Source organism: Rhinoderma darwinii, chromosome 2, assembly GCF_050947455.1.
Source record: "Rhinoderma darwinii isolate aRhiDar2 chromosome 2, aRhiDar2.hap1, whole genome shotgun sequence".
NCBI classification, from domain to species: Eukaryota; Metazoa; Chordata; class Amphibia; order Anura; family Rhinodermatidae; genus Rhinoderma; species Rhinoderma darwinii.
Genome location: NC_134688.1, coordinates 402,041,349 through 402,185,527, shown reverse-complemented (window position 1 = coordinate 402,185,527; position 144,179 = coordinate 402,041,349). Strand labels below are relative to the sequence as shown.

General features: G+C 42.8%; 2 protein-coding genes across 6 annotated transcripts; one reads left to right on the top strand and one right to left on the bottom strand.

Annotated features, from left to right (window-relative positions):
- Positions 1 to 53,299: 53,299 nt before the first annotated feature.
- Positions 53,300 to 113,155, bottom strand: APOO (apolipoprotein O). Of its 3 annotated transcripts, XM_075854061.1 has the most exons (10): positions 112,959 to 113,153; positions 112,729 to 112,874; positions 89,658 to 89,765; positions 88,212 to 88,331; positions 85,182 to 85,236; positions 81,565 to 81,660; positions 78,782 to 78,873; positions 67,921 to 68,025; positions 64,371 to 64,435; positions 53,300 to 53,493 (listed from the first exon to the last, which is right to left on the bottom strand). In XM_075854061.1, the coding sequence occupies exons 2-9, from the start codon at positions 112,735 to 112,737 to the stop codon at positions 64,373 to 64,375; spliced, it is 648 nt and encodes a 215-aa protein (XP_075710176.1). In that variant the 5' UTR covers positions 112,738 to 112,874; positions 112,959 to 113,153; the 3' UTR covers positions 53,300 to 53,493; positions 64,371 to 64,372. The 3 variants fall into 3 exon arrangements, with proteins under 3 accessions (XP_075710176.1, XP_075710175.1, XP_075710177.1); XM_075854060.1 differs by having other exon boundaries at positions 112,729 to 113,153; XM_075854062.1 differs by lacking the exon at positions 53,300 to 53,493 and adding an exon at positions 64,192 to 64,286 and having other exon boundaries at positions 112,729 to 113,155.
- C2HXorf58 (chromosome 2 CXorf58 homolog) lies at positions 112,440 to 137,376 on the top strand. Of its 3 annotated transcripts, none has more exons than XM_075854057.1 (9): positions 112,440 to 112,669; positions 113,260 to 113,385; positions 122,962 to 123,061; positions 123,441 to 123,535; positions 126,025 to 126,136; positions 127,185 to 127,316; positions 129,013 to 129,242; positions 133,769 to 133,919; positions 135,334 to 137,376. In XM_075854057.1, the coding sequence occupies exons 1-9, from the start codon at positions 112,455 to 112,457 to the stop codon at positions 135,502 to 135,504; spliced, it is 1,332 nt and encodes a 443-aa protein (XP_075710172.1). In that variant the 5' UTR covers positions 112,440 to 112,454; the 3' UTR covers positions 135,505 to 137,376. The 3 variants fall into 3 exon arrangements, with proteins under 3 accessions (XP_075710172.1, XP_075710171.1, XP_075710174.1); XM_075854056.1 differs by having other exon boundaries at positions 135,328 to 137,376; XM_075854059.1 differs by lacking the exon at positions 112,440 to 112,669 and adding an exon at positions 112,793 to 113,134 and having other exon boundaries at positions 135,328 to 137,376.
- The last annotated feature ends 6,803 nt before the right edge of the window (positions 137,377 to 144,179 follow it).

The window sequence follows — 144,179 nt, the reverse complement described above, 5'->3', positions numbered from 1 at the left end:
TTGACGCGGCGTTCAAGCGCCTGCACATGCCGGTACGGCTGAAATTACGGGGATGTTTTCAGGCTGAAACATCCCCGTAATTTCAGCCGTTACGGACCCCCGCCGTGTGAACATACCCTTACAGAGACAAAAAATGCAGTTGACCGCATGCGGTTTTCAAACGCAACAAAACCGCGTCAACGACGCACCATGTGGCTTTACCCTAAATGTGATTGGCTAATTCTGAACACAACCACATCCCCAATTATAAGAGGGTGTTCACACATATGCAACCACATTATTATTATTATTTTTTTTCCCTATAATTTATTTCAGTTTGTTTTTCAATGGAATTGTACAGATTATGGGTCACATTAAAGGTGGAAAAAGTTCTAAAAATGATTCATCTTGTACTGATTTTGTAACGTGACAAAAACTGGCATTTTAACAGGAGTGTGTATATTTTTTATATCCACTGTATGAAAAAACAAAAAAGAACAAGATATCTAGGACATATCCAGCACTCATCAGAGTAACGAAAAATATTTATATTTATTAATTTAACTATATAAAATAAGGTGAAAAACCATTCCCCAGCATATTGCCTCACAAATGGGTACAAAAAGTTAAAATACCAGCTGGCCAGCAGTACCTATAAGGTGCCAAAAACCAAACAATGCAAAAAGCAAGGTCCATAAAGGAATGGTTGAGTGTGTTTGGTGTGAAAGAACTTGACTTGCCCGCACAGAGACCTGACTTCAACCCTATCAAATACATTTGGGATGAACTAGAACGGCGATTGCGAGCCAGACCCTCTGACGTCACAAATGCTCTTCTGGATGAATGGGCAAAAACTCCCACAGACACATTCCAAAATTTTGTAGAAAACCTTCCCAGAAGAGTGGAAACAGTTTTAGAAGCAAAGGGAGGACCCACTCCATACTAATGCCTATGAATTTAGAATGGGATGTCCTAAAGGCTTGAGTAGGTGTCCCAATACTTTTGCCCATATCAGAGGCGTAGCTAGAGAGGGGGCAGGGGGGGCGGTGGCCCCAGGCCCACTGAGATGGTGAGAGGGATCTCCTCCACTTGTCATATGATTGGATTTAGGCGAGTATTATTTTATTATTTTTATTAGGTACTGTCGAGGCATTATACTGTCTGTGGGGGCATTATACTGTGTGGTGCAGCCATGAGGGCATTATACAGTGTGGGGCCAACTATGGGGACATTATACTATGTGGGGGCAGCTATAGGGGCATTATATTGTGTGGGGGACTATGGGGGCATTATAAAGTGGGGGGCACTATGGGGTCATTATACTGTGTGGGGGCAGCTATAGGAGCATTATACTGTGTGTGGCAGCTATGGGGCATTATACTGTCTGGAGGGCACTATAGGGGCATTATACTGTGTGTGGAGAGGCACTATAGGGGCATTAAACTGTGTGTTGGGCAGCCATAGGGGCATTATACTGTGTGGAGGCACTATAGGGGCATTATACTGTGTGAGGGGCACTATAGGGGCATTATACTGTGTGTGGGGAGGCACTATAGGGGCATTATACTGTGTGTGTGGGGAGGTACTATAGGGGCATTGTACTTACATAAGAAGCATAGAAGTTACGGAAACAGCATAGTTCGCTAAGCTACGCTGTTTCAGTAACACCCATTCAAGTCTATGTAAGTTTACAGAAATAGAGTAGCACAAAAAACGACGCTGTTTACGTAAGCCTGACCTTGCCGCATGCACCTCTGCAGTTGTAAACATGCGTTGGGGGCCCACTGGGCTCAGATTTGTTCCCCCCCACCCCCATGTGGTAAACCCCTAGCTGCACCTCTGGCCCATATAGTATATATGTCTCAGTTGGTAAAAGGAGCCAGCTGTACTTCACATTTCCTATTCACTTGAGTTAATTGGTCATGTGATTTATTGCACAATAACGTTCTTTTTCTGCTTTAAGGAGACTGAATATCAACGTGTCTGTGGCTCGGAGGTGACCTCACTGAGAGGAAGCATCAGTCGTGTGATTCTGGCTTGTTTGAACTTGCTTCCAGTTGGCCAGGGAATCTTCCTCTGTGAGCGACACAAATAGAATGTGTACATACAACGTCTAGTGTTAGGTGAAGGCAGGAAGGGGTTGTTTCTTCAATAGCTCCAGTCGACAACTACCTTCTACAACCTCGAAAGCAAACAAATGTTTGTTATATATAAAAAGGTTACAAGATAAATTGCCATAATATTCAATAAAAGTATTCAGTTGTGCTAGTCCAAATGGGACATTGCTGCTATTTGTAATGACATAGAAGATTTGCATTTGGCCTGGGGAAGATTTCACTAACAGGATCAATATGTGGAACATGTTTCCCATTGAGACAGTGAAAGAAATCTCAATTACACAGAGTAAAAAAAACCAAAAACATTTGCTTGTACTTGTCCAATAAATTTTAACTCCTTACAAACATGGAAACATTAGGTCACCTTGGGCGTCTTGGTGTTGATTTCCTGTGGAGGCATTATATAGCAAATTCGCATTCACAAATTGAATTACTGACCTCTGAGGGTTTAGACCATGTCCTAGGTGTGGCATTTCTGTGGCATTTTCTACTCTATTGACTTCAATGGGTAAAACCTCAACTACATGCTTTTTTTACACAAGGTACTGCACATATTTTAGGATTTTTTTTTAGGACAAATAGTTTTTTCAGTGTTATGCGATAAAGTTTTTTTTCTGTGTGATTAACATCTTAGGGTGTGTTCACATCAGCGTTCGTGTCCGCTGAGGAGTTCTGTCGGATGTTTCCGTCGGGTTTACCCCTCAGCGGAAAGGCAAACTGAAACCTCAGCTTCCGTTTCCCTCACCATTTAACTCAATGGTGACAGAAAGCTAGCTAATGGTGTTCGTCTGTCACTGTTGTGACAGGGTTCCGTCGTTTTGACCGAATCAATATTTTTTTGCAACTTGTAGACCAAATAAATCTACTTTTTCATGACTATTTAAAATTGTAAGGGCTCAAGCACATGGCAGTGCCATGTGTACAGACCCTGTCCAGTATTACTTCCAACCCCTGCAGGAAAGGATTACAGACATGCATGCAAGAGGCCCGTATTTTTTCCCCTATACTGCTAGGAGTCATTACCTCCATAATACAGCTCTCTCCTCCTGTTACCTGGTTTCAACTGTGTTTTTATTGAAAATTTTTCAAAAATATACATATAACTTAGAGCAGCATGAAGGGCCATGCAATTCACATAGTAAGACAGTAACTTTCAATAGACAGACAAAACATCTGGGAAAAAACACAGGGGTTTAAGGGGGTGAGGGGGGGGGGATAGTCGGAGCTCCACCTACCACCTAATCTTGAGTTCCCTGTATCCAATACTTGTCCCACGGGTCCCACACCACTTTGAACCTGTCCAGTTCATTGTCAATAGAGGCCGTCATATGCTCCATTGTACGTATTTCCCTAATTCTAGTTACTAAGTCGATGTGGGAGGGAGGGGTTGTCTGTCTCCATTTCCACGCTATCAACGTCTTAGCGGCTGTGAGAAAGTGTCGAAAGAGTCGAGCTGGTGATTTCCCCAAAGACCTAGGGGGAACATTTAGGAGGTAATGAAGAGGATCTAAGGGAATATCCTGCTGCAACACCGCCAATGCCAAGTTCTTAACTTCCAACCAATACTGTTGTACCAGTGAACAGCTCCAGAAAATATGGAACAGATCACCTCTCTGACCTCTACAACGCCAGCATTCCGACGGAATACCCGGATTGAAGCTATGCAGAAAGGCAGGGGTGTGGTACCAAAACATAAGGATTTTATATTGGTTTTCCTTATATGCAGTGCAGATGGAGGTTTTAGCTGCTTGCGACCAAATAATCTGCCACAATGAGAGCGGGATGGATTTATTCAGTAAGGCCTCCCACTTCAACATGTATCTATGCCCAGGCGGAGGGGAACCCTCCGGGGATAGCAATAATGCATAAATGGCTGAGATAAGCCCCCTAGTGGTGGTAGCATACCGACATAACCTTTCGAAGCTTGTAGGTGCAGTAACCCGCGTGGATCTAAAAGTTTGCTGCATGTAATGCCTAACCTGAAGATAGTGAAAGAACGCAGCGGAGGGAATATTATGATGTTTTTGAAAGTATGAAAACGGGTGAAGCTCTTGCGTGTGGGGATCAACCATATCAGCCAGGTGAAATACCTCAATTCCCGTCCACAATCGGACTATTCGGGAGGTAGTGCCCCCCGGAATAGTGGGAGTGTAGAGTACCGAAGTCAAGGGCGGGCAACCCGATGCCAAATGGAAGCGGTTTTTACAGGTTTCCCACACCTCCCTTTGAAATCTCATGGGACCCAATAAAGATGCAGTCGGCATTACCAGTGGGTCACCCCATAACAGGGAGTTTGGGTGGACCGGGGCCATCCATAGCTTCTCTATTTCGGTCCATTTATTGTATGCCCTTAAAGACACCCAGCTGGGTATGCGACGGAGGTGTGCCGCCCAGTAGTACTTCACCACATCAGGGACCGATAGCCCACCCGCAGATCGACCCGATAATAAAACTGATTTCGGAATTCGATGTCTGCCGGAATGCCATATGAACCTGAGGATAGAAGACTGCATGGCCCGCAATTCCTTCATAGGTACTGCTACCGGCAAAGTCTCAAAGTAGTACAGTAATTTAGGGAGCAAGGTCATTTTGACCGCTGCTATGCGCCCAAAAAATGACATGGGAAGAGGATCCCACCTGGCCATTAGCTGACGTAGCTCTACAAACAGAGAGGGGAAATTAGCCTTGTAAACCGACGTATAGGAGGGAGTGAGTTGAACTCCTAAGTAAGTCAGGGAGGTTTCCTTCCAGTTGTAGGTGTAGTTGTGTTTGAGTAGCTGGAGCTCCTGGTGTGGGACATTAAGAGGGAGCGCTTCCGTTTTAGATGTATTAGTTTTATATCCTGACAGCCTCCCATACCTACGGAGAACTGTAGTAAGGTTAGGGAGGGAGGTATGAGGTTTAGTGATAGTCAAGAGGACGTCATCTGCAAACAGGGAAACCTTAAACTCTTTATCTTGTATCTGGACCCCCGCTATATCCCTGGATTTCCGTATTTGAGCTGCTAAAGGTTCTATGCATAGAACAAATAAAAGTGGGGATAGGGGACACCCCTGACGTGTACAATTCCAGATTTGAAACGGAGGGGAGGTGGAGTGTGGGAGTTTAATTGCCGCTGTCGGTTTGGAGTATAGACCACGCAGTGCTGTCAAATAAGGGCCCGAAATCCCAAATGAATTTAGAGTTTCGAACATAAATGGCCATCCCAAGCGGTCAAACGCCTTCTCTGCATCTAGACTAAGAAGGATCGCCGATTCCTTTTGCTTTTGGAGGGCATCAATGAGGTCAAGGGCCCTTCGTGTGTTGTCTCCTCCTTGCCTAAGAGGCACAAAGCCCACTTGGTCTTTGTGAATCAAAGAAGGGAGCCAAACATTGAGTCTATTAACTAGAAGACGGGTGAAAATTTTTAGATCCGAATTCAGAAGGGCTATGGGTCTGTAATTGGAGCACTCTGCGTGGTCTTTACCCGGTTTAGGGATCAGCGTGATATGAGAATGCAGGAATGTTTGAGGGATGGGAGAACCCTGTAGGAATTCATTAAATAAGGAAGCCATCCGTGGAACCAAGATCTCTGCAAAGGTCTTATAATACCCATATGTAAAGCCATCTGGTCCAGGGGCCTTACCACTAGGGAGATCCTTCAATATATCAAACAATTCCTCCGCAAAGATCGGGGCATTCAGGGATGAAAGATCCTCATCTTTCAGTTTAGGGAGAGCACAGGAAGAGAGATATGCTTGCAGCGTTTCCCTCCGACGAGCCGGATCAGGTGGTAAGGTATTTGGCAGGTGGTATAAGGATTTATAATAGTCATGAAAAAGTGTGGCTATCGTGTCTGGGTGATGCTGGAGTATGCCCGCCTTATCCCGAACCGCCTGTGGAGTACGAACAGTCGCCTGATCCCGCAATAGTCTGGCCAGAAGCGAGTGCGCCTTATTACCTTTGTCGTAATATTTCCTTTTTGTGTATAGTAATGACTTTTCTACCCCCTTCATAGCTAAGTCCTTGAGTTGTGCTCTAGCCTCTATCAATTTCCGTAGTGTCGGGACCGCCGGTTTAATCCCCATTTCTCTCTCCAACTTAGTAATTGTCCGATGGAGAGCCACCCGCTTGGCCCGAGAGTCTCTTTTCAATCTAGATCCCATTACTATGCATTGCCCTCTCATCACCGCCTTATGCGCCTCCCAAAGAGTGGATACTGAAGGAACCGATCCCTCATTAAGTGCATAAAATTCCCGCATATGTCCGGCCAGGCTGTCCCTAAGAGCAGGGGACTTAATCAAAGTTTCGTTTAAGCGCCAATGACATACTCTCGTATTTGGTTTCCCTATCTGCAGGGACACAGAAACTGGTGCGTGATCTGACCAAGAGATGGGGTCTATATTCGTCCCCTGGAGCGCACGGAGGGCAGGGACATTACCAAAAAAGTAATCTAAGCGTGTATGAGTGCTGTGCGTATGGGAGAAGAAGGTATAGGACCTATCACCTGGGTGATCCACTCGCCACAAATCATAGAGCTGGTGCTCTCTAATTAGTTGCCTAAAACGTGTAGAAAGTCCTGTAAGGGTGGGCGTCGGAGTAGCGTGTGTAAGAGAGACCCTATCCATGGACGTGGAGAACGGGACATTAAAATCTCCTCCCACCAGCCATGCCCCCCTAGGAAGCTTCTGGAGTTTAGAAAGGAGTCTACGTAGGAATGGAATCTGTGCGGTATTAGGAGAGTAAACGTTACATAAAACAATGGGCTGTCCAAACAAAGTCCCCTCTATTATAACATATCTGCCTTTCGGATCTAGATGTGAGGTGTGAACTTGTATGGGGCAGGAAGCTGCTATCAAAATGGCCACCCCCTCCCTTTTGCGACCTGACGAGGCAGAGTACACAGCAGGATACGTCCCTCGGGCAAATTGGAAAGTTCCGGATGAATCTAAGTGTGTTTCCTGCAGAAAAGCAACTTCCGCTCCAAGCGATTTCAACTCCCTGAGAAGCAAGCGTCTCTTCACATTGGAGTTGAGACCCTTGACATTAAGTGTGACAAATTTAACCATGGTCAAAGATGTATGAAAGAGTAAAGAAGGATGTGGAAAGTGCGGATGTATACAGCTCACAGTTATGTCGGGGCCAGTCCCATGTCGGTTTCAAAGCAAGCAGTGTTCTACGGCGTCCTTCTACCTTGGAGGTTCTTGGAGGATTCACTGTCGTCTCAGGTGTTATTTCGGATGAAAGTAGGAGGGGAGGGCAAGACACTGGGGTAAAGACGTACCAGGGAGACAATACACATATCTGCAGTGAGAACAAAGCGAAATGCATGAGATCAATGAATTACAAACACACTCAGAAAATACTACCAGGGAGAATACTATACCCTGGGGCGGGTGATATTAAAGCAAAAGAAAACTGGTAATACAATATTACCCTTTGCAACTCTCTCTAAAAACAGAGGGAGAACTGCAAAACAAATTACCCCTATCAAAAAAGGAGGTCGGGTCTCAACAGTCGAGGAACCTAGTACAAAAGTACGTATAAATACGTACAGGCTGAGAAAAAACAAAAACAAAAAGGGGGTGAAAGAGCCAAGTGTATCCCGGGCAATCGCGCCCTGCCACAATTTACGTTAACGAATTAAAGAGAAGCAACATAAAATCAGAAATATAATCCTAAATGCATTTTTAGCCTAGGATAGTGCAACTGGCGAAGGGAGCAGCTGGTATGGGTGACCAGGCTCCTTCACATATATTACGGAGGTGCCGTGTATCTGCGCAGCGTCCATCAATTCAAATCAGGTCTTGGTGAACTTCGGTTAGACTGTCGTCTTGGAGAGGTCCTCCGCTTATTTCGGACCGACTGCCAGACTGGAGGTGGAGACGAAGGCGGCAAAGGAGTCTCCCAATTCTGCATCTTGGGCGTTGGTATACCAAGGGAGTCACAGAAATGAGGCAAATCCCCTGGGTACCTCAGGGTTGCAGAAACACCATCTCTTCGGGCTGTAAGGGAGAACGGAAACCCCCATCGATAAATAATATTGTGGTCCCGTAGGGCTGCGAGAAGCGGACGAAGCAGACGTCTTTTCTGTAACGTAATCCAGGAGAGATCCGGGAATAACTGAATCGGCACACCGGCATACTCCAGGTCTTTACGCTGACGGGCTTTAAGCATAATGTCCTCCTTAGTGCGGAAATCCTGGACACAGCAGATGATATCTCTGGGCTGAGATGTAATGGATTTTGGTTTCAGTGCTCTATGCGCTCTGTCAAGCGGTATCCGATTAGACGGGGGTGCACCCAAAAGGTCGTTAAAGATAGTCTCTAACACGATGGGAAGATCTTCAGACCCCGAGGGCTCCGGTATGCCCCTTATCCTTATATTATGACGGCGACCTCTGTTATCCAAATCCTCTAGATGCAGTTGCATATCTCTAATGGACGCCAGCTGGGAGGACACTGAAGACTGTATCACAGAGACATGGCGCCTAGTGGCATCGTGGTCATCTTCTAGAGCCTCCACCCTCGTAGCAATCTGCTGTATATGCTGCGACACCCCCGCCAATTCTGAACGAAAAGCTGCCTTCACTTCTTGTATCATACTCTTAAAGTCCTCTTTAGTGGGCAATTGTGAGAAACATTCTCTCCACATAGGGGGCACATCTGAAGGAAGTGAGGCTGAATCCTCCAGGTCAGAATCTGAGGCATATACAGGGGCCTGGGCATAGGGGGTCAAAGATGGTGTATCCCCCAGATCGTCTCTCCTCCCCGGCTGCTGGATCGTGGGCCGTTGAGGTTTAGGTGCAGGCCAAATATGTAGGGCCATTTGTGCTGAGGGCTGTGACATTGGTGGTTCAAGCAGGTGTACTGGGGCCTCTGACTGAGCTGATGCTCCTCGTGGCCTGGCCTCCATTGCTCCTGGGATAGGGGACCCCCTTCCCTGCTGTACACAGGACGAGGTGGAGGACAGCTTAGGGGAGCTGGGAGGGTGAACTTTAGCAATCCGGCTATTCAGCTTACCCTGTACGTGGGGCACTGTCTCCTCTCCCTGCTCGGACATCTCCCCTTCCTTCTGACACGAGGCTGTCCAAGATGGCTGCGGCTGAGGGAGCGGCGTGGCTTGCCGCCGAAGAAAGTAGCTGTCGATCGTTGGTGGAGCGGCGGCGACCTGGTGCTGTGCTGCAGGGGTGAGTCTAGACCCTTGGGGTCTTTTTTTCCCCATATGAGGCACCTTTCCCCGCTGTAGGCTGCTGGATCTGCGTGGCAGGGCGCGGAGCTCTCAGCTTATGCGACCGGCGCCATCGACTGCTGGCCACGCCCCCTCCTCCTGTTACCTGTAGGGTGCGCGCACGCTCGTCCCAGGTCTTAAAAGGCCAGTGAACGCACCAGGAAATTCACCCCAAGCAAATCCCAACATACCCGGGACTTTAAAAGGAACCCTGCCCACTTCCGCTTTGCCTGAGCAATGTTGTGTTTTCCCGGTCTTTGTCATGCAAATGGTTCCTTAGATACAGGATATGGGGTACAGGATACAGCTGAGTCCATTTATCTGAGACGACTTCTGTGTTCAAGTCCATTTATCTGAGACGACTTCTGTGTTCAAGTCCATTTGTCCAAGACAACTTCTGTGTTCAAGTCCATTGCCCGAGACGACTTCTATGTTCAAGTCGAGTATCTGAGACAAGTCCGGCACCAGCCTGCTTCTGATTATCCGGCACACGCCAGGAACCCAGGCCAGGTACTTTCTCCCTAGTGACTGTGATTGACATTTTGTTTGATCAGCTGCTACTCCACTACGACGGAGCTCACCAGTGGGTCCACATACCCCATAGCCGTGACAGTTTGCTGAAGCCATGGACCCTGCTGATCAATCAAAGATGCCGGTCCAAGCATGGAAAGCAAATAAGCAAAATCTCCGAGCACGCCAGGATCAGCTTCTGCTACCGTTCAATGCTATTGCCACATGCTTGGATCTGGCTTCTTTTGATGCCCCACCTACTCGACTACCAGCCAGCACTCCACTCAGTTCTGGACACGGAATTTCGTTGCCACTTCCACCTCGTTACAATGGTGATGCAACAAACTGTAGGGGCTTTCTCAACCAGTGCACGATCCATTTCCAGTTACAGGCACATCTCTTCCCCTCTGATCTTACTAAGGTTGCCTTTATTTTCTCCCTCCTCTCTGGCAAAACTATGGCATGGGCGAACCCTATCTGGGAAAGTGAGGGTCCGGAATCTTCCAATCTACAGCTATTCCTGGAAAATTTTCCCACTTTGTTTGAAAAACCGGGCCGAACGTCTTCTGCAGCTGCTTCACTTATAACTCTCTGCCAAGTGGAGTCAACGGTAGGAGAGTACGCTATCCAGTTCCGTACTTTGGCAGCAGAGCTTGACTGGAATAATGAGGCGTTGGTGGCAATCTTCTGGCAAGTATTAGCTCCTCAAATCAAAGATGAGCTGGCGGCCCCAGATTCTTCCATCTTCCTTGGATGCTCTAATTCTTCTGGCTACACGGATCAACATGAGGTTCCAAGAAAGCACCATGGAAGTTCGTAGGGAAAATAGATCCTACAGACTGTCGCCTAGGTTCCAAAGACCTCTGCTACATCCTACGGTTGAAGAGATGAGGAACGGCAGCACAGACGTTCAGCAGGATTATGTCTGTACTGTGGCCATAAGTGTCATTTTGTGCGTCAATACCCCAAAAGCCGGGAGCACCTAGGGTTGGTAGGAGAGACTACCCTAGGTGGATCGACAACAACTGCAAAATTTTCTCCCATGCTATCAATTCCTATGACAATCTCCACTCGTGAAGAATCGCACTCTATTCCTGCTTATCTGTATTCTGCGGTAGCTGCGAATTTCATCCAACAGGCCTTAGCAGACTGTCTCCACTTGCCCACAATTCCTCTGGAGAAACATCTGGCGGTCGCTTTTGTGAATGGTCAACCTCTGCCTGATCCAATTCTTTCCGTCACCAAACCTCTGAAGTTGCAAGTGGGAGTTCTACACTCGGAACAAATAGCTTTTTATGTCCTGCCAAAAGCTATTAACCCTATCCTGCTGGGACTGTCATGGCTTCGCCAACACGCTCCTGACTTCGACGGGAATTCCGGAGAGATTCTCCATTGGGGATCCCGATGTCTTCACCGCTGACTGCCTCAGGTTCGTCCTGTCCTGTCCCCGATGTCACTATCTGCCTCCACAGTCTGCCTGTTTTGCGGATGTCTTCTGCAAGAAGGAGGCTGAGGTCCTTCCTTCCCATCATCCCTACGATTGTCAAATTTAATTGCTCCATGAAGCTACACCTTCTCGTGGATGGGTTTATCATCTATCCTTGCCTGAAACCCAGGCCATGTCGGCATATGTCAAGGAGAACACCTGAGAAGGGATTTATCAGGAAGTCTACTTCTCAAGCCGGAGCCGGATTATTCTACGTAGAAAAGAATGATGGATTTCTCCGACCATGTATAGACTACCGTGGTTTAAACCAAATCACTTGCCGCTAATCTCTAGGCTCTTCAACAGAATTCGTGGGGCCAGGATTTTCAGAAAGCTGGATCTACGCTGGGCTTATAACTTGATCTGTATCCGCACGGGTGACGAATGAAAACCGCATTCAACACCGAGACGGTCACTACGAATATCTTGTGATGCCCCTTGGACTGTGTAATGCTCCAGCTGTGTTCCAGGAATTCGTAAATTACATCTTCCAAGATCTACTGTATGTCTGTGTGGTGGTATATCTGGACGACATATTGATCTACTCACCCCATCTGACAATGCATCGTTAGCATGTCCGCCATGTTCACGGGTAAGGGGGAATATCCTCTAGGCGAAACTCTAAAAGTGAGTATTCGAAAAGAAATACTTGCCCTTTCTGGGCTATATAATCTCAGATCATGGACTGCAGATGGATCTGGAGAAAGTGAAGTCCATCTTAGAGTGGCCACGTCCTCAAGGTCTCCTTGCCATACAGAGATTTCTTGGGTTCACAAATTTCTATAGTCAATTCATCCCAAACTTCTCGTCTCGTACTGCTCCAATCTCAGCTCTCACCAAGAAGGGAGTGAACGCTAAGGTCTGGACCCCTGAGGCAGAGTCGGCATTCACCATCCTCAAGAGAGAATTCACTTCAGCATCCTTTCATCACCATCCGTTCTTCACCATCCTGATGTGTCTCGGCAGTTTTCGTTGGAGGTTGACGCTTCTTTCATGCGTGCTGGAGCATTTCTCTTTCAAAGAAACTCCAAGGGTAAGGCAGAAACCTGTGAGTTCTTCTCTAAACTCTTTTCTCCTGCAGAACGCAACTACTCTATTGGGGACCCTGAGTTACTGGCCGTCAAATTAGCCTTAGAAGTGTGGAGGTACCTGCTAGAGGGGGCTTCTCATCCTATTATCATCTACACCGATCACAAGAATCTCATTTATTTACAGTCTGCATAACGACTGAACCCTCGTTAAGCCAGATGGTCACTGTTCTTTGCCAGATTCCAGTTCCTACTTCACTTCCGTCCTGCTTATAACAATATAAAGGCCGATGCCCTGTCTTGGTTGATTGAAACAGATGACTCAGAGGAGGACCCTCAACATATCATTGATCCATCTAGGATTATTTTCTGTTAACCCTCTGCAGATTAGAGATATTCCTCTCTGGAAAAATTTTTGTTCGTCCTGCTGACAGAAAAAATATCCTCATCTGGGGTCATAATTCCAAGTTGGCTGGGGACTCTGGTGTTTGTAAGAGTCAAGACTTTGTTTCTCATCGCTACTGGTGGCCTCTTGTTGTACCAACTGTGCCCAAAACAAGGCTACCCAATCCAGGCCTGCTGGTCTGCTCCAACCTTTGCCTGTTCCTGATGGTTCCTGGAAACATATTGCCATGGATTTTATTACCGACCTGCCTCCTTCTGCTGGATGTACCACTGTCTGGGTTGTGGTAGATCGTTTTTCAAGAGGGCACATTTCGTCCCTCTGTCTGGCCTCCCCTGAGCTCCTCGTTTGGCAAATTTATTTGTTTAATATATCTTTCGTCTGCACAGACTATCCCTCTATATCCTGTCTAATCAGGGTGTAAACTTTTGGATGTGAAATTGGACTTTTCTTCTGCTTATCACCCACAATCTAATGGCCAAGTTGAAAGGACTAATCAAGTACTGGAAAATTCTCTCCATCATTTTATATCTGTTCAACATGACAATTGGGTGTATCTTCTTTCATGGGCCGAATTGTCTTAAAATAATCACACGAGTGTGTCTACTGCTTCTTCTCCATTCTTTGTTTACAGCTAACATCCCTCCACATGTTCCTCTGCCTGTACTGGCTACATCTCAAGTGCCTGCAGCCAATTCTTCTTTTGGAAGCTTTCTGCACATCTGGCAGCAAACCAAGTCCGCGATCATGAGGGCAGTGGATCGCATGAAGAAATTTGCCGATACGAAGAGAAGAATTCCTCCACAGTTTCTTCCCAGAGTCAAAGTCTGGTTGTCTTCAAAAAATATTAGTCTGAAAATCCCCTCCTACAAATTCGCTCCAAGATTTCTCGGTCCCTTTATGATTCTACAACAAATCAACATGGTATCTTATAAGCTACGGCTTCCCCCTACTGTCAAGGTTCCCAACTTATTTCATGTGTCCCTCCTGAAGCTTGTGGTCCTGAAATGATACAGTAAATCTCCTGGCTCTGCAATTTCTCCCAGTGGTGCTTCCAAAGTATTCGAGGTAAATGAGATCCTGGACTACAAGAAGGTAGGACCCTCTACCTGGTAGAGTGGAAGGGATTTGGTCCTGAGGAGAGGTCTTGGGAGCCTGAAGATAATGTGGATGCCCCAGCTCTCATCAAAAAATTCTTCCTGCACTCTGGACTTTAGATACGAGGGGGCGTAAGGGGGGTACTGTTATGCCCGCAGTCGCTTACCGGCGGCATATCCCACCTAACGGCAGCCGCAACCGCAGGCCTCTAGATCCTGGCTGGCGTCTCTTCCCACAGAGATGCTGGCACACACTGCTCTCTCCTCCTGCTGTTGCCTGTAGGGTCTTAAGGGGCCAGCACGCACACCAGGAAATTCCCCCATGCCAATCCCAGCATAACCGGGACTTTAAAAGGAACCCTGCCCACTTCTACTTTGCCTAAGCAATGTTGTGTCTTCTCAGTGTTTGTCATGCAAATTGTTCCTTAGCTGTATCCTGTATCCCGTATCTGATTCTATTGTCCGAGACGACTTCTGTGTTCAAGTCCATTTGTCCGAGACGACTTCTTTGTTCAACTCCATTTGTCCAAGATGACTTCTGTGTTCAAGTCCATTGTCCAAGACGACTTCTGTTTCCAAGTCAAGTGTCCGAGACTACTTCACCATCTGTCTCTGGTGTCCTTGCAAGTCCATTGTCCAAGACGACTTCTGTGTTCAAGCCCATTGTCCGAGACGACTTCTGTGTTCAAGTCCATTTTCCGAGACGATTTCTGTGTTCAAGTCAAGTATCCGAGATCATTTCCGATAGTCCGAAACAAGCCAGGTTCTGATAGTCCAGCACCAGCCTGCTTCTGATTATCCGGCACAAGCCAGCAACCTAGGTACTTTCTCCTTAGTGACTTAAAGGGGCTTTACTCCGATGCGTATGCCTTTTCATGGCACACCTGAATAAGTCTGGTATGGGTGTCCCGTGCTGGAAGGAGCAGGTGCTCAGCTGTCTAATGACAGCCGGGCACCTGCTCTAACAGTTGTGATCGCAGTTTACTCCAATCGCAGATGTTTAACCCGTTCGATGGCATGGTCAATAGCGACTGCGGCACCTAAGTGGTTAACAGAGGGAGGGGGCACGCGAAAGCGGTCGCATGCCACTGATGAGTTCTCTTGGCAGCCGGAGGTCTGGTAAAGGCCCTCAGATCTAGTATGGCTATATGCATATTAGGTTGTACCAGAAGCATGGCTTTATAGATTGTGTGTCAGTTTTACACTGAAAGACAATAATGTTTGATATACAAAGTTTACCAAAGCATTTTATAGGCGATTAAAAGATCGCATTGTGAAGTCTCCTAGTGGAACTGAAAAAATAATTAATGTGAAATAAAATTTTATAAAAAACAGTGCACAGTAAAAAAATAATAAAATATTTTTCTTAAGTAGTTTTATTTTGTCAAAGTGTAAAACATAAATAAAAATTACACATATATTGTATCCACGCAATCGTAACGACCCAAACAATAAAGTTAACACATTATTTAAACCGCAAGGTGAATGGCATAAAGTAAAACCAAGTATGGAATTGGGTTTTTTCGATGTATCTTCCCTAAAAAATTTAATTAAAGTTAACTAAAAAAAATCCCATGTACCCAAAAATGGTACCACTTGAAAGCTACATCTCTTTTTTTAAGTGAATTTATTTGGTATTGCCGTGATCATATCAACCTATAGAATAAATCTAACATGTTATTTAAGCCGCACGGTGAACGGCGTAAATTTATAACAAAAAGATAATGGTTTTTTTTTACCCCCCCCCCCCCAAAAAAAAGTTAAAAGCAGTTCATCAATAAGCGACATATACCCCAAGATGGTGCTATTGAAAAATACAACTCATCTTGCAAAAAACAAGCCCTCATACAACAATGTTGATGGAAAAATAAAAAAAAGTTATGGTTCTTTGAATCAGACAATGAAAAAAATTGCTTGGTCATAAAGGGCCAGAATAGGCCGGTCATTAAAAGGTTAAAAGAGCAGTGTAGCACTGCTCAGAAAACTTTAAAGAAAGTTGTTACATATTGAAAACTCTACTGTACGTGATTACATCCTTATTTGCAGGGGAGGTGCTCGGTGTAAGGCCCCTGCTTTCGACATAAAAAGGCAGAGGGTAAACATTATATAAAATACTTTTTACTGCATCCCTGTCAAAAGGATTGTCTTAGCAGCCTCATGCTAAATAAACTCACATCAGATACCGCAGTCATTTTGTAAAGCCTGGAAGATATGCGTTTTTTTAGTAGCAGTAAAATGGCTGTTCTGTTATTTAAATATTTATTGCAATACGTATATATGGATGAAAAACGGAACAATCTATATAATACATTATCTTTTTAATGAAAAACGCTGCAAAAGTTACTTAGGCCTTATTCAGATGGCCGTGTTCGGGCCTTGATACACGTACTGTGTGTCGGCCGTATTTCCCGGACAGACCACAGTTCAGGGAGCCGGGCTCCTAGAATTATAGTTATCTATGATGCTAAGAGTCCTTGCCTCTCCGCGGGAATACTGTCCTGTTCATGTTTTTCATGAAATCATGTTTTTAGTATGGGACATCATCTCTGCTCAAAAGCTAAAAAATAAAAAGGCGGCCTTCCCCCTCTTTCTAAAGGATTAGATGCCACAGTCACAGTTTTAGAAATACAGTAGATGGTAAGATCTACACCATCAGACCTTTTCTAAATTGCCAAAGTTTTGGAGTTGTCTTTGAGGCTATTTGCCCATGCCCAAAAATGTATGTAGGGAAAACTATTTAGCAATTAAGGAGACGGATTTCGAAAACACATCAGCGCAATTAATACTCGAGCTGTTACACCTCTATCTCAAGATGTCAGGTTTGCACACAATTGCGACCCCAAAGTCTTGAAATTTTGGGGGATATGTCAGAATGTAGGCCCCAGACAGGGAAATCTCGCCACAAAATTAAAAATTATTGCCGGAAGAGGCCCGCTTGACTTAAGGCATTACATTTTCTGCCTTCATCTGAAATCATCAATAATTTTTAAAAATTACCTAAATATATAACATATGCTACATGCACATTACTTGTATGTTGTAAATGCATTTTTTGTATAAGTTAATTATCCAGTGATAATCAAAAAGCAATTTTTTGAATTTTTTTTATCTTACGGTAATCTCGATCTCTACAATCGACTCACCGTCATATGTAAACATTTGTATGTTTTAATGAATACATCATACCAGAAACCAGAGGTCACATTAAGAATGACATCTGTGTCTATGTAAATGGCCCATTATTCGGGAGACAACAGAATCATTACCATAAAACAATGTTTAAGGGACAAAAGAGCCATAAATCTTAGTAATAATACAAAATATTGGGACCTCCAGGGTTTGTTGTATAGACGAATGTCATTACTTTGTTTTGATTTCTGAAGCTCATGTTGGTTCAGCATTTGAGTGTAATTGTTAACAGTTAGTGATAACAACAAAGAAAATATGACCCTTATGTTATTCTAACCTAATAGTAATTATTTTTACCCTGCACACTGGGCATAGAAGAATAGAAGAAAGCTTCAGGATAAGGACAGGAGACAGGAAATTTCTTAGAGGATAACTCCACTTTTCAAAAATATTTTTGCAACATTTAGCTTGCTTCAATGGGTGAATACAATGACTCACAAAGTCACTATATGGAAGCACGCGGAGTGCCTACAGCTTCATAATACAGACTTGTATTACAGAGCTACACTGAATAGCCTCAGAGAAAACCATCCAGTAGCTTGTTGGACCTCCTTTGGCCTTCAGATCCGCAGCAAATTGTCGTGGCATAGATTCCACTAGGCGTTAAGATAGTTCTGCAGGAATATTGGCCTATGCGGACCGAATAGCTTCTCACATTTGCCGCTAAAGTGTCGTTCTGCCATAGGGTAAACAGCTGCCATGAAGGGATAAACTTGGTCGGCCACAATGCTTACTTAAGCCCTACTGTGCAAATGTGAGTCTTGCCTTTTTTCCCCCTTAAACAGCAATGGCACTTGAACTGGTCGTTTGCTGGTATAGCTCATTCTTGGAAAGGAACGGCGAGTTGCGTGTTCGGATACGTTAGTTGGAGCACCAACGTTGTATACGGCTACATTTTGATTGACCGTCTGTTTGTCAGAACGAGTGTTGACATCCTCCTCTGACCCCTTTAGTCGACGAGTTGTTAACGTCCACAGGATCCCATTTCGCTGGATGTTTTTCCTCGATTACACCATTCTCGGTATACACAAGAAAGCCCCACAAGGTTGGCATTTTTTGAAATACTGGCCCCGGCTAGTCTAGCAGCGATGACCACACCTCATTCGAAGTCGCTCAGATCACTCGATTTTCCTATTCTATTAAGGATTTACACTGAAACTAATCCACGGAAAATTTGCTCATTTGATTTTATGCTGCACTCCGGGGTCACATGTCTAATTTCCATACAGGGAGGCTCCAATCGTGAAAGGGCAGGTTTCTCTAATAAAGTAGCAATTCAGTGTATGCGCCTATGTACGGGGTCTATGCATGTTGGTTTCTGTGTACGTGATCTTTAAGGTCGAAAAATAACATAAGTCCACACAGTACAAACTATTATTATGCAGTATAGATCCACAGGAAGGCAAACATTTTCCTCATCGTATGGTAAAAAAAAATTCCTTTTCGACAGGCTCAAATGGCGCCCTCTTTTATGCTGATGGTTATGCTTTTCTGGCACATAATAGTAATTTACATAAAATCACCCCCTTCACAAGTGGGACCTACACGGAGCTAGTACTGGGAATTCAAATTTACAACCATTCCCCCTCAAATTGTCCAAATGCAGGCTGTCTAATACAACAACTTTTATCTGACTTGCTGGAATCTGCGGAAGTTGAGATCCCCAACTGCGGTTGCAACCACATGGAAATTGATACCTGAGATATAATTTTAATAAATCTGTTGAAACTACAACATTGTGTGATTATTAAAGAACTAACCGTTACTCAGACGTGTGATGTTTTTGAGTCTTCAATCTGAAATTCCTGCATTGATTCAGCTTGTTACTAGAGCATGCCAACAGTTAAAACAATTAATATTAGAAATATTATATAAGGGAATAGACAATTATACAATATCATTACACCAATGGTCTTTGAACCTTTGCTACATTTTGGTGACACTTATCCTCAGTGTAATTCATATAATGACATCACATTCTTATAGTATCCCGTCCTGGAAACTTAGCGTAAGGTAAATGTAATTGTCTCAGCTCAGACATTTGAAACCTATTTCCGTAATAAACCACGGCCCATCCTGAGAGGTTGCACAAGGGGATAACCTCAGAGTGTTTACTAGAATAACATGGCACTTATGCTTGTCAAGACAGGACATGAACACCCGGTTTACACCAGAAGATACCGGTGAGGGCTCTTGTCATGAGTCAACATTTGACGCGTTTGAGTCTGATTACAGTGTTTTCATAGTGTCCCCTAGCAATGTAGCCAATGTTCCCAAATTACCAAATCCTTGGGAGGGTAATTTCTTAGCAGATTTTGTGATAGAATTATGGATTATGTGATATAAAGGACATAATGTGAATATATTAAATACAATGTGAATATATAAAAATACAATAGAACTGCCTTATGTAACCTCTACAGTATATTATTCGTGCATTAAAGTGCCATTCATTGTTCACAGTAGAGTATGCACTATCCGTTGAGGGGGTTCCATCGGAGGCTTCCGTCAGGTTAACCCAACAGAAAGGCAAACGGAAACGTAACCTTCCGTTTGCTTCACCATTGATATAAATAGTGACGGAAACGTTGCTAAAGGTTTCTGTTTTTTCACCATTGTGACATGGTTCCGTTGTTTTGACAGAATTAATAGCTCAGTCGAATGGCGAGTGGATTTATCATCATCTTATTTTATAGCGGAACTTGAATTATGGGCGTATAATGATTAAAATATTAATGTTCTGTAAATATACTATAGCCATAAACTTTGTTTATGGTTTCCCTTGGATATAGGATTCCTTTGATTGGATCAATTTTCCCAGGTGGGCTCTTATGCCTTTGGAATTGATGTGATATTCTGGTACAATATATATACAAAAAACTGCTACCAGCAGGCAAAATCCCTATGTCCCAACTGTCAAACTATTAAACTAGCTTTATTACGCTTAAAGAGGCTCTGTCACCAGATTTTGCAACCCCTATCTGCTATTGCAGCAGATAGGCGCTGCAATGTAGATTACAGTAACGTTTTTATTTTTAAAAAACGAGCATTTTTGGCCAAGTTATGACCATTTTTGTATTTATGCAAATGAGGCTTGCAAAAGTCCAAGTGGGCGTGTTTAAAGTAAAAGTCCAACTGGGCGTGTATTATGTGCGTACATCGGGGCGTTTTTACTACTTTTACTAGCTGGGCGTTGTGTATAGAAGTATCATCCACTTCTCTTCAGAACGCCCAGCTTCTGGCAGTGCAGACACACAGCGTGTTCTCGAGAGATCACGCTGTGACGTCACTCACAGGTCCTGCATCGTGTCGGACGAGCGAGGACACATCGGCACCAGAGGCTACAGTTGATTCTGCAGCAGCATCAGTGTTTGCAGGTAAGTCGATGTAGCTACTTACCTGCAAACGCTGATGCTGCTGCAGAATCAACTGTAGCCTCTGGTGCCGATGTGGCCGACACGATGCAGGACCTGGGGCAGGAAGTGAGTGACGTCACAGATCTGCACTGCCAGAAGCTGGGCGTTCTGAAGAGAAGTGGATGATACTTCTCGTCAGAACACCCAGCTAGTAAAAGTAGTAAAAACGCCCCGATGTACGCACATAATACACGCCCAGTTGTACTTTTACTTTAAACACACCCACTTGGACTTTTGCAAGCCTCATTTGCATAAATACAAAAATGGTCATAACTTGGCCAAAAATGCTCGTTTTTTAAAAATAAAAACGTTACTCTTATCTACATTGCAGCGCCTATCTGCTGCAATAGCAGATAGGGGTTGCAAAATCTGGTGACAGAGCCTCTTTAAGAATGTTTTCAGGGCACAGACATTTTTTATTTTTTTTTCATCTCCGGACTTTTTAAGAGGCCTTAACTTTTTGATTTTAATGTCAACGTAGCTGTAAGAGAGCTTGTTTTTCCAGGACGAGTTATATTTTACAGTGGTACCATTTTTGGGTACCTATAACTCATTGATTAATTGATTAAAAAAAACAGCAATTCCACCATTGTTTTTTTTTGCTTTATTTTTAAGGCGTTCATTATAATTTATAAATTACAGTGTAACTTTTTTCCATGGTTGCTCTGGTTTCTGATAAAAAAAAGAACCTTTTGTGGATTATAAGTGATTACTGATCAATTGATATATATATATTGGTATTTTCTTTTGAATACAAATTTTATTTTATGGGTCGCTATGTTTATGACAATTCCACATATGCATAATCTTTCTCTATATAGTACTACCTTTGCAAAATAATAATTTAATGTCGTTCACCGTGCGGCATACATTACATTTTAACTTTATTATATGTGTCGTTACAAATGTCAATAATAAATATGTAGACACTTTTAATGTAGCTATTTTTGCACCATTGATTTATTGTTTTTTTTTACTTCAAACCTTTTTTAATTATTTTTAATAATCTTTGATTTTTCTGGTTTTGTCCCACTATAGGACTTGATTGATCGCTTCAATAATACACTTCAATGCTCCTGTATTGCAGTGTATTATTGTCTATCTGGCCCTGACTTACGAATGGCATATTAGGCAAATACACATGGCAGATATTGAGGCCTTTGCTAGATCCCCATCTTGCATGACAACCCATCGGCACCCCGTGATTGCATGTTAAAAGCAGCCTGACTGCAGCATCTGAGGATGTAAACGGCTGGGATCGGAGCTATCTCCGATCCTGGACATTGCAGCAGGATCTTGAATCTTAGTTACAGGGGCAATCGCTGGGATGGTGTAGGCACAGCTCGTGTGCCCACTACATCCCCATGATGTAATATTACATCAGTGAGCATTAAAAGCTTGCTGCCCATGATGTAATAGTACGTCATGCGTCGGGAAACGTTTAAAGGGATTCTAGATTTTTTAGCAAATAAGATTAAACTGTATATTTCTAGTGCTCTAAATAGTGCCCAAATATTACTGTTATACAGAGCTTAAAGAGGCTCTGTCACCAGATTTTGAAACCCCTATCTGCTATTGCAGCAGATAGGCGCTGCAATGTAGATTACAGTAACGTTTTTATTTTTAAAAAATGAGCATTTTTGGCCAAGTTATGACCATTTTTGTATTTATGCAAATGAGGCTTGCAAAAGTCCAAGTGGGCGTGTTTAAAGTAAAAGTCCAACTGGGCGTGTATTATGTGCGTACATCGGGGTGTTTTTACTACTTTTACTAGCTGGGCGTTCTGACGAGAAGTATCATCCACTTCTCTTCAGAACGCCCAGCTTCTGGCAGTGCAGACACACAGCGTGTTCTTGAGAGATCACGCTGTGACGTCACTCACTTCCTGCCCCAGGTCCTGCATCGTGTCGGCCACATCGGCACCAGAGGCTACAGTTGATTCTGCAGCAGCATCAGCGTTTGCAGGTAAGTAGCTACATCGACTTACCTGCAAACGCTGATGCTGCTGCAGAATCAACTGTAGCCTCTGGTGCCGATGTGTCCTCGCTCGTCCGACACGATGCAGGACCTGTGAGTGACGTCTCAGCGTGATCTCTCGAGAACACGCTGTGTCTGCACTGCCAGAAGCTGGGCGTTCTGAAGAGAAGTGGATGATACTTCTCGTCAGAACGCCCAGCGAGTAAAAGTAGTAAAAACGCCCCGATGTACGCACATAATACATGCCCAGTTGGACTTTTACTTTAAACACGCCCACTTGGACTTTTGCAAGCCTCATTTGCATAAATACAAAAATGGTCATAACTTGGCCAAAAATGCTTGTTTTTTAAAAATAAAAACGTTACTGTAATCTACATTGCAGCGCCTATCTGCTGCAATAGCAGATAGGGGTTGCAAAATCTGGTGACAGAGCCTCTTTAAATAAAAAAGCTATACAGTATCCATATGATATTTGCATATAGTGCAGAAATAACACAACCATTAGCTCTTCAGTGTACAATTAATCGTCCAATGTAGTGTCCATTTAATAGTCTTTTACGGAGTGCAAATAATACTGCCATCCAATATGTAGTTTATGCAGCCATATAGTGTAGAAATAACGTCACTGTACAGTCTCCAAATAACAGTGTCATACAATCATTATATAATACTGTCATAGAATGAACCATATACAGCAATCAAGGTGTACAATCATAATAATATCAATAGAATAGTAGATGTTGCAGTATAAGAGCCTATACTGTAGAACACATCACCACCCCCACACTGCCCTCCTTCTCCACTTAAGGAAGTCACAGCAAGCAGCCATATGTGATGTCTTCTTCTTGTGCCACTTTCGGTCTTTAGGCTGCTTTCACATGGCAGTAGCTTGATCAGTATTTAGAAATACATTTTATTAAAAATTCTTTTTACTTTTTGAGATTCAGCTGCTTTGTATTCTGTATTTGTCATCCTCCAACTCCCGATTCCTCGTATTTAAAAGGCGCCTGCTCCTTTCTATGGCATTAACATCCCTCGCGTCATGCCACACCAACCGGGGAACAATCTCAGACCAAACGAGCACTAACCGGGGGAAAAAGGAAGCAAACCTCTCTAAATCTGAATGAATAAGCGAAATTAACTCCCCCAACCGGCCGAACATAAATCATTACCACCCAAATGCAAGACTGAAACAGTTGGCACAAGCCGATGCCGACTGATGTCAACCACTTCGGGCAGAGCTTGCAATCAGAGCAAGCCCTGGAGGACTCTCCAGTAGACTTCGGCATTTCAAAAGCCAAATGACCATCCTCCAGGTCGGATGGCAGCCCGGCGCTCCGCCCAGAACACAAATTAGTGCCCGAGAATCCACACAAAGGGTCTGGAACCTAAAACAAAAATTGAATTAATGGAACATAAGATCAGGACGAACATAACCAGCAAAACAATCCGATCGCCACCGACCAATGCGTCTCACTTCCGCATCAGATAATCTCAGCTCACTAGCCATCATAGCCACCCTGATTCTGAAAGAATGAGTCCTATACTCACCCGGGGGTTTACCAACATGCACTTGTGCCCTCCAAAAAATAGATGAAAATTGAAACCGTGTAAGGGCCTACCATCTAAATGCGATAAAACAGAACCCCTAGTCGTCGCAAACCCAGGAAAGCCGACACCGCAGCAACCGGACAGGCCCGGAACCAACCAAAGAGAAACCAAACAACCCCGCCCAAAGACATCAGTTTTAGAGCGACGTATCCGTTAATGAACCCCCACAGAGGAAACCACTACATGCTCAAACAGGAGGCCCCGGGGCGAGTCGTACCCATGGGAACCAGCTCAGAAATTCGCAGGGCGTCGAAAAAACGAAAAAGCCACGGAAAATAAAACTGTTTCATAAGGGGAAGAACGACCCGATGGTAGAGCCACAATCAGCTGTTTTAATCTGTTTTAATAAAGAAAAGAACATCGGCCTATGCGACTCCCTCCTTGAAGCCAATTTTTTTCAATCCTTTAACGCTTGTAAAATAAAAAAGGACTTAGTAACAGCCGACCAACCCCGCAATTTGGAAAAGAAGACGACACCGGCAAGACGCCTTAGAGTTTATCCCCGGCAGCGCTCAACCATTCCTTCCACGCATTACCGTAAGTTGCCCAGGTAGAGGGTGCAAGGGACGACCTCATCAACGGAACTAGCTGCGATTCAGCAGCCTCTACAAGAAGTCCGGGCATTTGGTCCCTTCCAGATCCGCCTGCGGGTAAAGAAAACGAAAAACCCACCAATTAAAACGAGATAAAGAATCAGCAACAAGATTATGTACACATGGAATGTGGCGAGCCCGAAATTGAATGTTACATTGTAAACAACGCAACACAAGGTGGCGTAGCAAAGGCAGAACCGGACCTGAGGAAGAAGAAAGTCGATTAACTGCAAAAACAACACTCATATTATTGGACTAAAACTGTAAAGGATCTGCCAGGCACAGCTTCGGGGTTAACTCCCATAATTAATCAGTCAGCACCTGAATCTACATCCCTGAGACTGACTCCAGCTTCCACCACTCAGGCTGGCAGGCTTAGGAGTGGGAGAGCCTATCGCAACCTGGCCAGACTCAGCTAGCTCCCGCCCTCGGTCTATTTAAGCCTGCCCTTCCTGTCCCTCGGTGCTTGTGATTCTTTTCGTGTGGTTTCCTGGCCCAGCTACAGCTCCTTCTATTTTGATCCTGCTCCATACAGACCCTGGCTTACTGACTACTCTTCTGCTCTTCGTTTGGTACCTCGCACACTCCTGGCTTGACTCGGCTCGTTCACCACTCTGGTTGCTCACGGTGTTGCCGTGGGCAACTGCCCCTTTCCCTTGCTTGTATTCCCTTGTATGTTTGTCGTGTTTGTCGTGCACTTACTGAGCGCAGGGACCATCGTCCAGTTGTACCCCGTCGCCTAGGGCGGGTCGTTGCAAGTAGGCAGGGACAGAGTGGCGGGTAGACTAGGGCTCACTTGTCCGTTTCCCTACCCCCCGTCATTACATAATCACAAGCCCATACCTAGTCTACCCTGGTCCCTGACACCACTATGGACCCCCGTGAGACCCTGGCTCAGCAAATGCAGGGTCTCTCCCTACAGGTCCAGGCCCTGGCTCAGAGGGTCAACCAGCCTGATGCTACCTTGGTAGTTCCCCTCACCTCACCTCTTGAACCCCACCTCAAGTTGCCCGACCGGTTCTCAGGGGACCGGAGGGCTTTTCTCTCCTTTCGGGAGAGTTGTAGGCTTTACTTTCGTTTAAAGCCTCATTCCTCAGGTTCTGAGAGCCAGCGGGTGGGTATAATTATGTCCCGGCTCCAGGAAGGGCCCCAAGAGTGGGCCTTCTCCTTGGCTCCTGACACCCCTGAACTTTCCTCCGTTGATTGTTTCTTTTCTGCTCTCGGACTTATTTATGACGAGACTGACAGGACTGCCTTTGCCGAGAGTCAGCTGGTGACCTTACGCCAGGGTAAGAGACCTGTTGAGGAGTATTGTTCTGACTTTAGGAACTGGTGCGTAGCTTCTCGGTGGAATGACCCTGCCTTAAGGTGCCAGTTTAGGTTGGGTCTGTCGAATGCCCTGAAAGACCTGCTAGTTAGCTATCCCTCTTCTGACTCCCTAGACCAGGTTATGGCTTTAGCGGTACAACTTGACCGACGTCTCAGGGAACGACAACGTGAACGTTTATGTGTTTTCTCCTCCGACTCCCTCATGATGCCTCCCGAAGTTCCGTTGCTCCGTTCCTCCCCAAAAGACTCAGAGATACCTATGCAACTCGGGGCCTCCGTGTCCCCCCAACAACGTAGAGAATTCCGCGGGAAGAATGGTCTCTGCTTCTACTGTGGGGATGACAAGCATCAAGTGAACAACTGTCCTAAGTGTAAGAATGCAGCCAGAGAACTTCCGCGCCTAAGTGATCATCGGGGAGGTCACTTGGGCGCACAGGTATTTCCCGTAAATAGGAAACGTACTAAGATCTTGCTTCCCTTTCAGGTCTCTTTTGGTGGTAGGTCTGCTACCGGCAGTGCCTTCGTGGATTCAGGGTCCTCTACTAATATCATGTCTGTGGAATTTGCTATGTCTCTTGCTATGCCTCTGATTGATTTGCCTAAACCTGTCCCGGTAGTGGGTATCGACTCCACTCCTCTTGCTAATGGTTATTTTACACAGCATACCCCTGTTTTTGAACTCCTTGTTGGCTCCATGCATTTGGAGCAGGGCTCTGTACTGTTGATGCAGGGATTATTGTACGATTTGGTTCTAGGCCTTCCCTGGTTGCAGTTGCACAATCCCACGTTTGACTGGAATACTGGGGAGCTTACCAAATGGGGTAATGAATGTTTTACGTCATGTTTTTCTGTTAATTCTATTTCTCCCCCTGAGGAGGCGAACACGCTACCCGAGTTTGTTCAGGACTTCGCTGATGTTTTCTCTAAGGAGGCCTCCGAAGTGTTACCTCCTCATAGAGAATACGATTGCGCTATCGAATTGGTACCAGGAGCAAAGCTTCCTAAGGGTAGGATATTTAATCTTTCTTGTCCCGAACGTGAAGCCATGAGAGAGTATATCCAGGAATGCCTGGCCAAGGGTTACATTCGTCCCTCTACTTCTCCGGTAGGTGCTGGCTTCTTCTTCGTAGGGAAGAAGGATGGTGGTCTTAGGCCATGCATTGACTACCGTAGCCTGAATAAGGTCACGGTAAGGAACCAGTATCCCCTTCCTTTGATTCCTGATCTCTTCAATCAGGTTCAGGGGGCCCAATGGTTCTCTAAGTTGGATCTACGGGGGGCGTATAACCTTATCCGCATCAAAGAGGGGGATGAGTGGAAGACTGCGTTTAACACGCCCGAAGGCCATTTCGAATACCTCGTCATGCCCTTTGGGTTGTGTAATGCCCCTGCGGTCTTCCAGAATTTCATAAATGAGATTTTGAGAAATTACCTGGGGATATTTCTTGTAGTGTACCTTGATGACATACTGGTGTTTTCCAAGGACTGGTCCTCCCACATTGAGCATGTTAGGAAGGTGCTCCAGGTCCTTCGGGAAAACAAACTGTTTGCCAAAACCGAAAAATGTGTGTTTGGGGTACAGGAAATACCATTTTTGGGTCAAATCCTCACTCCTCATGAATTCCGCATGGGCCCGCCAAGGTTCAGGCTGTGGCGGAATGGGTCCAACCTGCCTCCCTGAAGGCGTTACAGTGTTTTTTGGGGTTCGCTAATTATTACAGGAGATTTATTGCTAACTTCTCAGTCATCGCTAAGCCTCTTACGGATCTCACTCGCAAAGGAGCTGATCTCCTCCACTGGCCTCCTGAGGCTGTCCAGGCTTTTGAGGTCCTTAAGAAGTGCTTTATCTCGGCCCCGGTGCTGGTTCAGCCCAACCAAATGGAGCCATTTATCGTGGAAGTTGACGCATCTGAGGTGGGAGTGGGGGCTGTCTTGTCCCAGGGTACCAGGTCCCTCACCCATCTCCGCCCCTGTGCCTACTTCTCCAGGAAGTTTTCGCCAACTGAGAGTAACTATGATATTGGCAACCGCGAACTCTTAGCCATTAAATGGGCATTTGAAGAGTGGCGCCAATTCCTGGAGGGGGCTAGGCACCAGGTAACGGTCCTTACCGACCACAAGAATCTGGTTTTCCTAGAATCTGCCCGGAGGCTAAACCCGAGACAAGCTCGATGGGCGTTATTTTTTACCAGATTCAATTTTTTGGTTACCTATAGGGCTGGGTCTAAAAATATTAAGGCTGATGCACTGTCGCGTAGCTTCATGGCCAGCCCTCCTTCGGAGGAAGATCCTGCTTGTATTTTGCCTCCAGGTATAATCATTTCCTCGATCGATTCTGATTTAGTCTCTGAAATTGCTGCTGATCAAGGTTCAGCTCCCGGGAACCTTCCTGAGAACAAGCTGTTTGTTCCCCTGCAATTCCGGCTAAGGGTACTTAGGGAAAATCATGACTCCGCACTATCTGGTCATCCAGGCATCCTGGGTACCAAACACCTCATTACTAGAAACTATTGGTGGCCTGGGTTGCCTAAAGACGTTAAGGCCTACGTCGCCGCTTGTGAGGTTTGTGCTAGGTCCAAGACTCCCAGGTCCCGACCAGCGGGCTTACTGCGTTCGTTGCCCATTCCCCAGAGACCTTGGACACATATCTCCATGGATTTTATCACCGATTTGCCTCCATCCCAAGGCAAGTCGGTGGTGTGGGTGGTAGTAGACCGCTTCAGTAAGATGTGCCACTTTGTGCCCCTCAAGAAAATACCCAACGCCAAGACGTTGGCTACCTTGTTTGTCAAACACATCCTGCGTCTCCATGGGGTCCCTGTCAATATTGTTTCGGACAGAGGGGTACAATTTGTTTCATTGTTTTGGAGAGCCTTCTGTATGAAGTTGGAGATTGATCTGTCCTTCTCCTCTGCCTTCCATCCTGAAACCAATGGCCAAACTGAGAGGACTAATCAATCTCTAGAACAATATTTAAGGTGTTTTGTCTCTGACTGTCAATATGATTGGGTCTCCTTCATTCCCCTCGCCGAATTTTCCCTTAATAACCGGGTCAGTAACTCGTCAGGGGTCTCCCCCTTTTTCTGTAATTTTGGGTTTAATCCACGGTTCTCCTCCGTTTCACCTGATAGTTCCAACAATTCCGAGGTAGAGGTCGTTCATCGGGAACTGTGCACAGTCTGGGCCCAGGTTCAGAAGAACCTAGAGGCGTCCCAGAGCGTACAAAAAACTCAGGCTGATAGAAAAAGTTCTGCTAACCCCCTGTTTATGGTCGGGGATCTGGTGTGGTTGTCGTCTAGGAACTTGCGTCTCAAGGTTCCGTCCAAGAAGTTTGCTCCCCGGTTTATTGGGCCGTATAAGGTCATTGAGGTCCTCAATCCTGTCTCCTTCCGGCTGGGGTTACCCCCGTCTTTTCGTATACACGACGTGTTTCATGCCTCCCTCCTTAAACGCTGCTCCCCGTCCTTGGCTCCCTCGAGGAGACCTCCTGTTCCCGTCCTCACCCCTGAGGGGGTGGAATTCGAGGTGGCCAAGATTGTGGACAGCAAGATGGTCCAAGGCTCCCTCCAGTACCTGGTCCATTGGAGAGGATACGGGCCCGATGAGAGGACTTGGGTACCCGCCCGGGATGTTCACGCTGGGGTATTGGTCAGGAGGTTCCACCTGCGTTTCCCCAGTAAGCCAGGTCCACTTAGAAAGGGTCCGGTGGCCCCTCATAAAAGGGGGGGTACTGTAAAGGATCTGCCAGGCACAGCTTCGGGGTTAACTCCCATAATTAATCAGTCAGCACCTGAATCTACATCCCTGAGACTGACTCCAGCTTCCACCACTCAGGCTGGCAGGCTTAGGAGTGGGAGAGCCTGGCCAGACTCAGCTAGCTCCCGCCCTCGGTGCTTGTGATTCTTTTCGTGTGGTTTCCTGGCCCAGCTACAGCTCCTTCTATTTTGATCCTGCTCCATACAGACCCTGGCTTACTGACTACTCTTCTGCTCTTCGTTTGGTACCTCGCACACTCCTGGCTTAACTCGGCTCGTTCACCACTCTGGTTGCTCACGGTGTTGCCGTGGGCAACTGCCCCTTTCCCTTGCTTGTATTCCCTTGTATGTTTGTCGTGTTTGTCGTGCACTTACTGAGCGCAGGGACCGTCGCCCAGTTGTACCCCGTCGCCTAGGGCGGGTCGTTGCAAGTAGGCAGGGACAGAGTGGCGGGTAGACTAGGGCTCACTTGTCCGTTTCCCTACCCCCCGTCATTACAAAAACACCATAGAACAATTGGAAAGCACCTCCCCCACAAGTCAACAGCGATGACTATAGGGAAAAGCTCCAACAACCTCAAGTTCGCACACCATCCCCTGGACTGCCACAAATCAGGCCAGGTATCAGCACACCATGCCGAATCAAGTACTATGCCAAAACCCACTGCCCCAGGTTGCATCAGTAAACACTTCCAGGTCAGCACTGGAGATAGGAGGCGCCCTCCAACACAATCCTTTAGGAAGGTACGCCAGACGCGTAAGTCAGCCTTAATGGAACTAGAAATCCGCACATGATGAGATGGCACTGAAACCCCGGCCGTAGCTATTGACAGCCGCCTGGAAAAAGCTGACCCATAGGCAAAGTCCTACACGCAAAAACCAACAAACTTAATAATGATTGGATCTGACGCAATTCCAACTTACAGGAAGAGAAGGCCCAGTCTAACGTCGAACGCAACTTCACAACCTTCTCCACCCTAAGGCGAAAAACCATGTGACAGGAATTGATTTAGATACCCAAGAAACACAACACCGCCACGGGGGTCCTCCGTCTTTTCTTTAGAGAGAGGGACCCCGAAACGCTGAGAAATTAATTGAAGGGACCTCAACAAAAACGGACACTGCTCAGAAGAAGAGGGGTCGACGAAAAAAAAATCATCTAAGTAATGGGTAACTGACCAACAACCCGTAACGTCCTGCACCATCCATTCTAAAAAAAGAGCTAAACTAATAAATAATAATAATCAAAATAATAACAAGAAATCGAGCAGCCCATGGGCAAACATGTCATAATAAAAAAAAAAACTCTAAAGGACAGCCCAACAAATGAAAACAATCCGCGTGAACAGGCAACAAACGAAAAGCGGACGCAATATCGGACTTAGCCATAAGGGCACCCACCCCTGACCGACACACCAACACGACAGCTCGATCAAAAGAAACATACGACACCATTGCAAGCATCGATGAATGAGGCGAAACTTACCGGGTTTCTTCTTAGGAACCACACCTAGCGGGGACACACTAAGGTTAGAAAAAGGCAAATCAGAAAACGGGCCGGCCATCTGGCCAAGCTCAACTTCTTTCGTCACCTTATCCCTAATTGCGTCAGGAAACTCCAAAGCCGATTTCAAATTCCGAGACAAAACCCGGGTAGGCCTGCGCCGTAAAAGGATTGAAGAAACCATAGCAAAAACCAACCCTAAGCAGGGCGGCTTCCATCTTCTTGGGGTACCGGTCTAACCATGGGAACATCATGGACACGCGCACCGGCGTCCTCGCTCCTACTAACACCCACAAGGCGGGCGACTGCCGCAACCCGACGGGAGCATCTAACAGCGGAATGGGTTCCACCACAGTTCGAGCACTTATGCTTGAACTTACAGGAGGCGTAAAACCTGTGCCCTTCATTAAAGAGCCAACAGGCACACGATCCACGTACTCACCTGATCCCGACGCCTGCCCCCGAACTGGCAGAAGGTGAAAAGGCGGAGGCGGCTGGCTGAAAGGGCCGTTGCGACATCAAACGCAACCAAACGTCAGTGGCTTTGGTATCCCAACCAACCTCTGGCCTCTGAGCAAGCCTCCTCCGGAACTCCTCATCGTACCGCCACCAAGCAGTACCAACAAGCGATTTATACGCAATAAAAATAGTATCAAGATAAACAAACAATTGACCAGCACAATCGGGCCGCCGCTGACTAAACACACCCCCTAAAATAGCAAAGACCTGCAGCCAATTATTCAACGACTTCACAACTTTGGGCTTACTCAGAACGCCCCACTAAAAACGGTGCTCCTTATGAACCGTCGACGAATCGACCGACAAAAGGGACCAAATGTAAATGTAGTCATTCTTACTTATTTTATCACGAACCTCTTCAGACACACGAGCTCCCAGGGGGGAGACACTACAGAAATAGGTATCTCTGAAAGCAAGTACCGAAGGCATCAACATGGAGGCTGAAGCCTCAACCATGGACTTCGCAACCACGAATTGTGCAGACGGTACAATGGGGAAAGGAACGGTACCTGCTAACAGAGATCGCACAGCAGACAGTAAATTAGCATCAGACATAGACATGTTACCAGTATTCCAAGCCCGAAGGCAGTCATACTCACCCTGTCCAGGTGTAGGCGCAGCAGCCGATGCAGACGGAGCCATCACAGCAAGCGATGCCACTGGAACCGCAGGGGGCATGGCCGGCGCAGGTGACAATATCCTCCAAGCTACCTCAGAAAAACGACGACTACGATCATCATGGTTGGACCAATCACGAAGGCTCCTGCGACTGCCACCATCAACACGCAAACTCCCACGGGAGACATCCAAGGAGTAGGAGTCAGTGGGAGACCGCCTATACCTCCGAGTGTGACGCCTGCTGGAACGCCGGGACCGAATACGATGTGAGCCCCGTCGATGACGGGACCTGGACTTTCTACCGCCACTGCTACTGTACGAACCCCTAGACCGTAAGGAGCCATCCTGCAATGAAGAGCGCAGGCCCACAGATGGAAGCACAGGCAAGGGGGACACCACCTCTGCGGGAGGGGCCACCGCTCGACAGACCGGTGACCTATAGGGGCCGCCCGGTAAAAAAAGACCTCAGACCCATCCTGCGACCCCTCATCTTCGGGCAGTGAAAGATCCAACCACGCCCCACTATGATGCTCAGAACCCCTCTCCCCAAAACTATGGGCGCCAGCCCCACAATTCCCCCCATCCTCTGAGGCTAACAATAGGGGCACACTACCTGAAGGAGATGCAGCAGTAGCTGCAGAAATAGAGGCCGAGGCTACGGCCTGCAGAACAGAGCCCTGTCCTGCCAGTGGGCGGGGGGGCCTAATCCTCCCCAACACGGAGGAAACTCGGGCACCTGGTGGGGGAGGTATAATGTCCCCCACTACGAGCCCTGGCGCCGCCGAGGGCTGAGGCACCAGTGCCGAGGAGGAAGCACAAACAGCGTGGGATGGGCGGAAATAACCTTGGCACCGGAGGTCATTGCCTGAGGCCGCACAGTACCTGCATCAGATGGTGACAGACTGGCGGGTGGATGGGGAAATTTGCGTAGTCTTCCTGAAGAAGAATGGTGAGCTGGTACAGAAGATTCCCGGGAGGAGCGACTGCAGCCAGTCACTCCCCTCCGCTGAAAGGGTGCTACGGATCGCCCGAACAAGCTCCTGCCGATACATGTCAAAAAAGTTCGGCCAAAAGAGGATGATGAGGGAGGGGAACTATATACTACTCTCCATTACCATAAACCATCCCCCTTGCACTACCCATATGCCCTCCCCCTCCTAGAATAGCAGACTGTAGAAAAGGTGGGAGGAAATACCCCTCCTACACTACCTCAACCATAATGAACCCCTTAGCCAGCAACAGGCCCAGGCTCAGCGGCTATAAGCCAGTGAGCCTACAAGAAAACCTCTTGACGACTAATGATGACTATGATGGTCATTAAAGACCTCTGATCTTCACTGTTTAACCACTTGCATGCCATGATTAATGCTGATCATGGCATACAAAGGCTGAGACTGAGGGTGTGACCCCCTTTTCATTGCATCAAAAAGAATTTCTGTGAAGCAATTAGAGACAATACAATAGGCAGAAGGGTTGAAGGACCCTTAGGAGTCCTCCCTATGCATCAGCATGCAGAACATGGCCTGTGTGCGGATTTACAGCTTGGGAATGCGAGTGCAGGGAGATAAAAGTTACAGACTTGGAATCAGAATCCACTAAATACTATCCCCACATTTTCTAATTAGGAGTCAAGAACCACGCCTCATTCCGGACTCCTTAGAAATAAGGCTTTGTTTCTTGGGAGTCACCACTGCAGGGAAGGTTTGACCCTTCTCAGACTTAGGGCGGATTTACACGAGCGTGTGCGTTTTGCGCGCGAATAAAACGCGGTGTTTTGCGCACGCAAAAGGCACTTAACAGCTCCGTGTGTCATCACCATATGATGCGCGGCTGCGTGATTTTCGCGCTGGCCGCCATCATTATGACACTCTGTTTGTATGTTTGTAAACAGAAAAGCACGTGGTGCTTTTCTTTTTTCAATCATACTTTTTACTGCTGTTGCGCGAATCCGTGTCGTGCGCGTGATTTTCACGCACCCATTGACTTCAATGGTTGCTTGATGTGCGAGAAACGCAGAAATATAGGACATGTCGTGAGTTTTACGCAGCGGACACCCGCCGCGTAAAAATCACGGACTATCTGCACGGCCCCATAGACTAACATAGGTCCGTGTGAGGCGCGTGAAAACCACGTGCGTTGCACGGACGTATATCACGTTCGTGTAAATCCGCCCTAAGGGCATACTGCTTTTGGTGTCAACGTGGGCTAGACCTTTCGAAAAGTTTTACTGAACGTATGATTATACGGTTGCATAACTGTCATTGACTCCCATTTAAAAAAAAATACTGAGTCATTTTTACAATTTTTTTTTGCATACAGATGTATTAAAAAAAAGCATAGTTTAATTTGAGGCAAATGTACACCACTATATTCCAGCCAAACGTATGGACACTCTCATGGCATATGTCTTGATAATGGAAATCTATGTTAGTCAGCTGTTAGTTGAGGGAAATATATGTCAAGCTCTTTTGCAGCTCAGTTCAGTCCTTTGGGAGATGTTCATTGAGCGCAGTTAGCAGCCATGATTTCTAAACGAGAAAAATAGTTTAACAAATATAATAGACATAATGACTCCCATCCTGCTGAAAAAGTTTCATTTAATAAATGTTCTTTAAACTTTGACCAGCACATGAACTCGTAAGACTGATCTCAATAAGGATTTCTGCTAGGAAAACAATCCTGAAATCTGATGTAATTAATAAAGGCAGGAACTGAACAGCACCTGCTAGAAAGTGCAAGTTCCAAACATCTGTATTTCATCTCCCATTTACATTAGAGCTATTATAAAAATCGACCTGTTATATGTTTATTTTCAGTCCAAAAGTCATAAGAGCTAAGGGCAGCATTTCCCAGAACGTACCTCAATTCAATATGAAATAAAACATGCATTAAAATTCTATTGCCATAAATATACGTTCAAACGTTCCAAGAAAAGAAAAAAATATGCAAAAATGTAATATTATAAAAACATCTTCTCACTCTGGAGGACCCAGAATTTCCGCATTACAGATCATTCATTTCAACAGGAACTGTGTAATGATTCGACGTCCCTGCAGTGAGGCCACAGGGAAATTAAACACTTGTTTCAGGGTTCCCCACAGATTACAGCTGAACGCTGTGATTCCCAGATGGAAACACTGTGACCAGCATGTTGGGGGACCATTCTAACAAAAGGGGTAGTCCATAGTGGACATCCTCTTTAAATACAAGCCAAAGGGATCATATTAAATACCAACACCAAGTTTCCCAAAAACCTTTGGCTTCTTGTTCCAGGCACTACACTAGACTCAAACCTACTGTTAATTAGGTGGGTGGTATAATTGCACCCCCATCCTCCCTGGCAAACAAAAAAAGAGCTCTGCAATGTTCCTATATGATATGTTTTTATGTTTTCTGCTATAAATAAGTTTTCCATTGAAGTGTCAATTCTATGTCTGCAAAGACACTGCCTCTGCAGTCAGGGAAGGAATCAATATTTTGGAAGAAAAAGCTAAATGGGTTGCATGAGAATAGACAAACATGGCTGCTTTCTTCCACAAAGAGAACCACTCTTGTCCATTGGCAGTGTCTGGTATTGCAGGTCAGCATCATCGAAATTGACAAAATATAGCCTTCTTTCTCGAACCTATGGACAATCACTTTTATTGGGAGGAAAGCAGCAATTTTTCTAATCTTATCCAGTCCTTTTTGTGACCCTGTTAAACTAGCCATCTAGTATAATTCACCTCTGCCCACATTGTATATAGTGGTCACCCCAGGTACCAAGGATCAATTGCTGCCACAGCTCTCCTATTTACTAGCAGTAAATGTCTACTAACATGGAGAACATATTGCAGAATAAATATTAATTATAAACTATATCTTCTGAGCATAGGAACTAATCAAGATCAAGTGCCTACCGGTGAGGCCACCAGGACTTTGTAACACTGGAGGTTATGCAGCCTGCTATATTTACACATCAAGCATTTTATGACCTTTGAGGTTAGAAACCATTGCTTCATTCAGCTTATCAATGTTCTAATGCACAAATTCCGAGCATTACTATTACTTACAGTTATCACTTTTAGTGCAAGGACAGTTTCAGGCAGATCTCAACTATTTTCTTGCAAGACAGAAAAAAAGGCATACTGTACCTATGCTGTAATAATGTTTATTTTATCAGTATACTCAACATTTGGGGAAAGGATGACTATCCCAGAGACAGAGCCACCCATACCGGAGGTGAAACGGGGCCAGGCCCTTTCGTCCAACATCAGAGTTTGACCTCACAAATACTCTTTTGGCTGAATGGGCAGAAATTCCCATAGACACACTCCAAAATCTTGTAGAAAGCCTTTCCAGAGGAGTGGAAGCTGTTGAAGCTGCAATAGGGGCCCAACTCCATATTGATGCCTATGGTTCTGGAATAGGATGTCAAACAATCTCATGTAGTTGTGATGATCAAATGTCTAAATACTTTTGGCCATATCGTGTACGTACACCATATATAGATTACCTGAAAAACGTGGTATTTTTACGATTCATGCTCAGTAAAACACACAGAGCCGCACGCACACCTAAGCTGTTGTAGACCCTCATTTTGAAGAGTAAGTGCGAGCTGACTGAATTATCACCCTCCCTTTTCAAAATGGAGGTGTGCAGTGGTCGAGGTGTGTATTACATTGTCAGTTACAACAGCCAACATAAAATGCCAGCCACAAGTGCCCAATAGAGTGCCAGCTTCACGTACAGCCCCACATCCCAAACATTGGATGGGAATACTTACCGCCCTTACGTTTTCTTGTCAAAGTTCTCTTGACATGCAACTTCTTCTTGCTGTGCCGACTGCACGCAGTCGACACTTCCCTCCTGGCAGAACCAATCTGCCTCTGATGGATTATACATTTATTATTTACATACATGTAAACTGCATTGCTGCTGTGAGGAAAGACGTCATATCAGCAGAAATGTTTCTGTCTTGTCTGAGTATTTTAATTCTGAAAGTAAGATTATCTCTTCAATATCTCTGGAACTGGAAAAACCTGTTAGAAGCACCGAAGAAAAGGTTCTGGAATATAAATATCCTTACAAATTAAAACGTTCATGATCACATTCAGCAGAAAGATAATTAGGTTTGCAACTTTATCACTGGTGCCTTGTGAGTGGAAGTGACAGGAATACAATAGAATAAAAATAATCCAGCAAAGGCGTCGTTCACTTCTGCTTTCTGTTTTCTGTTGTTCAGCTCAGTCATAGCAGCAGTAAAACGAAAAAAAAAAACGCACCTAAGTGCCGGATCTGCCGCATGACGGACACCAACGGCGTCCGACAGAACTCATTGACTTTAAGGGGATTTGTTAGGTTTCCGTCATGGTGGCCGTCGTTTTACCGGAAAAAAATAGTGTATCGGTTCTGCACTATTTTATCTGGCGTTTTGGAATGGATCGGAGTCGGAGGCTCCCAGCGAAGCCTCTGACCCAGATGTAAACCGAGCATAAGAGCTAAGGCTTCATTCACATCTGTGCCAGAGTCCCACTCCGATGTTTCGTCTGAGTTTTCCGTCGGAACGTGACCCTGACTGACACAAACGGAAACCATTGATTTCAATGGTGACAGATCCTGTGCCAATGGTTTCCGTTTGTCTCCATTGTGCAAGGGTTCCGTTGCTTTGATGGAATCAATAGCGTAGTCGACTCAAATCAATGGTGATGGAAACGGAAACCTATGGATTCCGTTTGTGTTAGTCAGGGCCCCATTTCGACGCAAAGCTCAGACGAAATGTCGGAACGGAGCCCTGACGTAGATGTAAACGAAGCCTTATTCAGGCGAGCGTTGTCCGAGTTCAGTCTGAGAAAAACTGACGATTTTGCATCAGTTTTTTCTGCAACAGTGTGCCATCTGTTTTTCACGTCTGTGAAAAAGAAATTGAAGAATGCCTTCAATTGTCCCAACCTACTAAAAACACCCCCAGGATTGTCACGTGAACGCAGAAATGCCCTTTTCCATTTCTTATAGCATAGAGAGCATTGTGAGATTTTTGGCTTCTGACTATGTCCTATATTCAGGACCACACTACTTTCCGTTTTCACTTCTCATGGGACTTCAGGCAAACATCCGTGAAAAACGGAACAGATGGCATCCGTGTGGCATCTGGTTTTCAAGCAGACCCATCGACTTCTATGGGACCTAACTGCGTGAAAATGGACAAAGATAGCGATCTTTTGATCACGGACGAATGGTTAGAAAAAAACCTAATGTATGAATTGGCCCATTAACCATAAAGAGTCAGTGTTCAGTCCAGGTTCTACACTCGAGAGAGCTCATAGGGCTTGCGTTTATTAACTAGCTGTGTGTAATATATTTGAAATAAATATCATCTATCGATCATTTTATATGCCGTTTTGAATATACATGACTTCCACTACAAAGTTGTTTAGCTTTACTGCTATTAGTATTAGGCTGAATTCACATGTGCTTTTTTTGTTGTGGTTTTTGTTAAATTATAAAAAAAAAAATTATTCTCCCGTCATATTTACAAAAAAAAGGGCAAGATCTGTAACAACATTTGTACGTGTGAATACAGCCTAAAACTAATCTACATGGGTAGATTTCTGTGCATAACGAGCACCAATCGACTATATAACAGCCCTGTGCTGCCAACAAAGATGATTTTATAGGTTGCATTAACTATGTGATCAGCTGATAAATGAGGGTTTGCTTGTTTGTTGGCTGTTCGATGCCGTTTACACAGGACAAGGATCGGGACTGTGTAAATGGGACTTTAGGCCATATGAACACGGCAGAGTAGCGTGCAGGAGGCTGTAAAGGGGATTATAGACTATGTATACCTCTGTATGGTACTTCTGTATGGCATCCGATCATGGCACAATCTTTTATAGAGCTGTAATACGGCTCAGTCTATGTAGACCTGGACTCCGTGATGTATTCACATGTGTACTTAGCATGATCCTTCATATGGTTAACCCCTGTAGTTCAGTGGCCTGTTGTGGGGGTCAGTAACACTTGGTGCTCAATGTGTATGGATCAGTGTTGCTGCAATATAGGCCTTCGCAGATATGTTGCTGCTAGGACAACTATTTGCTAAAAAAACGTGGCTGGTCTGCCATGCAGAAGGGTTGTTTGCTCCCTGTAGTTCAGCAGTGATCATGCTTCTTCTAAGAGATGACTGATGACATTTTTCTTGTGTGTTTCAGAACAGTGACAGCAGGTTTTACCACCATAAGTCACAGCTGATCTGTAGTAATGAAGGCAAAATGCACAACAATATTTCCTTATACTGTGGTCACTACTGACAAACTACAACGTGTGTCGCAATAACTGAGAAAGATCACAAGACACAGCTACCCATAATGACAGGGTTCAAAATGGGGAGAAACAACTGAGCTGGGAAGAAACAAATGACACTGCTAGAATGTTGCTGGTGAGATAGAATGACATGTTAAAATAATTTGCTGGAGTGCTTCTTTAAGGCCTTATTTACACGAACGTGTGTGTTTTGCGTGCGTAAAAAATGCAGCGTTTTGCGCGCGTTGTAGTTCCGTGTGTCATCAGTGTTTGGTGCGTGTCTGCGTTATTTTCGTGCGTATGCCATCATTATGTCACGCGGTTTTGAAGTTTACAAAATGAAATGAAGGAGGTGGTTTTCTTTTTCCCATCATTGGTGAGCAACTGTTGCGCGAATCACGCACAGCACACAGATGTGCGTCCATGTGCTGTCCGTGATTTTTACGCAACCATTGACTTCAATGGGTGCGTGATGCTCAAAAAAAACCGCTCAAGTATAGGACATGCAGTGAGTTTCACGCAGCGGACACACGCTGCGTGAAAAACACGGAATGTCTGAATGGCCCCATTGACTTGCATAGGTCTGTGCGAAGTGCGTGATTTTCACGCGCGTATCACGGACGTGAAATACGCTCGTGTAAATAAGGCCTAAGACCCATGGGCAGATTAACTATTGCTGTTGCGCCAGAATTCTGTCGTAATTTGTGCCTTTTTTGGGCGAAAATCAATTTAGACAAGTTTAATATTGATTTGCCATACCTCGTAACTATCAATTAACGCAAAGAGGGACAACCGATGCTGCGTGCGTAGCACGGCAATTTTTTCCTTTTAAGCCATGCCTCTAGCCCTGCCCATACACACCCGGTTCAGCCCACACAGTATCATGCTCTCATAGTGCCTTCCTACAGAATAATGCCCCCCCCAGTATAAATCCCCTATAGCTGTCCCCCACACAGTATAATGCCCCATAGTGCCTCCCATACAGTATAATGCCAAAAAGCAGCCCCCCCACATAGTATAATGCATCCACAGTATAATGCCCCATACAATATAATGCCCCATAGCTGCCACCATACAGTTGAATGCCCCTATAGCTGCCCCATACAGTATAACACCCCCATTGCTGCCACCATACAGTATAATGTCTCCTTAGTTGCCACCATACAGTATATTGCCCCTATAGCTGCCCCCATACAGTATAATGCCCCTTTAGCTGCCCCTAGTTCCAGTACCCACATAGATAGTGCTACAGTGTCCCCTTTAGATAGTGCCCATATATTGCTACAGTACCGATGTAGATAGCGCTACCCCCTGTATACAGAGCCATTGTTGCTCCCTCTAGGTGCGAAAGCCCCAGCCAGAGCATCGGCCACATTGTGGCCAGGGTTTCTGTTCCAGAGGGAGCCCCTGATGTCACTGTCCATATATGGAGAGGGTCGTCAGGGGTCCTCTCTAGGAGCTGAATCCCTGGTCAGAGCATTGGCAATGCTCTTGCAGGGGATTCCACTCCAGTAAACCCCAGCCAGAGCATCAGTAATTGCTCTTGTTCCTGGAGGAGCCACTGACATCACTGTCCAAATATGGACAGTGAAGTCAAGGGCTTTCCCAAAACAGGAGTCCCCGGCCAGAGAGCTTGCGTTGTCCTGGCAGGGGACTCCATAGTTGAAAGCCTGACATCACTGTCCATATATGGATAGTGACGTCAAGGACTTCCCTGGGCTCAGCACTTAAAGTAGCGCTCTGACCGGGGAGTACTCGACGAGTGGGGGAGCGCACTCTGCTCTGTACTAATGCTGAAGCAGGGAGCTGACGGTTCCTTGCATCAGCATTGGATTCAACTGTATATGCGTCCTGAGGACGCCGACACAGTTAACACTGGGACATACCACCCGGGCCCGCGGGACACCGCCCAGAATCTGAGACTGTCCCGCTGAATCCGGGCCGGTTGGGAGGACTGGATTTGCTCCAAAAAGAACAGATGTTTGCGCCTTACTAGACTCTTTTCAAAAGGTCCTAGAAAGAGGGAGTCACTTAGTGGAAAGGGGAATGGCTTAAAATGCACCTCTGTGCGGCAAAATTGTGCCAAAATTTTCTGGCAACAAACGGCTTAAAGTAAGCCAACCAAGAGGTGGTATTTGTAAGAGAAAACTGTCTAACATGTCAAGCAAAATGTGCCAAATTTATAACACAGCGTGCGCCTCTGTAATAAATTTGGCGCATCATAAGACTACCTGGTCTAGGTCTTCGTGGTCTAAATATTAGATAGCATTAGTGAATCTGTACTACAATCTTGTTTTTACACATATGCAAGTTTGCAGAGAAGAGAGAACATGCATCTTGCCAAACGAAGTTTGTCCGAGCCTGATTTTACAGTGTGTCTAGTTATAATCAAACTATGTTTATTTCAATGATTAACCTTTACAACTGTTCAACAACCTGAAACTTTTCTCTTGTACTAATAATAAAGAAAGTTATACAACTAGAAATTATCACGAAGGGTCATAGTGCACGGCCTGGCTTCATCTAGGCTAATGTATGGGTTGATCACCTTACCTCACATTTCCCGACTTTTAGGGTTAATTCAGACATTGCGGTCAAGGTGCGGTTAATACCATATCCAAAAAAAACTGCATGCTTTTGTACCTCGATTTGATGCGTTTTTCGATGCAGTTGCAGTAAAGTAAAACATAACCGCATCACAAAATGCATCAAATCGCTATAGAAACGCATGCAGTTTTCAGTTGGGTTCTTTTATGTGGTTTTAACCGTAACATCTGAATACACCCTTTGCTACCATCACAAAAATATGAGGACTGAAGGTGAAAATCCTGCCATACAAAACATAAGGCCCTGTCCTATGTTCCCTAAAGTCCCGTTTGAGATACATGTTAACAAGCAGGCAAATCTTTGGGTCCATTCAAACTCTGCAGTTGAGGTACAGTTAAAACTGCACTGAAAAAACGCATCCAAAAACGGCATGTTTGTACCGCGATTTGTTGTTTTTTTTCGATGCACTTTACTGCAACTGCATAGCAAAACGCACCAAATTGTAGTAAATACGCATGCGTTTTTTTAGATGTGGTGATTTTTAAAAAAATCTGTTATCATTAGGAGATTTGTTCAATAAAATTCGCATTATACTCCAACGGTTGATGGCTTGAAGATTATACTGACTGTCATTTGCATCGACTACTTAGGAAAATCAGCGAAAAATAACATTTGCACAATAATTTGGAACGCGGTGTATTGCTGTGGAATTTCACTTTCCACAATGTGGAACTTCCGAAACAAATATGCAACCATTAAAAAAAATCTGCACCGCAGGTCAATTTCTGCAGGTCAATTTTCTTATGCGTGTGGATGAGATTATAAAAATTTTATTCACGCTGCTGCTACTGTGAAACGCTGTGGATTTTTTGTCCGCAAATCTGCAACAATGTGTTTGTCTCAGCAAGCTCTGAGAGTTAATAGGTGCCATTAATCAATTTGCCCTCACAGTCACACAGATTCCTAGCATACTGTGAGGGTATGTTCACACGCAGTAGCAAAATACGTCTGAAATTACGGAGCTGTTTTTGCCTGAAAACAGCTCCTGATTTTCAGATGTTTTTTAACAACTCGCTGCGGATTTTACGGACGTTATTGGAGCTGTTTTTCAATGGAGTCAATGAAAAACGTCTCCAAAAACGTCCCAAGAAGTGACATGCACTTCTTTGACGCAGGTGTCTTTTTACGCGCCGTCTTTTGACAGCGACGCGTAAAATGACACCTCGTGGGAACAGAACATCGTAAAACCCATTGAAAGCAATGGGCAGATGTTTGTAGGCGTAATGGAGCCGTTTTTTCAGGCGTAATTCGAGGCGTAAAATGCCTGAATTACGTCTGAAAACAGTGCGTGTGAACATACCCTAAAGATTTACACACACTAAAGGCCCTTTTTCAAATAAACTTTATATCGTTCCCGATAATTACCCTGTGTAATCAGAGCAAAGATCAGCCAATGAACGAGCAAACACTCGTTTATCGGCTGATCGGATCGTTTATCACTCACAAAATATTATCATTGTCAGCAGCACATCTCCCTGTGTAAACTACGACTTCAAACGCTGCACCCCAAATAATGCACATAGAGCTTTTATCTAGGTATCATTTGAAAGCTGGGGCCCCAGCCTTTACATTGTAGTTGTGGCAATCGATTATAGTCATCATGCATTACATATGTTCTTGGCAGGGAAGGTGTTCAAAGATAAGCAGCCTTCCAGCGACATCCTGGCAAATAAAGGTTGGTATAATACCAGTTACTAAAGACACACAAATTATGAGTCTTACATGTTAGCAACAAGATAATCTGTTCTTTTATAGGCAAATTAATACTTAACAGCAAATAATATATAAATTATAGGACAACTTCCAGAGAAGACCGAGTATATTCTGAATGTATGCTATATTTGGATGTGTAGAATCACTGCAGTCTTATAAGACCTTATTAAAATGAATTTCCCCTTTAATTTATGACATGTGATGGCCTTTCATGCCTTTACGGATCCAACAAGTTTAATCCCTTAAGGACTAAGCCGATTTTGGCCTTAAAGGGGTTGTCTCATAAAAATAACTCCTGTACAAATGCCCTAATAGAGCAAACGGACGTCATAGCTCTGGCGTTTTGATTTAATTATATTGTGCACATTTTTTCACATTTTTCGTGGCGCACGTGTGGTCACAGTTTTTCACTTGATCACTTATCTGTTTACCTTATTTTATTTATTTATTTCTATTTATTTGATCACCTTTTTTGTAATGATTTTTAATAAAGATTAATGTATATATATATATATATATATCTTGTGTACTGTATACACAAATTTCTATCATGTATATCCTCAATCATTCATATGTACCTCCTTCAAATACTATTAGATCTGCCAAAAATGATATAACAGTTTGTGAGCATTTTGAGTATGGGCAGTTCACATTTCTTTCCCTGAACAAAACTGGTGGTCGCGGAGCGCCTGTGTGTGGCGCATGCGCCGGCCCGACTTCTCTCCTTCCGGTTGTGCGTGGGATGCGGGTGCGCATAGACATGCACATTCTGCATCTTCCGGGCGCCGGGATGTGGGAGCCGGGGCTGGTATGTCCGCCATGGACGGGCGCCATGTAGTGAGCGGCACCACGTGTATATCCAGCTCAGGTGGGTGCATACCCTCCCCTGTGTTTGTATTGTAGCCAATGTTTTTTTGAGAATCTGGTCACATGTTGTGCTCTAATTGGGAAACAGCTCCACCCTAAACATAGAGACTCCCTATAAAAGACCTATCCATTCTACCACACAGTACCCCTTGAAAAAGCTGACTGCGAAACGTGCGTCGGGGTTCTGTGGTGGTGGTCTGGTGTGATTTGGGACTCATTATGCAGTACAGTGGTTGGTATTCAACCTTGGAAGTATCTATGTTTTGAATAGCTTTTTTTTCTTGGAGACAGCACGGATATCCAGTACTATACTGAGTGTATACCTTTTGTCTCTTGAAACTATGTTTATTTGTATAGCAGGTGACAATCTATGAGATATATTTACAATGCTAGTACTTCCGTGTTATATTATTGGTGGGCTATGCTGTTCTGTGTATTGTGGTCCCTCCCACCACCACAACGTGGTTTTATATTTGTGTGTTATTTTAGGTCTTGATGGCCATTGCTCTTAAATATCTGATTAAAATATAATAAAAGTTTGTTGTATGGTACCTATGGTGTGCTATTGTGTTTTCAGTCTTTATATGGTAGCGTCCACGTATATATTATAGGGATTGTGTTTATGCTTTGATATACGCAGATCATTATATGTATTCTTTTGGCCTGGTTTGGTATAGGTATTGATATCTATGACGCTAGGCGTCCCTGCCTCGCTGCGGGACAACAGTCCCGCACTGCAATCATGTTTTCAGTACAGGACAGTTTTCCGCAGCGAGGCAGGGACTCCTAGCGTCAGAGATAACTATGACAATAGGGGCCCGGCTCCCTGCAGTGTGAATCCGGCCTTACAAGTAATTTATTTGCCATGTAGAAATGTCACTTCTACCAAAAACATTGATTTATCAGGTTAATCTGAACTGCTATTTTTTTTAATTATATGTTAGCATAAAATGTATATTTATTTTCTATAATGGTGTAATACATAAAAAATATAAGGTATGCCATACCAGCCACTAATACTGGACAGCCTTGGTGGTCTTTACTAGGGCAAGTGCTGTCAGCCCACTCCTTTGTCAGCACCAGGATCAACATTGATTTTCTCCTATCATGGCCGTTAGTACAGGTGGGCAGCGGTCAGTGACAATGGTCCTCCCGATTCTGTGCCCACGCAAACACCCTAAAGTACATGTACGTTAAAATGCGAGAATTACCTTCTGCTGATGATATACATATATGTCAGTTTGGTAAAGGGGTTAATAGTTGGCTAGCAATATGTTTTTTGGTACATCTATGGCATTGTTCATATGTAAACATATCTAGATCATAGACAACATATTTTCTTTACATTTGTCAAAGATACTGTTTTTGTGATCCTTTGACCAGGGCTTGCACTTTTGTGCACTAACCCTAACCATGACCACAGGTGTTGTCCAAGCTGCAGCTTTGTGAAGATCTGGCTGTTTTCTGCTAAGGCTACATGCACACTGCAGATAAACGTAGGTAATTTCGCAGGTAAAATCTGCACTTAACATCAAGGGGTCTTTTTTATGCGTTTTTAGGTGTGGAATTCAAATTTTGATGTGGAAACCAGTGCAGATTTTATGCTCTGTACTTTGTTGCGTTTTTTTTAAATAAACTTCCCAGATACATTTCTGAGACATAAACGCAATGTAAATTGACATGCTGCGGATTTCAAAATCTGCACTGCAGGTCAATGTACGTGATGAAAAACTTCGGAACGTGTAGATGAGATTATTTGAAATATACATGTAATACACAGCGTGTGGAATGTGGCCTGGATAACAGGAGGTGCCGATTGTTGTCGTCATATTTCAGGCAAGGGCTCCATGACATTACCCAGGATTTGTGCATAAATCACAGTATTATCACGATGCATCCTCCGTTCTTACCTATAGAAAAAAAATGGCAAAATGAACATTCAGCCCATCTTTAATAATTTGCATTATTTTGTCCATCCCTTTTACAGTCACATCAATTACACATTGTAAAGAGAAACGTCCTTACAATACCTTAAATAAATATTTTTTATTTGATACGTTATGATCTTGACACACATGATGTTGTCTGTCTCTATAATTATATGCACAGGGAGCATATCTAAAAGGAATGGTTATATATTACGTTCAACAGTGGATTCTTTTGTTGTACTGGGGATTTACCAAAATAATGGACTTTTATGCAAAAATACTGTTTAAATGTAAGTGACCCAGAAAACTAAATAACAGATCAGATCATTGTGTCATCAACGAGCAACAATAATGTACCTCATTCTCACATTTGTTTCTCCAGGATCATGATATGAACACTCAAAATTATAATTAAAGGCTATGAAAACCTTCAAAGACATTTTTTTTAATGAAATGTAGTATAATTTGATTTGGAACAACTTTTAAATAGGTTTTTATAAAAAAAAAAAAGATTGACTTTGAGACACAGCTTCTTTGTATACATAGAAGCTGTATCTTTCGGTCAAAGCCGAATCAGTCAGGTCTGCAGGACTGACGGCTTTGGTGAGAGCTGGACTTTTGTGTCCTAGATTGGCAGGATCCACCTGTTATCGATCACATCCAGATGTGACTGATAACAGGTGCTGGGGCGTAGCTAGTGGGGGGCAGGCGGGGCATGTGCCCCTGGCGCAACTTAGAGGGGGGCGCCAGCGCCGCCTCCTCCTGCACTATAATTGAACGTGTGTCTATAGGACACAGGTACAATTAGAAGCAATGAACGTACCCGGCCATTCAAGCGGTATAGTGCTTCCATCGCTGAAAGGCGCTGACTGACAGGGAAAGTCATTCTGCCCAGCCAATCAGCGCCTTTCATAGACACTTCGTTCAACCCCCCAGGAGACCTGCGCAGAAGAAAGCAGGTCTCCATTGCTGCTGGCCGGCGTGGGAGCGGGATTAAGGTGAGTTTGAATTGTTTGTTATTTTATTGTAATAAAAAAAGTGTGTGGTATGATCTACAAGGGGGGCTTAATCTATCTACTGGGGGCTTTATCTATGGGTGGGGGGGGCTCTATCTACAGGGGGGCTACATACAGGGGTGGGCTATCTATGGAGCACCATATACAGGGGGGGGTCTATATACAGGGGTGGGCTACATACAGGGGTGGGCTATCTATGGAGCACTATATACAGGGGTGGGCTATCTATGGAGCACTATATACAGGGGGTGGGCTATCTCTACAGGGGGCTATATACAGGGGTGGGCTATCTATGGAGCACTATATACAGGGGGGTGGGCTATACCTACAGGGGGGATATATATATATATATATATATATATAGGGGTGGGCTATCTATAGGGCACTATATACAGGGGTGGGCTATATCTACAGGGGGCTATATACAGGGGTGGGCTATCTGTGGAGCACTATATACTGGGGTGGACTATATGTGGAGCACTTTATACAGGGGCGGGCTATATCTACAGGGGGGCTATATACAGGGGTGGGCTATCTGTGGAGCACTATAGGGGGAGCTATTTGTGGGACACTATATACAGGGGTGGGCTATATGGGGGCACTATTTACAGGGGGCTCTATGGCAGGCACTATCTACAGGGGGCACAGTGTGTGTGTGTGTGTGTGTGTGTGTGTGTGTGTGTGTGTGTGTGTCACGATGTATGGTGCTATTATAAATAGAGGTGCAGTGTATGGTGCTATTAAATTTAGGGGCGTAGTGTGTGTGGTATAATGAGAACTTTATCTTTATTTATAGGTGTAGAAATGTTGGAAAAGTTAGAAGCTCAAGACATCTGAGCGGCAAACTGCAGAAATGGGCTGGGACCGGGAGAAGTCATGATAGAGGTCTGGACCGGATGGAGAAAAAGAACTAGAATCTGAGACGTCACCGGTGAGTCACTTAATGTAGATGTTTATTCTGCCTCTAATCAGTAATGTAGTCACTGTATGATCTGCAGCGAGATTATGGGTGGTATAATTATGATAAGATTTATTTTTTGTGAAACAGCATCTCCTTCTCATTGTTCGGACCATGCTGGGAGCTGTAGTTTTACGCCTTACAAACCTATACGGCAGGGGTTTCACTAAATTGAGCTGCATTTGTACTGGTGTTGTATTTATGTACTGAGCTTGGTTTTGGTGCTGTATATATGTACTGAGTTTGGTTCTGGTGTTGTGTATAGAACTATACTGCTTGTAAAATGTACAAAATGTTTCTCGAGTTACATAAAAAGAAATGTGGAAAAGAAATGACACGTCATTGATTGGTAGAGAAAACAAACACGGCGAGGGGGAAGGAGATGTTGGGGGGGGGGGGTGGGAGCCAAACTGAATCTTTACCCGGGTGCTGGACCAGTGCTCACCAAAGCCATCAGTCCTGCACACCTGACGGATTCGGCTTTGACCGCAAGATACAGCTTCTATGTATACTGGATACATAGAAGCTGTAGGTCAAGAAGTAAAACATTTTCATAAAAACGTATTTAAAAGTTGTTTCAAATCAAATCTAACTGCCAAATCGCCGCACAACCCCCTGAAGATGCCGTATCCATGTTGAAACATGTTGGGGGATCATTGAATGTATTTTAACTGCCAAATTGGCTCAGATAGATATAGTGAGATGCGTTCTGAAGACGGAATCCACTAAATGCTTTGACTTTATGATAGGCAATAGCCACAATGTTCTAAATCCTCTGCTGTCTGAGGCTTTTTGGCAAAAAGTTTTAAATGAGTTTGTTTTTTAATTTCTAATAAAGATTTTATTTTACAAATCTGATAAGATTATCTTCTTCTCTGGGAGATTCCAACTGTTCGGAGGAAGAGCTAATTTTATACAGAATCTGAATTGTAAAGTGGAGCCCTGTGCTCAGATCTGATCAGGATTAGGGGTGAGCTTGTTTCACTATTTTGTCAAATTGCTGCTCCACAGAATACAATAGGAAGATCTATTCCCCTATTTTTCTCATAAATTCACCAAAAGCAAGTCTCAAACCTGGTGAATTAATTTCCCAATGCATCATAATGAGGGCAAATAATCCAAATTGGATAAAAAAAATTCCTCACCTCCAGCAAGGAGCCTGAATTTTACTTTATACAGAATATTTCATTAACCATGTAATAAGGTTTCCCGGTGTTTGTAGAGGAGAAGGACGCAGCTCTATCTTTAGGTCTCCTATATCTTCATTCTAGGAAGGGATACTGTAGGTCCTCTTTAAAGGGACAAATATTTTTTTCATCACATATAAAAGGAGCTACATGTGACAATTACAAAAAATAAATAAAATGGGTGGTTGGTTTTCAGGAAATAAAAATCTCGCCATGTATTCTACTTCCTGCCATTTAAACTTTCTGATGCACTGATAGCAGGACAGAGGGAATTACTTAACAATCCCTGTACAACCAGTGAGGACTGAGGGGTGGTGACTCAATTAATTAGTCACCACACCTCCACTAGTACTATACTGCTCCTTACATCAGACTAAACTAATGCACTGCACATCAGGGGGCTCTATTTCATATACAGGAGCCCCCCCCCAAGATTCAGTGAATTAGATTAGTATAATAGAAGAAGTTCTCAGCTCCACTGTAGCTGCAGTGCAATCAGCACCATTACAAAGCATAGGAGTGCTATGCTTTTTAATGACGCTGATTGCGGAACTTGTAAAGATCCACTAGTAACACGACAAGGGATAGCAGAGAACCAATATAATGAGCCACAAAAGAAGCGGCGGCGGCTGAGGAACGCATCAGTGAAGATGGGCTCATACAATACAACAAGCAGTGCTGAGCACACTCCTCCGGTTGTCTCGATACAGAATCACTGTCAGTGTGAAGGGGACTACTTGTTAGGACTGGCATTTGCCAGAAGGCAAGTGCCTTACTCAGGCGTCGGCACCTTCTGCTCCTTACACTTTGCTGCAGCACAGCAGCTGTCATCTGTTCTTACACCTCTCACAGCTCCTGTGCTATGTAACCAGAGGGGGAAACAAGTTTCCTCTTACTAGTTCCAAGCACAGAAGCTATGAGAGCCGTGCATAAGAACAGATGATTGCTACTCTGCTATGCTGCAAATGTAAAGAGGAGATAGTGGAGGATTATACTGCAAGGGGTGGATGATACAAAGGGGATGATATTGGGAAGAGAAAGAATACTGGAGGGAGGTGAGATGATACTGGGGGGGGGCAGCGGCGGATTAAGTAGACCACAGGCCCTGGGCTGTTCCCCAAACTTGGGCCTCCCTTCACCACCACCACTCTGCCGTGCTGCGTCTATAGTCAACACCAACTTTCTGTGCGAGCATTGACAAATGGGTGTTACGATTCCCCTTGTCAAAGGGCTGTGTCCATACATACTGACAGTCTCCAACCATTACGGACAGCATCACACTGTGTAGGGAAACATGATCCTGACAAGGGGAATGGTAACACCCATGTCTATTAGTCCTGGGTTACACAAAGACTTTTTGTGGAATACAGGGATTTCCTATAACAGACAAGTCAGGAGAGGTGACAGCTCCTTTATAAAACAAGTGACTCACAGGTGACGTCTTTTCTGATGGAGTCACTCTTTTCTTCTCCATCTAACACAGACCATTATGGCGACTTCTCCTGATGAATGCAGTCTCCTGCAGAGATCTCTTCGCCCCTTGCTTCTGCAGCCATTTCCAGGTTCTATAGAAACCCAAAAATTCATACACCAAATCCCCTAAATTGTTCCATACCCCAGACCAGATCCCTAAGCAAATTCCAACCCCAAACCAGACCCTATAAATACATTGAGACCCCAGACCTTCTAAAACGATTGTAATCCCCAGACCAGACCCCTAAACAAATAAAGACCCCAGAACAAGCACCCTAAATACAGACCTTAGACCAGACGCCCTAAATTAAATGGCCCCAGACCTGACTCCTCCCTAAACTAACAGACCCCTAAACTAATACAGACCCGACTCCCTAAATAGACCCCCCAAACTAATACAGATCCCAGACCAGACCCCCTAATACCTACATTGCAGCTCACAGTCTTGTCTATGGAGTCTTGCTGCTGTTGTAGGACCTGCCTACATGTTCACGTGACCAGCAGGTCTTTCAACAGTAACAAGAACTGCAAACTTAAGGTCACCTAACCTTGTCTGCCAGTCCTTTTGCCTGGCATACACAATGCAGTCTTGTTACGTTTTTTGCCGCAATTCCCCGCAAAATACTGCAATTTACTTTGGGTGACCGTGGGCCCCCTGGGAGCCTCGGGCGACCATCCAAACGCACCTATGATGATCTGCCACAGCTGTGGGAAAGTTATAGTGGGAAGGGGAGAAGATACTGAGGAGTGAAATACTGGGGGGTTGGGGATGATACCTGGAAGGAAGAAATTATTCCTGAATGGAGGGGAGATATGGGGTAAAATGACACTCGGGGACGGTAGTGGAGAGATGATACCTGGGTAAAGGAGGGATTTGATATCTGAGGGACGGAGGAGAGATTATAAAAAGAACACTCTTTTGGCCTCCGTTGGGTGAATAGGGGCCTATGGATACGTTTAACATGCATGCTGGGATACATATGGCAAGCGGACACTGCAAAACGCAGTGTAAAATTAGTCTAAAATTACAATGATGCTGTGATGCATATATTATATATCGATATACAGTCACTGAAAAAAATTCTATTCTACTAACCGATTACTCTGTTTTTCATTCCCATAAGGCCCTTTTGAGGCTAATCAGGACAATGGAGCGCTCGTTCCCAAGCATTGGCCGGTGTAAAAGGGCCCAGTGATCAGCCGACAAACTTTTATATTGTCCTAAAAATCCATGTGAATGAGAGATCATTGTACAGCGCCAATCGCCATATTGCAGATTGGTACTCGTTTTTTTTGGCAGAAATTTGCTGCTGTAAAAGGACCCTTACGTAGTGCTATGCTAACATGTTCTCTTTCATTTTCCACTTCTCCTGTCTGTGTACGTCATGTTTATCTAGGCCTATCAAGAGAACAACAGAGCTGTCGGACCCCTACCGATCAGACACTTATCTTTTATCCTGTGTTTTATTATGATAAAAAACCAAAACACATGTATCCCCTATTAACAGGACTGGGTTTATGTGTGTGATGGCTGGGGGTCTGACCACTGGGATCCCCAAAAATGAGTAGAACGGGGAACAGAAAGTCCTCCAAAGTGCTCTCATGAGAATGGAGCACGTGTGCACATTCATTTTTTTGAGACCTTCGGGACCGCTGTCTCCAGCAGCTCAATAGAAATGAATAGAGCATTGGTTGAGCATGCGAACCAGCGCTCCATTCTCATGGAGAATGTCGGGGGACTTTGGGTCCCCTGTTCTCCTCACCGCTGGGTGTCCAAGTGGTTGGACTCCCAGCAATCACACATGTAGCCCCTACCCTGTGGATAGGCGATACATGTGTTTGTGGGATAACTCCTTTAAGTATGAATGGAAAATAACTACCCTTAGAATCTAAGCTTGGTACACTACGTAATTAAAAAAAGAGCTGGTTGCAAATCAAACATGTTTATTAGCTGGTGCACATTTTGTACATAAATAACAGAATTTGACATTGGATGGTAATTGCTTCATGTTGATGGATGTCTTGTTTTACATAGATCCTCGGATGCCTCAGTGCAATTGTGGATTTCCTGAGTTGCACTACAAGCCGTTCCACAACAAAAGTGAAAATCATTAGGAAAATCTGTAAGAGGCAAAAGCAAAGTGCATGTAAAAAAAGTTAAATACACAGAAATTGAATCTAAGTAAGAAGCTGGCAGTAAAGTTTTTTTTTTTTTTTTTTTACATCATAGTAGCGGCGTGAAATTGTGGCGAGGGATGTTAAAGTGCAAATCTATGTCTTTTAGCACCATGCCGTTTTCAGCTGCCACATTTGGTGAAAATTAAGTTCATAACATGCTTTTATAGTTAGGGCATGTCCACACGGCGCTTAAAAAAAAAAATTATGTGTAAACGTGTCAATACGTAAGAATTTCTTGTGAAGTGCTTTTTAAAATACAGGTGGTTGACGCATTTTCCAAGTGTTATTACGCGTTTTGGTGCACTTTTTGGCGTTCAATTAGGACTCCCAGTGAATATGGGAACATTTGGCGTCTTTTCAGAGCGCTTCTTTTTTACAAAAAGCGTTTTTTTTAAAATACGCTTGTGTAACAAAAAACGTATTGTACGTACTAACTGTGCGCTATCTTTGATTTGAATAGGAATCTTGATGAAGCGTTTTTGGACCTGTATTTCGGCGCGTATAACGTGGCAAAATACAAAGTCAAATATACGCTGTGTGAACAGGGCCTTATAGTTAAAAATGATGGCTGCCTGCAGCCACCACTAGAGGGAGTTTAGTAAATTACTTTGCACTGTGTTAATATTAAGTTCAATGTATTACAGTATGTAGTGAGCTCCCCCTAGTGGTGGCTGCAGGCGGGAAACATATCGTTTAACGTTATATCTATGAAGGGGATTTAGAGCTCTAAAAAAAACAACTTGTTTAGACAGAAAAAAAAACACAAACAAAATGGTGGAGATTCACTTTAAGAAATTGCTATGGCCTCCCGATTATTACATAGTCAGTATATTTTTCAAGAACTACTTTATTTAGGGCACAAGGACGGAGGTCAACAGAAAGATTAAAAAAACACAACTCAAAAAAGGTTTTTCTCTAGTGAACATTTCATTCTGTACGGCAACCACTTGATCTGTAACTTGTACAAATAATATTTGCTCACAGTATTTGACTTTCATTATTAGCGTGTACATTCAAAGTAACCGGTCACTCTATTTTTCTCTATGAAATAAACAGAGTAACGTACAGCTGCTCAAAAAAGCTGGGAGGTTGACCTATTACTTCTGAGAAACTTAGGAATTGATAGGGAATTAAAGCATACAAATTTTTTCCCAAATATGCTTAATTAACGAAACAGAGTAGAACTATGGACACATTGTACAGAGGTAAATCCTATCATTTTAGAAGTCAGCTTTTAACTGTCTAGTAACCACACAGAGCGCATCCGGTCAGCTCCCTCCTGCAACCTGAGCTCTGAGAGGGAAATTTATTAAGACCGGCTTTTCATGCGCCAGTCATAATCTAAATAACTCTGGAGTAACATGCGCCTAATTTTTTAAGATGTGCATGCCTCTTAATAAATTAGGCGCATCTCTGGCTGTCCGTACGCCAGAAAGTCAAACCTATCATCTTCTATATGCGCTAACATTTACGGCAATTTCTGGCATAAATTATAGTAAATTTGTTGGGTTGTTGGTGGCCCCACCCACTTTTTTGTACAGTCCCGTTAGCAGAAAAAATTGTGACTTGCTGCATTTTGGACTTTTCTTCTTATGGGGTAGAACGTTTGGTGAATTCCCCCCTATGTTCTCAGCTAAAACTTTACTTCATGCAAGGTAAAGTTATCTGCTGTCCACATAACAGCAGAAGGGTCCAGTGATCACACAGCAGCTGCCTCTATACAGAAAGTCTCCTCCTGAACAGTCGGAAAAAAGTCCTAATGTGCACGGAGGCATGCTGGGGTTCGGCATTTACCTCTGTATTAAATGTGCACATTTTTAATTAATTCTAATTAATGTTTTTTGAAAAATAACATACCATGGTCTTCTATCACTTCGTGAGGCTTCCTCAGGAGGTTCTTGTTAAGGGTCCATGTAAACTAGCGCCAATCAACACGACAGTTCATTGATCGCCGCTCGATTGCTCCTTTCACATGGAGATATGTTTGGGGACGAGTGATCGCTACTATGATCGCTCGTCCTCATACATTTCTATCATGTCGGCAGCACATCTATGTTTACATAGGGAGATGTGCTGCCGACAATGATAATATTTTTTGCAGCATAAACTATACAATCAGCCGATGAACGGGCATTTACACAGGGCAACGGATCGGGAATCAGCGTTTACACGAACGCTCGTTTGCCTGATAATTGGCCCATGTAAAAGGACCTTGGGTCTTCCCTGCGGACAATGAAAATTATGCTTTAGGGTGTCCCAGGCAGAGAAGAGTTTTTTTTGTACACGTCTTTATTAAGCTTTCAAATAACATATTAAACAAAGGAGGAGGAGGAAGAGAACGTGCAGCGTTTCAGCCAACAACATGACAAATAAGCAATCACGTGATTGGTAAAAAGCTAGACATGACAAGTAGAGTGGGACTTTTTGAATACCCCATCCACATGTCTTTTACTGTGAATTGTTGTGGATTTCCACCACATCTCACCCATCTCTCCCTGGGACTGCTACAAGCGCAGTTGGCACCAGTCTCCCTTATACGGCAAATTTTTATGTTTTTCTACTCGGGCCTCACTGGTGCTCAAAGTCCACGCAAAAATGACAAATATTGCTCAATTTATATTTATTTTTTCCTGAAACCAGTACATTAATATAAGCACAAAAGGATTAAATTATGCTCCTAATTCAGATACTGTTGGAGCTAGAGAAAGGACTATGCAGCAGAAGAGATCAGCTCACTACAGGGGCATAGCTAGGAGGGGGGGAAGCGGGGCATGTGCAAGGACACAGGTACAATTAGAAGCAATGAATGACCGGGCACGTTCCGTGCCCGGCCATTCAGCGCCTTTCCACGAATGAAGCGACTGGTACCTTTTGTACCAGTGACGCTTCCGTCGATGAAAGGCGCTGACTGACTGGCAGGGAAAGTCATCCTGCCCAGCCAATCAGCGCCTTTCATAGACGCCGCGTTCAACCCCCAGGAGACCTGCGCAGAAGAGCGCAGGTCTCCATGGCTGCCGGACGGCGTGGGAGCGGGAATAAGGTGAGTTTGAATTTTTTTTTTTTTTTAATTGTAATAGAAGTGTGTGTCTGTGTCTGTATCTGCGGGGGGTGTCTATCTACAGGGCTGGGCTATATACAGGGGGACTATATCTGCTGGGCTATATACAGGGGGACTATATCTACAGGGGGGCTATATACAGGGGGACTATATCTACAGGGCTGGGCTATATACAGGGGGACTATATCTACAGGGCTGGGCTATATACAGGGGGACTATATCTGCTGGGCTATATACAAGGGGACTATATCTACAGGGGGGCTATATACAGGGGGACTATATCTACAGGGGGGCTATATACAGGGGGACTATATCTACAGGGCTGGGCTATATACAGGGGGACTATATCTACAGGGGGTGGGCTATATACAGGGGGGCTATATACAGGGGGGCTATATCTACAGGAGGGCTATATACAGGGGGACTAGATCTACAGGGGGCTATATACAGGGGGACTATATCTACAGGGCTGGGCTATATACAGGGGGACTATATCTACAGGGCTGGGCTATATACAGGGGGACTATATCTGCTGGGCTATATACAGGGGGACTATATCTACAGGGGGTGGGCTATATACAGGGGGACTATATCTACAGGGGGACTATATCTACAGGGGGGCTATATACAGGGGGACTATATCTACAGGGGGGCTATATACAGGGGGACTATATCTACAGGGCTGGGCTATATACAGGGGGACTATATCTACAGGGCTGGGCTATATACAGGGGGACTATATCTGCTGGGCTATATACAGGGTGACTATATCTGCTGGGCTATATACAGGGGGACTATATCTACAGGGGGGCTATATACTGGAGTGGGCTGTCTATAGAGCACCATATACAGGGGTGGGCTATATAGTATATAGCCCCCTGTAGATATAGCCCACCCCTGTATATGGTGCTCCATAGATAGCCCACCCCAGTATATAGCCCCCCCTGTAGATATAGTCGCCCTGTATATAGCCCAGCCCTGTAGATATATTCCCCCTGTATATAGCCCACCCCTGTATATAGCCCACCTCTGTAGATATAGCCCCCCTATGTATAGCCCCCTCTGTAGATATAGCCCACCCCTGTAGATATAGCCCCCCTGTGTATAGCCCACCCCTGTAGATATAGCCCCCTGTGTATAGCCCAGCCCTGTGTATAGCCCAGCCCTGTGTATAGCCCAGCCCTGTGTATAGCCCAGCTCTGTAGATATGGTCCCCCTGTAGATATGGTCCCCCTGTATATAGTCCCCCTGTAGATATAGTCCCCCTGTAGATATAGTCCCCCTGTAGATATAGCCCACCCCTGTATATAGTCCCCCTGTAGATATAGCCCACCCCTGTATATAGTATCCCACAAATAGCTCCAACCTATAGTGCTCCACAGAAAGCCCAACCCTGTATATAGCCCCCTTGTACATATAGTCCACCCCTGTATATAGTGCTCCACAGATAGCCCACCCTTGTATATAGTATATACAGGGGTGGGCTATCTGTGGAGCACTATATAGAGGGGTGGACTATCTAGTGGAGCACTATATACAGGGGTGGACTATATGTACAAGGGGGAGGGCTATATACAGGGGTGGGCTATCTGTGAAACACTATATACAGGGGTGGACTATATGTGGAGCACTATATACAGGGGTGGGCTATATCTACAGGGGGGCTACATACATGGTTGGGCTATCTGTAGAGCTCTATATACAGGGGTGGGCTATATCTACAGGGGGCTATATACAGGGGTGGGCTATCTGTAGAGCACTATAGGGGAGCTATATGTGGGACACTATACAGGGGTGGGCTATATGGGAGCACTATCTACAGGGGGCTCCCTAGGGGGCACTATATACATGGGGCTCTATGGCAGGCACAGTGTGTGTGTGGGACACTGTGTATGGTGTTATTATAATTAGAGGTGCAGTGTATGGCGCTATTATATTTAGGGGCGTAGTGTGTGGTATAATGATAACTTTATATTTATTTATAGGTGTAGAAATGTTGGAAAAGTGAGAAGCTGAAGACATCTGAGCGGCAAACTGCAGAAATGGACCGGGAGAAGTGATCATAGAGGTCTGGACCAAATGGAGAAAAAGAACTAGAATCTGAGACGTCACCGGTGAGTCACGTAATGTAAATGTTCACTCTGCCTCTAATCAGCACTGTAGTCACTGTATAATCTGCAGCGAGATGATGGGTGGAATGATTATGATAGGATTTATTTTTTGTGAAACGGCATCTCCCAGCATATCCTTACCATTGTTCGGGCTATGCTGGGAGCTGTAGTTTTACGCCGTACACACCTATACGGCAGCGGTTGCACTAAATTGAGCTGTATTTGTTCTGGGGCTGTATATATGTACCGTGCTTGGTTCTGGTGTTGTGTATAGAACCATATTGCTTGTGAAATGTACAAATAATTTTATGCTCGCGTTACATAAAAAGAAATGACACGTCGATTGGTAGAGAAAACAAACACGGCGAGGGGGAAGCAGATGTCGGGAAAGAGGTTGGGGGGGGCGCCAAACTGAATCTTTGCCCCGGGTGCTGGAGAACCTAGCTACGCCTCTGCTCACTATCACTTATTTTAGAATTGCCTTCTTAGTTGCCCCTCACCAGCAACTGTGGGACACCTCACAGTTTGAGAAGAACTGGTCTACAAAACCTGTACAAATCCCTGTACCTTTTTTTTAACATTTCTATAGAAAAAACAAACAAGCCTCTTTAATCCCTTCAGGACGCAGCCTGTTTTGGCCTTGTGGCACAGCTGATTTTTTCAAATCTGACATGTGTCACTTTATGTGGTAATAACTTGGGAATGCTTTTACCTATCCAAGCGATTCTGAGAATGTTTTCTCATGACATATTGTACTTTATGATAGTGGAAAAATGTGGTCGATAAATGAAATATTTATTCGTGAAAAACACCAAGATTTAGAGAAAATTTGCAAAAATGAGCATTTTTCTCAATTTAAATGTATCTGCTTGTAAAACAGATATTAATACCACACAAAATAGTCACTAGTTACCATTTCCCATATGTGTACTTTATGTTTGCATCGTTTTTTGAACGTCCTTTTATTTTTCTAGGACGTTACAAGGCTTAGAACTTTAGCAGCAATTTCTCACATTTTCAAGAAAATTTCAAAAGGCTATTTTTACAGGGACCAGTTTCGTTGTGAAGTGGTTTTGAGGGCCTTATATATTAGAATCCCCCAATAAATCACCACATTTTAAAAACTGCACTCCTCAAAGTATTCAAAACAGAATTCAGAAAGTTTCTTAACCCTTTAAGCGTTTCACAGGAGATAAAGCAGAGGGGAAATTCACTAATTTCATTTTTTTTTTTAAATTCATTTGTAATAAAAAAAAAATCTGTAACACAGAAGGTTTTACCAGAGAAACGCAACTCAATATTTATTGCCCAGATTCGGCAGTTTTTATGAATATCCCACATGTGGCCCTAGTGCCCTAATGGACCGAAACACATTCCTCAGAAGGAAAGGAGCACCTAGTGGATTTTGGGGTCTGCTTTTTTTTTTAAGATGATATTTTAGGCACCATGTGAGGTTTGAAGAGGTCTTGTGGTGCCAAAACCGTGGAAACTCCCCCAAAGTGACCCCATTTTGGAAACTACACCCCTCAAGGAATTTATCTAGGGGTATAGTCAGCATTTTGACCCCACAGGTATTTTGCTATATTTATTGGAGTTTGTCTGTGAAAATGAAAATTTACTTTTTTTCTGAAAAAACATGTAAATATTACAAATTTCTAAGGAATAAACAAGAAAATGCACCCCAACATTTGTAAAGCATCTTCTCCAGATTACGGAAATACCCCATATGTGGTAATAAACTGCTGTTTGGGCCCACAGCAGGACTCAGAAGGGAAGGAGCGCCACTTGGATTTTGGAGCGCAGATTTTACTGGATTGGTTTTCAGTGCCATGTCGTGTTTGCAACACCCTGGAGGGACCAAAACAGTGGAAACCTCCCAAAAGTGACTCCATTTGGGAAACTACACCCCTCAAGGAATTTTTTTAGGGGTATAGTGAGCATTTTTACCGCACAGGTTTTTTTTGCAGAATTTAGTAGAATTAGGCCGTGAAAATGAATATCAACATTTTGTCCACTAAAATGTTTAATTTTTTCATTTTCACAAGGGATAAAAGGAGAAAAAGTCGCCCTAAATTTGTAATGCAATCTCTCCCGAGTATGACAATAGCCCACATGTGGTAGTAATTGATTTTAATAGAAATTAATTAACCTTTGCAGGACTGATCCTTTTTTGCTTTTCCATTTTAGTTTTTCAAACGCCACAACATTTTTATTTTTCCATCAATAGAGCGGTGTGTGGGCTTATTTTTTGCGGGAAGGGTTGTAGTTTCTATTGACACCATTTAAAGTACCATATAATGTACTGGGAAACCGATAATAGAATTCTTTGTGGGGTGAAATTGGAAAAAACTGATTCCTCCATTGCTTTTGGGTTTTGTTTTTACCGCTTTCACCGTGCGGTAAAAAACGACAACTTAACTTTATTCTGCGGGTCAGTACGATTACGGAGTTACCAACTGTATATATATTTTACTACTTTTACAAAGAAAAAACTATTTGTTAAAAAAAAATAATTGTTTTGTTTCAACACATTCTGAGAGCCAGAACTTTTTTATTTTTTAGTCGATTGAGCGGTGTGAGGGCTTATTTTTGGAGGGACGAACTGTAGTTTTTATTGGTACCATTTTTTGGTACATACAACGTTTTGATCACTTATTACACTTTATTTAGAGCTTTGGTGACCAAAAAAACAGTGATTTTGAATTCTTTATTTCTTACGGCGTTCATTATGCGCTAAAAATTACAGTTTTACTTTATTCTGCGGGTCGGTACGATTGCGGCGATACCATATGTAGATTGTTTTTTTATGTTTTGCAGCGTTTGCACAATAAAATCACTTGTTTATAAAATAATTTATTTTCTGTGTCACCATATTCTGAGAGCCGTAACTTTTTTATTTTTCAGTCAAAAACCCGGCGTAAGGACTTGTTTTTTGCAGAACGGGTTGTAGTTTTTATTGGTACTATTTTGGGGTAAATGCGACTTTTTGATCACTTTTTATTCAATATTTTGGGAGGGGTGGTGACCAAAAAAATTGTGATTCTGGCATTGTTTTTAGTTGTTTTTTTTTGCAGCGTTCGCCATGTGGGAAAAATAACATAGTTTTAGTCATTACGAATGCGGTGATACCAAATATGTGTACTGTTATTTAACGTTTTCATTTTTTTCCTATAATAAGAGACTTTATAGGAAAAAAAATAATAAAATGATTTACAAAAGTGTAAAAATAATATTTTTTTTATAAACTTTTTTCTTTACTTTTTTTCACTTTCTTTTTTTACTTGAAGCTCTGATAGCTGCTAGAGTACATTACACTACCTAAGTAGTGTAACGTATTCCAACTGTCAGTGTGACGTCACAGTCACTCTGACAGTAAGTCTACGAGGACCAGCCAGAGGCTGGTCATCATAGGCTTCCATACATGGGGGCTGCTGATGTGCTACAAACCCCCTAAATGTGGCGATCGCAATCGAGCCCCACATTTAATGGGTTAATTGCCGAAATCAGCAGCGACGAGCCGCTGATCGGCAACAGTGGAGTGTCAGCTGTCGGGGACAGCTGACCTCCCGGTTCCTGATGCACACTGTCATTGACACGGTCACCGACAGTGTGCATTGGGAACGACACAGTGACTTTCTTGTCACTCTGACAGGAAGTCTATCAGGAGGCTGGTCCTGATAGGATTCCGTACATGGCAGACACGGAGGCCATTACTTGGCCTCCGGTCACCATGCTAGCCATCTGCAAACCTCACGATTTCATTGTGAGGTCTGCCGATGTGCTAGAAACCCCTAAAATGCGGCGATTGCAATCGATCGCCGCATTTAAGGGGTTAATTGACAAAACCAGCGAAAATGAGCCGCTGATCGGCAACAGTGGAGTGTCAGCTGTCGGGGACAGCTGGCCTCCCGATGCACACTGTCGCTGACAGTGTGCACCGGGAACCGCGCAGTAACAGCACGTCCTGGTGCGCTAAGACACTGGCCACCCGGACGTACAGTTGCGTCGTGGTGCGCCTAGGGGTTAAATAATGGTAAAAAAATATTCATGTACAATCTTTTCACATGTATTGGTGCTTGACAGACACATGTATTGGTGCTTGACAGAATAATGGTTCTACAATCCGCAAGCAATACAACCCAGACACAATGGCTGGTAGAGTAATATATTTAGAACTATTCTTAACATTGCTAGAATTGATTTCCATCACATTCAGATCATTTTAGAAACTTGTCAAGGCAAATAAGTTATCTTTTGCACCTCTGCAGCAATAAATCCATCACTATTGGAAAGGGAAGTGTAGCATAGTCTCATAGTGAGATCCGAAAATTGAGTAATGCAGCCTAGAGCCTGAGGATAGGGAAGCCGCCGGAAACATGAAATACCCTCAGTTTTCCTGCAAGCAGTATAAAAGTGAATTGTTATTTATGTGACTAATATTTTATGCTATTCTACTCTCTCCGGGCCCTTTTACACTGGGTCGATACAATTAGTCTGTCTCCGAATGATTGTAATGATAATTGGCTAGTGAAAATGCACGAAATGCTCAACAATAAAACCAAAATTTATCGTTGATCTTCGTGGCAACATAAAAAATCATTGCCATCGATAGGATCTATAAAAGTATAGGTCACTTGTAGAGTCTTTTACAGAATAGTATTACAACTTAGCGCATGGCTTATACCGAGCAATGATGCTTCTTGCCAAACCGGGAGAAAACTCCACCACAATGGCAAAGGATCATTATGATGGAAATGTCAATCATATCCTTGGGAAGGCTTTTTTGAACCTCCGATTGTAAATGTAAATGGGCCGTAAGCAGTTTGATATGTAGATATCTCCTGGATGGAAAAATCAGTTATCAGATTTTGCGTTACTATGTGTATTAAAAAGGACTTGTCACATAAATTGAACGGTTTAACTGACCTGAATAAAGCAGTCCCCCTGGATTCCAGTGCCGTTTGTTTTTTTTTCTTGCCCACCCCCAATCCAAATATATGGCCAAAATAAGGCTTATTTGCAGTAGTTAGCGAACAGGGTGGAGCCAGCTTGCCTGTCTCTGATGCTGACCAATCAGCATGAGGCAGCTTGAGGGTAGTTCACGCTCTGTTGGCTAATTACAGCAAATTAGAATAGAGGGTGCCAACATAACAGTGGGCCTTATCTATGCTTGTTGGAAAAAGAAAGCAGTGACTACTTGTTGTTAAGAGAGCATCAATTTATTTCTGCACTCCCCTTCAAAATACAAATGCCTTTGAAGTTAATCTTGACGCACCAAGTACCCAGTCATGCTCCAAGGACACACTGGGAGGTTGACTGGTTTCCTATGAAATTAGTCCTATTGTAGTTGTACAAAAGGGAAATGAGATTGTGAGCCCCACAGAGGACAGCTTCCAATATAAGTAAAAATATTGGGGCTCATTTAAAAAAAAAAAAAAAAAAAGTGGCCTCAGCTTTAATTTTTCAACTTCTTCATTTTTTTCACATTCCAAGAGCCATAACTTTTTTATTTTTGCGCCGACATAGCCGTGTGGGAGCCTGTTTTTTGTAGGACGTCAGTGATGTATCTATAGATAGGTGATAAAATAAACTCCACTGCACATGCCAGTTAAAGAGTAAACCATACATTGATATACTTATGAAGAACTTACCTTTACTTGGAGCTTTCAGATGAGGTCACTGCATGTGTTACTGTTGTTTGGTCAGAACGAACAGGCTTTAAAAAAAAATAACAAAATATATATATAGAAGATCTCGCTGACAAACTGTATAAATGAAAATATTCTAGAACATTATGGCTGGCGCATTGGTTATAAACACCCAAATGTGGCTTTTCTATTCTTCTCTCAATTTGACATGATAGATAGATAGATAGATAGATAGATAGATAGATAGATAGATAGATAGATAGATAGATAGATAGATAGATAGATAGATAGATAGATAGATAGATAGATAGATAGATAGATAGATAGATATGAGATAGATAGATAGATATGAGATAGATAGATAGATATGAGATAGATAGATAGATATGAGATAGATAGATAGATATGAGATAGATAGATATGAGATAGATAGATAGATATGAGATAGATAGATAGATATGAGATAGATATGAGATAGATAGATAGATAGATAGATAATGAGATAGATAATGAGATAGATAATGAGATAGATATGAGATAGATATGAGATAGATATGAGATAGATATGAGATAGATAGATAGATAGATAATGAGATAGATAATGAGATAGATAGATAGATAGATAGATCGATAGGAGATAGATAGATAGATATGAGATAGATAGATAGATAGATATGAGATAGATAGATAGATAGATATGAGATAGATAGATATGAGATAGATAGATATGAGATAGATAGATATGAGATAGATAGATATGAGATAGATAGATATGAGATAGATAGATATGAGATAAATAGATAGGATATAACCTAACAAAAGCTGAAATAACCAGAAAAATAATTTCTTATTAAAAACAATTTCTTAGCAAAAAAAGAAATAGCAGTTCTGCTTTTTAATGCCGTCAGAAAATGTTGATTTTACGTAGCTGAACTTTACACAGAACATTTTCTGCTGTGTGTTCATAATCTTCCTACCAACATCAAATAATGAAGTATGACATAGGGGATCTTAAGGTTAACCAGTTCAGGACCGGGTTATTTTGAGCCTTCAGGACCAGACACCGTTTAGCCATTTTTAGCACGTGTTAGTTAAATGGCTATAACTTTTCTGTTTGTTGGGCTAGCGACATGATTTTTGCGATGTTTTTTTCGTAGACAATGCAGGTTTCTTTTTTATCATTTTTATACACATCCTGTTTGCTATTTTAGAATTTTCAGGCTTAAAGTTTGAAAATAATAGTAAAAATACTTTTCAGCAAATTTTTTGGGTAATAACAGTTTTACACTAAAATAGACCTTTTATTTGTGATCGTCATTGTCTACCGTAAATTTTAATATATTACATGTCTATATTACGGTAATTGGGTCAGGTCTAGCGTTACGACAATGATTGGTGGGGGGGGGGAATGTTTTTTTGGGGGTGGGTATTTTAAGTGTATTTATTAGTAATTTTTTTTTACACTTTACTTTTATTTATTTTTTATTACTATGGTCTGTCCCTCAAAGCTCAGAAATTACCTTTGGGGGACTTTATATATATTTTTTCTTTCTTTTACACCATCTTTTTCCCCTGTAACTGGGGCTGCACGTGATCACACCATGATCACCGGGACCAATAGAGACAGCGGTGCGGCCGCTGCCTCTATTCCTATACACAGTGCTCATTGAGATCGGAGAAGACAGAAGCAGCGAAAGCTGCTTCTTTCCTCTCCTCAGGGTCCCCAGCAGTCACTCGGGCAGCAAGTTAAAACCTGCACCGTAAATAGTCTATGGCGCGGGTTTTAAGGACCCTGACTGCTGGCCGTAAATACACAGCCAGCGGTCGGGAACCAATTAGAGAGGTATTCTCATTTAAAGCATTTATGGCATACGCGCTGTATATGCTATGAATGCCTGATAGATAGGGGTCCCACGATTGGAGCCCACTTGTAGGAAGAATAGGGATCCCCTGACACATTTGCCAATGCAAAGTGGGCACCAGTGCTTGATTACTTACTCCCAAAAAACAAGAGCGAGAGTGGCCACCTCTTCATTGAAGCCGATGCAGCTGGCAGCCCCCACCTATCCTATGCATATGCCATAAATGCTTCCGATGGGAAAACCCCTTTAACTTCAATCACACCAAAATGTTCACATTTTGAGAAGAGCTAGGCTTTAAAGAGGTACATCAAGATTCCCGTTATTGAGCTTGTTTGGCTTAGTATGTGTGGTAGTTATAGCCGAAAGGCCCTTAACCTCCACCTAAAAACGCTTTATTCAATCTAGTGCGAGTTTCAATGAAATAACCACACCACAGGACTGTCTCATATTGTGCTCTGCAGGATGTGGCTGACAGGTCATGTACTAGAGTGAAGCTAGTGGTGGGAGGCAATACAGTGAACCATGTGAATAAACATCACTCTGATTGGCTGCTGGTTAGTCACCACACTATGCAGCAGCTGACAGCATCAGAAAGGGACCAGGAGACCCCATGTGCTACTGTAGTAGGTGGGAGTTGGGAAGGATGTGCTGCTGCATGTCCTTTATTTTTTCACTGTACCTTTGTATATTAAATTATATTAAAGTCTAAAAATGTTAATAGTTTTGCATTGTTGCTCTAAGAAAACCCCAACGGATCTCCGTAGAGTATAAATTGTGGCTTGTCCACGGTACCGGTAGTCTGATAGAGTACAGTTGGTACCAGCGAGTACGTTGTGTGTGGTCTAGAGACTTTTCGCCCATATTCGATAGGAGCAGCATTGGTGTTCCTGTGTGAGTGGACTATTTGGGAAACCTATTAGGCTCAATTTGTAGCCTGAGTGAGGGGGCAAGTGTGAGATTGTGCTGCAGGGTAGTGTTAACCCTTTATAGTCGCACACACGTCATGGGAATGGAGGGTTTTCATGACCGTCTTCTTTAAGGCTATACATCGCCGTTATTTTGCCTTGGTTGTGAGATCACTTATCAGTGACTTACTTTGGTGGGTCCTGTATGACACCAGTGCATGTGATGTCATGGAAAAAACGGCGTCATAGGCAAGACTTAGCTCATCATTGGGGCTGTTGAAGTTCCTGCTCTGGGCCCCTGTTGTTCCCTGGCTCATAAAAACTTTTTTTTTTCTGGTTAGTTTGAAACCTGTATTCCGGGTAACCATAGATCAACTTTATTATCATTGGAAAAAAAAGATGATCAAGTAGTGGAGAACCGATTTACATCACAGCAAGGGCAACCACCAGGGAAAGAAAAAAATGATCAGGTAACAGCCACACATATACTGAACCGAACGAGCCTTAGTAACGGGAGTATAGAGACCCGCTTTAATAGCCGAAACAAAATATGTGATAATAACTTAAACAGACTCGTACTTACATATAGAAAATGCGCCCCTTTAAATAAGCGTATGAGCATATTGCATCTAAGTTACCAACATCACCCAGGTGACTCTTTTAGCATTATATTATATAGGATGATAATGTGCAGTATGCAACTTAAATACTGAACACACTAACACACATTTCTATATTCTTCACGGAAATGCATTCTGTATGTTCTCCACATTAAATCAATCTTACCGTTTCATGTTTTTTTGAGGATTTTTTTTTACCACCATCTTTCCACAAAGACTCTAAAGTAACAAGTCCTTGGAGACTCCAGTCATACACGACGGTACCAGTGTTCTTGAAAAGAAAGATAACACTTATTATTAACCTTTAGTCACCAGCCTATTTTGGGCCTTAATGACCAAACGATTTTTCCGTTTTTTTTATTTTTTATTGTCGCATTTCAAAAGCCAGAACTTGCTCTATGAGGGTTAGCTTTTTGCAAAATGAGTTTTTTTTTATTTTTTAAATGGAAACCTTTTGGGGTACATATAATTTAGGGGTTAAACATTATGAGTATACAATGTATTAGGAAAGCTTATTCAGTGAACCTTTGCTTGTATATTAGGAAACTGCCCTTACACTTCGGAGAGATTTATTTACTTATTTTATTCATTTAAATGGCACCAACATATTATGCAGCGCTATATAAATATGTTTTTGGAGTGTGGAAGGAAACCGGAGTACCTGGAGGAAATACACTCCAACATAAAAGCTTAATACAGATGTTGTCCTTGGTCGGATTCGAACCCAGGACCTCAGTGCTGCAAGGCAGGTGTAGGGAAATCAAATTTAACAGAATGCATGTGTGTTTAAGACTGCCCTTCTTTCCATTTACAGAATACCAGGGTGTGTTCTTTGTCTGAGACCTTATAAACAGTGTGACGCAAAATTATCTTTTTGTTTTTTAAAGGAGCGGATGTCTGAAACTTGAAACCCCTTCCTTCCATTTTGGCTAATGTGACTGACAAAGAGGGCTCCTGGTGAGTACACAGATCCGTTTTAGATCATGATGTCCGCCAGGAGAGTTTTTCCTATTCCTGTACATAATGCATTTAGAACTGTAAACTTAATTCTGTTTCCTGCTACATAAACCGCAAGTCAAGCCCGACAAGTGTATTTGGCACAGGAACTATGTATTGCCCTACAACTTCCAAAACTCATGCACTGACGTAGGATGTAGAACAGGTTAATAATGGACAGCGGTAGCATACAAAGCCATCATCTGTATGTTCAGGCAAGCTATCAAATCTGAAGTGATCACATAAGTGTTCACACACCTCACTAGTGTAATAAATTTAAATAAATTATATTTCAGTCTTTTTCTTCTAATGCCTGTGTGAGACATATCATTTTTTAGAAAACCCTTGCACAGTGTATATCAGGTGTGATCTGTCTGACATGTTTGGTGTCACACAGCCTTTATGCGCAACAGAAAATTATTGACAAAGTGTATAAGCGGAAATAAGGTCCATCTGTTATAAAAATATGGTGAGTGAGTTCAATGTACACGTCACCTTCTTCAAAACGATGCCCCAGATGGAAATTATTTAGATAGATTTGGCCTCATTTATCATAACTGTCTAAGGACTCATGCACACGACCTTAAGGTTGGGTTCACACGACCTATTTTCAGACGTAAACGAGGCGTATTATGCCTCGTTTTACGTCTGAAAATAAGGCTACAATACGTCAGTAAACATCTGCCCATTCATTTGAATGGGTTTGCCGACGTACTGTGCAGACGACCTGTAATTTACGCATCGTCGTTTGACAGCTGTCAAATGACGACGCGTAAAATGACTGCCTCGTCAAAGAACTGCAGGACACTTCTTTGGACGTTTTTGGAGCCGTTTTCTCATAGACTCCAATGAAAACCGCTCCAAAAACGGACGTAAAAAAACGCGAGTTGCTCAAAAAACGTCTGAAAATCAGGGTCTGTTTTCCCTTGAAAACAGCTCCGTATTTTCAGAAGTTTTTGGTCACTACGTGTGCACATACCCTAAGAGTTTTTACCGTCTGCAAATACGGATCTGACAGCTACACATTCGTAGCCGTCCGCAATTGCGGGAGCGCCCATAGACTTCTGTGGGCGAGTCCGTGCCGCAATTGCGGACAAGAATAGGACACGCTCTATATTTTTCGGATTATTTCTACGGCACGGGCATACATCCCTAAACATACGGAAATGTGTCTGTGGCCAATAGAAATGAATGGGTCTGCAATTTCATCCGTAATTACGGATGAAAACTACGGTTGTGTGCAGGGGACCAAACCGTGTTCTGCTGCAAAAACAATATATATATGCACATATATAATGTAACTAGTCCTGCTTTAGATATTTACGTGCTGTTTATTACAGTACTGGCCAGATCTACTATAGCAGTGAATGAAACCTAGTAACAATCGTTTGAGGACATGCGTTTTGTTTTTGTTTTTTATTAAAATGCCGGAAACCCTATCCAGGGAGATTGGAAAAATTGCAGCAGAGAAAACTGTATGTAAACAATGCCACTGTATAGCCTCCATGATATGCTGTGTGCACATGGCCTTAACCGCTTCCCGACCACCCACTGTATATTCACGTCGGCACTTCCTGGGCTCTGTGCAGCGCCGACGTGAATTCACGGTGGGTGTTAAAAGCGCGATCCGGGTGTCTCAGAGTAGCGCTGACACCCGGATCGCGCTGTTATCACCTGCCTCTGGTCCCGAAGATATGATCGGGACCTGATTAGTTCAGGTCCCGGTCATGTGATCGCAGGGAAAGTGTGTTGTAGCAACGAACTGGAAAGTTTGTTGCTACAACAAACTTTCCCGGGGACCGATTGCGGGTGCTGCAGTCGGTTATAAGGCAGAACTGGGGGCCATATAACAGCCCCCGGGTCTGCCATGCACAGCTCCTATGAGAACCAGCCGGATGCTGGTTCTCATAAGCTTCCTGTCAGTGTGACGCTCAGCGTCACACTGACAGTTTATAATACGTTACACTACCTAGGTAGTGTAATGTATTATAGCAGCGATCAGTGCTGCCAGGCTTCAAGTAAAAAAAGTAAAAAATAAAGTAATAAAAAAGTTTTATAAAAGTGTAAAAACAAGTTATAAAAGTTACAAAAAAAAGAATGCTTTTTTTCCTATAAGTCTTTTATTATAGGAAAAAAATGAAAATGTTAAAAAAAAAAGTACACATATTTGGTATCACCGCGTTCGTAACGACCCAAACTATAAAACTATAATATTATTTTTCCTGCACGGTGAACACCGCAAAAAAAATTAAAAAACAATGTCAGAATCACTTTTTTTTGGTCATCAACCCTCCCAAAATATAGAATAAAAAGTGATCAAAAAGTCGCATGTACCCCAAAATAATACCAATAAAAACTACAACCCGTCCCGCAAAAAACAAGCCCTTACACCGCTTTTTTGACGGAAAAATATAAAATTATAACTCTCAGAATATGGTGACACAAAAAATAAATAATTTTATTAAAGTGATTTTATTGCGCAATCGCCATAAAACATAAAAAACCTATATACATATGGTATCGCCGTAATCGTACCGACCCGCAGAATAAAGTAAAATGTCATTTATACCGCACGGTGAACGCTGTAAAAAAAAAAATACAAAAAACATTGTCAGAATTTATATTTCTTTGACACTTTACTTCCAAAAAAATCTTATAAAATGTGATTAAAAAAAATCACATGTACCCTAAAATGGTACTAATGAAAAGTACAGATTGTCCCGCAACAAATAAGCCCTCACACGGCTCCGATGGAGAAAAAATAAAAAAGTTCTGGCTCTCAGAATATGGCGATGCAAAATATGCAGTGTTCCAAAAGCGGATAAGATCAGGCACCATTTATCAGTGCGACACCGGCCACATATCTGCGAATTATTATTTATGTACTCCATTATTATACCCTCTTATTATGCCCTGATGTACTCCGCACAGGTTACATATGCCCCCACATTATAAACTGAAATACCAGCAAAACCCCAAACAGAACAGTTACCAAGCAAAATCTGCTCTCCAAAAGCCAAATGGTGTTCCCTCCCTTCTGAGCCCCACAGCGTGTCCACATATATGACATTTTATATCCGGGAGAACCCGCTCAACATTGTACGAGGTATTTGTCTTCAGTGGCACAAACTGGGCACAATATATTGTGCATTAAAATGGCATATCAGTGGAAAATTTAAATTTTCACTTTGCACCATCCGCTGCGCATTAACGCCTTCGCGCACCACGACTTAATAGCATGTCGTGGTGCGAGGGGTTATTTATGGAGCGGGCTCATGCGCTGTGCACGCTCCATATTCTGCAGGTGTCAGCTGTGTATTACAGCTGACACCCGGGACTAACGGACAGGAACAGCGATCGCGCTGTTACAGGAGCCTGTAAAATGACATTATACTGCAATACATTAGTATTGCAGTGTATTGTACCAGTGACCTAATGATCGCTCGTTCCAGTCCCCTAAAGGGACTTTTTGGCGGTTTCCACTGTTTTGGTACCTCAGGGGCTTTGCATATGCGACATGACACCCGAAAACCATTCCAGCTAAATTTGAGCTCCAAAAGCCAAATATTGTTCCTTCCCTCCTGAGTCCTGCCGTGGGTCCAAACAGCAGTTTATTACCACATATGGCGTATTGCTGTAATCGGGACAAATTGCTTTACAAATTTTGGGGTAATTTTTATTCATTGTAAAAATTAAACATTTCTATGTTTTTTCAGAAAAAAGTAGATTTTCATTTTCACGGCCTAATTCCACTAAATTCAGCAAAAAAACTGTGGGGTCAAAATGCTAACTATACCCCTAGAACAATTCCTTGAGGGGTGTAGTCTTCAAAATGGGGTCAGTTTTGGGGGGATTCCACTGTTTTGCTTACTCCAGGGCGTTGCAAACGCGACATGGAACTGAAAACCAATCCAGCAAAATCTGCGCTTCAAAATCCAAATGGCGCTCCTTCCCTTCTGAGCTCTGCCGTGGGTCCAAACAGCAGTTTAGTACCACATATGGGGTATTGGCGTAATCGGGAGAAGTAGCTTTACAAGTTCTGGGGTGCTTTTTAATCTTTATTCCTTGCAAATATTATTTTTTTTTATATTTTTTCAGAAAAAAAGTAGATTTTCACTTTCACAGACAAACTCCAATAAATATAGCAAAATACCTGTGGGGTCAAGATGCTAACTATACCCCTACATAAATTCCTTGAGGTGTGTAGTTTCCAAAACCGTCTCACTTTTGGGGGATTTCCACTGTTTTGGCACCACAAGACCTCTTCAAACCTGACATGGTGCCTAAAATATATTCTAAAAAAAGGAGGCCCCAAAATCCACTAGGTGCTACTTTGCTTCTGAGGCCGGTATTTCAGTCCATTATCACACTAGGGCCACATGTGGGATATTTCTAAAAACTGCAGAATCTGGGCAATAAATATTGAGTTGCATTTCTCGGGTAAAACCTTCCGTGTTACAGAAAAAAATGTATTACAAATGAATTTCAGCAAAAAAAATTAAATATTTGTAAATTTCACCTCTACTTTGCTTTAATTCCTGTGAAGCGCCTAATGGGTTAAGAAACTTTCTGAATGCTATTTTGAATACTTTGAGGGGTGCAGTTTTTAATATGGGGTGATTTATGGGGTCTATCTAGTACAAAAGGCCCTCAAAGCCACTTCAGAACTGAACTGGTCCCTGTAAAAATAGCCTTTTGAAATTTTCTTGAAAACGTCTGAAATTGCTGCTAAAGTTCTAAACGTTGTAACGTCCTAGAAAAATAAAATAATGTTCAAAAAACAATGCAAATATAAAGTAGACATATGGAATATGTGAAATAGTAACTATTTTGTGTGGTATTACTATCTGTTTTACAAGCAGATACATTTAAAATGAGAAAAATCATAATTTTTGCAAATTTTCTCAAAATTTTGGTGTTTTTCACAAATAAGCAATGAATTTATTGACCAAATTTTTCCACGAACATAAAGTACAATATGTCACGAGAAAACATTCTCAGAATCGCTTGGATAGGCAAAAGCATTCCGGAGTTATTACCACATAAAGAGACACATGTCAGATTTGAGAAAATGGGGCTGGTCATGAAGGTCAAAATGAGCTCTGTCTTGAAAGGGTTAAGGGGGTTTAACACTGGGCAATTACTGGGCAAACGATTGTTCACAGAACGCTCGTTGATGATCATTGCCCTGTATAAACAGGGTAGCGATCAGAAGATGAACGAGCTTGTTTACCTGCTGATCGTATAGTTTTAAAAAAGTAAAATATTATCGTTGTCGGCAGGACATCTCCCTGTGTAAAAAGGGAGACGCGCTGCCGACATGATAATAATGTATGTGGACGAGCGATCGGAGTAACGACCGCTCGTCCCCATCCATAGCTCCTTGTGACAGGAGCGAGTGCCGATCAACAAGCTCTCTCGTTGATCGGCGCTCGCTGCACTGGCCAAAATTGGCCGATGTAATAGGGCCTTAAAGGGGTTGTCCGAGATTTAATGACTTTGTGTTAATGCTTGTAATTTATAAATGTAAATACATTTGTAATATACTTACATTTTCCAAAGTGGTCCCTTTTCCAGATCCGGCCGATTGTACACAGGCAGTTGTTAGGGAATACCTCAGTATGCCCTAACAACAAGAAATATGGTCAGACAGCCCTGGGGTCCTTCAATGGACCCTGGGCTGTCTGCCCATACCAGGTATAGCCATTGATCACGTCACAGGGATTTACTGTGATGCAATCAAAAGGGAGACCCCCTTTTCACTTTAGCTTTGAATGCTGCGATCAGCTTTGATCGCGGCATTCAAGGGGTTAACGGCAGAGAGAAGAGGTTTCTCTCCGCCGATAGAGCGGGGCTGCGGCTGTGCATTACAGCCGCTGCCCTGCTCATTGTGGCGCGCGGACACTGGCTGTCACACAAAAGAATACTCGTCTTAATGCGCCAAGTACCCGCCGCTCAGGACGAGTATTCTCGTCCTGTGTCGGCAACCAGTTATATCAACTTAGGCCCTGTTCACGTTTGTGTTGGAGGCTCCGTTAGGGGCCTCCGCTGAAGATTCCACCGAGAATACAGGAAACAAGAGCGTTGTGACATTGTTTCCGGTGAAACCACAGACACCCTGGTGGAAACTCATATAGAACCCATTAAAGTCAATAGGTTCCGTCAGGTGCCGGTTGTCTCAGTTGTTCAATGGAGCCTGTGCTTCCAGCATTTTCGTGGTTCTGCTCCACACAACGGAATGCTGAACGCAGATGTGAATGGGACCTTATATATTTCAAGAAATCAAAACATTCTTCTCCATAAGGGTGCAGTGACGTAAGGCGGATTTTGTTGCAGACATTTTCTGCAACTGAAAACCATTACTATTCATATGAATTGAACTTGCAGAAATCCATGAGCTTGCTGAGAAATCACTCCAGTCAGAAGAATGGAATGGATTTCCAGACAGAAATTTCTGCAACAAAATCTGCAGGCTGTGCAGGGGGTCTTAGAAATCAAATGCCCTATTAGGTTCTGGCAATAACTAAAGTAATATAAAATTGATGTGTCCATTAAGTTGGGCACAAACAAAAGACCACTGAACAAATAGTGCTTTCTTCCTGCAGATGAGACAATTACTATTTTGTCTGTTGGCAGATATTGCACACAAAGTTCTCTTCATTCTAAATCAATGGGCTGTATGAAACCCACTTGGAGCTGGAATAAGCAATGGAATAATCAAGCCAAGTCTCCATATCGAACTACTTAATCATGTGGGAAGATTTACTCATTTATGCAGTTATTACATGTAGAGCTTAACAGGAAAAGATGGGTGATAAATAATCTAAAGACAAATATAACTCAGAAACCGAATCCATCAGATTAAGAATAAAAACCAAAATATAAATGAGCCGCCAGATCCTGCTTCAGTCACTGATCAGAATGGTCATTGTGTGTTTCAGGTCAAAGTAAGTTTCCAAAAATAAACATCTGTGCAGGCATTACACTAAAGGATATGTAAACTTTTGAACTTATGTTTTTTTTTGTAAAACAATGTATTTAATGCAACTTTAAAATTTTATTTTTAAATGTTTTACATTTACAAATACAGCTTCTGTGTGTCCTAGATACATAGAAGCTGTATCTTGTGCTGAAACCCGAATCCATCAGGTCTGTGGGACTGACGGCTTTGGTTCATAACTTGGATGTGATCGATAACAGCAGGACCCGCTGTCACCGATCTTCGGGTCCTGCTGTTCTAGATCACATCTAAGGTATGAACCAAAGCCGTCAGTCCCGCTGACCTGACGGATTTGGGATTCAGCACAAGATACAGCTTTGATGTATCCAAGATACATAGAAGCTGCATCTCAAAAAGTTTTATTTTTTTTATTTTTATAAAAAAAAACTTTAAAAGTTTAATTAAAACGGATACATTGTGTGTATATATATATATATATATATATATACATACATACATACACACACACACACACACACACACACACACACACACACACACACACACACAGACTACCGTTCAAAAGTTTTGGGTCACTTAGAAATTTCCTTATTTTTGAAAGAAAAGCACAGTTTTTTTTCAATGAAGATAACATCAGAAATACACTCTAGACATTGTTAATGTGCTAAATGACTATTGTAGCTGCAAACGTCTGGTTTTTAATGCAATATCTACATAGGTGTATAGAGGCCCATTTCCAGTAACCATCACTCCAGTGTTCTAATGGTACATTGTGTTTGCTAACTGTGTTAGAAGGCTAATGGATGATTAGAAAACACTTGAAAACCCTTGTGCAATTATGTTAGCACCGCTGTAAACAGTTTTGCTGTTTAGAGGAGCTATAAAACTGACCTTCCCTTGAGCTAGTTGAGAATCTGGAGCATTACATTTGTGGGTTCGATTAAACTCTCAAAATGGCTAGAAAAAGAGAGCTTTCATGTGAAACTCGACAGTCTATTCTTGTTCTTAGAGATGAAGGCTATTCCATGCGAGAAATTGCCAAGAAACTGAATATTTCCTACAACGGTGTGTACTACTCCCTTCAGAGGACAGCACAAACAGGCTCTAACCAGAGTAGAAAGAGAAGTGGGAGGCCCCGCTGCACAACTGAGCAACAAGAGACATTAGAGTCTCTAGTTTGAGAAATAGACGCCTCACAGGTCCTCAACTGGCAGCTTCATTAAATAGTACCCGCAAAACGCCAGTGTCAACGTCTAAAGTGAAGAGGCGACTCTGGGATGCTGGCCTTCAGGGCAGAGTGGCAAAGAAAAAGCCATATCTGAGACTTGCTAATAAAAGGAAAAGATTAATATGGGCAAAAGCACACAGACATTGGACAGAGGAAGATTGGAAAAAAGTGTTATGGACAGACGAATAGAAGTTTGAGGTGTTTGGATCACACAGAAGAACATTTGTGAGACGCAGAACAACTGAAAAGATGCTGGAAGAGTGCCTGATGCCATCTGTCAAGCATGGTGGAGGTAATGTGATGGTCTGGGGTTGCTTTGGTGCTGGTAAAGTGGGAGATTTGTACAAGGTAAAAGGGATTTTAAATAAGGAAGGCTATCACTCCATTTTGCAACGCCATGCCATCCATACCCTGTGGACAGCGCTTGATTGGAGCCAATTTCATCCTACAACAGGACAATGACCCAAAGCACACCTCCAAATTATGCAAGAACTATTTAGGGAAGAAGCAGGCAGCTGGTATTCTATCTGTAATGGAGTGGCCAGCGCAGTCACCAGATCTCAACCCCATAGAGCTGTTGTGGGAGCAGCTTGACCGTATGGTACGCAAGAAGTGCCCATCAAGCCAATCCAACTTGTGGGAGGGGCTTCTGGAAGCATGGGGTGAAATTTCTCCCGATTACCTCAGCAAATTAACAGCTAGAATGCCAAAGGTCTGCAATGCTGTAATTGCTCCAAATGGAGCATTCTTTGACGAAAGCAAAGTTTGAAGGAGAAAATTATTATTTAAAATAAAAATCATTATTTCTAACCTTGTCAATGTCATTACTATATTTTCTAGTCATTTTGCAACTCATTTAATAAATATAAGTGTGAGTTTTCATGGAAAACACAAAATTGTCTGGGTGACCCCAAACTTTTGAACGGCAGTGTGTGTGTATTATATATATATATATATAGATATATATAGATAGATCGATATATTTTTTTTTAAAGGTTTACATAGCCTTTAAATCCATTAGTTCTGGGCATATCAGCAGTACCCACTGACCGGCACTCGGGCTCATCTCCATGAACTTACTGGAAATACAGTCAGCACTCACTTTTCCCTTAGGGCAGGGTTTTCCCCATCGCTACAAATTAGATAAGCGTCAGCACTGGTCAGCGATTACAATTGTTAAATCCTGTATTTAGTTTGTAACGTACGCTAATCTCACACAAATGTTCACATTTAGATAAATCTTTCTTGAGAAGAAATAAAAAAAAAAAAGGTTTTGTTTTTGTGTTTTATTTGCAATCCCGACACGGTTTTTGCATAAGACTACATTCGAATCAGTCCAAAAAATAACCCACATCTGAATGTAGTCTAAAAGCTGCAGATGACACAAATTTTCCATGAAATGACACAGCAATAACCCTTCAGTAGAGATGTGCTTTGAATGTAAACCATATTTTTATTAACATAACTGAAAGGAGCCATATTTATTTAGAAGTTGCATTGTGAATGGGGAATATGTGTCACGCTTTCATGTCCGTCAATAATTGCATTTTGCCAAGGGGTAGTTCATGAACTGTGTTGTAGAGAGATCTTTAGTATGCGGAAGCTATTAATTTTTTACTATACACACACACTTCCCTGATGCTGTAATATTTTGCATTGCACATTAAAATTACAGCTCACTATAAAAAGGTAAAAATATGACCAAGAAGTCATAAAAAAAAAAAAAATGTGTGCCCCTAGTGGAGAAAATCTATGCTGCAGCCCTGTAATATGTCAATATGGACATAAAACACTGAGACCTAATGAGTTACTAAGATATAGCCTACATAATACAAGTCTTACCTTGGCAATTGTAGCTGCTTGCTGGGGGTAATAAAGGGAGGCACCAATTCCCATAAACCCAACTGGATATATTATTTTCTTTATCCTTGAACCTGTGGGTAAAGTTAAACTACAGTTTATTTCTCCACTCTATAGTAGATGCTATTAGCAATAACTGATGAAATTGTAATCACTATGATGCAGGGAAGGAGGAGGAATTTGTAGACAAACTTATATTGAACATCCTTGAAGAAGAAGCTCGTTGAGGCAATCCTCTCGATATTTCACATGCCTCATGTCTGGCAGGACTTTCCCGTAGTGTATGTACAGTCAGAATTGGTGGCTTACTCAGAGGCCGAGTTTTCTTTACCGCTTATCTAACATTTGTGGTCGCAACAGTACCACTACGCCTTCATTTCTGTAGGTTCCAAATTACAAGTAGGTATATACCAGCTGGAGAATCGATCACGCTGAGACCAAGTTCTCAAAAGGAAAGACTCCAATTCATTATCATATACAGCGTATATTTATAGGACACATAGAACAAATCTGCAAAGGGAGAATCCCTCCCTTTGACCTTGCGCGCTATCACGGAATGTTAATTGAATAAACGGTTTTACGGCCAAGAGAAATAACTAAATAATCTGCAGAGCATCTGCAGATTATTACAAGGCAAACTAAAAGACAAAAAGGAATATCATACTGTGCAGTGTATACTGACACAAAATACAAAACATGGAATTTTGAAATGATTCCTTCACACATTCTGGGATGGATTGGGTCTCTTTTTATGTTCTCTTCTATCAAAGGTGATGTACATGTAGTTACAATAAAATTATTAAGGTGATCCTGGGAGCACAAAAGAAATAGAGATGCATGCCTTTAAAGTCACAGTTCACATTTTGAAAGCTGTCCTATTTAAAAAACACCTATCACGGTACCGATAGGTAAACATGGATACAGAAGTTGCCGATCTGTAACGGCTATATTAATACAGTACATAGAACTCTTTTCAGCAGCATATCCCATCTGACATAGTTCTCTGATGAAAATGGTTTTGTCCTCTTTGGCAGTCTACAACTTTATTGCCCCTTATCAAATCAAGGTATATGAACAGTAAAGTGGAAAAAATGAAATGCGTTTTAAATGCGTATGTAAGTCATTTATACAATTTCTCTTCATAACACAGTAGTAGGAGTTTGGCCATATAAAGTGAAATGGTTACTATAAATGAATGACTTACATGTATTCTGAAAACTAAAAAAAATAATATATATATATATATATATATATATATATATATATATATATATATCTATGTAGATATATATATGCACACAGTATATATAATTGAATTCTAATTGATCATGAGAAAGGGGTTCCTTGTATTGTTCCTCAGAACCTGATCACTTCATTCAACAATGTCTCACACTCCATGCAACCTGACGCACTTCATATGTGTGTCTGTCTGCACAGACACTGGCAGGATGACTGGCTCATGCTGGTTTATGGCTGGATCATAGTACATATCAAGCATTTTAACCTCGTGTATCACTACGATTTCCTCTTAAGACCCTTTTACAGGGGCCAATTATCGGGCAGATGAGCATTCCCAGAAAGCTTGTTCCCGATAATTGCCCTGTGTAAAAAGGTCAACGATCAGCCGATGAACGAATGAAAAAATGCTCATTCTTCGGCTGATTGTACCGTTTTAGCAGCCTAAAATATTATCGCTGTCAGCAGGACAAGACACGTGCCTCCGACATGATAGAAATGTATGAGGACAATCAATCGTAATAACGAAAGCTCGTCCCCATACATAGCTCCTTGTGAAAGGAGCAAACCAGCGCCGATCAATGAGCAGTCTCATTGATCTGCGCTCATTTCCACGGCCCACGTTGGGCCATGTAAGAAGACCCTTAGATTGTAAGCCCTTGCGAGCAAGGTCCTCACTCCTAGATCTTGAGCAGAAACATAACTTTCCATCACTGCTCCCCCTCCTGATTGTCTATCTAGCTCTACACTTCATTTATGTATATTGCACTCTCTTCCCTGCAATCCGGCCTCATGGCTTCTTCTGATCAGACTCCATCCTGATTTCCCCTCGTATGTGCTATGCCATCTATCCTATGATGCCTCAGTACAGCATCACATGAGCAGATAGAACCAATACCATCTCTGCCGGCTGGGAGGACAGTATGATTACCCGAAGAGATTATAAGTATAGATTCAGAGATCCTGAACTGTGATCTTTCTCAGTATAAAACGGTGTAACAGGAATCTGTCTTCTCATCAGCAGTAACTGTGATGGAAGTTAATGTCCCCCCCCCTGTGGAGAGTCTATTTGGAACAGTCCATGCAATTTTATCATACAGGAAGTTCTGGTGCCTGTATGAGTGACACAGGCTTATCTCCATTGACTCAAGTAGAATTGTGTCACCAAGGTCTGATGTTTACTGTTGCTATGCAACAGTGCCAGTGTGATATTTTATGGTAGAAGCAGCAGGAAAAATAACAGATTAGAGACTGACACATGAAGTGTCTTAAAGGAACACATGGCAATCTTTAGTTTTGGTTGGAGGTTCTCTTTAGTTATTTGTTAATCTGTTATCTCTGATTTTGTTTGTACATATACCCTCTGCTGCGGAATATGTTGGTGCTATATAAAAGTTATTATTATTATCATGTGTCCTTTGGTGCTCATGAGAACCTGACGGAAGAGTTAGAAGATTAAGCTGCTTAAAGCAGATGGTGCACTCTATTAAAGTGAGATAAAAAGACATTTTAAATCTGGATCCACTAACCTCTGGCAAGGAACAATCCAACAATTCCAGCAAACCCAATCAAGCCGAGCCTGGGGTAGAATCCTGGGGGTGCATCTCTCAGCATTTCATAGGTCACTAGGACCAAGAATAATATGTTAATAATTTTCTGGTATTAAATCATTTTAAGGAAAAATATAAAAAAAGACACGCATCACATAAGAACCTGGCAACTGTCCTTAAGTATCACAGTCCCGAATTTGCAATGTTAAGAAGAAGCAGAGGAGCCTTGATAAGAGGGAAATGATAGGGATTCTACTCAGACTGGAAGTAGATCAAAGGTTTAATCAGGAATGTATTAGATCAGCATTAAGTGGTTTGGATATCTTACTGACATAATCGACTTTATAAAAGGATCGTTCTCACATTATAAGTGAATAGCTGCCTCACTAAAGCAGTGAAAACTATACAGTAGACTTAAAAGGCCTTCTCAGAATATTATAATAAAACATGCCATGGTTCAGAGGCATAGGGGAGATCTACTAAGCAAAATGCACCAGAATTCTGTTACAAATTGCCCAATGAAGTGGAGAGCTCAATGTGCGCCAGATGTATTATGTGTTTTAGAAGCTTATAGCGCTGTTGCAGTAGGTGTTAAGCGGAGTTGTAAAATGCAACAGATTTGCTTCCTTTTTTAGCAAAAAATACTTTTATTTATTTGTGCTGGGGGTTGCATGATGCTTTGAATTTTCGATGCTATTTTGAAACTATGGGGAAAACGGTTTAACCCCTTAATGACCAGCCTATTTTAGATCTTAATGACCAAGCCATTTTTTAAGTTTTTCCATCGTCGCATTCCAAGAGCTATAACTCTTTCATTTTTGCGTCGACATAGCTGTATAAGGTCTTGTTTTTTGTGGGACAAGTTGTATTTTTTAATAGCACCATTTTGGGGGACATATTATTTGTTGATTAACTTATATAAACTTTTTTTGGGGGGGGGGGGGGGAATAGAAAAAAACCTGAAATTTCGCCACGCTTTTTCGCGTCTTAAAGAAGCTCTGTCACCAGATTTTGCAACCCCTATCTGCTATTGCAACAGATCAGCGCTGCAATGTAGATTACAGTAACGTTTTTATTTTTAAAAAACGAGCATTTTTGGCCAAGTTATGACCATTTTTGTAGTTATGCAAATGAGGCTTGCAAAAGTCCAAGTGGGTGTGTTTAAAAGTAAAAGTCCAAGTGGGCGTGTATTATGTGCGTACATCGGGGCGTTTTTAATACTTTTACTAGCTGGGCGCTCTGAAGAGAAGTATCATCCACTTCTCTTCAGAACGCCCAGCTTCTGACAGTGCAGATCTGTGACGTCACTCACAGGTCCTGCATCGTGTCGGCCACATCGGCACCATAGGCTTCAGTTGATTCTGCAGCAGCATCGGCGTTAGCAGGTAAGTCGATGTAGCTACTTACCTGCAAACGCTGATGCTGCTGCAGAATCAACTGTAGCCTCTGGTGCCGATGTGGCCGACACGATGCAGGACCTGTGAGTGACGTCACAGCGTGATCAGGCAGAAGCTGGGCGTTCTGAAGAGAAGTGGATGATACTTCTCAGCAGAACGCCCAGCTAGTAAAAGTATTAAAAACGCCCCGATGTACGCACATAATACACGCCCACTTGGACTTTTACTTTTAAACACACCCACTTGGACTTTTGCAAGCCTCATTTGCATAACTACAAAAATGGTCATAACTTTTTAAAAATAAAAACGTTACTGTAATCTACATTGCAGCGCTGATCTGTTGCAATAGCAGATAGGGGTTGCAAAATCTGGTGACAGAGCCTCTTTAAATCTACGCCGTTTACCGTGTGATATAAATAACACAATAACTTTATTCAGCGGGTTGTTACGATTGCAAAGATACCAAATTTGTATAGTTTTTGTATATTTTACTACTTTTACACAGTAAAAACACTTTTTTTTCAAAATTATTTGTTTTTGTGTCTCCATGTTTGAAGAGCCGTAACGTTTTTATTGTTCCGCCGATGGAGTTGTATGAGGACTTTTTTTTTGCGGGAAGACTTGTAGTTTTTATTGGTGCCATTTTGGAGTAGATGCGACTTTTTTATCACTTTTTATAACATTTTTTTTAAGTCAGGATTCACAGAAAACAGCAATTTTTCCATAGTTTTTTATTACATTTTTTACGGCGTTCACCGTGCGGGTTAAATAATGTAATAGATTTATAGTCAGGGTCGTTACGGACGCGGCGATACCAAATATGCGTAACTTTTTAAATTTATTTTGGTTTTTTTAATAGTAAAGGAGTTTGTAAGGGGAAAAGGTGGGTTTTTCATTTTTTTTTTTAATTAACTTTATTAAACTTTTTTTTTACTTTTTTACTAGTCCCACTAGGGGACTTCACTATGCGATTGCTATTATAATACACTGCAATACTTCTGCCAGAGGCATGATCTAGCAGGCATTCATGACAGGCAGACCTGGGGGCCTTTATTAGGCCCCCGGCTGCCATAGAAGACACAGACACTCGGCGATCTCATCGCCGGGTGTCGGTGGGAGAGAGAGGGAGCTCCGTCCCTCTCTCCAAAACCACTTAGATGCGGTGCTCGCTATTGCGCACCGCATCTGAGGGGTTAAACATGTGAGATCGATACTTATATCGATCTCACACGGCAGAGCAGGGACGCTCCCAGCCCTCAGCTGCCCCTGGCAGCTGAGAGCAGGGAGATTTGACTGCTCCCTGCTCTGTTTACTCATCCTGATGCAGTGCCGTAAAAAGGCATATGCATCAGAATAAAGCCCGTTAGTGGCCGCTGTTAAAAGGCGTATTGGCAGTCACTAACGGGTTAATACTATCAATTCATGTCAATCAATAATAATGTGTGCGGCCGCGCAGCTTAGCTGCAGGTCCCGCTCACTAGTACGGCCCCTCATTAGTCACATGAGGAAAGCTCCTCCTTCCCGCCTCTACTGCCACCAATGATGTTTTGCAGCCAGCATTGAGGAGCATTGGGGTTAATGTGATTCACATTAACCCTAATGTTGTCATTTGAGGGAAATTATGGGGTCACTTATTAATAATGTGAGGAACATGGTATTATGAATTTAGTACCTGACATTAATAGTAAATAACCCATCATGTGCCTTACACATTAACCCAATGTTGCCCGTTATGACTGTGAGGTACTTGATGGGATCACTCACTATAATGATTATAGTAAGTGATCCCATCAAGTACCTCAGTCATAATGGGCAACATTGGGTTAATGTGTGATGTACATGAGGGGGTTAATTACTATTAATGTGAGGCACATGGAGGTACAAAAATTATAACACTATGTGCCTCACATTATACTATAATGTTGGCAAGATATCGTTTTGGTATAAAGAATCGTGATACTAATACCATCGAAGACCAGATTCTGTTCTGGTATTGTGACAACCCTAAATTGTACACCTGCCATGATGGGGTGTAAGAAAGAGAAATGTATCTAACATCTAGATTTTATAATGCCACAAGCAGCATTTTGACAAATTTGCCTCAATAGGCACCATTTTTGCCAGATTGTAAATGTATGCATCCTAACACATGATTGATAAATCTCGCTAATAGATTCTGCATGCTGGTAACGTTCATACCTTTTGAGTGTTCTACAGCGGTCTCCACTTTAGGCTCGGCCTTTGCATACACATCCTGCACAAAATAAGGAATGTCAATAAGAATCACTTTGTGCTTAATCACTGGAAATATGAAGTGAGAAAAGGAATGTGCAGAAAAGGTCAGAAATTACTACTAGTCAGGATTAGGTTACACATTCACCACCAATGTCAATATAACAAAAAGCCAAGCAACCTAAAGTCACATACCAGTGTTTGTATCACTTTTATTCATCACTTGAATGTTGCCCGCCCCAAGCTCTCCTGACGTGTGTGTATTAAATATTATACACACACACATATATATATATATATATACACACACATACACAGTCCAAGAGCAAATAAACACAGCACTCCAACAAACCATAAATTAGGCCATGTGCTTGTTACCAGGGGATGAATCAGTTCCCAAACTTCAATATAAGATGACCATAGAACAGAGTAACGGCACCAGGACTTCAGAGTAGATGCAACAGGGTGGATTTATTCACCTCAAGTGAGCAACGTTTCGGTTCGTCACAGAACCTGTCTCAAGCTACTCTAAGCTTGAGGAAGGTTCTGCGACGAACCGAAACGTCGCTCACTTGAGGTGAATAAATCCACCGTTTCATCTACCCTATTTAGGGTTGTCATATATATATATATGCACATATATACATATATATATATATATATATATATATATATATATATAGTTAGTGTTAATGAACTTCTGCACTGGGAGAAATAACACCTGCCTACACCTGAGTAATGTGTGATACCATTATCCCAGTAAGGCTCTGTTCACACTGCGTTTTTGATTTATGTTCGGTGAATATGCTGGGAAAATCTCCTAATGTGAATGTAAACCCCGACACATGCAACCGACTATATTCCATTAAAGGCTTCCTTGTATGCCACATTTCTAAATGTTTCTTATGGGCTGCCAACGTATTGAAAAGCATAGTCAACTGCGCTTCTCAATACAGCGAATACCTCCCGAACGTTTGCCAAAAGGACACCCTTTTGGCATACGTCAGGTAAATGGGAACTTATGGCAACATTTGGTATTTGTAAACCGAAATATGTTATGTGAACATCGCCTAAATGTACTTCCATCTGTCTTAGAAACACTGTCTTAATTTCATCTTTGTTAGTCTCTGGTCACATCTGCGTTCGGGTTTTCGGATCCAGCGGCTGTTTTTTTTTATTGCTTTGCTGCTATGACAGTCACAGGAGAAAAACAATGAAATCCGGTGCTGCCGGATCTGTCGCATGACAGAAACCAACAACGCTTGATTATAGACTATAATGGTTCCTGTCATGGGATCTGTCATTTTCCCGGACAAAATAGCGAAGCATGCTGTGCTATGTAGTCTGGCAAAAATACAGAATCTGACGGAGCCTCCGATGTAGAAGTGAACAGAGAATTATTCAAAAATACTCATAACTGTTCAATGAACAGGTGACCTTGTCTAGTATATATTAGGATTCATTTGATACCATCTACCCCTGATAAAGTGGAACAAAATGGTTATTTTGAAACCTTTCTCCTTGACTGCAAATCTTCAATGTTCCAGTTGTAACACCATAGATAAAATACAGGGAAATTCCTTTAATCCAGTCATCTAGCTGATAATCCAGCACAGAACTGCAATGTATGGTGGAGATTCACAGGACTATGACAAGTTGTTGTAAGAGATTTTGTGTTAAAGTGGTTTTCTACCCAAGACAACCCCTTTTTTAGAAACAAGCGGTCCAGGTCCAGCTTCTCTAACCCCCAGCAATCAGTTGTTATCGCTGCGGGCAGCCATGTCAGCACACTCTTTCCCGCGCATCGCTGTCCATGAAACGCATCGACAACCTGGTCTGCCACCACAGCTTTTTTTATACTTTTCTATGACCATCTGATTATCCAGATTATTTAATAATCAGGTCCAACTGAAGCTGGATTAAAGGAATTTTACTGTATATTTATTTTCCAAAAAATTCACTTTGAGCTCTAGCAGGGATCATGACCATGTTAAAAAATAAAAAAACAATGGAGAAAGTAATAGATTGTAATATACATAATTGTGTTTACATAATAACATTGTGTGAAAGACCTAAATCCGTTCAGAATTTGTATTTTACAAGGATATGTTTAGTCCTGTATCTTTAAAAAAACACTTTAAAAACGAAAATGTTCTTGTTTTTTTAGAAGTTGTTCATTAAACCCTGGAAATATTCAGAGCAGGCGGTGCAAATATTGGTTTAGGGAAAAGAAAAGCCTGAGAGGACTCATCTGAAAGGAGTGTGACAGCTTTGTAACCATGGCAGAAGAAGATTACTGTCTGCGGGAATTAAGCCTTTATAAATGAGTAAAAGCCAAGTAGTACTACATCATAACATGCTGTACCCTACCAAGAAACGTACCGCTGCTCGAGAGAGAACCCATTATCCAGCTGATTGCATTGTGAGATCGGCTCCAACATAACAAAAAGCCTAATCATTTATTTCTGAAAATTCCATAATGAGGAGAATATCTGAATGAGCTGAACGAACATCAAGTGATTTCCACAAATACATATATACTTTATGAGTGGTATTACAGCGGCTAAGTGGTGACCACTACGGTTCCTTCCCACACTGACTGGGTAATTGACTTCCTAAGAAATCATCTGTAATATGTTTGGAGAGATGGGAATATTAGATTGTCAGCCCTAAAGAGAAAGGGGCGAGTGAATATAATATGTTGATAGGTTAGGATCTCTGTCTTTTGTATATATAGAAAAACAAAGCCTGGCGGAATATGGGTTCCCTACAGCATGCTTTGCCTATTACAATAGATTTGAAGGCCAAAATTGCAGAGCTATAAACACTTGTAGTATAATAGTCAATGAGTAGTGATCATTGCGGACTATAGGCTGTAATTTAATGTTGTGAACATGCACGGACGCAGATTTCATTTTAAAGATTACATGGTTATCCTACTGTATGTAGATAAAACGTATGTTATGTCCGCCGCCACCGTGTCATGTGGGACAGTACCTGACACCACTTCGTATATGGTGCAGTGGATGTTCTTAGCCATGAAATCCCCTCCTCCAACTCGGTTTTCTGGTTTTCAACATATCTGGTTTCTGGGACTGGACTGGAATACAGAGAAAGCTGCAAATATTGAAGAGAAAAATAGATAAATCTATGTAAACATCAGCTGCTCAGATGAGCCCATGGCTGTTGAGTGTAAATACAATATCCTGACCGGCTTAGGCCGTGTTCATATAGAATCCGACGTATACATAAACGCATTGATAAGATTACATTTGCCTGTCCTTTTGGCACCCGTCTGGCCTATTAAAAAAAATATATATATAAAAAAGTATAAAATAGCGCAGTATAATTCCTTATTCCATACAACAGTATGGAGCAAAAAAATAAATAAATACCGTGCAGTATACTTTTTTTTTTCTAACAATGGGACCTTATGGGTAACAGATGCTATGGTCTGGCATCTGGAGACATCCATTTAACGTATACGTCAGGAGCTTTTTCCAGCGTATACATCAAACGGAGGAAATATGATAAGTGATGTGAACAGAGTTTTCAATGTTTACAGAACTTGTTTAGGTCTGGTAAATAGGTATTCCAGTCTCAGCAAATATTTATTTGCGCAATGAAGTTGAACAATTTCTTAATATATGTTCTATATCAATTTCTCGCAGTTTTCAAGATCTTTGCTTCCTGTTGCTCAATAGGAATGTGGATTAAACTCTGTCCTGGTCACGTGATGGACACACAGGTGCACGGCTTGTTACAATACATAGCTCTTATAACTGTACTGTAACAAGCTGTACACCGGTGTATCGATCACATGACTAGGACAGAGTTTAATCCACAGGAAGTAAACAAGAAGGGCTCCCATTGAGTGACTGCAAGCAGAGATCTTGGAAACTGAGGTATTGGTACAGAAAGTATATTAGAAAATTGTAAAACTTCTCCTAGAACCCCTGGTAATAGGCTGTTTTGGCTGGGGAAAGTTTTGTCAGGTCATACATTTGTTTGTTTCCTACAGAGGTTTTGTTAATTTATTTTCAATTAGAAAATCATCAGAATGTGTTCTTTGACAAGGGGTACCACATACTGCTTTCTCCCCTCTCCATGCTCTGTGCATAAACATAATACAAAGCCGCTCAGGACATGACGGGACTTGCTACTGTAGATGTTATACCTGTAGTGTGACTAATTCTAACAGATAGTCTACCTGTCAGCTAGTATGATTATTATTCCATTTTGGTGGGGGGGGGGGGGGAGTTTCTGTGCAGCCGCTCTCCCTACACAACTGCTATTTGCATTGTAGCCAAGGAGTTTCTTTTCAAAAGAGACCAGTGTTTAAAGTCACGATGCGGTCATCAAAATGGACACCCCCCCCCCTCCCTATGAGAAAAAGGTTGCCCTAGTTTGAAGTCATTTTGTGTTTGTGCAGTTATCATTTACCTCTTCCACTTTTAGGAGTGTCTTTGGAGGAGCCTTTGTTTCAGTGGCAGCATGTACAAAAAGAGTGGCAAAACTCAGGCTGCCAGGAACAGCCACATATTTTACTGCCTGATAAAGAAAAAAGCTTGATCAGTACATCTAGGATTCACACTTAACAACATGGTAGTAAAGAAATCAAGAGGAGGTCAACCTAGAAAGAACCGTACAGTGAATTAAAAAGCACCACAAAATGTAAAAAGCTAGTAGATTATCAAAAAGCTACGAATAATATTACTTAGGGTGTGTTCACATTAGCGTTAGATTCCGTTGATGGGTTCTGTCAGACCTTTCCGTCAGGTGAACCCATCAACGGAAATGCAAACGGAAACCATAGCTTCTGTTTGCATTACCATTGATTTCAACGGTAATGATTCCATTGCTAATGGTTTCCGTTTGTCTCCATTCCTTAAGTTTTCAGTTTTTTGGCGGAATCAATAGCGTAGTTGACTGCGGAAACCACGGTCATGTGCATGGGCCCATAGAAATGAATGGGGCCGCAATTCTCCCGTGGATTTTCGGGGGAATTGCGGCTGCAAAAGCACGTTCGTGTGCATGGGCCCTAACTGTATTTTTATTGATATATTTGTACAATAAAGCAAGTTGTGTATTATTTATATAAACATGTTTGTCCTGTGTATTTATCGGCTGTATTAAATGGTTTCACACGGGACACGAACACTATTGGAATCAGTGCGGCTGTTCTCTATAGGTCGTCCATATAATGTACTGGGAAACTGAAATTTTTTTTATTTGTGGGGTAAAATGGGAAGAAAAACTGTGATTACGCTATTGATATTTGGGTTTCGTGTTAACTTTATTCTGTGGGTCAATACGATTATTTTAAGTTTTACTACTTTTACAAGGAAAAACCTTATTGTTAGGCCTCATTCACACGACAGGGTTTCCAGGCCGGGTGCCGGCCGGTCATAAATCGGCCGGCACCCGGCTGCATTAGGAATAATAGACCCCTAATGGGGCTATTCACACGACCGATTTTTTGACGGCCGGGAAAACCGGCCGTCAAAAAATGGGACATGCTCTATTTTCGGCCGGGTACCCGGCTCCCATAGAAGTCTATGGGGCCGGGTAATACACGGCCATCACCGGAATGTGTCCCGAGTGATGGCCGGGTTTTCCGTCGCTTGCGCTCTATCTCCTCCTCCTCACAGCGCAGAGTGCATGTGAGGAGGAGTTTATGCCATTCGGACGAATGGCTGTACGCTGTACACTGTGTGGCAGGGCCGGGGTGTACAGCAGGTGGAGGGAGCACTGCGCTGGCTCCCTTCCCCTGCTTGTTTTAAAAGCGTCCTAGCCCGGCGACACCTTCCATGGCGCCGCTAGCAGCTGCTGCTGCTGCTACTACTGTAGCGACGCCACTATAGCAGAGCAGGGAGGTATCTCCCCGCTCTGCTATGTGCTAGCCCCACTTTGAAGGAGCGGAATCCCCGTGTTTTCGGGGATTCCGCTCCTGGACAGAGCGCTTGATGTCTCTGTCCATATCTGGGCAGTGACATCAGGGGAAACTCCTGAAGCGGAATCCCCGAACACATGGGGATTCCCCTTCAGGAGTTGCCGCTGATGACACTGTCCAGATCTGCCCGGGTCGGAACGGATGCAAAACATATTCTGAGAGCCAGAAATATTTTATTTTTCTGTCAACTGAGCGGTATGGGGCTTATTTTTTGTGCAGCGATACCAGTTGTGTTAATTTTCATTTTTTATCCCACATTGCTTTTGGGGGAAAATAGGAAAAGCTTTTAAATGGGAAAAGAACAGCGATTCCTACTAAGTTTTTACGACATTCACCGTGCAATTAAAACTACATGTTAATCTTATTCCTCAGGTCAATACGATAACAAATTTATATATATATTTTTTTTTTTTTAAAGCCCTCCAGCAAGACTTAATGGGACTACAAAGAGGTCAGACCTGGGGGACTTTATTAGGCCCCCAGGCTGCCATGACGACCATCTGCACCACACAATCTCGTCGATGCCGATGGAATGATAGAGCCCCCTCATTCTGATGACTTAGATGCCACGGTCACTATCGGTCACTCGAGCGGGATCCCGCTCTTTACACTGAAGTGTCGGCTGTAAGATACAGCCGAGACACTCGTTCAATGGAGTGGGCTCAGCCCATGATCCCGCTCCATTCGGCACCACTGTATACAGCAGATGTCGGGAAGGGGTTAAAATATATGGTATCAATAAAGTTCCTTTTCTCTAATGATTATCGAATTGTTCCTTTCGCTAAAACCTTTTGGTCATTACTAGATAAATATATAGACCTAAATGCTGGTTGACTCACTGTAACTGAAAGCCATCAAACACAGGCTAATGATCGGGCAAATAGGCGCTCATTTTCATCATTGAACAGGGCAGCCATCAGACTAATCGGATCTTTTCTGCAGCCATCTTCCCATGTAAACAGTAGATGTGCTGCCAACAAGATGCAAAATGTATGGGGACGAATGATCGTATTAACAACTATTCATCCCCATACATTCTGATCATTGGAGCAAAGGAGTGGCGATTTACTTGTTGTTATTGATCGGCGGTCGTTACCAGGAAAAAAAATCTGTATCTGTAAAACCACCTTAAAGGGGGTTTTCCCACAAGGGACATTTATGACGTATCCACAGAATATGTCATAAATGTCAGATAGGTGCGGGTCCTAGAGGTGGGACCCGCATCTATCTCTAGAACGGGGCCCCCTAAACCCCGTTCTAGCTTTTTGTGCTCATGCTGACTCCCGGCCACTTCCTGATTACATGGTCGGGAGTTACTCGCTGAGCTACATGGTTTCCGTAACTCCCATAGTAGTGAATGGCAGTTACGGAAGCAGTGTAGCATGCGAGCTACGCAGTTTCCGTAACTACCATTCAGTTCTATGGGGCTTAAGGAAACAACAGAATAGTTTAGTTGGAAACCATCCAGAACACAAAGAGATAGAACAGGGTTTAGGGCCCCATTCTAGAGATAGGTGGGACCTGCATCTATCTGACATATATGACATATTCTGTGGATATCATAAACACAACAAAAATTTGAACACCACATTCCAACAAACACTTTTTGATCAAAATGTGCACTAAGAACCTCCCTATTTGTATGTAGATTTAGCAGTAATCCATATTTATTTATATTTGGTGGTTTTGGTGGCATTAGTGTTCGCAGGGTGCTGACACCATTCTTTGTCTGCTGTATATTTGCAGTCACAGGTGTTCCTGCACCTGCATACACGTTTTGTATCATTTAGTTGGAATGTGCGGTTCAAATTTTTGTTGTGTTTGTGATTCATATATATGGGGTTAGTGACTGCCTCCATTTTTGTACTTGAACTCCTCCCATTCTGCCCTGGGTGATTTTAATTAGTTAAATGCTGGCTCCTACCATCCCCAGGTATATATGTAGGCTTAGTCCCAGTTCTGGGTGTATGTGCAGCGTAGGTTCCCACCTTACAGAGGTCGCCTTGTCGTGGCAGGTGGGCAAACACTTTTTGATCAAAATGTGCACTAAGAACCTCCCTATTTGTAAGTAGATTTACAAGTAATACATATTTATTTATATTTAGTGGCTTAGGTGGCATTAGTGTTCGCAGTGTGCGGTCGCCATTTATTTTTCTGCTGTATATTCTGTGAATATGTCATAAATGTCCCTCATGGGAAAACCCCTTTAAGGGTCAGTTCACACAGAGTTTTGTGGCGCTGATTTTGACAAGGAAACCACGTCGGAATCAGCGCCAAAAAAAACGGCCGAACTGCCCTCCATTGATTTCAACGGGAGGCAGAGACTTTTTTTCCAGGGCAGTTTCTGCCTCTGACCTCCCATTGAAATAGGGATAGGAGGCAGAAAAAACACACGATACACGTTTCTGAGCGTTTTTGCCTGCAATCCTTGCATTAGTTCAATGGCCACGGGCGAAAACCACTGTGAAAAAAACGCGGAAAGATACATGCAGGCAGTTCAAAATCTGCCTCAAAATTCCTGAAGGTATTCTAAGCATATTTTTTCTGCCTGCAAAAAACTCTGTGTGAACTGGGTCTAAGTCAGTATCCTCCTCCTCCTCTGCTCTAAACTTTCTTGGGTAGTGCAGGCAGTCAGTGTCCACATGTCCGGCTGCTGAATATGAGTGTCTGACTCTCTGCTGCCTTGCCCTCTGAAATTTCCCACTAGCGCCAATCTCACACTTGGCTTATTCTTGACGCTGTAGACCTTCCTAGAGCTGGGTTGCCTGGCAAAGGAGGAGTATCCAATCCAAATAATAAGTAACCTGACTACGCACTTAGTGTCTTATCGGACAACAATACTGGCACTATTGTTGATAAAAGTATTTTACTTATACGGACAACCCAGTGTAAATACCGGCTGGTCCAGTAGTGTACCGGCCTTGTTGCAACCCTATCTGTGAATATAGTTAAAGGGGATGTCCTAGAATCGTAAATTACAATCATTCGATCAATTGTCTGCCCCACCCGATCCTGCCAGACCCACTTCCCCCACGCTGTGAGGAGGAGCTTTAATGTAGCGACGATTGAGCATGCTCCCACCGCTCCATTCAATGTCTCTGGGACTGAAGATAACAGCCGAGCATTGTACTCTGCTGTTTCCATCATTTTCATAGACTTTAAATGGAATGGCAGCAAGCAAGCATGCTCGACTGCAGCTCCATTTAATGTCCTCAACACTGTGATCTAGCAGTAAGGAGGAACAGGGGGTTTGAGACCCCTGTTCTTGCAATCGGTGGGGGTCCCAGCGGTGGGGCCTCCAACAATCAGACAATTATCACCTATCCTGTGGATAGGTGATATTTGTCGATTCTGGGAATACCCCTTTGAAGGTAGAGACAATGTTTTAATTATCCTAAAGCAAGGCTTCATAGGGCCAGTTCACACAGATTTTTTTTTTCCAAGTTTTTTGACGCGGAAACCGCGTTGGAAAACGCTCCAAAAAACGTCCGAAAATACCTTCCATTGATTTCAATGGGAGGCGGAGAAGTTTTTTTTCCTCGAACGGAAAAACCAGCTCGCGGTAAAAAGAAGGAACATGCCCTATCTTCGGGCGTTTACACCTCTGACCTCCCATTGACATCAATGGAGGCAGAGAAAGCGTATTTTGCTGCGTTTTTTGCCCACCTCGCTCGGCATGCAGGCAGAGCAAAATCTGCCTCAAAATTCCAAACGGAATATTGAGGCAGATTTTCCTCCTGCAAAAAACTCTGTGAACCCAGCCTTAGATTCCTTGGCTGTTACGGACTGCAATTGTCTCCGCTTTGTTATGGCTTTTCATTGATATAATATTTATATTCGCACGTTTTTCCACTGTTTCCATCCTGTAAAATACTGAAAAGAGTCATATTTCACCCATTATGCTACATCAAATAAAACTATTCAAGGACTTGGCTGCAACTGGAATTAATTCACCAAGTATGTCTGCGGGCTCAGCCCTGTGTGTGGGAGTTCTTGGCAACCATGCAAAAGACAGCAGTGAATGAAACAAGTTTTTCTTTATGCATGGTTTGTGGCATAACAAAAATGATGGCCACTGACCAACATGAATGGTTCTTATTTCCAGCACAAATGTGCACCCAAACAACAAGACTGGGAGAGATCTGGTAATAGTACGTTTCTTATTTCTATTGCATTGTCCTAGTTTATTTTTTGATTCGGTCATTCTTGATGACAAAGTTCCACAGATAGAGGAAGAGAGGACCATATGTAGCCTCCAGGCTGCAGGGCGGGCATCAGAGGTCTATACAGTACTGATAAAAAGACAAAGACATTATATAGTGCCACATTTATTATGTCTTTGTAGACACTTTTGACGCCCACCTCGACAGTTTTGTATTCTGTCCAGAAAAAGGGTGTGACTGATAGGAGTCATAAAATACACAAACTGAATTAACAATAGGAGTATTTTTTTTTTTATATTGGTGTACATGTGCACCAGCCATGAAATGACGTCAGCAAAAGAAGTGTGCCTAGCAGGCTGCACCTCATTTATTATGCTTCTTGTGAATTGATATGTGCCCCTCAAAGTGCCCACCCCTGTGTGCCTACTCAGCAATAGAGGCCACATGACACAATTCCATGCAGCTGTGACTAACAAAAAAATCCCAACCAACCATGTTTCTAAGGCTCTATTCACATCTGCGTCCGAGACTCAGTTTGTCGCAGATTTAGCCCGTTTTGACAGTTATATTTAAATAAAAAATGCTGTAGACTATAAGAGCATCTTTCTTTGGAAGTCTTGGCTTGTCCTTGCATTATGACAACTTATTGAATTCTAAGGAGGTCATTGTAGTGCTTTATATACCCTGGGGTGGAGCTGCAGGAAAACTAAACACTTGCTGCTGCTCTCCCCTGCAGATTACAGCTGATCACTTGGGATCCCAGTAGAAGGACTCGCTGTAAGCAGCTTAATTTTGGGGGACTCTTCTGGCAAAAAGGTATGGTCTATATATTTTGCTGGGAAAGCTAAGCAATAAACCATATGTATGCCATTTAGCATCCACAGATGTTTATCCTCAACCGCTTCTTTAACCCCTTAATGACCAGCCTATTTTAAACCTTAATGACCAAGCCATTTTTTAAGTTTTTCCATCGTCGCATTCCAAGAGCTATAACCTTTTTATTTTTGCGTCGACATAGCTGTATAAGGTCTTGTTTTTTGCGGGACAAGTTGTATTTTTTAATAGCACCATTTTGAGTACATATTATTTATTGATTAACTTTTATTAACTTTTTTTTGGGGGGGGGGGGGGAATAGAAAAAAAATCAGAAATTTCGCCACACTTTTTCGCGTCTTAAATCTACACCATTTACTGTGTGATATAAATAACACAATAACTTTATTCAACGGGTTGTTACGATTGCCACGATACCAAATTTGTATAGTTTTTGTATGTTTTGCTACTTTTACACAGTAAAAACGCTTTTTTTTCAAAATTATTTGTTTTTGTGTCTCTATATTTGAAGAGCCGTAACGTTTTTATTGTTCCGCCGATGCAGTTGTAGGAGGGCTTTTTTTTTGCGGGAAGACTTGTAGTTTTTATTGGTACCATTTTGGAGTAGATGCAACTTTTTGATCACTTTTTATCACATTTTTTTTAAGTCAGGATTCACAGAAAACATCAATTTTTCCATAGTTTTTTATTAAATTTTTACGGCGTTCACCGTGCGGGTTAAATAATGTTATAGATTTATAGTCGGGGTCGTTACGGACGCGGCGATACCAAATATGTGTAACTTTTTTACTTTATTTTGGTTTTATAATAGCAAAGCATTTTGTAAGGGGATAAGGTGGGTTTTTCATTTTTTTTTCACATTTTTTTTTAAAGAAACTTTATTAAACTTTTTTTTAAACTTTTTTACTAGTCCCACTAGAGGACTTTAATATGCGATTCTCCGATCGCTATTATAATACACTGCAATACTTTTGTATTGCAGTGTATTACTGCCTGTCTGTTTAAAACGGACAGGTATCTGCTAGGTCATGCCTCCGGCATGACCTAGCAGGCATTCACTACAGGCAGACCTGGGGGCCTTTATTAGGCCCCCGGCTGCCATGGGAGACACAGACACTCGGCGATCGTATCGCCGGGTGTCGGTGGGATAGAGAGGGAGCTCCCTCCCTCTCTCCAAAACCACTCAGATGCGGTGAACGCTATTGAGCACCGCATCTGAGGGGATAAACGGGTGAGATCGATACTAATATCGATCTCACCCGGCAGAGCAGGGACGCTCCAAGCCCTCAGCTACCTCTAGCAGCTGAGAGCAGGGAGATGACAGCTCCCTGCTCAGTTTACTTTATCCTGATGCAGTGCCGTAAAAAGGCATATGCATCAGAATAAAGCCCGTTAGTGGCCGCCGTTAAAAGGCGTATTGGCGGTCACTAACGGGTTAATCTACAGTCAATGGAGTGGTCACCCATTATTAGGCAAGCTGGGAGACAACCCCTATGGACACAGGTGGAATTAAAGTGTACTTAATTTTTCAGAATAAATGTGTGTACATGAGGCATAACATTATTTCTGGCATTATATGATATGTATTCGGCATTATTTAGGAGTTTTCGGCTCTCTCTCTAAGGCCCCATGCACACGACTGTATTTTTGTCCACCCGTAAATACTGGCGTAAATATGGGTCCTTGGTAACACGTATTCGACCCGTATTTACGGACCCCTTGCCCGTAAATACGGGTCCGGTGTCACCCGTATTCCACCCGTATTTACGGGCACGTTTTTGGCTGCAAAATTGCACTGCACTAATCGGCAGCCCTTCTCTCTATCAGTGCAGGATAGAGAGAAGGGAGAGCCCTTTCGGTCATAAAAGTAAAAGAAATTCATACTTACCCGCCCGTTGTCTTGGTGACGCGTCCCTCTCTTGACATCCAGTCTGACTTCCCTGGATGACGCGGCAGTCCATGTGACCGCTGCAGCCAGTGATTGGCTGCAGCCGTTACATGGACTGTAACGTCATCCCAGGAGGCCGGACTGGAGGAAGAAGCAGGGAGTTCTGGGTAAGTATGAACGTCTTTTTTTTTTTTTTACAGCTCTATTTATATTGTGATCGGTAGCCACTGTCCAGGGTGCTGAAACAGTTACTGCCGATCGTTTAACTCTTTCAGCACCCTGGACAGTGACTATTTACTGACGTCGCCTAGTAACGTTCCCGTAATTACGGGTGCACACACGTAGTCACCCGTAATTACAGGAGCCCCATAGACATCTATGGGCTGCCCGTGCCGTAATTACAGCCTGAAATAGAACATGTTCTATCTTTTTCAACGGCACGGGCACCTTCCCGTAAGCATACGGGGAGGTACCCATGGCCAATAGAAGTCTATGGGCCCTTAATTACGGGAGTTTTTTTACGGTCGTGTGCATGGGGCCTAATTATGTGTTTTCTCTTAGCTAGTGGGCAGAGCCTAACTGCCATCATGTCTTCTATACAATGCACACATCAATGAGGAGAATCCTGCCCTCCTAATATATATATATATATATATATATATATATAGAATATGCAGTAGCATGAAGGAGATTAGGAGATTAGGAGAGGTGTACCTGAGAATCCAGCACTAGGGTTAGATATAACACTTACCAGGAAGCTGCTGCAGTGCCCTTCTGTGTCTTTTTCACTCTGCTCCTGCACCCCCTCCCCTCACACAGACTTGTATTGACAGGAAGTGAAGAGACAACCCTGCTTTCTGCAGTACTTCAATTCTGCTCTGTAAATAGGGACGGATTTTGCTTGACAACAGGGGGTGGACAGCAGATTACAAAAAGGAAGACACCTAGTGGCAATTCCCGCACACAACATCTTCATGTATAAATCAAATAAATTTGAACAGTAAGTAAATTACAAAGTTGATCTATATCAGGTACACTATTTGATTAGCATAAGTTGTTCGTGTCTATTTAAAATCAATAACTTAACAAAAGATGAAATCTCAATGTGGTGATTCTGTGGTACGTCCATTTGCATTTAAATAATAATGCACTCAGGGGAAGAAAGCGGCAGATCCCTAGCTATATGGTTAAATGGGCATTGTTATGTCATGTGCTGTTAGGGTGCTATTGCATGGCCCGACCTAGGCCGTGTAAACGAGCGCCGATCAACGAGAGCTCGTTGATCAGCGCTCGTTTGCTCCTTTCACACATAGCAATGTTTGGATATGTACATTCTGATCGCTCGTCCCCATACATTTTCAGCGTGTCGGCAGCACGTCTCCCTGATTACACATTTTTAATGCTGCATAAAAGAGCAGATCAGCCGATGAACGAGCATTTGCTCGCTCATCGGCTGATCGTTGCCCTGTTTACACAGGGCAATGATCGGGAACAAGGATTCCTATGAACGCTCATTTGCCCGATCATTGGCCCGTGTAATAGGGCCTTTAGTCAACTCTATCTCATAAAATATACAGTTCTAAATTGTTGTTGACCGATAACATAAGTTCCAGAAAAGTCAAGGAAACACATAGAAGAACATATCATCTGATCCAAGTCTGTCCAAATCCAAACACAAGGTCTTTTCAGCAGCGAGTGCACAGGACATAGCAGACAAACAGTTTATTTTCATTGAGATCAAACGTATCTAGCATAAACAAGAGTGCTGTGTGCACATAGTACAGGCTCGGCTCCAGGATGGCGGTGGTGTCTGCATACAGAACACACAAACGTTCAGTATGTGCAGCTCACAATGTGGCAAATTTATTAACAGGTTTACCGCGCTAGTGCAAAGTAGGCGGGGCTTAGCAAGGGAGGGCAGGGCTACATGCAGCCTGTCAAATTTACAATAATTTACACAAGAAATTGGCGTAAATTATAACGGAAATCTACGCCAGATCATAATTGAGGAAGATGTCAGTCTGTGGCGCACGGACTGCCCAAGACACGCCAAACTTATTAGAAGACGAGCACTTCTTAATTAATTTATCGCATTTTACTGCAGTGGGCTTCTGATTAAGACTGGCGTATCGAACGCCAGTCTCAGTAAATTCCACCCAACGTTTTTTAGAAGGATGACTATAAAAATAGCAAAGTGTGACCACTTATTATCTTTCAGGTACACCACATTAGTGTTATGTGCGGATTTTTTGGAGGATTCACCATGGATTTCACCCCTTCTACATTAAAAAGGGTGAAATTTGTTGCAAAGTTTAACGGTCGCGGACTGTCGCCTCTCCTTACCTCCCGACGGCCACGACCTATATGTTCTTGCCGGCGTCTCCCTCCCAGGAGATGACAGCACATGTAGCCGCACCACTCTGTAGTTTCCTCTAGGGTGCGCGTGCGCCCATCCACGGCCTTAAAGGACCAGGGCACGCACATGCATTTAAATATCCCTTTATCCCCAAATCACCCTGGACTATAAAGGGGGCTCTGCCCTTCCACTCCTTGCCTGAGCGTTGTTGTATTCCCATGTTAGTCTTAGCAAAAGGTCCCTTAGTTTTATCCTGTTCCCAGTGTCCCCGTATCCTGTTTCGTGTATCCCGTGCTGTGTTTATTCCTGTGCCTTATCTAGTGTTGGAGTCATGTGTCATCTGCCACGTCTGGAGTCATCTGCCACATCAACCTTTATCCGTGCCAAAGCCTCTGCTACTGTCTGGACTCTTACAGGTACTCCTGTGCTAAAGACTCTATATAGATTGTTGTTTAGCCAGCTGCCACAACGGAGCGGCCTAGTGGGTCCTCATACCCCGAGATCGTGACACGAACATGCATAAAAAAAGGAGCATGCTCTTATTTCCGTAGGGCAAATGGATGTGGATGAGATTTGTTCAAATTTCATCTACACAGCTGATGCTGTAATCCAGTGCAGATTTTGTGTGTGCAAATCCGCATGGAATATCCACAGCTTTTTCGTCCAGTAAGCCTAAGGCTGGATTCACACGAGCACATTACGTCCGTAATTGACGGACGTATTTCGGCCGCAAGTCCCGGACCGAACACAGTGCAAGGTGCCGGGCTCCTAGCATCATACTTATGTACGATGCTAGGAGTCCCTGCCTCGCTGCAGGACAACTGTCCCGTACTGTAATCATGTTTTCAGTACGGGACAGTAGTTCCACGGAGAGGCAGGGACTCCTAGCATCGTACATAACTATGATGCTAGGAGCCCGGCTCCCTGCACTGTGTTCGGTCCGGGACTTCCGGCCGAAATACGTCCGTCAATTACGGACGTAACATGCTCGTGTGAATCCAGCCTAATCGATTTGCCTGAAATAGAATGTTTGCCTGAAATAGGGATATTACATCATGAGCCCCACGGTTCCGGAAGGAGTAACGTCAGTAGATATATTTTGTGAACAGCTCTGCTGAATACGTTGGTTCTCTATAAATAACAGATATGACAGACACAATCCAAACCTGGACATGTCTCACTAGTTAATGTTTACATAGAAACAGACAGCGCACATAAAAACATTCTGTTCACGCGCTCTACGTTACTTGAATGCACAGGACCGTCACTAATTAGGAAATTCACATTAAGCATTATTTTCATTTACTAGCTTCCTGGAAGAGATTTTATCAGTCCTAAGAGGATTTCCTATGTGCATCCTGTTAAAACTCAAAGGCTGGCCTCCGGTTACGTAACAACAAAACCAATGCATAAGAATTGATGCCCAGCAAAGTCCCAAACAGACATTGTCCTACTACCTTCCAGCATAGTCCATGAATACAACATATAGTGGAGGTCTTATATACTGCTATACAGGGATATTTGTAAAGAAGACTTCCCTTCATTGTAAGGCTGGGTTCACACTAAGTTTTTTGCAGGAGGAAAATCTGCCTCAAAATTCCGTTTGGAATTTTGAGGCAGCTTTCCTCTGTCTGCACTCCGATTTTCACTGCCATTGAGCGCCGTGGGCATATAACGCTGCGAAATACGCTTTCTCTACCTCCCATTGTCAATGGGAGGTCAGAGGCGTAAACGCCCGAAGATAGGGCATGTCCCTTCTTTTTCCCGCAAGCCGGGTTTTCCCGGTCGCGGGGAAAAAAAACACTTTTTTTGGCGCATTTTCCGACGCGGTTTCCACCTCAAAAATGTGTAAAAAAACTCTGTGTGAACTGGCCCTTATGCTAATGCACTTAAAGGGGTTTTCCAGTTTTACAGGAAGGTGTCCGTCCGCCATAGAAATGAATGGGTCCGTAATTACAGACCGCAATTACGGAAAAAATCTACAGTTGTATATGCATCTGGCCTAAACAATTTACGTTGGTTTCTTCTACTTACTTTACGATGATCATTAATAAAGATTGATTAAAATCTACCACAGCCTTTATTACACGACAGGTAATCTACATAATCATGACAATGACCCACATAATCTATGTAGGTCTTAGGTCCGTTCACACAGAGTTTTTTGGTGCGAATTTTGACGCAGAACCCACGTTGAAACCAGCACCAAAAAAACAGCCATATATTTTTCCTGGGGCGTTTTTGAGTCATTTTTTTGCCCACAATTTTTGCCTTAGATTTAACGGCTGCTGGCAAACAATGCGGGAAAAAAAAGCGTCAAACAGCGCTGGCAATTCAAAACCTGCATCAAAATTCCTTCACATTTTTCCTACCGGTCGAAAAACTCTATGTGAACTAGGCCTTAAATGATTATGGTTCTACTGAGTGAAGAATGGGAACTAAGGCCCCATGCACATGAATGTATTTTTGTGGCCGCAATTCATTTCAATGGGCCCATGCACACGACCGTGGTTTCCACGGTCCGTGCATGGCCCAGGAGCCTGGACCGCAAAGAGAAAGAACATGTCTTATTACGGCCGTGTTTTGCGGTCCAGGCTTATAGAAATTAATGCACGCGGCCATGTACACGACCTGCGATTTGCGGGCGGCCCGCATGTGACAATCTGCGGCCGTTCGACCCGAAAACCACGGCCATGTACATGGCTACAGTCGTGTGCATGAGGCCTAAGTTAAGAGCCTCACACACGAGCGTGTACGGTCCCAACTGTCCCGTACTGTAATCACGTTTTCAGAAGTTCCGCAGCGAGGCAGTGACACCTAGCGTCATAGATAACTATGATGCTAGGAGCCCGGGTCCCTGCAGTGTGTTCGGCCCAGGAAATGTGGCCGACGTACGGACCGTATATCACGGACCAAACACGCTCGTGTGTGCGAGGCCTTAATGAGGACCTGTTAGCTCTTCTGACATGTCCTCTAGTTTAGTAAATACTTGAAACCACAATACAATAACAATGCTGGAGCAACATTTCTTAAAACTCCATGTTGTGTTGTTCCTCTGTTATACCTCCTGGAAATATATAAATTAATAATTTGGTGTTTCCATTCCACTAGTCAATAGCATGCGCCCCTACACTGTCAGCACTGATGGGGCAGTGTCAGAGTGCGTATGGCCACACCCTATTGGCAAGGGGAATGGTAATCCCAAGCTCGAAATTCGCGAAAATATGCTCCAGATTTGGTTTTATGGGGAATACAAGTATTTACTAAAACAGACCAATCAGTAGATCTAACAGGTCCGGTTTAAGAAAAGAATAAGACTAAAAACTACACATATCTAATCTATCTAAAACATAAACCTCTCTTGACACTACCTGTATCTGCCCATTTTAATAATGGATTCACTGTAATCCTTCTTTATTTTACTACTTGTTTGCAATTCCTACGTTGGTATTTAGAGCTCTGTGTAAATATAATTAAGACGCCATTTGTAATTCTAACACTATAATGCAGTACAGAGTATGAGCTTTTCATACGCTACCAGTGAATATAACACAACATGCTTTTATGCTACAAGTAGTCTAGTACAATAAAAATACAGGTGAATAAACAACGCTATGTATTTCTTAGAGCGTACAATACTGCCCCCTGGTGGCTTTAGATGTGTATGGCATAAGACGACACAGTCGATACGCTGAATAGTAGGATTACCAACACAACCTTACTAACAGGGGCATTAGCTATAGGGGGTGCAGAGGTAGCAGATAAACCCAACCCTGTTGCCTGAGGGCATTACACATTTGGCATTGGGCCTAGGAGCTTTACGTTACACCCCTGTGTACCAAATAGTGATCCTCACAATTAACTCCTTCAGGACGCAGCCTGTTTTGGCCTTGTGGCACAGATGATTTTTTCAAATTGGACATGTGTCACTTTATGTGGTAATAACTTGGGAATGCTTTTAGCTAGCCAAGCGATTCTGAGATTGTTTTCTCGTGACATATTGTACTTTATGATAGTGGAAAAATTTGGCCGATAAATTCAATATTTATTAGTGAAAAACACAAATTTAGAGAACATTTGCAAAAATGTGCATTTTTCTAAATTTGAATGTATCTACTTGTAAAACAGATAGTAATACCACACAAAATAGTCACTAGTTGCCATTTCCCATATGTGTACTTTATGTTTTCATCGTTTTTTGAACGTCCTTTTATTTTTCTAGGACGTTACAAGGCTTAGAACTTTAGCAGCAATTTCTCACATTGTCAAGAAAATTTCAAAAGGCTATTTTTACAGGGACCAGTTTAGTTCTGAAGTGGTTTTGAGGGCCTTATATATTAGAATCCCCTAATAAATCACCCCATTTTAAAAACTGCACCCCTCAAAGTATTCAAAACAGCATTCAGAAAGTTTCTTAACCCTTTAGGCGTTTCACAGGAAATAAAGCAAAGTAGAGGGGAAATTTACAAATTTCTTTTTTTTTGCCGAAATTCATTTGTAATAAAAAACAATTGTGTAACAGAAGCTTTTACCAGAGGAATACAACTCAATATTTATTGCCCAGGTCCTGCAGTTTTTAGGTATATCCCACATGTGGCCCTAGTGCCCTAAGGGACCGAAACACCGGCCTCAAAAGCAAAAGAGCAACTACAGGATTTTGGGGCCTGCTTATTTTTAGATTATATTTTAGGCACCATGTCGGGTTTGAAGAGGTCTTGTGGTGCCAAAACAGTGGAAACTCCCCAAAAGTGACCACATTTGGGAAACTAGACCCCTCAATGAATTTATCTAGGTGTATAGTTAGCACTTTGACCCCACAGGTGTTTTGCTATATTTATTGGAGTTAGGCCCCATGCATACGACCGTATTTTTGTCCACCCGTAAATACTGGCGTAAATACGGGTCCTTGGTCACACGTATTCCACCCGTATTTACGGGCACGTTTTCGCTGCAAAATTACACTGCAGTAATCGGCAGCCCTTCTCTCTATCAGTGCGGATAAAGAGAAGGGACAGCCCTTTCCGTAATAAAAGTAAAAGAAATTTATACTTACCCGGCCGTTGTGTTGGTGACACGTCCCTCTCTTGACAGTCCGACCTCCCTGGATGACGCGCAGTCCATGTGACCACTGCAGCCAGTGATTGGCTGCAGCGGTCACATGGGCTGTAACTGGAGGAAGAAGCAGGGAGTTCTGGGTAAGTATGAACGTCTTTTTTTTTTTTTTTTTTTTTACAGCTTTATCTATATTGTGATCGGTAGCCACTGTCCCTAGTGCTGAAAGAGTTACTGCCGATCGGTTAACTCTTTCAGCACCCTGGACAGTGACTATACACTGACGTCACCTAGCAACGCTCCCGTAATTAGACTTCTATGGGCCTGCCCGTGCCGTAATTACGGCCTGAAATAGGACATGTTCTATATTTTTCAACGACACAGGCACCTTCCCGTAAGCATACGGGGAGGTACCCGTGGCCAATAGAAGTCTATGGGGCTTTTTTGCGTTCGTGTGCATGGGGCCTAAGTCTGTGAAAATGAAAATCAACTTTTTTTCTGAAAAAACATAGAAATTTGTAATATTTACAAGGACTAAAGTAGAAAATGCACCCCAACATTTGTAAAGCAATTTCTCCAGATTACGGAAATACCCCATATGTGGTAATAAACTGCTGTTTGGACCCACAGAAGGGCTCAGAAGGGAGGGAGCGCCATTTGGATTTTGGAGCGCAGATTTTGCTGGATTGGTTTTTAGTCCCATGTCGCGATTGCAACGCCCTGGAGTGAACAAAACAGTGGAAACACCACAAAAGTGACCCCATTTGGGAAAAAACACCCCTCAAGGAATTTTTCTAGGGGTATAGTGAGCATTTATACCACACAGGTTTTTTTGCAGGATTTAGTAGAATTAGGCCGTGAAAATGAATATAAACATTTTTGTCCATTAAAATGTTTAATTTTTTCATTTTCACAAGAGATAAAGGAGAAAAAGTCGCCCTAAATTTGTAACGCAATCTCTCCCGAGTATGACAATACCCCACATGTGGTAATAATTCATTTTTTTAATAGAAATTAATTAACCTTTGCAGGACTGATCCTTTTTTGCTTTTCCATTTTAGTTTTTCACTCCCCGCCTTCCAAACGCCATAACTTTTTTATTTTTCCATGAATTGAGTGGTGTGAGGGCTTATTTTTGGCAAGACGAGCTGTAGTTTTTATTGGTACCATTTTTTGGTATATACAACTTTTTGATCACTTTTTATTACATTTTATTTAGAGCTTTGGTGACCAAAAAAAAAAAGTGATCTTAGCGGTTTAAATTCTTTATTTCTTACGGCGTTCGCCGTGCGCTATAAATGACAATTTTTACTTTATTCTGCGGGTTGGTACGATTACGGCGATACCATATGTATATAGGTTTTTTTATGTTTTGCAGCGTTTGCACTATAAAATCACTTCTTTATAAAATAATTTATTTTCTGTGTCACCATATTCTGAGAGCCGTAACTTTTTTATTTTTCAGTCAAAAAAGCGGTGTAAGGGCTTGTTTTTTGCGGGACGGTTGTAGTTTTTATTGGTACTATTTTGGGGTAAATGCAACTTTTTGATCATTTTTTATTCTATATTTTGTGAGGGGTGGTGACCAAAAAATAGTAATTTTGGCATTGTTTTTAGTTTTGTTTTTTTTGCGGCGTTCACCGTGCGGTAAAAATAACATTATAGTTTTATAGATTGGGTCGTTACGAACGCGGTGATACCAAATATGTGTACTGTTTTTTAACGTTTTCAATTTTTTCCTATAATAAGAGACTTATTATAGGAAAAAGAAATCTTTCATTTTTACACTTTTGTAAAACATTTTTATTAACTTTTTTTTACTTTTTACACTTTCTTTTTTTACCTGCAGATCTGATAGCTGCTAGAATACATTACACTACCTAGGTAGTGTAATGTATTCCAATGGTCAGTGTGACGTCACAGTCACGGACAGTAAGGCTGGGTTCACACGACCATGTTACGTCCGTAAAGAACGGAACGTATTTCGGCTGCAAGTCCCGGATCGAACACACTGCAGGGAGCCGGGCTCCTAGTATCATAGTTGTGTACGATGCTAGGAGTCCTTGCCTCGCTATAGGACAACTGTCCCGGACTGTAATCATGTTTTCAGTACGGGACAGTAGTTCCAAGGAGAGGCAGGGACTCCTAGCGTCGTACATAACTATGATGCTAGGAGCCCGGCTCCCTGCACTGTGTTCGGTCCGGGACTTGCGGCCGAAATACGTTTCGTCCATTACGGACGTAATGTGCTCGTGTGAATCCAGCCATAGTCTACGAGGACCAGCCAGAGGCTGATCCTCATAGGCTTGCATACATGGCAGACCCGGAGGCTGTTGTCTGGCCCCCGGGTGCCATCACAAGCATCAGCAGCCCCCACAATTGCATGGGGGCCGCTGATGTGCTACAAACCCCCTAAATGCGGAGATCACAATCGAGCTCCGCATTTAACAGGTTAATTGACGAAATCAGCGGCAATGAGCCGCTGATCGGCAACAGTGGAGTGTCAGCTGTCAGGGACAGCTGACGTTCCGGTTCCCGATGCACACTGTCACAGATACTGTCACCGACAGTGTGCATCGCGAATGGCAGTGACGTCCTGTCACTCTGACAGGAAGTCCATCAGGAGGCTGATCCTGATAGGCTTCCGTACATGGCAGACACGGAGGCCATTACTTGGCCTCCGGTCGCCATGCTAGCCATCTGCAAACCTCACGAATTCATTGTGAGGTCTTCGGATGTGCTAGAAACCCCTAAAATGCGGCAATTGCAATCGATCACCGTAATTAAGGGGTTAATTGCCGAAATCAGCGGAAATAAACCGCTGATCGGCATACAGTGGAGTGTCAGCTGTCAGGGACAGCTGGCCTCCCGGTTCCCAGAGCACGGGAACTGCGCAGTAACTGTACGTCCCCGTGCGCTAAGACACCGGCCACCCCGGATGTACAGTTGCATCGTGGTGCGCCTAGGGGTTAATAGAAAGGCTGCCTTCCGGTATCACTGATGTCAATAGCCACTAACTAAAGCAATGGGAGGCGAAGAAAGCAATTTTCACTGCGTTTTTTGACCGTGGCGCTCAATGGCCGCGGCCAAAAAACGCAGCGAGTTTTATGTCGGCAGGTCAAAATCTGCCTCAAAATTCTTGAAGGAATTTTGAGGCAGATTTTCCCGCCTGCAAAAAAACAGGGCCTTAGTGTATACGTCAAACACGAGTATACAGGAGTTGGTTTTTGTGTTCTATCGCTGCATTCCAAGAGCCATAACTTTTTTTATTTTCCCCATCTACGTGACTGTATGAAGACTTGTGTTTTGCAGTACGAGTTAAGCCACTTTCGCGTGGCACTATTTTGGTCAGTATTTTGCATCAGTATTTGGAAACTAAAACCAGGAGTGGAACCTACAGAGAAAAAGTATAATGGAAAGATTTACACCTCTTCCATGTTTTGGAAGCTCTCTTGGTTTTGACTCAGAAATACTGATGCAAAATACTGACCTAAATATTTCCGTGTGATAGTGGCCTTATAGTTTTTATTGGCAGCATTTTGGGGTACATATCATTTGTTGATTAACTTTTAATCATATCTTTTTTTTTGGGGGGGGGGGGTGATGGGGGGGAAAAACAATTCCACTTTTGTTTTTTTTAACTGTTCACGTATAAATATGTTAACTTTATTCTACAGGTCAGTTTGATTACGCCTGTACCAAATAAATGATATATATAAGATTTTTTTTTTGTTTTAGTACTTTTGAGGTATATAATGGTATGTTTTATTTAAAAAATAATTTGTGTGTCGCATTCACCATTTTGGGGCAGATAACTTGTTGATTACTATTATTATGTGATTGGGGAAAAAACAACAACAAATCTATTGTTTTTCAGGGGGGGGGGGGGTTATGCCATGTGTCTTGCAGAATAAATAATGTTATCTTTATTCTACGGGTTGTTACGATTGTGATAATATTATATATCTATTTTTTTCATTGTGTACTATTTTTAAACAGCAGCGGACTTGAAGCTGCGATCACTTCATCACTAAAATATTGCTTTGGCATATTTAGGCTTATACCTATGGAAGGCCTAGGAGCCTTTGAGCGTGTCGTGGAGCACCAATGGGCTAACACCTTCGGTGCCACAGTCATTATGGACCATGGCATCTAAGGGGTTAAGGGGGTTTTACACAGGGCGATTAACGGGCAGACGAGCGTTCATAGAACGCTCGTTGCCGATAATTGCCCTGTGTAAACAGGGGAACGTTCAGCAGATGAACGAGCAAACGCTCCATCATCTGCTGGTCGTATCGTTTTAAAAAAGTAAAATATTATCGTTGTCGGCAGCGCATCTCTCTGTGTAAACAGGGAGACGCGCTGCCACCATGATAATAACGTATGGGGACCAGCGATCGGAGTAACGACCGCTCGTCCCCATCCATAGCTCCGTGTGACAGGAGAAACGAGCGTCGATCAACGATGTAATAGGGCCTTTAGACTGAAGGGATCAGTGTTATCTCCGATACCGGTAGTTGCACGGCTGTATGTTACAGCCACCCTCGCGCCGTGATCTCATAGGTACATTAGGTAGTACCCACGAGATCTTAGTGACGGATACATTCGATGCTGAGGGCGATCAAGCACCCACCAGCAATGGATATATCTGTCACGCGTCGTTAAAAGGTAACTAAACTTTAAAAAAAAACTTTAGACATGTCATAAGTTTTGATCAGTGGGGGTCCGAGCACCCCCACCAATCGATAAAACAAATTGCCAGAAGAAATCAGTGGAGAGCTGTGCCGCTTCGTTTCTGATTGGCTTTCCTCGGAGCAGTGTACTGGCTCAATAGAAAGTCTATGAGTCCGTACACCGCTCACTAGGCTTTCTGAGGAAAGCCAGTCGGAAACAAAGCGGCAGAGCGCTCACCGGATTCCTTTAGTCGCTTTATTTTAGCTATCGGTGGGGATCTATGCTCAGACCCCACAGATCAAAACTCCGGACACGTCTCTATGACAAGTCAAAACTTTTTTAAAGAGGCTCTGTCACCAGATTTTGCAACCCCTATCTGCTATTGCAGCAGATAGGCGCTGCAATGTAGATTACAGTAACGTTTTTATTTTTAAAAAACGAGCATTTTTGGCCAAGTTATGACCATTTTCGTATTTATGCAAATGAGGCTTGCAAAAGTACAACTGGGCGTGTTGAAAACTAAAAGTACAACTGGGCGTGTATTATGTGCGTACATCGGGGCGTGTTTACTACTTTTACTAGCTGGGCGTTCTGATGAGAAGTATCATCCACTTCTCTTCACAACGCCCAGCTTCTGGCAGTGCAGACACAGTGTGTTCTCGAGAGATCACGCTGTGTCGTCACTCACAGGTCCTGTATCGTGTCAGACACATCGGCACCAGAGGCTACAGTTGATTCTGCAGCAGCATCGGCGTTTGCAGGTAAATCGATGTAGCTACTTATCTGCAAACGCTGATGCTGCTGCAGAATCAACTGAAGCCTCTGGTGCCGATGTGTCCGACACGTTGCAGGACCTGTGAGTGACGTCACAGATCTGCACTGCCAGAAGCTGGGCGTTCTGAAGAGAAGTGGATGATACTTCTCGTCAGAACGCCCAGCTAGTAAAAGTAGTAAACACGCCCCGATGTACGCACATAATACACGCCCACTTGTACTTTTAGTTTTCAACACGCCCAGTTGTACTTTTGCAAGCCTCATTTGCATAAATATAAAAATGGTCATAACTTGGCCAAAAATGCTCTTTTTAAAAATAAAAACGTTACTGTAATCTACATTGCAGCACCGATCTGCTGCAATAGCAGATAGGGGTTGCAAAATCTGGTGACAGAGCCTCTTTAAAAGTTTAGTTACCCTTTAAGTAACTTTCTCCCACTTACATTACATCATAAACCAACCATGGCAGAAGTCATGTGGCATGTGCAGCGTGATGTGAAGCAGCACCACGTTGCTAAATTATTTTTGCATTACCATTTTTATTGGCCCCATCATCCCGGAGATGGTGGTCCTTACATCTGAAATACGGACTGTTATGGAGCCTTATAACCGATGTGCCATTGTACATACCCTGGGTGTAAGGAGATTCTCCTAGAAGCCTTGCCATACATACCGAGTAAATGCAGCATACAAAGATTTTTTTGGGCCGAATAGTACGAAATCCCTATTCTGGCACCGTACAAAATGAAGCCATAATATGTCTGTGCCGGACCCCCTAAAGGGAACTTGTCACCAGCATTTCACCTATTAAACCAGCAATACCCGGTGGTAGTGGGCGAAAAATCATTTTTATGTAACCTATAATTGTCTTCTTAGTCGGCTCTGTAGCTTTAGTATTCGGTTTTTTAGTGTTCCCACACCGTATGCTAATGAGCAGAAAAGAGTCATATCTTCATTCTTCAAGCCTTTCCGAGTTAACCCCGCCTCCTTACTTTTGATTGACACCTCCTCGCCTCCCCCCCCACACACACGAAATCCCGCGCTTGCACATCGATGTCCTTTTCTGGTGCGTGCGCACAACAGGACATATAGCGGCGCACGCGCAGCAACTAGATTTGAGGCCTGGATGAAGCAGGGAAGGGTGTCGGACCACGCATGCGTGCTATCTCAGATGAGTTTTTGGTGTTCAGGGCAGGCTCGTTTTCGGTGGTGGGTATAAGAAAAGGACTGAACGAGACTGCCAGATTATTACCATAAAAGGCGCAAATTGTTTGCAGGCCGTTATTTAGGAGAGGGGATAACGGAAATGAACTTTTGACGGCAGCGGCCAGCGAGAAGAGTTCAATAGGTGAAATGCTGGTGACAGGTTCCCTTTAAACACGGTTGCAATAAACGTGTCTGAATAAGGTCTTACAATGAATGAACCAGGGGGCCCAGCATGACTGGAAACGGTCTCCTTGGACAATATTTAGATCGTTTAATTGATTCGGCTGAAATAGATACCGTAATAAACTGCGCCAGGATTTTTGGCGGTATAAACCAAGAAATGTGCTACTACACTAAATCATTACACCTGGAGTTCATGGAGTCATATTCTGTAGTATATAATCATGTCACATGTGACAAAGAATTTACTGTCTGCCAACCACAATGTCTGGGCTCTGCAGCTGTACTACCACTAAGGACACGAGCAGGGCACGCTCGCACTTCTAGTTCCACAGCCGTCTATTCACGGACTCAAGCTCACAGCTGCCATGCCAGGTACATGCAAATCTCCAGTCAACTTGGCGCTGCTCTATGCGCCTACTTTCATTTCTCACCTTGAACATGACAGCGGAGGGGAGGTCAGGCTGCAGGAGGAAACCAGGCCGCGATCCCGTTAGCAACCGCTAGGCCCCTAGCAACGAGTCTATGCGCTGCGACGGCGTCTCGGATGGGACAAACATTTTCGAAGTTCTAGGTTTTACTTTTAAAGAGATTGAAGGAAAATATTTAAAAAACAATTTTAAGCCAGCAGGATTATATTACGTGGGAACATGCTATCAATTACATCGTCTGGGGTAGATTTACAAAGCGGAAATTAAAACTTGACGTAGGGTAAGCCATCTTTGTGTATGGAAGTTCCTTGAGTAACAGGATGTGACGTAACCGCTCCGAGGATTTAGGGTTGTCATGGTGATGGTAAACTCCGCGATCCTGGGAAAAGAGCAGAGGTCGTCACCCCAGGTATATTATACATTGCGCCCATCATAAGATGAATACTAGTATGACTTGCACATGCGCAGTGCTCACACCATCGGCAGCTCCAGCTTTTGTCACCATAGATAACTTTGCCGTGTTTTATTTTGCAGCATCATGAATACCTGTGCCACATCAAGCACATCAATCTCTATCAGTCTTCCCACCAGTGCCTCTGTAGAATCACTGCCACCAAGGAGAAATCACATGAAAGCAAAGCAACCAGTAATAATACATAAGTAAGTGTTCAAAACTGCCTTACCCACAGACTGGCCAGTGCCTTCAGAGCCCGGACGAGGGGTGGGCTGGGTTGGCAGCTGCCTAGGGCGCCATTGACGTGGGAGGGATGCAATTTATTGATTTAAAAAAAATGCTCTTTGTACAACCACTTGGAGAATGACTAAGCTGCTGATCTGTCCCTGCCACTGTCCGGTGGTGAGGGCATCGCCCATCCTTGACGCCTTGGAGACACAGGCATTTTTTGGATTTACATTTTTGTTTTTTCCTCCCCGCCTTCCAAAAGCCGTAACTTTTATATTTTTCCGTTGACTGTATGAGGGCTTGTTTCTTTGCGGGACGAGTTTTAGTTTTACACAGCGTTATTTAATGAACCATATAATGTACTGGGAAACTGAAAAAAAAATATGTGTGGGGTGGAATGGGAAAAAAAACTGCGGATCCACCTTTTGTTTTTTGGGTTTTGTATTTATGACGTACGTCAGGCGGTAAAAACGACATGTGACGTTATTCTACAGGCTGATACGATTACAGAGATATCAAATTTCTTCAGTTTCTTTCATGTTTTACCACTTTTATAAAGAAAAAACTTTTTTTTAAAAGAGGGAGCCATAACTTTTTTTATTTTTCAATCGATTTAGCGGTCACCTGAGAGTACCATGTCGCTGAAAACAATTGTTTAGGGAATCTCCGATATGCACACTGAACCCGCAGCCGTGCATGTTATTCCACAAGCGAGCATGAGAGCATTAAAAAGAGGGGAGAGAAGCAGAGACAGTAAGAAGGAGAGGAAAAATAGTGAAGAAAGAAAAGAAAAAATGGGGGGGGGAAAAGAGGGGAGGGGATCTGACCTGACATACCGCATCTAGGTGGGAATTCACGAAGCCATGATGGTCTTATATTCCTCGGTTGTTTGGAAACGAATCCATTCACGCCATGTTTTTAGGAAGGAGGCATGGGTCCCCTTCATTGATGCCGTGAGGTCCTCCATTCTCATGATCTCCTGGATCTTGCCGAACCACATGCCCACCGTCGGAGGACAGGACTGTCTCCACAGTGCAGGAACACACGCCCTAGCTGCGTTCACCAGGTGTCGAACTACCGAGCGTCTATACGAGGACAGGGGGACCTCGCACAAATGAAGCAGGAAGAGGCCCGGAGATCGCGGGAGGGGAAAATCTGTAAACTTTGAGGAAATGCGCCACACCTCGGACCAGAACATTATATTCTAATAGTTGAATTTTACGGATGCGGTGATACCAGTTATGTGAATTTTATACATTTTTTTAACATTAGGGAAAATATGCGAAAAATAATTTTTTTTTCATACATTTTAAAAAAACTTTATTTAACTGTATTTTACTTTTTTTTTTATTATTCCCCCTAGGGGACTTGAACAAGCGATCACTTGCATGGTATACTGCAATACTACTGTATTGCAGTATATCCCTATACTGACTGTCTCCTATGAAGCTCTGCATAGAAGTACAAAGATGGCAGACCTAATGATGTCCCCAATTCTGTCATAGCAACCATCACCCCCCCCCAATCGCATCGTGGGGGTCCGATGGCACGTCAGAAGGGGCCTCCCCCCTTATTTTAACGGCTTAAATGCTGCAGTCGCTATTGACCAGCATTTAAGTAGTTAAACAGGCGGAATCAAATTTATCTTTCACTGACATGTAACATACAGCTGACACCCGCTCTGTATGGAGCGCGCTCCCTACTCCCCCTTGGTGGCTGTCACGTACATGTACGTAATATGCCGCCAAGGGGTTAAACTATACCACCAGGTTTTTTTTTACGTTTTTTTAATCGACCGTTGGATATTGGATATTGGTCAGGACACTGTGCGGGGCACCCTCTGGAGCTCGAAGAGGAGCCAGAGCTGCTGAAGACAAGACTGGAGAGAGGAGCGGTGAGTAAGTAGAATGGTCTGAATTCTGGTGCCTAAACATTGGGGAACCTTTCAGCGGTTTTCAAAACCGCTGACAGAGTGATTTAGGGGAGGGGGACAGCATTTTAATAATACCCTTTATCTCAGTCATGCAAGATGAATTCCCTCGGTGTGCCAATTGCAAATGCTACTAAGGCGGGTACTTGATGGGCAAGTGCTCCTGCATTACACGCTGCAATGGCTCTAGCAGACTTCTAATTGCAGAGAGTGGCACTTGTGACCACCGCGTTGGAATCAAACGTCGATTTCTTAGTCATGCAACTTGCATGACCAGAAGAAAGGTTTGTTTAAAATGCCCACCCCTATATCGCTCTGTCAGCAGTTTTGAGGCCTCAAAACTGCTGACAGGTTCCCTTTAAGTTTGGGGTCCAGTCTCTGGTCTAGACTAATTTTGGGGTCTGGTCTGGATTAAAGCGGTTATTCAGGATTTATGAAAATTGTGCCTTTAACTGAATGACGTCTGAGATCACTATTGCGGGCAATCCCCTTTCTCTATATTGTCCTCACTGTAAGGTCCTTATAGTCATAAGAGTATACACTGAATATTTGAGAAAAAAGTGTGTATTATGACAAACAGGTCTTGTCAAAGCCGAAGTGTGCCTAAAATAAAGTTTCAAATAATGGCAACTATGATAGTGCTGTTGGTGCTGGGGTATGAAGTGCCCTTTCGTTTGGTGTGCCAGGTGCAATTTAATTATTGATTATTCATCCTATTCACAGACTATAGTTGGGGTCTGGTTCTGAAATTTTTCTTTGGGCACCAAGAGAGCTTGTCCTGCCCCTTGAGTGCCTTAAATGGGGTTTCCCATGGCAAAAATCTTTGCACAATTATGTGATGTCATGTCTACGGATGAATTTCATTACGTTGCAGCGGTAAATTGGAAGCAGTACGGTACCAAACAGCATGTCGGTCGCCTGCCTTTGGCCTCCGCCATTCATCGCTGCTCTGGTTTTTGGGTTCTGACACAATGACATCTTGTCCGTAAAGATATCACATGCTGTTCTGTCCATAGTGAAGATGCGAACCAGAATTTCATAATATTCCAAACTTCCTTCCTACATCACCAATGATTGGCCACTGCTCTCTAGTGATGTCGTATCTATGGATGAATGTCATTACGTTGCAGGTGTAAATGGGAAGCAGTGCTGTACCAGACAAGCGGGGGGGGGGGGGGGGGGTTACATTTAAAGGGACCTAAAAAAACAGGCTATTATGAAGCTGCTGTGTTTTTCTAGGAAAGTAATAACGACCAAGTGGATAGGAGTTGAAGTTCCTAATATTGTAGATAGGGAAAGATACGTTAACTCGGCTCTCCAATTTTAGTTTATATATACTGGTGTAAAGTTAATAAAAAACATCAATTTCTTGAAACTTGGTATCCTTGGACCTCGAGTTATGGCGAATGTGGTGTAGTGGGGGAGGATTTTTTTTTATTTTGTTTCCCTTCTTCCCTATGTTTTCACTGGTGTTTTTTTCCGCGGCGGTTTTTAGCTTCTCGCTGTAAAAAAAAGTGGCATGCTCTTTCTTGCCGCAGTTCCGCCTCTGACGTCCAATTAAAATCAATGGGAGGCAGAGAAAGCGTTTTTCGTTTGTAGGAATTTTGAGGCAGATATTTCTGCCTGCAAAAAAACTCTGTGTGAACAAGGCCTAAGTGTGTTTGTTTGATTTATAAGATCATTATTTTAAAGGGAGCTCCATTTTTGAGGTTTTTTTTTTCTAGAGAACTGTATTTTCAGCAATTACCTAATATGATTTTAGGAACAATATTTCTCCCCCTGCCAACATGAGTAGTTGAAAAAAAATCAGCCGTGTAGACCACAGTTTAAAAATAGGAATCACGACTATTGTATTCTAAAGAGAAAAAAAAAATGTACGGTATATAGAAAATAAAAAAAATAAAAATCTTTACTGTGTGAACAAGGAGCACTTGATACTCTATAAATGTCTGAAAGGTGGGGGACCAACTTGTGGGACTCCCAAGATCCCAAGAACGGCCATGGCTTGTCCTCCTGTCATTTTGAAAAGGTGGCTGCATATAATATACATTTTTTTCTTGGAAAAATTCCATTAAACCTACAAGTGTAATGATGATTTCAGAAGAAAAAAAATGTCAACTTATCTAATAAATTTTCCAAGTGATTTACATCAGTCAGAAATGACTGTTTTATCAGTATAGTTGCATAGATATTTAGCATGAACGCCTGCTTTTGGTTGTGTAGGCTTAAATATCTGGCATCTGTGCCAGTCTCACAGTATAAATAAACAGGACTGGACTGGCCGACCAGAATACCAGATGATCTTCCGGTGGACCAGGCTCTGACACAATAATGGGACTCAAAGATCCAATAGTAGACAACCTCCTTTTTAGCCAATCACTTGCAACTAGGGTCTATTTCTTATGGTTATATCAAGAGATAACCTCATTGATGGTACGCTATATGCTGGGCTGTTTTTACAGGTCACGCTGGTGTAGTTACTAAGCCTAGATATGCTCCCAGTAAGGCCCTACGCACACGACCATTCCCGTAATCACGATCCATACGGACGGCCGCGGACAGCCGTCCGAATTTGCGGGCCGTGCTCCAATTGTAAAGTATGGGAGCTCGGTCCGTAAAATAAAAAAATAGGACATGTCCTGTTTTTTACGGAAGGTTTCTACGGCACGGACACCTACCCGAAATGTACGGGAAGGTGACCATCGGCCTTGACCATCCCCCTTGAGGAAGCGAATAATCGCGAAACGCGCGTCGGGGCGCACACACCGATCGTCTGGGAACTCATTAAGACTGTACATGGGTAAGTTTATCATGCCTACTCCTGGATTTTCAGGGGATGGCTTACTTGTACCCATTTAGTACATCCATGCTTCTTGTCAGGATCATTTTGACCCTGTAGCAGCCATAACTCTTGCACTGCACTCTCTAAATCATTGATACTCTTGCCTGTAGATTTATACTGATAAATGGCTTACTATCTATAATCTGGGTTTCCCTGATACATCGTTGTGATGACATTATTTTTTTGAGTCTCTCCTGTCATATACAGTTTTAAATGTTTGTTGCTATATATATTGAATAAAGGAATTTTTCGATACTCTTTGATATATTTTGGCTATAAGACTCTGTTTTCTCTTTCTTCTATATATATACTATAGAGTTGCCGTAACTTTAAAAATGGGAGGATGTTTTTTGGAACAATACCTAGCCCAGTAACCTCGTTAGCTTCTGGAAACTATTGGTTATAAATAGAAATGAATGGGTCCGTAATTACGGACTAATTCTACGATCGTGTGCATGGTGCCTAAAGGCATTTTTATAATCACCGATTATCATTATGATGCGCTAGTTTCTAAACAATCGTAATGATAATTGGTGAGTATTAACAAAGGAAAAAATTAACGATAAAACTATCATTTATCGTTACTCATCATTTGTGATGCTGTAAAAATAATCATTATAGATGGCATTATTGATAAATGTAAATGCTGCTCATAGTGAGATTTATACAAGGTATTGCTGCCTAGCACGCAGCTAGGTCCTGCTATTTAGTGGTGTGGACTGTGTTCTCCAAGACTCATGCGCTCTATTGGAAATACAGGGTACACTATGCTGTACAGAACCTGTTTACATAGATTAGCCCTATCTCTAAATAATAATAAATACATTGACTAAATATTACCACCATACCATGACTGGATAAGACCACCATACCATGACTGGCTAAGACCACCATACCATGACTGGATAACACCACCATACTGTTACTACATAGTACCACAATGCTGTGACTGGATAACCCTGCCATACCATGACTGGATACCACCACCCTACCATGACTGGATAACACCACGATACCATGACTGGAGACTGGATAACACCACCATACCGTGACTGGATAACACCACTATACCGTGACTCGTTAGCACCACCATACCATGACTGGATAACAACACTATACCATAACTAAACAACACCACCTTACCATGACTGGATAACAAACTATACCATAACTAAATAACACCACCATACTGTGACTTGATAACACCACCATAACCAAATAACACCACCTTACCATGACTGGATAACATCACTATACCGTGACTGGATAACACTACCTTACTGTGACTGGATGACACCACCATACAGTGAAAGGATACAGTGACTGGATAACATTAGAAATACCATAAGTGAATAACACTACTAAACCATAAAACATCACCATAAAATGAATGGATAACATCAGTATACTGTGACTAGATAACATCACCATACCATGACTGGATGACATCACCATACCATAACTGAATACCACCACTATACCGTGACTACATAAAACATCACTATAATGTGATTGGATAACATCAACATACCGTGACTGGATAACACCCTCATACCATGACATGATAACACCCCAATACGGTGACTGGATAACACCCCCATATCGTGACTGGATAATATCACCATACCCTGGCTAGATAACACCACGATACAGTGACTGAGTAATACCACCTTATCACTATTATTTCTGTTACTTTTATAGCGCCAACATATTCTGCAGAGCTGCACAAAAGTTGTCCTCATTCACTCTGCACAGTGGGTCTCACAATCTAAATTCCCTATCTGTATAGTGACTGTAATACCTGCGTATTGTTGCTGAAGAAAAACACTACATGAATATCAAAGTTACCATCACACTATAAGTGAAAAAATTACCACCATACTGAGACTGGCCCAGACCGCCATGATGACTTTTACCAGCAACAAATTGCCTCTGCAGTGTTTGCTGCTTAGAAATCTTTGGCTCAATGCTTTCCTATACATCCCCACCCTCTTCACAAACCCCTCATCCTGCTGCCCCTTTTAACAGTGCCATTTTGCTGTTAACCCTGTGTCTGCCGTGCTGCTCATTGCCCCCAAATGCTGTACTGCAGTTAAAGTCAGTGCCTCACAGTACACAATGCCATACACATAGTGTCCCCGAAAGTGACCCACAGTAAATAGCACCATACAGATAGTGCTCCATAATTAAGTGCCAAACACATAGTGCCCCCTTTAGATTGAACTAGAGCAAGTGACCAGTTTACAATACTTGCCTAACCTCGTTCCCACAAGGAGTCCAGCGCCACCTCTATTCGCCCCCAGTCGGGCAGACATCATCGCAGATATCATCGCATCACGCCAGCCAGCATATGGTAGTGAAGAGCGTCTAAAAGGCTGCCCCACCAGACCAAACTACTAAATTCAAACAGACCCCTAAATTTAATTTAAAAAAAAACAAGTGATCTAATTGCCCGTAATATGCAAACAATTTTTTAATATGCAAATATATATATAATTATTTTATTAATACATATAATATCAAAATGTACAATATTATATTCAGTTAAAAGGAGGGAAAGAGGGGTAAAGGTGATACAGCCTATACACTATAGACAACAGAACGCACCTCCAAGCCACCTAAACCACATATAGTACAACAGTTGGTTGGTTTGTAGAGGAGCTCTATTATTTTTGGTGAGGTTTATTTGTAGGTTATATACCGTAAATGTAATTGAGTGGTCTGCACAGAGCCCTGACCTCAACCCCATCCAACACTTTCGGGATGAATTGGAAGGCCGATTACAAGCCAGACTTTTTCATCCAATATCAGTGCCTGACCTCACAAATACCCTTTTGGCTGAATGGGCACAAATTTCCAGACAAGCTGCAAAATATTGTGGAATGCCTTCCCAGAAGAGTGAAAGCAGTTATAGCAGCGAAAGGGGCTCAGCTCCATATTAACACCCAAGGTTTTGGAATTGGATGTCCAACAAGCTCATATACAGTGAAGGAAATAAGTATTTGATCCCTTGCTGATTTTGTAAGTTTGCCCACTGTCAAAGACATGAACAGTCTAGAATTTTTAGGCTAGGTTAATTTTACCAGTGAGAGATAGATTATATAAAAAAAAAAAACTGAAAATCACATTGTCAAAATTATATATATTTAATTGCATTGTGCACAGAGAAATAAGTATTTGATCCCTTTGGCAAACAAGACTTAATACTTGGTGGCAAAACCCTTGTTGGCAAGCACAGCAGTCAGACGTTTTTTGTAGTTGATGATGAGGTTTGCACACATGTTAGATGGAATTTTGGCCCACTCCTCTTTGCAGATCATCTGTAAATCATTAAGATTTCGAGGCTGTCGCTTGGCAACTCGGATCTTCAGCTCCCTCCATAAGTTTTCAATGGGATTAAGGTCTGGAGACTGGCTAGGCCACTCCATGACCTTAATGTGCTTCTTTTTGAGCCAGTCCTTTGTTGCCTTGGCTGTATGTTTCGGGTCATTGTCGTGCTGGAAGACCCAGCCACGAGCCATTTTTAATGTCCTGGTGGAGGGAAGGAGGTTGTCACTCAGGATTTGACGGTACATGGCTCCATCCATTCTCCCATTGATGCGGTGAAGTAGTCCTGTGCCCTTAGCAAAGAAACACCCCCAAAACATAATGTTTCCACCTCCATGCTTGATAGTGGGGACGGTGTTCTTTGGGTCATAGGCAGCATTTCTCTTCCTCCAAACACGGCGAGTAGAGTTAATGCCAAAGAGCTCAATTTTAGTCTCATCTGACCACAGCACCTTCTCCCAATCACTCTCAGAATCATCCAGATGTTCATTTGCAAACTTCAGACGGGCCTGTACATGTGCCTTCTTGAGCAGGGGGACCTTGCGGGCACTGCAGGATTTATATCCATTATGGCGTAATGTGTTACCAATGGTTTTCTTGGTGACTGTGGTCCCAGCTGCCTTGAGATCATTAACAAGTTCCCCCCGTGTAGTTTTCGGCTGAGCTCTCACCTTCCTCAGGATCAAGGATACCCCACGAGGTGAGATTTTGCATGGAGCCCCAGATCGATGTCGATTGCCAGTCATTTTGTATGTCTTCCATTTTCTTACTATTGCACCAACAGTTGTCTCCTTCTGACCCAGAATCTTACTTATGGTTTTGTAGCCCATTCCAGCCTTGTGCAGGTCTATGATCTTGTCCCTGACATCCTTAGAAAGCTCTTTGGTCTTGCCCATGTTGTAGAGGTTAGAGTCAGACTGATTAATTGAGTCTGTGGACAGGAGTCTTTTATACAGGTGACCATGTAAGACAGCTGTCTTTAATGCAGGCACCAAGTTGATTTGGAGCGTGTAACTGGTCTGGAGGAGGCTGAACTCTTAATGGTTGGTAGGGGATCAAATACTTATTTCTCTGTGCACAATGCAAATAAATATATAGAATTTTGACAATGTGATTTTCTTTTTTTTTTTTAATGTAATCTATCTCACTGGTAAAATTAACCTAGCCTAAAAATTCTAGACTGTTCATGTCTTTGACAGTGGGCAAACTTACAAAATCAGCAAGGGATCAAATACTTATTTCCTTCACTGTAGGTGTGATGGTGTGGTGTCCACAGACCTTTTGGCCATATAGTGTATGGCCTTTCTGTGCAATGATAAAAACAATGTTTTTCAATGCAATAGAAAGTAAATGTGCACATCTTCTGTATAGATGGAGGTCGGGTCCTGAGTAAGTCCAAGCAACAACAGTCTAACAATTAGCGCATCAACATTATGTTTTATTTATTTTGTTCAGGATTGACGTTGGAGTTGCCGCTATCCGAATTCAACGTGCATGGAGGTGTCACCGCAACAGACAGATTTTTAGACTCCTAAAACATACAGCGAGAGCTGCTGTAAGTATAAAACTTTCTACTAGCAGCAATAACCATGTAATAAAACCATCATATGTTATAAAAATGCAATACAATCCTGTGATGTCCTCCTGTATGAAATGTAACATTCCTGCTCAGTACTTTGGTTGGAAGTCTGCCAATGTTCTGTAGTTTCAAGTCAACTAGTTTGAAAAATTAAGATCGCATAATAGAATTTATTTTTAAGCAAAATAAATATATATATATATATATATATATATATATATATATATATATATATAAAAAATGTTTCCTGTGAAGGCTAATAGGAATTGTTGTAAGTGAGGAGCCCAGTGTCTAGCAGGTTTTCTACCATGGAGACATAAATCTGCAACAAATTTTTGCATGAACTGTTTTGTAGGAAACGTATGCAACCTATGAAATTCTCAAGAAAGTCAGCCCACTGGAAGCCGAATTACTTAAAGATCCTGGGATGCACTGTAAAGTAAGATTCAGGTAGTACCCCATAATTTCGTATATCTAACAGTATCATAAAAACGAAAAGCCTATAACCTGGGTGTGCTCTCCTGCTTTTGAAGGGGTAATATTGTAAAAAGTAGTGGTTCCCAAATCTACCAATGTTTGGAGCACAGAATTTCATTGATATCCTCTGAGACTCTCAGTCTCAGTGGAACAATTTGTTTATACTTGTCCTTTGCTATACTACTAGAGCTGCATCTGAATATATTACGTAAGGGGTTTTCCAGTCATAAGAAATTGATGGTCTTTCCCCAGGATAGGATATTAATATCTGATGGTGGGGGTCCAACTCCCGACACCTCCGCCGAACAGCTGTTTTGAAGGGGCCTCAGTGCTCATGCGAGCGCTGCTTCCCCTTCATTCTTTACTTGCTTGTACTTTGAATCACGACACACTTGTAGCTGCAGTTCACAGTATTAAAGCCTTCTCCTTTTCAAGTAAATGGGAGGGGGCTGTAATACTGTGAACCATTGCTACAAGTGTGTCGGCGACTCTCACAGTTTGAGCAAGTAAGGAATGAAGGGAAAGCAGCGCCACGGCCCCTTCATAGCAGCTAATTGGCTGGGGTGACGGGAGTCGGAACCCCAACGATCAGATATTGATGGCCTATTCTGAGGATAAGCCATCTATTTCTTATGACTGGAAAACCCCTTTAGGATGCAGCCAGTTTTGTCCTTTAAGATGACCTTTCACCTTACCATACATGTGCAGCATGTAATGGGGAGGGCTGAACAAACCCTGGGGCACTTTACATTTTTTTCTACCTCTCTCCGTTATTTAGATATCGGTGCCGTTATTTGACGCCCGATATTTAAATAACCCCCTGAACTGTCGCACGCACCCTCTCACTCTTCAGCTTTCAAGATTAGTCTTCTGCCGAACTGGCAAGGGGGTGTGTCACTGCTACGGACAGTGTAAGAGCTGTGTAGAGTGGAGCGCGCTCTCATCTCTTCAGCTCATCAGTCTTGTCTTGTCTGCCGAACTGGCAAGGGGGCGTGTCTCTGCTACGGACAGTGTAAGCGCTCCCCAGCTCTTACACTGTCCGTAGCATTGAAACACCCCCTTGCCAGTTCGGCAGACAAAGTACAAGACTGATCTCTCACAGGAGCTGCAGAGATGAGACCACGCATGCACGCTCTCCTCTCCACAGCTCTTACACTGTCCGTAGCAGTGACACGCCCCCTTGCCAGTTCGGGTGAAAAGACTGATCTTCAAAGCTTGCACACTCTCCTCGCTCTTGCTGTGGCACTGTCCATATCTGATTGGACAGTGTCACAGCCATAGTAACACGCCCCCTTACCAGTACACGCTCCGTTGACAGTTCAGGGGGTTATTTAAATATCGGGCGCCAAATATAACGGCACCGTTATCTAAATATTTTTAATGTCACTATTTTGGGGTACATATAATGCATTGTATAACATTTCTATAGTTTGTTTTTTGAGTGGGGATGTAAAAAATTCCAATAACGTTTTTTGGGTTTTGTTATTACAGCATTCACCCTACAGTATAAATAATTTATTAACTTTATTCTGCAGGTCAGTACGATTACAGCGATACCAAATTTATATCGTTTTTTTTATTTTATGTTTTACTACTTTTGCACACTAAAAACAATTAAAAAAATGTTGCTGCATTCAAAGACTCATAACATTTTTATTTTTCTGTTGACAGAGAGTCATGAGGACTTGTTTTTTGTGGAATGAACTGTTTTTATTGATACCTTTATGGAGTACATACGACTTTTTGAACACTTTTTATTCTGTTTTTGGGAGACGGGGTGAACAAAAAACAGCAATTCCTGCAATGCTTTTACATAGTTTTATAGTGCGGGTCATTACGAAGGCGGCGATACCAATTTTATATGTGTTTTCCCATAATAAAGCATTTTTTAGTATAAAATACGTTTTTTGTAAAAAAAAAAAAATGTTACTTGATTTTTTTTTTTGCTTTAGAGTTCTAAACACTTATTTTGATAAGTATTTTTCACAATATGTATTAGTCCCACCAGGGGACTTGAAGATCGCTTAAATAATAAACAACACTACTTATGATTGAAAGAACTGAATGCAGCTTCAGAATATAATACAGTAATATCAGTAATGTACGTAATACAATGACACAAATAGATTAATCATATATTTAAACTGAAAAATTGTGTTCACAGGAGAACATTCACATGAACTAAAACATTATTTACAGATTGCAAAGCCGACATTGTCATTTAAAGATATTGTACAGTACAAGCATTGGGTATATACAGCAATACCAATAATAGTAGAGCAATTTAATGTATACAAATATTTACTTCTGAAAAAAATATTACATTTCCATCATCATCATGAGACACAACGAAAATAGTTGTTGTAGGAACCTGGTATTTTTATTCACTAGTGTTTCCTTGTAGGTTCTTATCATAAGAATAAATATAATACAGTAAAATGTATGATTTTTCTCTTTTGCAGATTTGCTGGTTTTGAGTTTCCACCATTTATTGTTTTTAAGATTTTCCATACTTCAGGGGGCCATGGAAGCCAATATATCACTGGAAAGAGAATAATTATACCCTCAAGTGAGGTAAGATGTGGATAGATAGAGGATAGATAGAGGATAGATAGAGGATAGATAGAGGATAGATAGAGGATAGATAGAGGATAGATAGAGGATAGATAGAGGATAGATAGAGGATAGATAGAGGATAGATAGAGGATAGATAGAGGATAGATAGATAGATAGATAGATAGATAGATAGATAGATAGATAGATAGATAGATAGATAGATAGATAGATATTGATACATTGTTTTTATTTCAGTAATTGTATTTGGCTTTCCATTTCTATCCTTGTGATCATGTGACTAATCTTGTATGTTACAAGGCATGTGGCAAAAGCTGCTGGATGTAAAAAAAATAAAAGATTTGGTTTAGCTCTAAAAAGTGTGACATTTTCGCCATGTATTTCCCTTACTATGTCAATTCATATACGGTGTGAGCTGCTGTAATTAGATTAGCTCTAATTCTGAGAAACGTCAGTGTGCAGAAAATGACTACTGTTTAATGGGGTATTTCCATCTTACACATTTATAGCAAAGCCATAGGCTATTCCATAAATGTGCCATATTTAACCTCTGGGATCCTCACTTATTGGGAGACTAAGGGGCCCAGTGAGTCGATTCTGTACGCATGCTGCACTTGGAGACTGCACTTGGAAAGAGCTAAGCAAGCAACGCTGGGCTATTTCTTCAGTTATCCCCATAAACTTCAACGGAATACAATGGAAAAAGCAGCTACGTGGAATAGGGAACTTGTCGTTGGATCTCCATTCTCCCAATGGGTAATGGTCCTAGAGGTGGGACCTGCACCTATCATGTATTTATAATATATCATGTGAATATGACATTAATCTGTATAATGGGAATACCCCTTTAATGAATGCTGTTTATTCAATAGAGGTAGCGACAGTATCTGAATTTTTCTGATTGACAAAATTCAAACAGCCCCAGATAGGGCTATAAACTACAATTTTTATTGTTCTGTCCTCTACTTTTATCATGATTTCCTAGTCTCAATGATGATGCAATCACAATGATTATTACTTTTGATCCACCAGATTTTGTATTTTGTAGGCTGCAAACGATGCTTGCAAGTTGATGGGACACCGTACGTATTATGAACAAATGATTTGTGATCAGCTAGAGCATCAGAAATACAGAATAACCGATGTTGTGGATGTGGCAACATTTAAAGATTACATGCAAGTAAGAGACAAAAAACCTCAGACCTTGACAGTAACATGGAATGCATATCTTAAAGGGAATGTGTCGCTAGAAATTTTGTAATTTTTTTTTAGTTAAACAATCATTATTTGAGTGATTACACATTGTTTTAATTTTTTCACAAGTCAGGAAATATTATAAATTGGATTCTAATTTATAACATTTCCATGTGCTGGTCACTAGAGGGAGCAGTTCCCAAAATTGCAGCATGGTCAATGTGGTAAAGCAACCTCATTGCCTAATGCTCCAAATTTGGGGTAGACACACTCTCTAGTGTCCTCACACAATCCCCCCTCCCGTATTCTGGCTAGTGCCAGGAGAAGGAGGGGGTTGAATTTTCAAACCTCCTACACTGTGTGCTGCCATTTTCTGAGTGACTGCACAGTGTAGGAGGATTAGATACAGTGCTAAGCAGACAGTATAACACACACACGAACATAATACACACATCACATACACAAACATAAATTACCTATTCCTGCCGCCGCTGCCGCCTCCGCTCCTATTCCTTGCGCCTTTGCTTCCTTAAACATATGGCCGGAAGCCGCGGCCGGAAGTTATCATCTGACTATCTGGCAGCAGCTTCCAGTCCACATGAAAATGGCGCCGGATTTTGCTCTGCTAACGAGCTTAGTTTTGGTCTGTGTGGGAGCGGTGCATGCGCTGTTCCCACACAGACGGAGTACGCTGCAGTGAATGGAACGGCTCCCGTTCCCATCCTCTATGGGGATGTATGTGCCGTATTCCAGCTCTGTATGTGTCGTTAATCGACACATACAGAGATGAATAAAAAAATGGCAGCCCCCATAGAGATGTAAAAATAAAAAAAAGTAGAACACACGAACACAAATAAATAAATTTTATTTTTTTATCATACTAAAAGCAATATGATAAAAATACTAAAAAAAATTCATGACACCTTCCCTTTAACTATATAAGTATAGACCATTTGGTAGATTCTTTAGTTACATAAAAGCCGTATACAAGAAATACTCTGAACAGCTGCTCACCTCGAGTTACACTCTACAATTGGAGGGAAAAATGTTCGCTCTGTTGTTTCCTGTGGGTTCTTTACTGTACAGCTTTGTTCACACAGTCCAATTTTTCAATGTTTTTTTTTTTTTTTTAAAGTAAATAAAGGAATTAAAATCTTTTCTGGTCATATGATGGGAAGCCATTAACAGATAATTATTGTAAAAAGCCCTTCATCTGTGCGATCATTACATGACCAGGATAGTCTTGCTCCCTGAAAGTAGGCAAAAAAAAAAGTTCCCATTCAAAGAATTCAAGCAGAAATCTTGAAAATTATGAGGAATTCATACAGAAAGTATAATAAAAACATGTATACATTTTCTAATGAATAAGCTTTCTTTGCTGAAACCGCAATACCCCTTTAAGTACGTTAAGCCTGTTTATACTGGGCAATTGCTGTTACGATTCGCTTGTATCGTCTTCATCATCTGCAGTATCATAAAATGAAAATTCTGCTTGTAGTGATATTTGTGCCTAGTGCATGGCTCTTCATTTATACAACTTAATTACCTTGGTATATAATTAGTAGCAGGGATATAGGCTAAAGGAAGCAATTTAGAATAGATTTATTCCATTATTATAAAAAAAAGGTGAAGTATTCTGTAGTTCTCTGGCTTCTTGAATTAACAACTGATTTATTTTTCAGTATGTAAGTCACCTTGATGAGACTCCAGCACATCATGGGGGGCGGCACAACTGTTGGAGAAGATTATCTCTGAAAAATCTGCCAAGGACAACACTTATGTATGACATAGTGGACTATGCAGAGTCAGGAACCCTGTCCAGTAGACTTAAAGAAGAAATGGAGCTTCTCCTTCAGATGCCTCATACTGAAGATGTACAGCGCCAGCAGCTTAGTGCTGTCACGCAATTCAGGTTATGGTCAATACAAATATTATTACTTTGGCTTTAGCTTAGGTTCTTCTACTACCTGTAGAGCAGGCAATGGTTTCAATGTTTTTATCCCCTTCTCTGATTTGAAACTGCACTACTAAAAGACCTCAAATAAAATAATATAGAGATAGTTTCTGCATACCTCCCAACCGTCCCGGATTTAGCAGGACAGTCCCGGATTCCGGGTGGTGTCCCGCTGACCCGGGCTGCCGGTGGTATGTCTGGGGGTCAACTGTATCTGCGTCCTCAGGACACAGATACAGTTGAATCCAATGCTGAAGCATGGAACTGTCAGCTCCCTGCTTCAGCATTCACTGTCCACTCGTTGAGGACTTCCCGAGTACAGCACTACTTTAAGTGCTGAGCCCGGGGAAAACCTTGACATCACTGTCCATATATATATATATATATGTTGGGTTTTCAACTATGAAGTCCCTGGCCAGAGCAATGCAAGCTCTCTGACCGGGGACTCCTGTCTTGTCAGTGGCTCCTCCTGGAGCAGAATCCCCAGCCAGAGCGTTGCCAACACTCTGACTGGGAATTCCGGCATCTCAAAGCCTTTAACATCACTATCCATGTATGGACAGTGATGTCAGGGGCTCCTCCTGGAGTGGAACCCCCAGCCAGAGCATTGCCGAAGCTCTGGCCGGGGATTATGCTCCTTGAGAAGCCCATAGCATCACTATCCATATATGGACAATGACGTCAGGGGCTACTCCTGGAGCGGAATCCCTGGCCAGAGCGTTGCCGACACTCTGGCCGTGGATTCCGCTCCTAGGGTGAGCCCCTGAAATTACTGTCCATATATGGACGGGGTTAGAGGCGTAGCTTAAAACAAAAAAAATTAGCAAGCCGCATCGGTTGTCCCTCTTTGTGATTCTTGAAAGTTAAATATGGTACCTGTGATTCTTTATTTTTTTATTTTCTTTTTTTATTTCTTGTTGCTTATATAGCAACAATACATATTCCACAGTACTGCACAGAGATTGTCACCACTCACGTCAGTCTATGTCCCCAATGGGGAATGTAATATATATAATTTTCTCTATGTCAGACACGCAAACATTAGGGCCAAATAACCTATCGGTATGTTTTTGGAGTGTGGGAGGAAGCCTATACATAAACTAGGAAAATACACAAGGTCCATGCAGATGTTGCCCATGGTCAGATTTGAACCTAGGACCCCAGATACATTTACCTACGATGATACATTGTAGCAAACCCTCAAGACAAGGTAAAGATTTGTGTAACTGATATGTTGAACAGACCTGGTACAAGTAGAACAACTCTCAGATGTGAGAAGTATTATTTCTGCACAGGTGTTTAGCATCTGGGTGTAAAGAATAAGGTACCCAAATAATGACGGCAAGCATATCTTAAGGCTCTATTCACACGACAGGGTCCGAGTGTCGGCCGATAAAAATGGCCGTTTTGGTCCGTTTTTCTTGGCCGTTTTGCATTCGTTCTGTTCCGGGCTGTGTTTCCGTTTTTAACGGCCGATTTTGACCCGTTTTGCATCCGTTTTTTTCCCTGTCCATTTTAAAAATGGATGAATTTCATTTGTAAATTTTTTGCCACACACTTCCCTCTGTAGATAATGCCACACACTGCCCTCTGTAGATACTGCCACAGCCCCCCTGTAGGTAGTGCCACACAGCCCCCCTGTAGGTAGTGCCACACAGCTCCCCTTGTAGGTAGTGCCACACAGCTCCCCTTGTAGGTAGTGCCACACAGCCCCCCTGTAAGTAGTGCCACACAGCCCCCCTGTAAGTAGTGCCACACAGCCCCCCTGTAAGTAGTGCCACACAGCCCCCCTGTAAGTAGTGCCACACAGCCCCCCTGTAAGTAGTGCCACACAGCTCCCCTGTAAGTAGTGCTACACAGCCCCCTGTAGGTAATGCCACACAGCCCCCTGTAGGTAATGCCACACAGCCCCCTGTAGGTAATGCCACACAGCCCCCTGTAGGTAGTTCTACACAGCATCCTTTTACATAGATGGCTCCCCGTCTACCGCTTTGTAGATAGCGCCACTGTATAGGGCCGTTCCATATATGGACACTTAAGTCAGGGACTTTTCCTGGAACGGAAACACCGGCCACAGTGCCGCGGATTCCGCTTCAGAAGTCCCTGACGTCACTGTGTCCATATATGTACAGTGAAGTCAGGGACTTCTCCTGGAGCGGAATCCCCAATCCCCAGCCACAGCGTTGCCGATGCTGTTGCCAGGAATTGGGGATTCCGCTCCTACAGGGAGCAAAGAAAGACACTCCTCCTCTTCACATGAACTTCGCACTGTGAGGAGGAGAAGAGAGTGAACGACCGGCGGAAAGCTCGGCCGTCACTCAGATCAAATCTGAGTGGCAGCCGTGCTTTACATGGCCCCATAGACTTCTATGGGAGCCGTGCGGCCGCGAGAACGGCCAAAAATAGGGCATGCACTATTTTTTGACGGCCCGGTTTACCTGGCCGTCAAAAACTCGGCCGTCTGAATAGCCCATTTTGGGTCTATTGTTCCTACTGCGGCCGTTCGAAAAACGTCTGTCACACGGTCGGGAATCCCTATCGTGTGAATAGGGCCTAATACTAGTTAATAATTAAAACACAAAGCTGCAGTACTTTTCATTATAGAAATTGAACTACCAAAAGTCCAGAAGTGCTGTGAATAGCAAAAAAATGCAGACTTTATGGCCCAAGGAAAGAAGAACAGTTAAAATACTGCCTGAAAAGTGATTTACGTGACCAAAGAAGAAATACTTCTGAGAGTAATGAGATATCTTTATGAACAACAAGACTACACTTTACCCTTTGGAGATGCAACCAATTTTTGGATTTTCATTTTTGCTTTTTCCTCCCCGCCTTCCAAAAGTCATAACTTTTAAATTTTTCTGTCGATTTAGTGGTGTCATGGCTTGTTTTTTGCGGAATGATCTTTTTTTTTCGTTTTTATTGGTACAATTTTAGGGTACATGCGACTCTTTGATCACTTTTTATTCCATTTTTTTGGGGAGCTAAGGTGAACCCAAAAACATATTTGGGCGTTTTTTTCATTTTTATTGTTTCCAGGCCTTCACCAAGCATGTTAAGAAAGATTTTATTGTAATAGTTCAGACTTTTACGGACGCGGCGATACCAGTTATATTAATTTTTTTAACATTACTTTATGGAAAATAGGGAAAACGTTTTATTTTTTACTTTTAATATATATATTTTTTTTGTACATTAAAAAAATGTTATCTTTATTTTGCTGTTTTGTTTATAAGTCCCCCTAGGAGACTTGAACCAGCGATGGATAGTGCAAGCGTTGGATCCTAAGAAACCCTGCTGGAGGCATTGCGATAGCGTTTCAGGGGGCCGATGGGCAGTCGGAGGGGAACGTCACCTTATTTTAAGCGCTTAGATGTCGCAGTTGCTATTGACCTTGGCATCTAAGTGGTTAAATGGGCGGAATCAAAGTGATTTTTGATTCCGCCTGTCGTAGTGGGGTGTGGGCTGTAACATGCAGCCGACACACGCTTAGTATGGAGCGTGCCCAGCCTGTAAGCGCACTACATACTTCCCTCACGTACGGTTACGTAAAAATGACGCCATGGGGTTGAAAAAAATTGTGGTTAGTATTTGAAAATATAACATATTTTATCATTTATATAGCCAGAGCCTGTGAGCAACTTAAATTGTAAACATGCAAGAATTTGGTAATTTGTGTTAGGTTTTTTGGCCTATTTTTAACATATACGCAGAGAAAAGCTCCTGCAGTATACATTAGTATATAAAAATACCTTTCTCATCATTTTTTTATTATTATTATTTCCCTGTGTCCCCCTTTGGTGCTCTGAGCAGTATCAGTTTCCTTCCCCCTCTGGCAGCTGACAATTTGGTCTCTTCTTACTTTCCTTGCAGATGGGTAACATGAGATCTGAGTAGTGAAGGTATTAACTGTATGACAACCACAGCATATACTCCTTTAGAAACCAATTAAAATATATCATTAAATAACTGAACAGGCATGTGAAGGGTACACATTTGCTGTCATGATGCCAAGCTTTACAGTCCTAACAAGCTGATAAGGAGTCTCCTCCGTTATACTGCCATTCTACTGCAGAGACTCTTGCTCCTTCCCTGACAAGCAGAAAGCTATTTCTATTGGCTGCTCTGCAGTGAACAGAGCATCATTATGCAGAGATCTGGTTGTGCGGAGAGTGACTGAGCCGGAGTGTCCACCAGCAATCAGCTCAATAGTTGAAAGTGCACATTGCTATACACATTGGACACCAGGTGTGCCATGCTATGTAAGTAAATAGCAAAATAGTCCCTGGATTGTTTTTTTTTTGTAACATCATGTAAATGGGAAACATTCTTAATTTTTATGATCTATAAAATGAATATAATATTTAAATCAAGTTATTCGTTGTTTTGTTCTCAACGCTCACTAGTTGCAATGAGGGGCGTGGACATTACTTGCAAATAAAAGTCACTGTGGATGACACACCGTATTTTCTTTTTTCATATAGATCCCCTGTACCACCTCCATCATCAGCCATCTCTACCTACTTCTCATCACTCTATTCTGTGGCACCAAGAAATTCATCCCGAAGATCACAAAAGGCTCGCCTTAAAATAGCAAAAATGAAGAGACTTTATGGCCCACAAAAAGAAGAGCAGGTAAAATAAATATAGGTACTTATCCCTGGAAAGGGATCGTGACCAAAGAAGACAAATATTTCTGATGGTAATGAAATGTCTTTTTTTAACAACAAGATTAATTCTACCTTTAACAAAATAAAAATATATTGCGGTTAGTATTTGAAAATACAAGACATTTAGTCATATATATATATATATATATACATATATATGTATATATATATATATATATATATGTATATATATATATATATATATATATATAGCCAAGGTCTATGAGCATCTTAAATTGTAAACATGCAAGGATTTGATAAAATTTGTTTGAATCATGCTTTTCGCCTACGTTTATCATATATGCCAGGTAAAAAGCTCCAGACATATACATTAAACATAGGCTGTCAAGGATGCCCAACTGTGAACTTTCATGACCTTTTCATTCCATATACGTTAAATGGATACAATAATAGCCTATGGATTCTGCTTTTAGGCATCCGACACAGGCACCATTCCCCTTAGACCAGGGGTCTCAAGCACGCGGCCCGCGGGCCACATGCGGCCCCTGAGGCTGTCATCAGCCTAGTATCAGCTCTGCTCCGGTACTCTGTGAAATCCCTGACATCGCTGTCCATGAATGTCTATTCACAATCCCAACACTTCGGTAACGTTTGTGTGAGACTTAATGACAGCAAGTGAGATCACGCTGTAAATGACAGCACAGCATGATCTCAATGTGCTGTGCTTGTTGTCCCACACAAATATTACCGAAGTGTCGGGATTGTGAATAGACATCGCGTCCTGGCTGGAAGCGATGTCTATTCACTCTAAAGACACTTCAGTAACGTTAATGTGTGAGTAAGTGACAGCACAAGATCACGATGTCTGAGTACATGAATGGAGAGAAGTGTATGACGCTGATTGGTCAGCGTCATACAATTCTCTTTACAACGCCCACTTGGTCAAAAAGTAAAAACACGCCCAGTTGTCTATTAAGAAAATCATTAGCATAAACATAAAATAGGTCATAACTCCGTCAAAATTGATAGTTTTTCTAAATAGAAACCACTGCTGTGATCTACATTACAGTGCCGATCACATTATGTAGGAGATAGGGCACTTACAATGTGGTGACAGGGCCTCTTTAATAAACGTCTGTGACGTACTTCACTCATAGGCCTCCATGCAAAAAAAAAAAAAACATATACCGCCCGTGCGGTGTACTTTTTTTTTTTCTTTACCTCAAAAACAAAAACGTATACCAGCCAGACAGAGGCACTCTTGCATACTCTTTTGGCCTCTGTTGGGCTAATGGAGCCCTATGAACACGTTTAGCATGTACATTGAGAGCTTTCCTGGCATACACACGAAACGTAGGGCAAAAATGTGACGTGAACATGGCCTTATATGGATTTTCTTTTTTTTTGCCTAGGATCAGGTTCATGTCAGAGTTGTCAAGCAACAACAATTTTTATTAGGCGAAAAAGAGCAATTAAACCAGGTGGTGTTTTCTGATGATGACTGGGATGAAGAAGCAGAAAAACTTTATGCTTGGAGTCAAACCCTGTCTCTGGAAGATTCTGGACTGCCATCCCCCACACACCTATAAAAGATCTTATAATTTCTGTGCCCAATCACTGGCATTACCAGTATAAATGAGAATGAATATATTGTACCGTGTACAATTGCTGATTAAATCATATTCTCTGATGGGATCTGCAGATGTCCTTTTTTGGGCAATATGGTCGATCCTTATAGAGATGCGAGTAGATAAAACAAGTGGTTATATATGTGATTTATAATGCATAACCCGGTGTGATTTTTTTTAAATTCTCTTTTTATTTCAAATTGCATATAAAAAAGAGGAAACAACACAATTGTACAAATTATCACCCAAATCAGCCCTCCCTAAACCCCCCCCCCCCGACCTTGTTGGAGTGGACGAGGAAAAATAAAGAAAAGGCGAAGGAAGGAGGAATGGGGGAGAGAAGAATAAACATAGCCTCCTCCCCACCCTGTTCCCCACTCACCCCCTCTCCCTAAATAGAAAACTGTCAAACTCACCAGACTTGCCGATTCTGGGATCTCCTGCCTCTTCGCTCCATACTATACTTTTCTGATAAGTATAGAAGATCCATTGTAGAAACCCAATCTCTTTTACTTGGAGGATCCAAATTTCCCCAATTTCCTCAACCTCCTTACAGATTGCAACCTTTTTTAGCCCCATTATTACATTTAATTTGTCTCCCTGGATGCCAATACTACTACCCAAGATTGTTTTTACCCCTTCTAGTGGGATTAGAATATGAAAAGCCTCATTTAACTTCCCCACTATTTATTCCCAGTAATTATGGAGTCTAGGACATCTCCATATCATATGGACCAGGTCGGCATCAGGGTCCCTGTATCACTGGCAACAAGCATCTGTTCTAACTCCAAACCCAAACAGCTTTTTTGGAGAGAAAAATGCCAAGTGTATTACAAACATTGTGATATTCTAGAAGACGGATTATTGGTTGTGTCTACTACCATTCTCAAAGCATCGTTCCATAGAGGTATTGAAAGTTCCCCCAGGGTTCTTTTGCCATTTAGATTATGCTAGGGGAAAAATCTGGCCTTTAAGGGATTATTTAAAATAACTATACAATATTCAATTTAATCTTTTTCTACTACCCCTGTGTATAAAAGTGTCAAACTTCATGACGTGATTCACATAAATTTACCTCCCATCTTATTTCCCCTTCATGCGTAATATATTTGTAAATAGGATAAAATCAGTTTATATAAAGACCATATTCCTGTTTAATCTCGATAAACATATTAATATTTTCGTGATACATTAACTGATAAACAAACACTATTTCAAAGTCCCTACCCAGAGGGTTATTTGTCAACTTTTGAGATCCATATAGTGCAATTTCCAAAATTGGGGTATAAACCCATTTATTCCCAAAATTGCCTTGGTTAGTTCCTATATTCTCTGCACCCAGTTGTGATGGATGGTCCATTTCCTTATATTCTCTGTATTAAATTAGATTATGAATTATCGAGCAGGATGCCGGATCATGCAGAGATTTCCTATTCCATCTGAAATTACCCCGCCCTATTTCTTCTTTGTTTGCAAGAAATAGATAATCTCTGAATGTTCTTTCTGTAACTTTGATATGTTAGCAGTTAGCGGCCTGGCTGAACGCCCAGACATGAAGTTATTACATTCTTTATTATTTTTCTCTATCTCATTTTTCACATACATATTTGCATATTTGCAAATAACTCCCACACTGTTCCATTTAGAGGCCAAATGGAGCAGGTGCAATTTAATGCAAGCATCAACATGAAATATTTTCATTGTATGCTATTGGCTGAATCAGTTATTGTCATATTATAAAGGATTGGTTAACCTCAAGCCTACACCCTTTTTCGAAAGATATTGTAATTGTTTTTGCCAATAAATCTCAGAGACGTATTTTTGAGCACACAAGCAATGTCTCTGTCTCTTACTTCTCTCCGATATATCGATTACAATCTATGATTAGGATTTGGATAAATTCCCGTAGTGAGTGTTGGTTGGAACACTAGTCTAAAATTTCAGTCTAATATATTTTGAGCCATGATTTCTTCAACGGTTTTTGGTGCCGAAACCCGGGAGATTAATCATCTGATAACTGTCACGGATAGGTCAGGCATTACATCTGTGAAATAAAAAAAACGAGGTAGGTAAGAACATTTTTGTTACACAGCCTTTCACACATGTATTGCTTAAACCTTGGAATTAGTTGATATGATGTCACATCTCCCAGACGCCGGGAAATTTATCCAGAAGTGGTATGAAAGGATGGATCCAAAAAGGTATGTTAAAACTTTTTGTGTGATGAATGATTGCAGGTGCATACATTATCTTGAGTTGTTTTTAAAGATGTGTAAATCTTGAGTTGTTGATATGAAACACATGAGAGAATTTTTGCAGACAATGTAACTGTTAAAATGTTTCTAGAAGTGTGGCAGTGAGTGAATGACCCTCCCCCTTTGGAATGCAGTGATGTAGCGGATGGTTGAGAGGAGTTGTAATTTACATGTGTAAATTTTAAAGTGACCGGTGCAGCTTGGACAGTGAGAAAAAACTTGTGCTGATCAGAGGTAGTGTGTCCAATGCATCCAGCTGTCTGTCTGTAAGGTGGGAAAGCTGAAGAATGTGTAGAATGAACCTGCAATGAACTGCGCTGTTGGAACTAAGTTGTGTTGTATTGTTATAGGTCTGTTGTAGTGTGTTATTTGGCTGTTGTGTGAAATCGTTAAGGATCAAAGAAAAGATTATCCTGTTGCTCGTTTGCTCTGAGATAGTCAGGCAAAGTACAAGACTGTCCATATGTGACAGAAAGGTTGGATATTCATAGGTAATATCCTGGAGTACCAGAAGGACTTCTATGGTTAAGTCCTGATAATGGAGAACTCAGAGGGCAGAGCGACAGGGGAAGCCCAGTGGTGTACAGCCAAAGAAATTGTGGTGTAACCATTTATACTCTCCTAGTACACTGCCAGCTTGTAATATTGTGTGTAAGGGTCCTTAAAAACTGTCAGTTGTATGCATGGTCAGACTAGCATAAGGTAGGAATCAGTACAGACTGATTTCTAGCACGCATTTGATGATCCGGCATATAGACTTTGTTGTAGCATAACAACCAAGTAAGTCTGCAGTAGTATAACATCAAACAATCCGGATTGAATATGTGTTCAATGAACGACCCTGACACATACCCCAAGTGCCACCTGTGTCTTAGTATAACTACCTACACAACTTACAGTGAAGGAGAGTTGTTATTGGCTCGCTCCAAGGGCCCCTAAAGAAATTATCACCAAAATACATCACAGGCTGTATGAACAAAAAGCTACACCCCGGCAGCAAGTGCTTTGCATAACTGAAAGAGACGAGGGGTTTGTAGATCTTTGAAATGAATGTGACCAACTCCTGCTTGAGTCAATGGAGGTTCACGAATGTCGATTGTGTTGAAGTATTTGCTCTTATAATTCGTGTATTGTCAGCATTTTGTCTGTTCTTGATGTTCAAAACCGTGAGCTCCTTAAAGGTTACCCCACTGCTAGAATGTGTGGAGGAATGACTTTGATATCGTAATGGTAAGACAGTCTGCCCGAAACTAGTAAGAATGCTGGCCCGAGATATCTGTCGACAGACGGGGCCGGTCTGTCTGGAGGTAGGGAATTTGCCAGAGATTACTGCTCTCCGATCGTGGGGTCAGGAGAAAGTGAGACAAAAATGCAGGATATCCTTGGGACATGGGTCCCGGCCATAACTATGGTAGAAAGAGCAAAAGGAGCTGAGGCTGTGAAGGATTGTAAAAGAATGTTAAAAATGATGGGAGTTGGATCTTGTGGAACGTTGGAAGAACGTGAATGGAAAAAGTTTATAACAAACTGTGAAAAACTGTGTCAAAAATGCAGGCTGTGTGGATGTTAATAAATGGCTGTTTCTGAAGAGACAGAGTAAGTGAATCCGGAGTGCTGCGAATAAGGATTTAATGATGATGCTGAATAATGTGGCTTAGAAAGGGGTTATAATGTGTGAACACGTGTGTGATGTGACTTCTGTGCAGTGTGTATCGAAAAGGCTGAAAAACAGACTGGTATAAGCTTATATATTGAACAGGTATTGCATGCATTGATGGGACCAGTGGTCACAGTATAGCATTGTTTCTAGATCTATATTGCATACTCTCATCCTTAACAGCGGTACTGTGTAAAGTTTTTAGTGTGCCTTTTGTGTTTGGGGTTAAATAATTAGAGTTATAAATGTAATCAGGAGTTCTAATTTCTTCCAGCAAAGCATGGGTCTGAAAAAAAAGGGGGGGAGGACGAGGACAGATAATATTGAGATCTTGGACTGTGATCTCCCCCCCCTGTCTATATCTCTCTCTCTCCTCTGTGAAATGGTGTGTGTCTTATCTTTACACCTGCACTGCTGTCCGTGAGTGTAAAATATTACAGCAAGCTTAGTTTGTCTGCATAAAAGATAAAAGTTACAAAATATGGATTGCTGGAATGGAATGTGTGGCGCTATGTTGCATATCCATGTGTTATGATATTATATGATTTGACGTTGTAATGTTCTGAAGTTAATGCAAATTAATTAAAATACAGATATTGTGAGACACGGAGTCTTAAATTGATGTACCCCTACTGTTCCCTACTCCCACACACAGCTTATTATTGGTTTACTGTAATTGACTTAGCAGACATATTATTTTCTGTTTTGCTGGATAAAGAATTACAATTGTTATTTTTGCTTTTACACATGTAGGCAAGTGGTATAGTATGCTGTAATATTGCAAGGCTTGCAGTATGTTGATGACGTACTTCTGGCCTGTGAGTCCGAATAAGACCGCCTAAGTGTCATTTTGAAAATGTATGTTTTAAAAGCAAAGGGCTGCAAGTTATCTACAAGATAAAATGTAGTTTTGTCAGGAGAAAGTCACTTTTGTTCTAGGCTATTGTGTATTACAGGGGGCCAAACAACTGTCCCCAAATAGAGTGCCCAACCTCACTGTAACGTCTATGGCCTAGGGCCGTCGCTCAGACACCCTCTGACGGCCCCGGCCATGGACATCTGTGTTCTCGGTGATATCTCACTCCAGGGAGACGCCGGCACTCACTTCCGGGTTCTGGGACTGTTTCTCGCAGGGCGTGCCAGTATGTGTTCAGCTGTCATTACTCAATAATTAGCCCAGAATGCTGCTGGACTATAAAAGGGGCTCTGCCCACTTGATCCTTGCCTGAGCGTTGTTGTATACCTAAAGTTGGTCTTGCAAATGGTCTCCCAGTGTTACCCGTTCCTGCTGCCTGCTACCCCCCCTGTAGACCGCGCCATACAGTCCCCCCTGTAGACCGCGCCATACAGTCCCCCCCTGTAGACAGCGCCATACAGTCCCACCCTGTAGACCGCGCCATACAGTCCCCCCTGTAGACCGCGCCATACAGTCCCCCCCCTGTAGACCGCGCCATACAGTCCCCCCCCTGTAGACCGCGCCATACAGTCCCCCCCTGTAGACCGCGCCATACAGTCCCCCCCTGTAGACCGCGCCATACAGTCCCCCCCTGTAGACCGCGCCATACAGTCCCCCCCTGTAGACCGCGCCATACAGTCCCCCCTGTAGACCGCGCCATACAGTCCCCCCCCTGTAGACCGCGCCATACAGTCCCCCCCCTGTAGACCGCGCCATACAGTCCCCCCCCTGTAGACCGCGCCATACAGTCCCCCCCCTGTAGACCACGCCATACAGTCCCCCCCCTGTAGACCACGCCATACAGTCCCCCCCCCTGTAGACAGGGCTATACAGCACCCCCTGTAGACAGGGCTATACAGCCCTCTCTGTAATTTTTTTCTTTTAAGCCATGCCTCTAATCCCACCCAATCCCCGCCCATACACACCCGAATCATTCCACACAGTATCATGTGCCCATGGTGCCCCCCACAGAGTATAATGCCCCCATAGCTGCCATCAAACAATATAATGCCCACACAAATGCCCCATACAGTATAATGCCCACTGGTGCCCCCATACAGTATAATGCCCACATAGATGCCCTCATGCAGTACAATGACCAAAGAAATTCCCCCATACAGCATAATACCCCCATAGCTGCCCCCACACAGTATAATGCTCTCCATAGCTGGCCCCACACAGTATAATGCTCTCCATAGCTGCCCCACACAGTATAATGCCTCCCATAGCTGCCCCACAATATAATGCCCCCATATAGTAAAATGCTCCTATAGCTGCCACCATATCAGTATATCCCTACCCAGTATAATGCACCATAGTTCCTAATAGAAAAATAATAACATCATTACTTGCCTATCCCCGTTCTCACGACGGGTGGAGGATCCTTCTCCTCCGGTCTGTGCTGTGAGTGACTAGGTGCAGACAGGCGCGATGATGTCACTACATCGTGCGTGCCTGCCTGCGCCGAGCCGCTCACAGCAGAGTGAATGCTGGGGCAAGGAGCCGTTGCTCCAGCATTCAGTAAGCGCTGTGGCTACGGGGGCCCTGTGGGCCCCCCCAGGCTTATTGCAATTCCGAACATTGAGACACCTTGAGCTACGCCACGGTAACAGTATCCTATGGCAGAGCAGGGAGATACCTCCCTGCTCTGTTATAGTGTTCAATAGCCACTATTGAATGTGGCGTCGCGGCTGCGAGCGGTGCCTTTGGGCATGGGGGGGGGCCCCGTAGCAGCCGCTACTGCGGTAGTTATGCCACTGTACAGTATGTACAAGACGGGATACACGGTAGTTACGATGCATGGGGTAAATTATCCAGAGACCACTCCCACCTTCTTGTTCATCTCAAGAAGCGGAGCTGGAGGTGCTCGCTGAGGCTTGTAACCTGGCAAAAAGATGGCTAACATTTACATTGACTCTAGGTACGCTTTTGGTATCGCAGACGATTATGGGCCCATTGATGGTAGGAACTTTGTTGGATCCATCGGGTAAGCCAAGTGAGAGTGCAAGAAGTGTATGTTCAGCCAGGTATCAGAAAATTGGCTTGTCCCTGGATTCAATAATGTCAACACTAGGTTCATAGTAGCCTGCATGATATGCGCACAGCATGACATAGGTACCTTTTCTGTTTTACCTATGAAAAGTGCACCCCGGACAGATAACCCGTTCCAGCGACTGCAGAACATACAACTTCCCAAGATAGGCTTGTACGAAAATGTGCTTGTTTTCAGGGTGGCCTGAAGCCTGGCCAGTATTTTCCCCACTGCTGAAGTTGTGTGTAGTCACAGGGGAATAGTTTTTACCCTTAGGGTATGTTCACACGCACTAATTACGGACGTAATTCAGGCGTTTTTGCCCCGAATTACGTCCGAAAATAGCGCCTCAATAGCGTTGACAAACATCTGCCCATTGAAAGCAATGGGCAGACGTTTGTCTGTTCACACGAGGCGTATATTTACGTGCCGCTGTCAAATGACGGCGCGTAAATAGACGCACGCGTCAAAGAAGTGACCGGTCACTTCTTTGGCCGTAATTGGAGCAGTTATTCATTGACTCAAATGAAAAGCAGCCCCAATTACGTCCGTAATGGACGTGGCGTTCAAGCGCCTGCACATGCCGTTACGGCTGAAATTACGGGGATGTTTTCTCCGGAAAACATCCCCGTAATTTCAGCCGTTACGGACGCTGTCGTGTGAACATACCCTAAGGGTATGTTCACACGGCAGCGTCCGTAACGGCTGAAATTACGGGGATGTTTCCGCCTGAAAACATCCCCGTAATTTCAGCCGTAACGGCATGTGCAGGCGCTTGAACGCCACGTCCATTACGGACGTAATTGGGGCTGCTTTTCATTTGAGTCAATGAATAACTGCTCCAATTACGGCCAAAGAAGTGACCGGTCACTTCTTTGACGCGTGCGTCTATTTACGCGCCGTCATTTGACAGCGGCACGTAAATATACGCCTCGTGTGAACAGACAAACGTCTGCCCATTGCTTTCAATGGGCAGATGTTTGTCAACGCTATTGAGGCGCTATTTTCGAACGTAATTCGGGGCAAAAACGCCCGAATTACGTCCGTAATTAGTGCGTGTGAACATACCCTAAGTATTTAACTGGTGTTTGTACAATGATTAAGAGAGCAGCAGTTCTCGAGATGCTATCCCAAAGTTATTTTTTTTTATAATGGTATTCAAGAAGTGTTGTGGGAATATTAAATACTATAATCAGGGCCTGTTCACATTAGTATTGCCCTTCCGTTGAGGGGGTTCCATCGGAGGCTTCCGTCAGGTTAACCCAACAGAAAGGCAAACGGAAACGTAACCTTCCGTTTGCTTCACCATTGATATAAATAGTGACGGAAACGTTGCTAAAGGTTTCTGTTTTTTCACCATTGTGACATGGTTCCGTTGTTTTGACAGAATTAAGAGCTCAGTCGAATGGCGAGTGGATTTATCATCATCTTATTTTATAGCGGAACTTGAATTATGGGCGTATAATGATTAAAATATTAATGTTCTGTAAATATACTATAGCCATAAACTTTGTTTATGGTTTCCCTTGGATATAGGATTCCTTTGATTGGATCAATTTTCCCAGGTGGGCTCTTATGCCTTTGGAATTGATGTGATATTCTGGTACAATATATATACAAAAAACTGCTACCAGCAGGCAAATCCCTATGTCCCAACTGTCAAACTATTAAACTAGCTTTATTACGCTTAAAGAGGCTCTGTCACCAGATTTTGAAACCCCTATCTGCTATTGCAGC

Excerpts from the sequence above, each read along its gene's own strand:
- C2HXorf58 (XM_075854056.1), top strand. The coding sequence starts at position 112,455 with ATGTGCTACTACACTAAATCATTACACCTGGAGTTCATGGAGTCATAT. Across the intron at positions 126,137-127,184 it reads TAATTATACCCTCAAGTGAG|GCTGCAAACGATGCTTGCAA; the intron begins GTAAGATGTGGA and ends TGTATTTTGTAG. Across the intron at positions 129,243-133,768 it reads AGTGCTGTCACGCAATTCAG|ATCCCCTGTACCACCTCCAT; the intron begins GTTATGGTCAAT and ends TTTTTCATATAG.
- APOO (XM_075854062.1), bottom strand. Across the intron at positions 81,661-85,181 it reads CGCTGTAGAACACTCAAAAG|TGACCTATGAAATGCTGAGA; the intron begins GTATGAACGTTA and ends TCTTGGTCCTAG. Across the intron at positions 68,026-78,781 it reads AAGCAGCTACAATTGCCAAG|AACACTGGTACCGTCGTGTA; the intron begins GTAAGACTTGTA and ends TTTCTTTTCAAG.